This window comes from Oryctolagus cuniculus, chromosome 6 (assembly GCF_964237555.1).
Source record: "Oryctolagus cuniculus chromosome 6, mOryCun1.1, whole genome shotgun sequence".
Lineage (NCBI taxonomy): Eukaryota > Metazoa > Chordata > Mammalia > Lagomorpha > Leporidae > Oryctolagus > Oryctolagus cuniculus.
The window spans coordinates 134,612,432-134,740,267 of NC_091437.1; the positions used below are offsets into that span (position 1 = coordinate 134,612,432).

Consider the following 127,836-nt stretch of genomic DNA (forward strand, 5'->3'; position numbering starts at 1 on the left):
GACCAGAGCTAGTAGGGTATAAAACAGTAACAGATTTAACTATGGGCAGTTTCTCAGGGTAGGATGATAGGGCTGGTGCGTCTGCTAACAAGGCGGACTCTCACTCTTGTTCAGCTGGTTCTGGTTGGCTGTCAGTTGCAGGCTTGATGTTTCTGGCTGGTACCCAAATGGGCTGTCCCACATTCTCTGGAAAGACACAAGCATATCCTCGGCCCTTGGTTAGCAGAAGCCTTTCTAAGGGTGTTGGAATCCAGGGCCTGAATTCTGTGTCCACTCCTATATTAACGGCAAACATGTGGGTGGGTTGGGGTCTAGCGGCTGCCCTGAGAGCCTGGGGTGCCTGGGGACTGCCACAAATGTAGGGATCCTCACTGGGTGTGGATGGGATGACCTCGTGTGGGTTATTGCCTTGAGGTCATCTGTGTTTATCCCACGAGTATTTGGCTGGTGGCTGACTAGGCATTGTTACATTGTTTGCTACATTGTCATTTTCACTGTTGGAGCTCTCTCTCCCTAAGTCATCAACTGTTGTCTGTGAGGCAGATGCCCGGAGTAACCGGCTCTTATCACTCAGATTCATTATGTTTGGTAATCTGCGTGGGATTCTGAGAGGGGGGTATCTTTCCCATGTTTGAGTGAGCGGTGCGTCACGCCAACTCTAGCCAAAGGAAAGACACCCACAGCAGTGCTATCATAACAAAACAAATTCCTAGCACCTCAGTGGCTGATGGCATTATGCAGGAGGTTCCCTATGTTAGACGAACAGACAGTGGTGTATCAGATTATAAGTATGTCCTGTGCTTAGTGAGGGACTTCCTTGATTCGTTAGGTCAAGGCCATATGCCCACACAGTGTCTTTCTCGAGTGAGGGAAGATGACTTGGTTCTGAATTCTGGGATGATCAGTCCCTTATTTGAATTTGCTGGGTGATCTGAAAGTAAAAGGAGGAGCCAAGAAGCGGCATACGCTTCTGGGCAGTGTGTGCCTAACCTGGGGTCACTTAGACTGAGGACAAAGACAAGGAAAAGGGGTATAGGAGGGGGTTCTGTGTTCACCCTCATAGAACCGAACAGCACACAAAACACCAAGGGGCCTACTTGCCGAAATCCAGAGGGGACCTCACCGAGTCCAATACGCTGTCTCTCTCTCAGTCACATTGGCACAGATGTTGAGGTTGATTCCTTCTGAGAGGAGGAGTGTGGTGGGGGTAAGAGGCATGGAGTCACAACACAGACCCCAGGAGTCAGGTGAAAGTGGGCCAGAGGCGAGCAGCCCACAGACTCATTTATTTCAGTTGGTACAGTAGCTTATATAGCCAAGGCAGCCAATCTGGTCAAGGTGCGGTTTATGCCCTAACCAATCACAGCCTGTTGCCAGGCAGTATCTTAAGTCATCCAATCACAGCCTGTTGCCAGGCATTCTCTGTTGCCAGGTGGGTTTCAAAGCCATTCCTGAGTGTCGCTCCCCCTCTTTGTGGAGGAACGACACTAAACCCTGCCTAGGTTTCCTATCCGAGTCACGGCACCATTATGTCGCTCCCCCTCTTCGTGGAGGAACGACACAGGACCCTGCGCTGTTCTTTTGTCTGCTCGGCCCTTCCTGGGTTTGCTGCTGGTTCTTCCCGGGTTGGCTACTGTCCCTTCCACCTCCGTGGAAGGGCGGTTCCCCCTGCCACTTTCCCCACTTCCGCGGGGGAGTGGCACACCGCCGGCCGGCTCTCTCGGGAGCTGCACAGGTGTTCCTTCAGATAGATGTTCCTGGTGCATGTTGTCTCTCTCCTCCTTTATAGTCCTCTTCCACCAATCCCAACTCTGCTACCCACACGCCGAGTACGCTGCTCTCCTCCAATCAGGAGCAGGTCCTATAGTTTATTGGTTGAACTGGAGGCAGCTGTGTAGAAGTTGTTACTCCCTTCTCAGTGCCATATTGTGGGAAAGCAGATGCATAGAATAAGTCTTAATTCCAGTAACAGTCTAGTCCGAGTTGCTCCCCACACCTGAGTAACTGACACTTGCTTGCCTGTGGCCATCTTGGCATGACCTTCTCATTCCACTACAATCTTCCTTTGTTTAATTGGACTTACATTTTTGCAATGGAATTGAGTTCTTTATATATTCTGGATATTAAGTCCTTGTCAGATGGATAGCTTCAAATAATTTTTCCCATTCTGAAAGTTGTTTCTTCATTTTGTTGATTATTTCCTTTGCTGTGTGGAAGTTCTTTAGTTTGAAATTCTGCTTATCTTTTTTATTCTGGGAGATTTTTGATTATCACTACTTGAGTAGTGTGTGTGCCATTGGTATCTAATGGCTAGAGGTTAGAGACACTGCTAAACATTCTATAAAGCACAAGAAAGTCCTCACAACAAAGAATTACTGAGTTCAAAATGTCAGTAGAGCTGAGGTTAAGAGATCCTGGTCTGAAATTGTGACTGTGAACTTGGGGATTCAAAAAGCCTTTGTAGAGAAGTGTCTTCTGTTGGTTAAATGTTGGGGGTAATACAATGAGAAGGGCCACAGAGACTGTGGTAGGTGTCTCAGGAACTCAATTCATCAATGCTATTAACTAAAGGCATTCTCATAGGTTCCTAAACCATTGCTATGATGCTATTACCTGCAGAGTGAGGATGGCTACTCAGCCAAAGGGAAATTGGATCTGCTTTAGTTATATATCATCTCTTGCTCAGAAATACAGGAGAACAGAAACTCCATTATTTCTTTATCTCTACAGCAGCATAATAGTAGAAAATAAAGCCCACCAAATATTTTACCCACTAAATAACTAAAATCAGGGGCTGGCATTGTGATGTAGAATGTTAAGAAGCTGCCTGGGATACTAGCATTCCATCTCAGCACCAGTTCTAATCCCAGTTGCTCCACTTCTGATCTATTTCCCTGCTAATGGCCTGGGAAAAGCAGCAGAAGATGGCCCAAGTACTTGGGCCCTGGCTACCCATGTGGGAAACCCAGAAGTTTCTGGCTCCTGGATTTGGCCTGGCCCAGCCCCAGCCATTACAGCCATTTGGGAACTGAACCAGTGGATAGATCATGCTCTCTCTCTCCTCCTCTCTGTAATTCTGTATGCCAAATAAATCTTCTAAAAAATACAACAAAATGGCTAAAATAAATGCTCCAGGGAGATGATATACAGCATCACTGATGTTCAAAATCAGCAATGTTTATGCTGCTTCTGTCTATCGCACGACTCCCACTTTGAATTACGGTACACCAGTCAGGAATTGAAAACCGTTTTATTAGCATACCACTATATCTTTTATGACGCTCATCCAGATTACTTCTTTCTACTGACTTGTGAAATATATTTAGATATTGGCAAAGACACTTTGCTTGACTAAACTTTAGTCAGGCTCCTGTGAGCCCTCTAAGCTTCCACCATGGCCTCTGTCCTTGCCAAGCCTGAATCACTTGGCTAGGTCTGCCTAGAGAAAAACCCCTGCTGTTGATATCTGTTCGAATATCACATCCTTCCTTCTTTGTCTCTGATCACTTCCCCACCTTGCCCCACCCCAGAGTTTCCTCTCCGTAATTTTCCATCCACTGACGCACGCTCTGCTACTTGGCTATAAATCCCCATTTTCCTATTCTGTATCCAGACTAAAGCTGAGGTCTCTACTGAGGTCTGGTTTTCTCTGTTGCGACAGTCCTTGAATAAAATCTGCTTTTACTACTTTATGCCCAGCTCTGTTTTTGTTCTTAACAATGCCATCTGCAATTTTGAGTTTAAGCAATTTCAACAAATCCACATACCTACCATGGGCCATTAGTATACTAAATGGCATCAACTAAGGACCAACCAGGAAACAGAATCACTTAAGTATTAAAAAAATAATAATAATAACCGGGGCTGGTGTTGTGGCATAGCCAGTGAAGCTGCTCTCTGCTATGGCCTGGGAAAGCCTTAGAAAATGGCCCAAGGAGTTGGGACCCTGCACCTGTGTGGGAAGCTGGGAGGAAGCTCCAGGTTCATGGCTTCAGATCAGCCCAGCTCTGGCTGTTGTGGCCATTTGGGAAGTGAGCCAGCACTTGGAAGACCTCTCTCTCTCTCTCTCTCTCCCTTCCTCTTCCTCTCTGTAACTCTGCCTTTCAAATAAAAACAATCTTAAAAAAAAATAAAAGATTTAATTATGTAGGAAATTTGTCACATGAGTGATGGAAAGGATGAGAAGCTAAACAGGTAGCAGTGAGGTAAGGCAGAGATTGTTAAAGCAGGAATTTAATATTAATATCTCTGCAGGAGAGACAGAGGAAGTGGAATTTCCCAGGGGTCCTGGTCACCTGGTAGAAGCTGATTTGTCAGGTCCACCCGAACAGCAGGAACTAGGGCCAGTAAGAGACAGACTGCTAGCAGATTTGCCAGATATACCCACCTAAAGTGGAGAAGGGGAGGATACCTTGTCCCTTCCCCTGTATCTCTAATCCCCCACCATTGACACCATTGACTCATCCAGGTAGAAGCTGGGAACCTAGAAAACCCAACCTAGGTGAGTCCACCCACTTGTGACACAGGACAGAGCAGAGGAAATGTACCAAGTGGCTCTGAGGCTAGAGACGCTACAGCCTGGCAAAGTGGATCATTCAGTATCTACTTTGCGCAAAACTCAGTAAGGTATCATCACCCACTTCTGTAGCTGGGGAAACTTCAGCACATGCATGTTAAGTGACTTGCCAAGGGTTGAAGGCCCATAACATGCTATTCTGTAAATTTTACTAGGTCTATCCTACCCAACCTCCTGCTGCTTTCTCAGCAGAGGTTTTAACATCATAGCTCAGGATTCCAGCCTGAACATCCTGAAGAACAATTGCAAGGACCTAAAACTCTCCTGGGAACCAAAAGAAGAGATGGCCTAAGTCATAGAATCTGGAGAACCGGACACAGACTGTGAATTGTTTTTCTATTAAACAAAACAAAGATTCAGGCCTGATTTTTTACATAAATCATTATTTTTCTGCTTAATGGGCCTTTCATAAACCTAATAGCCTGGAGGATTTGCAAACATTTTAATGAAAAAATACACAGGCATTTTAGAGGAAAGTAATTTGGGCCAGGGAAACAGTTTAGATATAAGGGAGAATTATCCTTGGTAGTCAAATGATGAGCTTCGTTACCTGGGCAACGCAGCACATCAGCCAAGATGAGTTTATGTGATAAACTGCTGCCAGCAAAAATCAGAAACTGAAGACAAGTAGAACACAAAGGAAGTTTTTTGTTTTGTTTTTTGTTTTTTAATGGAGGATAAAAGGTTAGGTGGATGATAAGGGGGGAGGTGGGAAAATGATCTGTTTTGCAGAGATAAAGGCTACCTTGAGAACACTTGATTTGCTAGGGAAGTTTATTGGATTTGTTGTTAGAAAGCTGTTAACCTATGACTAACTTGTACAGAATAATAAGGTTAAGTAACAGGAAATCTCTCTTGTGTACTTGTCTATAAATTTTCATCTCTATAACCTGATATTTTAATAAGACTTCAAATAGTCCATAGTTTCCGCTATTTTCCCTAGAGCCAAATTTGAGTTCTTAAAATTCCTGATTTATGGTTTTTTTGGGTACTCTTGTATTGGTGTTGGGATTTTTATTGGTTGCTTGTTTGTATTGTGGAGACAAATGAGACTCAAAATTCTTTCTTGCATGGGCTTTGTTGGGCCTTCTGTAATGTGGTAACAGCTGGGATCCCTATCTACAGCCCAGGCACTGGAGAGCCTTGCTCCTTCAGGCACAATTACAATGAGATCAACATATGAACAAAGTCAAGTTCATCTGTGGATGATTGCTGAGACTTTTCCAGTTTAAGTGTAGCTTTTATCATATAATTAATGCCTCTGATATCAGCCTCCTGAACTTTTTTTTTTTTTATTTGATAGGTAGAGTTAGAGACAGAGACAGAGAAGACAGAAAGGGCTTCCTTCCGTTGGTTCACTGCCCAAATGGCCGCTACGGCTGGTGCTGCGCCAATCCAAAGCCAGGAGCCATGTGCTTCTTCCTGGACTCCCATGCAGGTGCAGGGCCCAAGCACTTGGGCCATCCTCCACTGCCTTCCCAAGTCACAGCAGAGAGCTGGACTAGAAGAGGAGAAACTGGGACTAGAACCCGGCACCCATATGGGATGCCAGCGCTGTAAGTGGAGGATTAACCAAGTGAGCCGCAGCACCCCCCCCCCCCCCTTAAGATTTATTTGAAAGGCAGAGTTACAAAGGGGCAGAGGCGGAGAGAGAGATTGAGAGATCTTTCATCCACTGGTTCACTCTCGATCTAAAGCCAGAAGCCAGAAGCTTGGAGCTTCTTCCGGGTCTCTCACGTGGGTGCAGGGACTCAAGCATTTGGGCCATCTTCCACCACTTTCCCAGGCCATAGCAGAGAGCTGAATCAGAAGTGGAGTGGCTGGGACTCAAATCAGTGCCCATACAGGTTGCTGGCACTGCAGGCAGTGGCTTTACCTGCTATGCCACAGCACTAGCCCCCTCATTCACTTTTTTTTTTTTTTTTGACAGGCAGAGTGGGCAGTGAGAGAGAGAAACAGAGAGAAAGGTCTTCCTTTGCCGTTGGTTCACCCTCCAATGGCTGCCGCGGCTGGTACGCTGCTGCCGGCGCATCGCGCTGATCTGAAGCCAGGAGCCGGGTGCTTCTCCTGGTCTCCCATGGGGTGCAGGGTCCAAGTATTCGGGCCATCCTCCATTGCACTCCCGGGCCATAGCAGAGAGCTGGCCTGGAAGAGGGGCAACCGGGAAAGAATCTGGCACCCCAACCAGGACTAGAACCTGGTGTGCTAGCACTGCAAGGTGGAGGATTAGCCTAGTGAGCCATGGCACCGGCTCATTCACTTTTTAACCTGACTGAATCTTAGCCCAGAACCACCAAGGGTTTTCATTTTTGTGAACTGGCTCTGATCCTTTCATTAGCCTCCTTAAAGTATATCACAGCCATTGTTTCCATTGCCTATTTCATTCTCAACTTACTTCTAACTTTTATCTTCCGGAAATCGTTTTCAAAGGTGTTTAGTCTGCCATCTTCCTAATTATTTAAGGGTGATTTTTAGATTTTTATCATCCACATAAATGATTATTCTATATAATACTTTTTGTTATAACTGTTTCAAATATTTCTAATACATATATTTATACAATTAAGACACTATATATTGTCTTATATTAAACAGAATTGAAGGTAGGGATTACTTGTACATTTCCATAGATTATAAAAATAGACAAGACCATTTTTAAAAAGCTTCAATACAAATAAATAATACATTTGAGATCATTTTAAAATCTTCAACCTACAAAATTAACACAACCCTGCCAACACCTTGATTTTAACCCAGTGAGACCCATTTTGAACTTCTGACCTCCAACAAGTTTTTAGCTGTTCTAGTAATTAACTGTATCATGAAACTTACACAACAATGAATATACCAAGTTAAATCTCTCCAGAATTCCTGTTGCTCTTCAGATTATGAAGTCTAGAATGGACAAAAGCAGCTAAGCAGAACTATTCAGAGGATGCATTCTTTGACCATCCTACTTCTCTCTGGGCAGAAACAGAATAACGATATCAATATAAAGTAGTTTTTCATATAGGTTTAAAAATTCAGGAATACAACTGTCAAAAGCTTTTCTATAATCTTAATTGTGTATGGCAATGTTGAATTCTCTTCCTTATAAAAAGCACCATTTATGAACCAATCCTAATTCCACACCAGTTGAAAAAGTTTTCATTGCTTGTATTCCAACTGCTGTCAAATTTTGTATTTCCTAAAACCAAAGTGAACACATTTAATAAAGGACAGATGGCTTGTGTCACTCCTTTCTCTCTCTAAGATGAGTCAATCCTTGTGAATCATCATTCCAAAGTGCAATGGAAACTACTGGATAAATCCCTACCAAAGAGGTTCACTCATCTAAAGAATTCTCTCACTGCACTGTCTTCTGGAGTCGGCTGATTTGGCAAATAGGTCAACAGGCTTTCCTGCTCTGCTAATGACTCATGGACACCAGGTGCATAGGGAGCTTAGCCAGCCTCTATCTTTACAAAACAATATCTTTGGGTAAGTAAACAGTACTTTTAACCTAGAATTTAACAAAGGCTGAATGACACTGTTAGCAAAACACAGCAGGGAATTAAAAAAATTTTTTTAGAGGAGCCAAAACTTAGAGAAGAGAAGAGTCAAAGAATTATGAAAGAAGCTTCACCTGAAAAAGTTGTAATGAAGAGCTAAATGGCACCACTTTCTCCTTGGGCCAACCTATGATAACTCTTTTAGGCCTCATTAGGAATTATCACACAGTCAGGACTAGTCACTCCCCAGGTCACCCGGGAAACCATTAAAAAGTATTCTTTTGCAAGGGTTTCAAAAACAGTGCTTTGGGGCCAGTTCTAGTCCCGGTTGCTCCTCTTCCAGGCCAGCTCTCTACTATGGCCCGGGAGTGCAGTGGAGGATGGCCCAAGTGCTTGGGCCCTGCACCTGCATGGGAGACCAGGAGGAAGTGCCTGCCTCCTGCAGCATAGTTCTGACCATGGCAGCCATTGGGGAGTGAACCAATGGAGGGAAGACCTTTGTCTCTCACTGTCTATAACTCTACCTATCAAATAAAAACAAAACAAAACAAAACAAAACAAAAAAACAGTGCTTTGGCAATCACAGGGGAGATTTCCCTGACCCACTCTGCCAAGCAGGGGGTGACATCATCAGCTTCTAAAATATAAACCACTTGATTTGAATATTCTTAATTACCTTTCCTCTATCTCTAAAGATACTGAATACTGACAAACTTAGGCAAAGTGAACCAAGCATCAAAAGAAAAGCTATGACTGAAAAACTTATCTGTGCTCCAAACTCTTAGTGGGCTAAAATCCACAGACTGGGGATATAGATGGTTATCACCACCACCACCACCACAATCATCAGATAGTACATGGATCAGTTACTCCCTGTGTATGCACAGAGATGTAAAAAGTGGGTAAGCATCCACGAGACCGAACTGTGGTTTAAATCCAGGCAGGAAAAATTTGAAATCCACACATACAAAATATTCTTGCAAATGTTCTTCAAAATGTTCATGGGAAATGCACATTACAAAAAATTATGCATGGATTTCAAAGTCTTTTATACCAAAATAAACTTAATTCTTTTTTTCCACGAGCTTTTTGAAGTACCCTTGTATGTATTATTATAATTGTTCTTACCTTTAAAAAACAAAGTTCAAAAGACTCGTGGCTCCTGTGCACTGTAGCAGATTTTACCTCCTTGTGTAGATAAATTTAACGTGGTTTTAACTCGGTCTTCAGTTTCAAGTTCCCAAGAATTTTTTGTTTATTATTGAAAGAAAAATTCTCTGCATCCTGAATGTGCAGAAAATCTTCAAAGATATGTAGAAGGCTGGGTTTTTGAACACACAGTACTACAGATTAAAGACAATATACTCCTTTTACATTTGTTCTTAATCCTGTATGTCTGATAAAAGAGAAATGCATCCTGTATTTTCTTCCTTCCTTCATCTTATTCTCTAATGGCATATTTTCTTAAGATAAATTACTCTATTTGGAATCAGCAGAGAAAGAGACAAGGACAGAGACAAAGATGGAGATCTTCCATCTGCTGGTAACAATCCCTAAATGCCTCCCACAGCCAGGGCTGGGCCAGGTCAGTGCCAGGAGCCAGGAGCTCCACGTGGGTCTCCCACGTGAGTGGCAGGGCCCAGGTACTTCAGCCATCCCTTGCTGTCTCCCAGGGTGCATAGTAGCAGGAAGCTGGAATCAGAAGCAAAGCTGGGATTCGAATCCAGTCACCCCACTCTAGGACGTGAGCATCTCAGCAGCACCAATACCCACCCCTCTATCCACTTTTTTTGACTGTTGCTGTAATTACTCCAGCTCAGTTTCTTATGAGATCTTGCAAGGACTGATGCCACGGCCTGCATGCCAGTCTCCTGCCTCCAGTTTCTCTCTTGTCTACATACTTCTATAGATGAACTCATTCAAGCACGTTAATCTAGCTATAACCAAGCCCGAAATTTCCGACAGTTCCTTGTCTTCAAAATAAGCTCTGAGATTTCTAGTTTGGCTCTTTTTTTTTTTTTTTTTTTTTAATATTTATTTATTTGAAAGTTAGAGGTCTTCCATCCACTGGTTCATTCCCAAATTGGATGCAATGGCTAGAGCTGCACCAATCCAAAGCCAGGAGCTTCTGCCAAGTCTCCCATGTGGATGCAGGGGTCCAAGGACTTGGGCCATCTTCTACTGCTTTCCCAGGCCATAGCAGAGAGCTGGGTCAGAAGTGGAGAACCGGGACTCGAATGGGCACCTGTATGGGATGCCAGCACTGTAGGTGCTGGCTAGCTTGACTTTTTTTTTTTTTTTAAGATTTATTTATTTATTTGAAAGAGTTACACAGAGAGAGGGGTCTTCCATCCAATGGTCCACTCCCCAATTGGCCGTAATGGCTGGAGCTGCACCAATCTGAAGCCAGGAGCCAGGATTTTCCTCTGTGTCTCCCACGTGGGTGCAGAGGCCCAGGGACTTGAGTCATCTTCTATTGCCTTCCCAGGCAATAGCGGGGAGCTAGATCAGAAGTGGAGCAGCTGGATCTTGAACCGGTGCCCATGTGGGATGCTGGTGCTTCAGGCCAGGGTGTTAACCTGCTGCGCCACAGCGCCAGCCCTAGCTTGACTTCTAAGACATTATTTTTCCTTCCTCAAAAACTCAGTACTCCATCACAATGTTTCCCAAACACAGATGATGTTGAATCAACCCTTCCCTCTCCCCAGGGGACTTTAGACAATTTCTGAAGGCATGTGATTATCACAACGTGATACCTAATGGGTAAAAGCCAGGATGCTGCTAAAGATACATTGTCCAAGACAACTTCTTGCAACTAAGAATTAGCCAGCCCAGCATGTCAGTAGTGCAGAGGCTGAGAAATCTTGTGCTAGGCAGAGTAAAGCCATAGCAGGTTTATATACCTGTTTCAATTTCCTGCTTCTGGTCTCCCCAATCCCCTGCCCCAAATACACCTTCTTCCTGGCCTCAATGTATTCTTCAACATTGCATTATTTACTCATTCATCAAACATTTGTTGAGCCTCTACTAAATGGCAGTCTCTGTAGATATAAAGACAAGCCACCCATGCCCCACCATACCCTAGAGAAGCTCAGAATCTCAGATGAGCCTGAACATTCTGGAATTGATGTTCATTTTATGAAACAAAACTCCTTGAAGATTTGTGTTCACATTTTGCTCCTTGAGAAATATGTGATCAATGAGCTGACACACTTGAAGCTTGGTTGAATTTAGGAATGGCCTCTCTGAGAATATCTGAATTATTTCCCCACATATAATAACCATAGTGCTAAACGTGGCTCAATTCCAACATCTCTCATAAATACACATGCATGTACATGCACACACACACAGTTATGCACACCAAAAATCTCAATGTAGTTGCCTCCCTCATCTGGTAGAATAATAGTAAATAAAGCCAACGAGGTGATTACAAGACCTGGCCCTTTTTATCTCCAACCTCTCCTTTCAAATTGCTTTTCCCCATAGTCTGTTCAGATGTTAAGTGTTTTTCTTTATTGAAAAGAATTTCACCCACTTATAGGAGTTTTAGAATTTTACAGTTGTTTTGCCATATGTTAGTGATAATAAAGAATTCCCTCTGTTACCAGAGGTAGAAATAGGTCAATCTTGTCCTTTTTTAATAAGACAACCATAATAAACCAACCATCAAATGCAATGGCATAACATTTTCTATTAGTGATGGTGTCTTTAGCTCTTTCCTGGCAGGTGTTCAGCAGATGGGTGTTTGGGTTAACAGAGGAAGCTCACCAATGTAGTGGCTGCCAGGGAGAAAGCAAGAGGGAAGGAAGGAGGAAGAGAAAGAGAAAGAACATTACATGTTCCACATGATAAGAAATGCTAGTAAGAGGACATCCTCAGTAATGTTTCCCCCACCCCAAAGCCCTGACAGACCTCACATCCTTATGTAGAATTTATGGTATTTCTCCTAGGTCCACTGTAGTGATTTTCAACCAGACTGTGAAAGGTTGTTCTCATCATTGGTCTTAATAATCTTTACTGAAAATGCATACATGGTCATCCCAAAATAAATGGGTATGTTAACTTTAAACTACAACATCTTCAGAAAAAATTTTACAAATCAGAGTTTAAGGATAAAACCACTTGGTAAGTGGCACATGTATCTTGGCAGGGTGGGGGAGGGGAGTGTTGAAATCATTACATGGATTTATTTCTGGACTGAGAGTTAAACAGTGTCATTAAGAAAAAAGTGTCATTTTTGAGACTCCATTCCCGAACTAGAAATTTAATGTTCTTTGTGGTTGCCATAGACTGTACATGTTATCAAAAACAAAAATGCTGGTTGCTTTGAATCATTTCCTATAGACTAACACAGTTTTACATAAAATATGGTGTACATATATCTATATAATCTGCAGAAAATAAGATATATAAAAAACAATGCTTTTATCCCAACACCACCACACAATTTTACAGAAAAAAAATATTCCATTTGAGACCTTTTAGTGTGAGTATCATGAATCATTAGTCACCACTTTAGGGTTCATGTCATAGAATTGTATGAACAAGCTTATCTTAATTTCTCTACCACAATATTCCTTATCAAAAATGTATTTCAAGTAGTTGAAAATTACCAACTCACTTCTTTTTTTTTTTTTGACAAGCAGAGTGGACAGTGAGAGAGACAGAGAGAAAGGTCTTCCTTTTGCTGTTGGTTCACCCTCCAATGGCCACCGCGGCCAGCGCGCTGCGGCAGGCGCATCGTGCTGATCCAAAGCCAGGGTGCTTCTCCTGGTCTCCCATGCGGGTGCAGGGCCTAAGCACTTGGGCCATCCTCCACTGCACTCCCGGGCCATAGCAGAGAGCTGGCCTGGAAGAAGGGCAACCGGGACTAGAACCCAGTGTGCTGGCACTGCAAGGCGGAGGATTAGCCTATTGAGCCACGGCGCCGGCCTATTAATTCAATTATTTTAATATAGTTTTGAAGATTCTTTATTTATTTGAAAGGCAGAGTTAGCAGGTCTTCCATCTGCTGGTTTACTCCCCAAATAGCTGCCATGCAACTGCCGGGGCTGGGCCAGGCCAGAGCCAGGAGCTTCTTCCGGGTCTCCCAGAGGGGTGCAGGGGCTCAAGCACTTGGTCCATCTTCCACTGCTTTCTGGAGCAGCCAGGACTAGAATCAGTGCCCATATGAGATGCCGGCAACCAGGTGGCAGATTTATCTGCTAAGCCACAATGCCGGCCCCGTGAGGGTTCTTTGTATCTTCTGGATATTACCCCTTTACCAGAGATTATTTTCCAAATGTATTTCCCAGGTCTGTGGCTTGTCTTTCCAAGAATATACAATTAATTTTGATAATGCTTATCAGAGTTACAAATATTTTCCTTTGTTATCTGTGGGAAGTTTCATAGTTTCAGGTCTATGATCTATTTTAAGTGAATTATGATAGAAGATTGTGTTAGTTTCATCCAGTTGCTATAACAAATGATGAAAAATTAGGCATTCTGAGTTCTGAGGCCAAAAGACTAAAATTAGGGCATCATAGTGCTATGACTGACTTGAACCCCAGGAATTTGTTCTATCCACCACAAAGTGGGAGGCAGATGAAAAAGCAGATGGAAATCTCCTGGGGAAAGCAGCTGGGAGTGGCTTCTTCCGAAGGCAAAAGCTGTTGACAGGAAGTGATCTGGGGGTTTTAGCCTGTTGGAATGTTTGTATGAGGTCCTTTTAGAAAAGTATTTCTTATGTGGTGAGCTCACCCTGCCTTATCTCCCATTCCTCCAATTTGGTCCTTACTTTCAGAGAACAGAAAAAAATTGTACCTTGGGGCCCATCACGGGGAACTGCTTGTCTTTACCACACGCCCTAGGGCTGGTCACTGTTACAACTCCAATCTCCTGGCCTTCTGTGTGACCTTGGTGTCAGGGCCTGCCTTTCTCCTGACTAATCAGTGAAATTCTTTGACTCTTATCACACTTGCTTTAGGGTTCAGGCTGGAGGGGCCCCTTTGTTTTCTCTACCTTTTGACCATTCCTGCTCAGACTCCTTTCAACAGGGACCTTCTCCCTCCAGATGATCTGGGGGAGGGAGAGGGGAGTATTTTCTTCGCCTCCTCTTAGCTTCTGGTGGTGACCAGCAAGATTTCACAAATTGGCTTGTGGCCTCATCAGTCCAGTTTCTGGTTGTCTTCACACATGGTTTTCCTCTGCATTTATAATCTTCCTTTGCTTCTTGTATAATGACAGTGTAAGTGGATTTAGGACCTACTGGATAGTCCATGATAATCTTTCCATGGAAAGATCCTTTATCACTTCTACAAATATTCTGCCTTTCTAAGACTTATATGGAAGAAAGTTAGCAAGGAAATCGCATGTGCTTCCCAAACAGCAACAGCCAGGTGTGGTCCAGGAAAAAGCCAGGAATTCCAATTGAGTATCCCACACAGGTGGCAGAGGTCCAAGTACTTGGGCCACCATCCACTGCCTTCCCAGGTGTGCTGGCAGGATGATGAATTGGAACTGGAATAGCCAGGACTTGAACCAGAACTGATATGGGATGCCAGCATTACAAGCAGTGCTTAACCTATCCTTTTAGGTCACATTTACAGGCCCCTTTAAAAAAGGTAAAAATGGATATCCATTTTTTTTTTTTAAGGCTTGCTTATCTATTTGAAAGAGCTAGAGAGAGGGACAGACAGTGAGATCTTCCACCTGCTGGCTTAATTCCCAAATGGCCGCAATGGCCAAGGTGAAGATAGGCTGAAGCCAGGAGCTTCCTCTTGGTCTCCCACGTTGGTGGCAGAGGCCCAAGTACCTGAGCCATTTTCTGCGGTTTTCCCAAGTATAATAGCACAGAGTCGGATCTTAGTGGGGTAGCTGGGACATGAACTAGAGCTCATATGGGATGCCAGCACTATCTGTTGAAAAGATGATAATCTATCCTTTGAATTGCCTTGATATTTTTGTCTAATGCATTCAACATACATCTTTGTCTAAATCAAATAAGCATATATTTGAGTCTATATCTGTATTCTCTATTGTATTCTATAGATCTATTTAAAGATCTTAATGCCAATACCACATTGTCTTTACTACTGTAGCTTTACTGGCCATCTTTAGTTCCTTTTCCGTGAACTATTTATCTTTTACCTACTTTTCCGCTGGGTAACTTAGCTACTTTTTATTAAATGCTAGTTTTTATATTCTAGAATTTAATCATCTAATATACATGTATCATACCTCTTAGTCTGTTGCTTATTTTTTACCAATGTTAAATAGGTCATAAAAAATGTATCCTGTCGTGGAGCTCAAATTCACTAATCTTTTCCATTAAATTTTTTGGTTTCTAGAATTTAGGAAGACTGCTTGATCTTGAGAATATAAATATTTTCTTCTAATAATTAACAATTGAATATGGATTTTTTTTTTTTACGGACATGGTGATACTACATCTTTAAATTACAGTTTAATGATATACCTTGTTACATGGCATGGTACCTTTTACCTTGGCTGGTTTTGGTACATTTATTCTTACCAATTTTAGAAACATTCCTTTTGGTTGATTACTCCTATAACTGCATCATTAGGGCTAATTTTTATTAGCTCTACTAGTATTACTTGTTTAATAAGAAATGCTTACATTTAAGACGCTGGTTAAGATGCCTGTGTCTCAAATTGGAGTACCTGAGTTTGATGCCTGGCTCTAGATCCTGATTCTGGCTTCCTACTAATGCAGACTTTAGGAGGTAGTGGTGATAGCTCAAGTAATTGAGTTCTAGCCACCTGGCCTGAGCTTCTGGCTCTCAGCTTTGGCCACAGCCCAGACCCAGAATGTGGGCATTTGGTGAACTAGTAGATGAGAGCTGTTTCTACCTCTCAAATAATATTTTCAAAGCTTACAGCAGTTATTAACGATAGGTGCAATCATAGTTTCTCTCTATATTCCTTGCTATATGTAAACACACCATTTGTTCTTTTCTTTGTAGATCATTAAAAAAAATTTCTGTGCACTCATGACTTAACCTGTATTTTTGTTTCTTTCTGTGTGGAGATGGGGTAGTTGTATATTATTAACATTCTTAATTTCCTGAAACTCTCTGATCCTTTTACTGGATCTTCCCACTGGCAATTCTTATGCTTGCCTCATGTATGTAGTCACCACAGTTCTATTTGTGGTCATACTTTTTTCTACCAGTAGAACACTACTCTACCTATGCTACCTCCACCTCCTTTTCCCTTCCAAAGAGAAATTTTACCTGAAAAGTCACTGGAATGTATAATGTCTCTTTATTCATAGCAATGCATTATGCTTAATACTGAAAAAAATCATACTTCAGTATATAATTGAAGCTTAAATGTGTTGATACTTTGTTTTGCAGATTAACTATTCATTGTAAAACTTTTTACTATGATACTTTGTAAATACCCATTTATACTTTATGATAAAAGACACAAGAAAGAACATGGATAGCTTTGGTGGTATATGTGGTATATGTCTTATTCAAATAAATGTTATTTATTTTAAAAAGTGTAGAACACTGTTTAAGCTGAGTTACACGTTTATGGAATGCTTGAAGCACTTCAAGAAAATATAGCTTTTAAGTGCCACTCTAGATCTAATAATCTCTTAACATAGGTCAACATGCAATAATACTTAGGATGAGTTATCTAGTTTTCAATCCAATAATAATTTTGTAAAAAATCAAATCAAAGAATATTAATTGCTTCAAAAATTGGGATATATGCATAATCACATGGCTAATTAAGCACATTAGTATATTTTTTTCTTATATTCCCAAAAGAAGGTACTTACTACCTTTGGGGAAAAATTTGAGAAAATTTAGACTTTCAACATATATTTAAGCTATCTCCTTCCTACTCCTAACAGAGTACTACTATGACTAATTATCAGTACCAGTTCTCAGGACCATTCCCAACATTTTATCCAGCATACCAATAGTTCCCTTCAGGAAATTACATTCATGTTCTAAACCCTATGTCAGAATATAATCTCTATCTTTTTCCTCCTGTGTCTCAAAAACCTGTTTTTCTTTTATTCATTAATATTTAATTCAAACAAAGGCTAAACAAAATTACGTTAGGAACAGATATTTTCTATTGTTTATCTTTGTTTTATGCTTATGAAATTATGGTCAACTCCATCATTACAATATAAAATATAATTAGAGGATAATATGATAGACACCTAAAAATGGCATAAAATTTTTAAAGACTGCTAGCAAATGCAAACTACAGTATGACAAACTAGAATTTATGGTAAAACAGATTTAATGTATAAACAAGACTGTTTCTGTTAAACCAGTCAGAAAAATGAGAAGTTCAAGCACAAAGTATATCTTGGCCCTTTTGTAGTACACTGTCACATCAGTGACTCCCCCAGTATGTTAGACCTCCTGCTGTCTGTCTGCTTGTGGAGTCTCCTCTAGACTTGGCCAGGTGACTAGCTTCGTCCAATGGGACATTAACAAATGTGATAGAGTACACCTGATAAAGCTGATAAGCTCCTGTTATGAAGCACACTCTTTTGGAAAGTTTCCTCTATTATGCATGGGAAGAAGCCATGTATCTTGCATTCCTACAGAGATTCAGCTATTCAGTGTAACAAGACTCAAAATTTTAACTGTTATCCTATATTCTAAAGGTATACAGTGTACCAACTAATCAATGAACAAAGAGTACATGAGAAGTATTTTTATTTTTAAACATGGAGTTGTATATCTTTCATATAAACAATGAGATTTTATCTTGTTTCTTAAAAATAATTATACTCATTGACACTATCCCTATATATTTTTTACAGAAGAAAATGTTCTCTAAATCTGCAGCTTCATTCCATAGCTCTTACAGAATCATAATTTCTTGAATACATTTCTAGTATCCTTTAAAAAATTAAAAATTCATACAAGATATTTTTCATCATTAAAACTTAACAGGTTACAGAATAATCGCCCAGCCTCTAGCTACCACTGAATACTTTTCTGGTGCAGAGAAGCCAACATGTTGGAATAATTAATTCTCTGTATTTACTTTTATTAAAAAGAGGTTTTTGGTAGTGAGAACAAATAATCTCTCATTTGTTGCTTGAAAGCCTAAAATAGGATCATTGGTTTCTAGGCTTGCTACTTGCTGCTTAGCAACCTGCCCTACTTTCCTGCCTTCCTTTCTGTTGTAAAGTACAGTGGACATGGGGGTAGGCTGACGATAGATGAATACGCGACGGAGGCACTCACACAGGGCTGCATAGGAGTAATTTGGAGCACAGGCAAAAAATTTTTTGTCTCTTTTTGATGCTTGTACATAGCCTGCCAAGAAGGAGACAAACAAAATTGTATATTAATCAGAAGGAAAAAATATGATTTAGCATTTAACATTGTAATTTCTATTACAAATTAAGATATCTAAGATATATACCATAAATGCTCAACAATGGCTGAATTCTGAACCATTAATGATTATTCATAATTAATTTCTTTAACTGGTAAAAAAAAATTAGAAATTTAATTCCTAAGGAGCAAGACAAGTATGTGTCATCTTTTCAATAAAAGTACAACATGATTCCATTTGTTTTCCACAAATAACACTAAAAATCTAAAACAGAAAACGGCAACCACATGCCAAAATATCTTTAATATTTAGGTTCATGAATCATAAGTTTGGCATCATAGAATATTTTTTTCTTTTATCAACTGGAAAGTCCTTCTAGGATACTATCATAAAGTTATTCCAGAAGTTTCTTCATAATGTATCTCTAAAGGCACTAAAATTCACAATGCATTCTCCTCATTGCTATAATGTTGAATATTTTTATACATCAGTAATCATGATGTAACAAGATTTCATGTTTTATAGCTCTCAGAAGTAGAAGTTTGAGTTCACTGCAACTCAAAAGAAAAGTCAAGAATGTAATTTAATGAGAATATCCCTGGAAACTAATTAATCTGAAAAATATATTACTCTCGCATTAATTCATATACATGCTTACAAGGTATGTTTGCAGATTAAAAGAACATTTATATTAGGATTTTCAGATTGGGACATTTTACTAAATATTATAAAACGTGAGGAAAAAAATGAAACCAATGGAAACTGAGATCTCATCAAACAACGAGGAAAGGAACTACTGAGCTTAAAAAAAATACTGATTTCTTTGTGCTAAGTTTGAAGAGGGAAAAGTGAATAGGACATAGGCAATTATTTGAGTAGTTTAGAATTTGCTCTCCAGTCTAAACCTTAGCAGGACTAATGTATATAATATTTCAAAAGTATGTATCAAGTGTTATGTAGAAGCACTGAATTTCTCTGTAATAAGGAGTTTGGGGATACAAACGGAGCAACTAGGCATTTAAAAATTATACACTAGAACTTTTACTGAAGACAGACAATAGAGAATAAAAATTATAGGAGGAAGGCTAGATATTAAGTGGTTAAATTAATCACTTTGTTTGTTGGGTCAGACTTTGTATATTAGGTCATACAAATCCATTTGGATTCTGAGTTAACCATTTTAACAACCTACATTATTAGCTGTAATTGACAAATCTCTACAATTAGGCATACACATATATAGTCATCAAAATAAATGACTAATTCCTGGTGCCAGTTTAAAATAACCTTTCAAAAAAGCAGTAATTGCAGCTAATTCATATAAACAATGTTTCCCACAATACATTTTGACTTATAATCAATGATTACATATGTTTACAATTATGTAGTTTAAAATTTTTCAAGCCCTAGCTTTAATACAGGTGTCTTCCACTTTATCCTACCAAATCTGTTTATTACCACTTTGCATAAGTGTTTTCATTTTAATGGCTCTTTTGCACTTAAGATGCATGAAAGATGCCTCCTAATGTGAATTACCTTAAAGCAATTCTATGATGTTTTTGATGATTATGCATAAGAAACCTGAAAAAAATTCCATGTAGTTTATTGTCAAGCCCCTTGGTCAGATTCTAACATTGTATAGCTTATAGAATTAGAATAAGCAGTAACTGATCAGAATGACTCAAGTGGTTAGATACCCACTTTTTAGTCTGTGTTGACTTTGCACAAGTACAAAAACCAGTTAGTCTTAAAAACCAATAGTACTAACGTTCATCAAGCATAGTGCAGGCAACCAAATTATAAAACAAATCAACTCAAATGCAATTAAGGCAGCTTGAATTAAAAAAAAAAAAACTTAAAGACCAGTGCTTTATATATTAGAAAATGTGGTCAAAGAGACTGCTTTTATACCTAAAGCATTGAATGTTGCGATGTGCTCCCACATATCATCTTGTCTACTCGAGTGCGGCTGCCAGAGTAGGGCATCAACATCATGGCGCAAACAGAAACAGGGCATTTCTTTAGGATCTACTACGACAGAGAAAAGGTACTGGTTGCTTCCAAGGCTCACCTGAAAAGTGTCAAAAATAATCAACAAATTAATAATGCTGATTGACTCCTTATAACAATCCCAAAAGAAATGTTTTAAAACTTCTATTGCATATTTTAAGACCAAGATGAGTGATGCACAGGACATTCAATTTGCCAAAGGTCAGTTTAGTAGTAAGGTATGGAGCTGAAATTTGGATCTAGAGTTTATGTTCTTAACCCCTATGCGTACTGTTTCCCAAATGTTAATAACTAGTTTATATCCTTATAAAATTGTTGTTCTAGATCATGTTTTAAACATGAGGTTTACAAATGCTAACTTGTAATAATTACAATAATCTCAGCAATCCATTGTCTTTATTAAATGATGAAAGAACAGACTTCTTGAGTAACTTGTTCTAGAAAAATCACAATGCTAGGACTCAAATAGAGACTTGTTTACAAATTATTTACTCAGTGTATTGGTTAATTATTTTAACTGCGGCAATATATGTCAATAATTGCAAAACTGCCTAAAGGAATTCATTTTAATATAAAATCATCAAATGGATACTCATAATTTGATTCCATCTACAGGAATACTTCTAGTTTTTTTTTTTTTTTTAAGGAAATGCTATTAGAGTTTAAAATGCCAAAAAAAGACCTAGAGGTGGGTATTTGGCTTAGCTAGCAGATTGGGACACTTGCATTCCTATTGGAATGCCTGTGTTTGTGTCCTTGCTCTGTTCCCAGTTCTGGCATCATGCTGATGCACACCTTAGAGTCAGCAGATAATGGCTGAAGAGGTTGGGTTCCTACCACTCATGTGGAAAACCGGGGTTGAGTTCTTGGCTCCTGATTTTAGCAGGGTTACTATGAGCATTTGAGGAGCAAACTAGCTGGATGGTAGTTCATGCAATGTCTCTCAAGTAAAAAAAATTAAACTGCAAATTAAAACAATGCTGTTAAGCAGACTAAAATTGCATCAACTGCAGAAAATACAAAATATGCACAGTATTTGATAAATACTGAATTGATTTTATAAGTTTTAGAGCAGACAAGAGAAGAATAAAATGCTGAGTTTAGTAAAGAGCAAATTGGCCTGTATTTAATAGGGAAAAGCTGTGAAGTGGTTCTCCAGCAAGAGGATTTATTGATACAGCTATGTCAGCATAGGCTACTAGTCACAGGAGACTACAGTGATAGAGCAACCCAACTTATATTCTTTCAGCAATGCTGGGATTAGGGCTTTTGGGTAGGGCCAGTGCTAGTTCTCTATAGAAGGCTAGTACACAGCGACCACAGATGATTAAGAGCAAGAAGAGAGAAGAAATAAACAGTGGCTGGTGCCGGCGCTGTGGTGCAGCGGGTTAACGCCCTGGCCTGATGCGCCGGCATCCCATATGGGCGCCGGTTTTAGTCCAGCTGCTCCACTTCCAATCCTGCTCTCTGCTATGGCCTGGGAAAGCAGAAGATGGACCAAATCCTTGGGCCCCTGCACCTGCATCGGAGACCCGAAGAAACTCCTGGCTTCGAATCGGCGCAGCTCCGGCCGTTGCGGCCAATTGGGGAATGAACCAGCAGATGGAAGACCTCTCTCTGTAACTCTGAATTTCAAATAAATAAATAAATCTTAAACTTGATGTAGCCGCTGGTTATTTTTTATTTCAAAAACCATCACTAACCCCTACACTCACATTCTCCCTTGTTTATCAAAAGTTTTCATGAAAGAATTTAAGTGTTTTTGTAAGTACACGGTTTAATCAAGTAGCTTAAGAATGTATTGAGTATGAACAGTAAAATAAACTGATCTATAACCGCCTATACTTGGTCAGCAGTGAGAAAAGAGAATTAAAAAAAAAAAAAGGTAAGAGGACCCTGAACCACCACGCGAAAGGCTAATGACCAAGCGAAAACAACCATGAAATTCAGATGAGACTGAAGGTCTCTTATTCCAAGCCCTTTACTCTAGGTTTTCCTTATCTTCCACTTACCTTATATATACTCCATCACAGCAATTATGTGAAAGTACTATGAATTACAAAAGCAGCAATCTTGCATGGTTTGTCTTCACCATATCTTTGACATACATTCTGCCTGGCCTTCTCTTGTCATTTTACTACATGATGGATTCCTGAATTCTCATATTGCAGGAGCTACTTCAACTCTGAGAATCCTCAGTATCATGTCTATCATTCCTAACAACTTCTTTAACAATGCATGTTACATTATTAATATGCATGTATACCATTTGTGGTGGGCTGAATGTTTCCCAAAGGGTGCCTATATCCTCACTACCAGGAGCCTGTGAATAAACAACCTTATGTGACAAGAGACTTTGTGGATATGATCAAGTTGTGGATCTTGATGAAGAAATTATCTGATTAGGTTCTTTTTAAAAAGAGTATCTTCATAAGACAACTCATTTTATTTTTGAGAGATCAGAAATTGGAAACACCCTCACCCAAATCAAATTATTCTCAGCTGAAAAATTTTGTTACATTATTGTGTTTCTATGTTTATTCCCCTACTCATTTAACTTGTTGCTTAAAAATTTAACATTTTGCCTATCAATTTTTCCTTTTTTGAATATACAACTTAGGTGACCCTTTTTCTTAATCCCAGTGGTATCACTACAAACCAGCTTCCTGTTTAATAATGTTTAGATTATTTAGTATTTAGTTCCTTGTGAAATCCAGGTGTTTTTTTTTTTTATTTTTTTGTAATGAGTTCAGTCAGGTTGCTACAGATATATTTTATTGTCTCAAACACTGGTATTTCATTTTTTCAACACTTTGACACAAACATGCCATGTAGTTATTTCCAACTATATAGGATTAACAAGGTGTTTGCAATGCCATTGTCATAGTGCTTATGTATTTCTAAGTAAAATGTAGACTTGAACAGTTTATCACTCATGTTCTCCATTATTTTTGTTCCATTTTGCTATCTGAGAGAATCGTTCATCTATTGGTTCACATTCCAAATGCCTACAGCAAGCTAGCCACGCTGAAGGAACTCTTTTCTACTCTCCCATGTGGATAGTAGAAGCCCAAGTATTTGGGCCTCTTCTGCTGCCTTCCAGGCACATCACCAGGAAGATGGATCAGATATGGAGAAGTCAGGATTCAAACCAGCACTGATATGGGATACAAACAGTGGCTTAACCTGCTGCACCACAATGCCAGCCCCTAAGATAACATTCTTAAACACCTGAAAAATGATACAAGCTCTCCAAGAAGGCTGAATAGAGGTGCCCAGCATTCATTTTCTTCTGCACAGAGAGACCTAGGATGACAGCATGAAGAGAGGAACAGTGGCCAGAATTGTAGAATAGCAAGTTCAGCTGCTGCCTGTGACATCAGCATTCCATATGGGTGCTGGTTCCTGTCCCAGCTGCTTTACTTCTAATCCAGCTCCCTGCTAATGCACCTGGGAAAGCAATGGAAGATGGCCCAGCATCCATTGTGGGAGACCTGGAAGAAGCTCCTAGCTTCAGCCTGGCCCAGCCCTACCTGTTGTGGCCATTTGGGGAGTGAATCAGAGGATGGAAGATCTTTCTCTGCACAACTACATAAATAAATAAATCTTTTAAAAAGAGTGAGGAACAAAATGTACCAGTAAAGATGACCCCAGCCCCATGGCAAGTAGGGTAATGCAAGGTAATGGGGGATCCCCAGCAGACCTCATCTCCAGGGGTGCTGGATGTCTGCAATCTTGGCTACAGGAGGGAGCCATAGTCATCACAGCACAGCAAGGTTAGGTGCCTGGAACACATGTAATAGCTTGCTTCAGAGCAGGAACTCCCCAAACCCTAGAGCACAAGCCAAAGCAGTAGGATGCCATCTTGAGAAAGGAGTAACTGTCAGAATCCTCACGGATATAATGTACAGAAACTGCTGACTATCCCCAACCCTGGGAGGCCACAGATATTTTACTACACAGCAAAAGGGACTGCAGCCTCTCAAACTAAACACAACCACCCTCTCACCATTTCCCAGGTAATAGCCTGCACTACATGAGACAGGTGTTGGGGTACTGCAGGGTGGGGTCTCCTCCCAGGAACTCGGAACCAAGAATCTGCGTCTACAGATTTGGGGCTGTCCTCCCAGAGTCACTTTTACCACCTAGTGTCATGCGCACTGATTACCCTGGACTCTGGCTCAAGCCTTGATGCAGCAAGCCCTGATGCTCCTGACTGGGGCCAGGCATCCACCCCTGGCAACCTCCACAGAAACCCAAAAAACTTTGCTGGGAGTGAGGGGGGGCCCATTTACACTCCTGCCACCACAGTGGAAGAAGATATAGGGGAACCATGCTTAACTGTTTAGAACTAAATCCAGTATAGCTTACCAAATGGACACCCAAAGATGCAGCTTCATGAAAAAGCATTCACTCTATGAAAGTCAACCTTTAAAATAGGGATTATAATAATTGAGCTGCCAGAAGTACAAATATTTATATAGGGGCATAAGAAATATGAAAAAGCAAAGGCAGTATGATGCAACCTTCTCTCCAAACATGATGCTTTAGTATCAGACTCCAAAGAAAGGATTGATAAAGAAGGATTACAAAGATACTAAAAGACACAAGAGAATACACATGCAATTAAATGAAATTTAATCATACTCTCTTTCCCAGTACAATTTTCTGCTGCACTTTGTAGTGGAATCTGCATATCATTTCTGCTACCTGAAGTGGCCAAATGCTTACACGAATAAATTTTATAACACTTTAAAAAAAGAAATTAACACAAGATATTGAGAAATTCAGCAGAGAGATCTTTAAAAAGAACCAAAAGAAAACTTAGAAATGAAGAACTCGGTCAAATAAAATAGTTAAAAGTCTCAATAACAGAAAAAAGGATACTAAAAGGTATGTGTTTTGAAATACCCCAGACAAAACAAGAAACCCAAAGACAACCTCTTAGACACCATTAAATGAATAAATAATTTAATTTCTAATATTTCAAAGGGAGAAGGCATAGAAAACCTCCCCCAGGGGCTAGCACTGTGGCGTAGTAAGTGCCAGCATCCCTTATGGGCACCGGTTCTAGTCCCGGTTGTTCCACTTCCAATCCAGCTCTCTGCTACGGCCTGGGAAAGCAGTAGATGGCCCAAATCCTTGTGGCCCTGCACCCACATAGGACGATCCAGAGGAATCTCCTGGCTTCAGATCGGCACAGCTCTGGCCACTGAGGCCAGTTGAGGAGTGAACCAGCAGATGCAAGACCTCTCTCTGCCTCTCTTTCTCTCTCTGTAACTCTTAAATATGAATAATAAGCTCTCTACCATGGCAATGTTATAGTCAAACTCTCAAAAGTGAAATATAAAGAGAGAATTCTAAAATCTGCAAGAGAGAAGCATTAGGTCACTTTTAAGGGAATCCCTAGTAGCTTAAAAGCACATTTTTTCAACAGAAACCTTAATGGCCAGGAAAGAAAATAATGATGTATTCTAAGTTTCACGACAGGAAAAAACAAACAAACAAACAAAAAAACAAAACTACCAATAATGAACACATTAACCAATGAAATATCTTTCATAATAGGAAAGAAGGAATAAAGATATTCTAAGACAAGTAAAAGAATTCATTACAAGACTGGCCTTACAAAAGATGCTTAAGGGATTTCTACCTATACAAGAAAAAGAATTCAAATTCTACAGAAGAGTTTTTTAAAAAATAAATGAAATCATCACTTAACAATAACTCTAAATGTAAAATGACTAAATCCCCCAATTAAAAGATAGATTGAATTTATTTAAAAAACAAGACAACAATATGGTGCTTACCAGAAACTCACTTCACCACGAAAAATACACACAAACTTGAAGAGATGAAAAAAGACATATTACGCAAACAGAAACCAAAGTGAGCAGGAAAGCTACAATTAAATCAGACAAAATGGACTTTTACACAAAAACTAAAATGGAGCTGAAAAGGTCACTATACATATATATAACAATAGACACACACATATTAAACAATGATCAAGGGATCTTTTCAACAGAAATATATGACATTAGAAAATGTATATACCTAATGCCAGAGCACCAGATTTTATAAAACAAACAAATTTACAGCTCACAACACACTAAATGGGCAAAAGCTGCAAGCATTCCTATAAAATCTGGAACCAGATAAGTAGATCTACTCTTACCACTCTTTATTCAATACAGTATTGGAAGTTTTAGCCAGAGCCATTAGGCAAGAGAAAGAAGTAAGAGGATGTCCAAATATTCCTGTTTGCAGATGAGATGATTCTCCAATATAAAGAAACCGTTAAGACTCTACACCAAGAGAACTCATTATTAGAACTCATACACAAGATTCCATAAAGCTGCAGCAAAATCAACAAGCAAAAATCATCAGTATTTTTACACAAGAATAATGAACTTGCTGAGAAAAAATATAGTCCTCAAAATAATGGCTATCAAAAATATAAAATTCCTTGGAATAAATTTAAGGGTATGTGTGAGAGAATTCTACAGTAAAAATTACAAAACACTGATGAAAGGAACTGAAGATGACATTCACCACAAAAAAATATAAATATATTCCAGGTTTACATGGATTGGTAGAATATATTTAGATGTCCATGCTACCCAAAGCAATATACTTTGAAAATATACTTGAAAGAATTCAAGCCAATCCCCCATCAAAACACCAATGACATTCTTCATAGCACTAGAAAAAACAATCATAACATTCATATGAAAGTAAAAATGACTCCAAATTGCCAAAGCATTCTTGAACAAAAAGAACAAAACTGGAAGTATAATATCAGACTCCAGACATACAGAGCTGCCGTAACAAAAACAGCATTGTACGAGCAGATGTATATACATACACATACACATATGGGCACATAAAACCAATGGAAGAGAACAGAAATGTCAGAAATGAATCCACGCGTCTGCAGACCATTGATGTTTGAAAAAGGCACCAAAAGCATGCAATAGTGCAGCACAGAATGGACTATCTCTTTAGTAACGGTGCTGGGAAAACAATACTCATAGGCAGAAGATTCAAACTTGACCCCCTACTTCTCGTGCTGTACAAAAAAAACAAACTGGATCGAAGATCCAAATGTAAGAACTGAAACTATGAAACAAAGTGGAAACACTTCAGGGGAAATACTTCAGAATTTTGGTATAGGTAGCAATTTTTTGAATAAGATCCTTAAAAGCACAGGCAATAAAAGAGAATTATGCCAAACTAAGAATCTTCTAACAATCAACAGAGTGAAGAAACAATCTACAGAATGGAATATAACATTTATAAACTATGCATCTGACAATGAATTCGTATAGAATATGTAAGGATCTCAAAACTCTCATCCAAAAACAAAAACAAACCCTAAGAATTCAATTAAACAGGCGAGAATCTGAACAGACATTTCTCAGAAGATATATAAATGGTCAACAAATATATGAAAAAAATTTCAATCTCACTACCTACCCAGGAAGTGTAACTCAATACCACAATGAGGTATCATCTCAATCTAGTCACAGTGGCTATTATCAAAAAGAGAAAAATACACATGTAACATTTAATTCCCTAGATGTCTGACAGGTATGGTTTTAGCTGCTGCATCCCACAAGCAGCATTCTGTGCTGATTCTGCTCTTGGCTTTAGGGTTTTTCTGTAATACTTTCTCCCACCATTGCTAGAAGACTTCTAATATTCTGCATGATTTTATTTTGCCCCTCCCCTTAGCATAGATAGTGTATTATTGTTTTTCTTCTTTTCCCCAGCTGCAGTGGGTTTTCTACTGAACTCTTGTGCTGCTAAAATTTGACACTCGTCCTATTTTGTTATTTGTGGAAAATAGTGCAGGCAACATTTCATGCTTTTCTGCACAGCAAAAGATACTCCCTTCTTCCAACTCTGTACCACCAAAGTAGCTTTTCATGTCTCCTGCTCTGCTCTGAGTCTTTCTTGCTGGTAACTGGTCAGGGTCCACACAAAGCAGATTTTACATATCTTCCGCTGTGTCTGCAAACCCTCAGAGTTCTGTACTTCTTGTTAGCCCACACTAGACTTTTAGCAATCCTTAGTTGAATCCTTTCTACCCATTTAAATGGCAGTCCTGCCTGCCTTCTGTGTGCACTGCATGAAAACCAGAGTTCCTATATCATCTCTCCTTGGTCTCATTTGCATGTCCTTAAAGCTAGCTAGTTTTGTGATCTCAGCTCTTTTTTTTTTTTTAAGATTTATTAATTTAATTGAAACAGAAAGAGAGATCTTGTACTCCCGGTTCACTCCCCCAAATGGCTGCAAAAACTGGGGTTTGGCCAGGTCAAAGCCAGGAGCTTCTTCCAGATCTCCCATATGTGTGGCAGAGGCCCAAGCACTTGAGCCATCTCCCACTGCTTTCCCATGCATATTAGCAGGGAGCTGGATTGGAAGTGGAACAGCTGGTACATGAACTGGTATCCATATGGATGCTGGCTATGCAGGCTGCAGCTTGGCTATCCCTCCTGTGCCATAGAGCCAGCCTCTCTCTGATGAACTTTTAAAGTTAAGGTTCTATACATAAATTCAGCCTTTTCTTATGATAGAACAACAAGCTTTCAAACTACATATCTTGAACAGAAGCCAGAATTCCTTTTATTACTATTTATAAATTTACCTTAAAAGCCTATGATTTTAAGTTATAACCAGCAAACTGGTGATAGTTCAATACCTATAAAGAGGTTCCATATATATGAGAAAGAAAATTGTATACCACAGGATTCTACTCCCCCTGGCTTCTGCTAACAGAATGAGTAGTGGACATTTAACCCAAAGTCAACCATCTTTTGCCCACTACCCTAAGAAATGGTCATACTGAAGTGTTTTCCTGAATAGGTGCTTCCCATACCAGATAGAGACTGGTGAAAACAACAAAATGCTTTTCTTTGGTTAATCTATGCACTAAAAAATAAACGATTCAAGCTAAGGACAGTGGCAAAAGACATACCCAGTAGCAGAAAAAAGTGAAGCAGCAACAAACAGGTGGAATTATGCTTAGCAAAAGTAAACACAAAAGATGGCAATGTGACCATAATGGCATTCACTGTATTAAGGTGGGGGAAAGGGACAACTGATTTTTAACAGACATGATGATTACATGCTTTTCCTTTAGGCCTGACATACCAAAGCATTTGTTTCCAGAATGACTTTTGGTTTTTTATTTAGATGTGAAAAGATTGTACCCACTATTCCTTATGGTATCCACATATACTCACACTCATCATTTGAGACAATCAAAGGTTTTCTTTGTTCCCAGTAACCTCTCAGAGTGTAGATAACAGGATTTTGCCCAAAAGGAATGCAGATCAAAAATAAAACTACAAAGTAGCTAAAATAATTAGCTTTGTTCAGGTGTGATAGCTAAAAAGCCCAATTAAAGTATACTTTTGTATGATCCTATAGAAAGAGACATCAATCATCGTGAATGGGCCATTACCAGGAAGAAATAGGAACAGGATGTTGAAAAGGTTCCTGAGTCAAGAATAAGTGCCACAAATCTGCTATTTCACCAAAAAGCCATTTATTTTGACTGTGAATATCTTACAACCTGATAGACAACAGCAAAATGGGACTGCAAATAAGAAAGAAAAGGTGGCCACTTTGGCAGAAACACAGTCAAAAAAAAAAAAAAAAAAAAAAAAAGAAGCTGTAGCCAACAGCTTATTAACAGCAGAAAGAAAAAAATAAAACATGCCCAAATAGCAAAGAAATTTTTTTAAATGGAGTAGGCCGAGGGTACTATTGTAGGGGAGAGTTCCATTTCAGTTAAATGCCTTTAAGGTTATAACTGTAGAAATACACAACATGTTTAAGATATTCAAACTTCAATAAACTTCAATAAAATGGTACTTTAAGTCAGAATTCTCTGTTTAAGATGTTGAGAAGATAATAAATTTTGGTTATGTTACAAGTGGTTGAATGAGGCTTTAAATATGTTTGGCACTTAAGTGAGAAAATTTGACAATTTATGTATTTGGGAAACCCAGTCCTTGTTCAAATAAATTTCTTAAAGCCTCTTAAATCCATAAACCTTTTGGTCAACAAAATATAATTCCATATTTCTTCTATTTTCATATTTGTAATAGAAAAGGTTATATTTACCTCTGAAGTACCAATGAGGGCTATGATTAGAGTAAAATATTCTCTGAAGAAAATGATACATGCATTTCAATTGGCCAGTTGATTATCTTCTTATTCTCTTCGTAGAATGCTTAGCAATTAATGACATCTGAAGATTAAATGTCCAAGTGAAGACTTTTAAGAAATATTTAAACTACAGCTACCACAAAATTAAAATGAAAAATATTAAAATTTTTGTTTAAGAAATGAAGTACTTGTGTTTAAATACCAGACTGAAACCTGGTCCAAATTCATATTCTGCAAGTGGAATAAATTTTTTATTTACTCTGTTCCAACTATGCATGAAAACAGAGCTGATATATTTACTATCTCATTTCATATTTTTGACCCACTTTTCAGAAAAAGGAACTCAAACTTGAGAAACTGACAGCTTTGTTAATAGGTGCCAGCTGAAATTTGAATTCAGATGTTTGCAAACCCATATTCCTATTTAGAGCACTGTGTGCTCTGCCTGAAACACATTTATAGTAACAACTAAGCACTGATTGGATTGTGTCTCTGGACAGACACTTTTTCAGGGATGATGACCCACATGCTGTAAAATAAATCTATATTCTAGTTTTACCATTCAAATTACACAAGTTGTATATTCATTTTGTGTCTAAAACTCATGTTGGAAAACAACAGAAAAGCAGTCATAAAATTCTGAGCTGTATTTTGTTTGAATACCATTAATTTAGCTACATACATCATTAATCACTTTACCTTAACAACATATTAGAAGAAATTACTGGATCTTAGCTAAGCAATGTAAAATAATAGGCAAAGGACATAAGCAGGCATCTTCAAAGGTTGAAAAACAAAAGGCCAACACATGAAAAAATGCTCAAGATCACTAGTCATCAGGGAAATGTGAATAAAAACCATAAAGAGGTTTTGCCTCACCCCAGTGACAATGGCTATCCAAAAATCAAAAACAATAAATGCTGCAGAGGACATGGGGAAAAAGATACCCTAACATAGTGTTGGGTGGGGATGTAAACTAGTACAATTATGGAAGACAGGATGGAGACTCCTCAGAAATCTGAAAACAGATCTATCATATGACCCAGCCACCATTCCACGCCTGGGAATTTACACAGAGGAAATGAAATCGGCGTAGGAAAGTTTTCTGTACCTCCATGTTTACTGCAGCTCAAGTCACATCATCTAAGATATAGAATCAACCCAGATGTCCATCAACCATTGACTAGATAAAGAAAATATGGTCTATATACACACTCTTTTTTCTACTCAGTCATTAAAAAAAACAAAACCCTATCTTTTGCAACACAATGGATGCAACTGGAGACTATCATGCTTAGAGAAACTAGTCCCAAAAAGACAAATATCATGTTTTCTCTGATTTGTAGTAGCTACTATATAGAAGATAAAAAACGTTTCATAATGAAAGAAATTGACATCTTCTGATTTTTATTTATAACACTTGTCAGTATTTCAGGATTTCAGGAATATTCCAAAGACACAGAAAATTTTTTAAAAGCTGAAATCATACTATGTATCTTTTCTCATCACAACTGAATGAAGCTGGAAATTAACAACTAAAGAATCTCTAGAAAATATGCAAACACATGGAGAATGAACAATATTCTTCTGAATGAACTGTGGGTCATATAAGAAATCAAAAGGCAAATAAAAAGTTCCTGGAAATGAATGAAGATGACAATACAACATATCAAAACCTATGGGATCGAGCAAAAGCAGTGCTAAAAGGAAAGTTTATAGCAATTAGTACCTACAGCCAAAAAATTGAAAGACATCAAATAAATGATCAATGCACATCAAGGACCCAGAAAAACAAGAAGGAAACAAACCCAAAATTAGTAGGAGGAAAGAAAAAACTAAAATTAGAGAACAAAATTGAGACCAAAAAAAATACAAAAGATTAGTAAAATGGTAACTAAATAGAACTGATACCATATTGGCCCAAGTAACCAAAAAAACAAAAGGGGAAGGGAGCACCCAAATTAATAAAAGCAGAGATGAAAATAGAGATGTTAGATAGATACCACAGAAATCAAAAAAATGTTCACAAGTTACTATAAACAGCTATTTCCCAAAAAATTGGAAAACTAGAAGAAATAGATATATTTCTGGACACAATCTACCAAAACTGGGACATGACATAGGATAAAAGTTGGAAAATAATCAAGACAGAGGTTGAATCAGTAAAAAAGACCTTCCCAACAAAGAAAAGCCTAGAACCAGATGGCTTCACTGCTGAATTTTAAGAAACATTTAAGGAAGAACTAATTTGGGGCTAGTGCTGTGGTGTAGCAAGTTAAGCTGCTGTCTGCACCGCTGTTACCCGATAGGGGTGCCGGTTTGTGTTCCAGCTGCTCCACTTCTGATCCAGTCCCCTGCTAATGCACCTTGGAAAGCAGCAGAAGATGGCCCCAGTGAATGACCACCTGTATCCATAGAGGAGACCTGGATGAAGTTCATGATGACTAGCTTTGACCTGTTAAGCCCATGCCATTGCAGCTATTTAGGTAGTGAACCAGCAGATGGAAGACCTCTCTCTCTGTCTCTCCCTCTCTCTCCATAATTCTGACTTTCAAACGCAAGGAAGGAAGCAAGGGTGAAGAGAGGAAGGAAGGAAAGAAGAGAAGGAAGAGGAAGAAAAAGAACAACAAATTCATATTCTTCTCAAACTACTCAAAACAATTGAAAGGGAGGGCATCCTCCCAAACTCATTCTATGAGGTCAGCATCAACTTAATTACAAAACCAGAAAAATTACAACAAAGAGAAGGAACTAGAGACAAATATTCCTGGTGGACATAGATAAAAATATCTTCAACAAAATACTAGCTAATTGAATCCAACAATACATCAAAAAAGATCATTCACCAGGATGAAGTGGGATTTATTTCTGATATGCAGGGATGGTTCAACATGTGCAAATCAAAAACTGTGATACATTACAACAACAAACTGAAGAATAAAAACCATGATTATCTCCGATGTAGAGAAAGTGTTTGATAATATACAACATTGTTTCATGACAAAAATTGTGGTGGAATGAGAAGGCCATGCCAAAATGGCCGCTGGCAACGGAAACTGCCTGGCAACAGGCTGTGATTAGATGGCTTCAGAAACCACATGACAACAGAGCCTGTCTGGCAACAGGCTGTGATTGGATAGCTTCAGAAACCATATGAAGCTGTGTAGGAGGACTCAGGGTGTGGTTGGGACTTGGGCTGTCACTTTGGAAGGCTCTACATTCTCAGGTCTCCCTGGCTACCTGGTGAGGGACACTGGTAGGGAATCAGCTTATACTGAGGCCTGCACAAATCCTTTGTGTGGTCCTTGTGGCAGAGTGGACAAATAATATACCTACTGGGGCTACTGCCCAGGCAGTGGTCTCCTTTGAGGAAAGAAGCACAGCTTAGTCTACAACAGACAAGAACAAACCTCCTCTCTGATGTTTAAAAAAAAAAAAAAAAAGAGGAGATTTACCATGCCAAACCTGGGTGTGTCACCTCAGACATGCCCTATACCCTGAAGAAATGAACAGAGCTCCTTGTTCCAACCCACCACATGCCTCTAAGTATTCACTGAAAGCAGACACTCCACTAATCTACAGAGGCAAAGTACAAAGATAAAAGCCGCCACAGTGAAAAAACAATGAAGAAACAAACAAGTATCTCCACAAACGCCAAATAACGCACCGCTCTCGCCATTGCTATTCAATATAGTCCTGGAAGTTTTAGCTAGAGCCCTTAGACAAGAAAAAGAAATCAAAGAGATTCAACTTGGAAATGGGGAAGTTAAACCATCCCTACTTGCAAATGACATAACTCTATATATAGGGGATCGAAAAGACTCCACCAAGAGACTATTGGAACTCCTAGAAGAGTTTGGTAAAGTAGCAGGATATAAAATCAACACAAAAACCAACAGCCTTTGTATACACAAACAATGCCATGGCTGAGAAAGAAGTTCTAAGATCAATCCCATTTACAATAGCTACAAAAAAAAATCAAATACCTTGAAATGAATTTAACCAAGGATGTCAAAGATCTCTATGATGAGAATTATAAAATATTAAAGAAATAGAAGATACAAGAAAATGGAAAAACTTTCCATGTTTATGGGTTGGAAAAACCAATATCATCAAAATGTCCATTCTTCTGAAAGCAATCTACAGATTCAATACAATACTAATCAAAATAACAAAACATTCTTCACAGATCTAGAAAAAATGATGCTGAAATTCATACAGAAACACAAGAGACCTTGAATAACTAAAGCAACCTTATACAACAAAAACAAAGCCAGAGGCATCACTTTACCAGATTGAAAGACATACTACCAGGCAGTTATAATCAAAACAGTGTAGCCTGGTACAAAAATAGATGGACAGACCAATGGAACAGAATAGAAACACCAGAAATAAGTCCAAGGATCTACAACCAACTTATATTTCACCAAAGCACTAAAACCAATCCCTGGGGCAAGGACAGTCTCTTCAACAAATGGTGCTGGGAAAACTGGATTCCATGCAGAATATGAAGCAGGAACCCTACCTTACTCGTAATACAAAAACCCATTCAAAATGGATTAAAGACCTAAATTTATGATCTGAAACCATCAAGTTATTAGAAAACATTGGGGAAACCCTGCAAGACATTGGCACAGGCAAAGAATTCTTGGAAAAGACCTAAGAGGAACAGGCAATAAAAGCCAAAATTAACAAATGAGATTACATCTTACTGAAAAGCTTCTGTACTGCAAAAGAAGCACTCAGGAAAGTAAAGAGGTAACTGACAGAATGGGAGAAATTATTTTCAAACTATCCAACTGATAAAGGATTAATAACCAAATATATAAAGAGATCAAGAAACTCCACAGCAACAAAACAACACAAACAGCATTAAGAAATGGGCAAAGCCTGACTATTCCTGTAAGCCAGAGACTTTATGTAACTCTTCAAAACAAAAAGGGTAAGTAAAGTCTTTGCCTTTGTAACATCAAGACTGCTGCACCTTGAGGCAGTCACGCTATAGCTGCCTCTTTTGATTCTCTCTGGGAACTGCTATTGGCAATAAAAATTCCTAATAAAAAGGGTTTATAATCCACATAAGGGTAGCCAATCACCACCCACTAACTGGGATTCTGCAAGATATATATATATATATATATATATATATATATATATATATATATGACAGAGTGGACAGTGAGAGAGAGAGACAGAGAGAAAGGTCTTCCTTTTGCCATTGGTTCACCCTCCAATGGCCGCATATTCTTTTCATCTTAAGGGACATTCCACTTACAATTGGTTTTGTTCAAGTTTTACTTATGCTAATTAACAAATTTATATGTTTCAGAACTTGACTTCTGGGAATAACCAACCATACAGGGACACAGACACTGGTGGTAACTGAGACTGCTCCAGCTCACAAAATGAATTTTTAGATAACAGAGACAGAGACTTCCAGATCCGAGACAGTCAGGGCCTGCATTATGCCCCTCATAAGCACGAAGCAGCTTTAGAAGATATGATAATTCTACACCCTTCAACATCACTTAAGATTAAGGGAATGGAGTCTGTGAGGGGGAAATGTTGTAGACAGACATGTAGGATAAAATTGAACAGGTTTGTGAGCTGGAAGACCATGCCTTCACCATGCCCCTGTGTGACCTCATTTTCCTACCTGATCACATAACTGTGTGCTCACTGGCCAATCAGGCTAATTAACCACTCCCCTTTGGAAGTGGATTAAAGGCCTTGGACATGGTGGGCCCAGCCCCCTTTTTTTTTTTTGCCAATTGCCATTACGCACCCTTGCTGCCCCTGTGCCTCCAGGGCATGTGCCCTTCAGGCTATCTGCTCCATGCTTTCTAGCCTGCATGCTCCTCCACATGGCTGGCTCCTAGTACTCGGTATGAATCCAGATTTCCCTCTCTTTTAGATAGGGCCCTCACTCTCCTATGCATTTCTCACTGAATAAAAAGCTTAAAAACTTAAAAAAAAGTGCAAAGGACTTACACAGATATTTTTCATAAGAGGAAATCCAAGTGGCCAACTGACACACGAAAAAGTGTTTGGGATCACTAGCCATCAGAAAATGTAGTGCTGGCATCCCATATGGGTACTAGTTCAAGTCCCAGTTGCCCCTCTTCTGATCTAGCTCTCTGCTATTGCCTGGGAAATCAGTAAGAAGATGGCCCAAGATGTTGGGCCACTGCACCCGCATGGGAGACCTGGAAGAAGCTCCTGGCTCCTGGTTCCTGATCAGCACAGCTCTGGCCATTGCAACCACTTGGGGAGTGAACCAGTGGATGGAAGACCTCTCTCGCTCTCTCTGCCTTTCTTTCTCTCTCTGTGTAACTCTTTCAAATAAATAAATAAATCAAAAAAAATTAAATGTTGACTATCTGAAGTTACAGCTGTTGCAGACCATGGTATTACACTCATTTATTTTTTTACCCCTGAATTTTTAATAAATTTAATGGTACTTTTTGGCATTTTATTTGTAAACTAATACTCTACTAATGATAAAAAAAAAACCCTCTTGCCCTCTCGACTCTGTATAGTACTTGCTCTGACATCAAATTTCAAAGTATGTATCTGTGAGACAATACCCTTCTGAAGGAGACTTGAGCCATACTTTCTGCTTTATCGTGACCAGATCAAAATAGACAACCATGAAACTCATTAAGACCTGGCTCTATTTCAGGCATGGAAAGCCAAGACACTGTGGCAAAAAATGTCCTACATCAAGGACCTTGGTAGGTGAGACCACAGAGGAAAAAAATGGTCACCAAAGAAGGAGGTACTTTTAAACTCTGAAGGGAGGAGAAAACTTCTACTTTGCTTATGGCCTTGTCTAAATACTGATGGAGTCTGTGGATTCAAAAGGCTTCCATAGCCTAAGCAGCTCATGTCAAGAGCCTTGGGTGATCACTGATGTCACACATGAGTGTTAATTGTTAGATTAACAACAGGAGTCACTGTGTACTAACTTTCCATGCAGGAACTCTGTTCTCAAAGAGTTGCATTGTGAGAGTTAACAGTAAAACTTTTTCTCAAAGATTTATTTCGTTTTAGTGTATTAAGTGGAAGATATTCTTATGTCTCATAAGTTTTAGTTATGCCAAAGTGTCCAAGTCCATTGCTTGTTTTCTTAGGTACTTCCTTAATGATAAAATTCATTCACAAGGACTTTTTTCGTATTAAGTGGAGGATATTCTTATGTCCCATGAGTTATAGTTATGACTAAGTGCTTGCAAAAGATGTATCATTCTTGGCTGTTTCTTTAAAGTTAATTAAATTTCTAAAAAAAGTGAAATTAACTTTGAGATGCAATGGCTTTGAACGGTCCTTGTCTTGACTGTTGAGGAACAGTTTTGTGTGTGTGTGTTTGTGTGTGTGCAAATTTTTGAACTCTACTTAGTATAGAGTGGATCTTCTGTGTATAAAGTTAATTGAAAATGGATCTTAGTGGAGAATGGGAATGAGAATGGGAGGGGGGGAGAAAGAGAAGTGGGAGTATGTGTGGGAAGTTGGGTATGGTGGGAAGAATCACCATATTCCTAAAGTTGTACTTATGAAATGCATGAAGTTTGTATTCCTTAAATAAAAGGTTTCTTTGGGGAAAGGGAAAAAAACAAACAAACAAACAAACAAACAAACAAAAAAGACCTGGCTCTGGTATACTTTGCAGGAGGCAAAGTGAGAAACAACTATGCAGGATCTAGAAAAGGAAGAAGTGCCAAAACCAAAAAGAAAACAAATAAAAACATCTCTGATTCAATTTCTAAACTAAAATTTGAAAAAAAAAATGAACTTCTTAAAATTAAAAACAGGAATTCACATCAGATGAAGCTCAGTTTAAATACCTAATACATGCCTTAAAATAAACATGGATACTCCCCTCCAATAAATGAAGGCATTGATCCATTAAAAGTTGAACAAGAAATGATGAAGCTACAGAAGGAATGAACCAAATATATATATATATATATAAAATAGAAAAGAAATATAAACTTGCTGGTTTTGATGATACTTCTGTAAATGGCTAAGATGCTTAAAATCAGAAATGACTTCTTGGGGCCAGAGTTGTGACTTAGTGGGTTAAGCTGCCACTTGTAACACACTGGTATCCCACAACAGAGTGACTGTTCAAGTCTTGGCTGCTCTACTTCTGATCCAGCTTCCTGCTAATATGCCTGGGAAAGCAGTGGATGATGGCCCAAGTAACAGAGTCTTTGCCACCATGTGGGAAACAGGAGTTCCTGCTTTAGGCCTTGCCCAATCCTAGCTATGGCAGTCATTTGGGGAATGAATCAGTAGATGGAAGATATCTTTTTCTCATAAATCTTAATTAAAAAAGACTTCCTGAAAAGATCACATCCAAGGCATTATCAGGAAAGCAGAATCTACAGATGAATGCATGAGATGACTGTGAAGGAGCACAGTAAGATTTTACCCCAAAATGTGGCACCTGGCTTGCTGACTATTTTAAAATAAGTCTTTCAAAGTCAGCAGATGTGTGTAAGAAGATTTTAGTCTAATATATCCTTAAGATGACACCTGTATAAGAGAACACAACTGCCTTCCTCCTCTACCTCCACTCCCTTTGAAATCTTATGGCAGAGAATACTACTGAATAAGGTAACCACACTTGGGTAGACTTTGTTCCAGCTTTATCTTAAAAAAAGGTCTGTCTCTTGGACTCATTTCAATGCTAAATAGAATCACTATACAGCAAATTTCTGTCTCTGGGACCATTCATTCTCCTAGTAATTGTATAAGACTCCTCAAAATTGTCTACATTTCCCTTCTCCTCATTCTCCACAGAAAAGGAATATATTAACTTCTGAATCATGTTGGGCTAGTGGGTAATTACACTTTATGATTCCCTCTGTGCATGCAATAAATGTATGTATCTTTTCTATTTGTTTACTTTCAGTTCATTCCAGGTATCTTTAGAGCACAGAAGAAATTTCACTGGGGTAGACTATAAGATATCAAAAAGTATTAGAAATTGAAAGAGTATTAGAAATATCAAATAGTATTAGTATTGTTCGAAGGATCTATAAAGATCAAGTGAAGGTTATGTTTTACTAAACAAAGGACTAATTAAAGAATAAGACTTAACTCATCCTTCATCTTGGGTCTAAATTGAAATTAAAAATAGAAAAGGTTTATCTCCAAGATATTTGGACCCAGACCTAGCAGTTGTGGCCATTTGAAGAAGGAACGAGCAGATTGAAGATTTCTCTGTCTCTCCCTCTCTCTTTGTAACTCTGCCTTTCAAATAAATAAATAAATATTTTTTAAATAACTATCTACAATGTTTTGAAGAGAATAACAACAGAATAAGCAGCAACAGCTTGGACTGAAATAGAACAAATGAAAAGAGGTCTTCACGCCTTCCTAAATTTCTACAAGTTATAGAAGCTGGCTGTATAGTTTGCTAGAGCTCATTATTTGGCAACACCACAAGCTAAAGGATGCCTTGTAGTCACTAACATTTTCACACATATATTTACTCTATATTAGTTATCATTATAGTATAAGTGGTGACAACAAATTGCTATAATAATTTGTAAAGCACTTTTTTTTTTTTGACAGGCAGAGTGGACAGTGAGAGAGAGAAAGGTCTTCCTTTTCCGTTGGTTCACCCCCTCAATGGCCGCTGCAGCCAGCGTGCTGCGGCCGGCACACTGGGCTGATCCGAAGCCAGAAGCCAGGTGCTTCTCCTGGTCTCCCAAGTGGGTGCAGGGCCCAAGCACTTGGGCCATCCTCTACTGCCTTCCCAGGCCACAGCAGAGAGCTGGCCTGGAAGAGGAGCAACCCAACCGGGACAGAATCCAGCTCCCCGACCAGGACTAGAACCCCCGGGTGCCGGTGCCGCAGGTGGAGGGTTAGCCTATTGAACCGCAGCACCGGCCTGTAAAGCACTTTTATACAAAGTCAAAAATCCAAGATAAGGATGAAAAGTACACATATGGGATAATTTTAATGGTGATATTTATGATTAGGTAATGATTAAGCAACATGTGGTATAGTTATAGTTGGGAAATACATGTAGTATTTAAATACATGGACTCAAAAGTAAAATGCTTAGGGCAATATTAATTTTAAAAACAGCAGGTTACAAATTGAATCTACTATGATTACAGGCATAAAAAGGTTACACGAGGACTACCAGGTAAAAGTTTTTAAAATGTCAGTTTAACACTGGCACTTCCAAAGTAGAAAAATGGAAAATATATGCTAAAATGAATAAATTATATATTTGGATATCCACAAAGAAAAATTTTGAACAGTTACAATGAATGAAACAGCAATACAAGCCAATGTTGTTTTGTTTCATATATACAAAAGCAGAGGAAAAGCAGTCAGGAAAGAATACCCAAGAATGTGGTTCCATTTATTGTCGCTCCCCCATTCGCAGAGGAACGACACTAGACCCCGCGCTGTTCTTTTGTCTGCTCGGCCCTTCCCTGGTTAGCTCCTTCCCTGGTTAGCTGCCGTTCCCTTACTTGCGGAGGAACCACGCAGTCCCGGGTTAGCTGCTGGCCCCTCCACCTCTGTGGAGGGGCGGCACCCCCCCCCCCCCCCGCCGCTTTCCCCGCTTCCGCTCTCGGGGGCTGCTCAGATGTTCCTCAGGTGTTCCCTCAGATGTTCCTGGTGCATGTTGTCTCTCTCCTCCTCTATAGTCCTCTTCCACCAATCCCAACTCTGCTACCCACATGCCGAGCACGCTGCTCTCCTCCAATCAGGAGCAGGATCAGCTCCTGCAGCTTATCAGTCAAACTGATGAGGCAGCTGTGTAGAAGTTGTTTGGTCTCTCTCTCAGCGCCATATTGTGGGAGATCGGATGCATAGAATAAGCCTTAATTCCAATAACTTAGTCTAGTCTCAGTTGCTCCCCACAATTTATAGAGGTCAAGGATGTGAAAATAATCTATTATTAAGACGTGATAGGCGCTGGGCTGTGGCCCAGTGGGTTAAAGCCCTGGCCTGAAGTGCTGGCATCCCATTTGGGTGCCATTTCTAGTCTCTGCTCCTGTTCCAATCCAGCTCTCTGCTACGGCCTGGGAAAGCAGTAGAAGATGGCCCAAGATCTGGAGGAAGCTCCAGGCTCCTGGCTTCAGATTGGCACAGCTCTGGCCATTGCGGCCATCTGGGGAGTGAACCAGTGGATGGAAGACCTCTCTCTGTCTCTACCTCTCTCTGTAACTCTTTCAAATAAATAAAATGAGAACATTTTACTTCAAGTAGAACAGGAAAAGTATTTGTTGCCAATAATAAAATTAGAGCTTCTGAGCAAAATTTGGGGTTTAGGAAATCTTACTATGTTCATTACTATGAGGAGACTTCTTAACAATCTTTATATACTTTTCTATTCATACCAGTAGTATGTTAATAAATGCTTGTGTTTGTGAATGTGTGCTTTTACTGAATACCGAATGAATCAATATGAATATTGAAGGAACTTTACTGAATACTGAAATATCAAATGATATTAGAAAAATCTGCTCAATGCAGAGAACCAGTATTTCCAAATGGTCTGCATGGAAAAACATCCATTCCAAGTGCCCGAAAACCCAAGAGATTTTTTTTAACAACTACGTTATTATTTATTTCTATGATAGAGAAAGAGACCAGCAGATAGCCAGCAACAGAGTTCCCATCTGCTAGCTCGCTTCCTAAATGTGCACAACAACCAAAACTGGGCCACGCAGGAACCCAGAGTCAGGAACTCAACCCTGGTCTCCCACATGGGTGGCAGGGGTTCAATTACTTGAGTCATCACGGCTGCCTTCCAGGGTCTGCACTCAGCAGGAAGCTGTAGTCAGGAGCCGAGGGACAGAGCTGGGCGTCAAACCCAAGTACTCCAATGTGAGATGCAGGCTCCTTAACCACTAAGCCAAATGCCCACCCTAGCAATAGATTTTAAAGTAACAGAAAAAGAAAAGTTCACCAACACAGTCACAGTGTCAACACTGTAACCAATCTATACAAATTTAACACTTACTGAATTTTGACATAATATCAAAGAAAAGACCTTGCATACGAAAATATTAATCATATATACTCCTCTCTCCTTTCCAATTATATATCTGTATGAAACTGAATCTTATACTTCACATTTCAATACCCTGAATGCAGAAGCATATTCTATTATTATAATCATTAAAGAGATCAGCAAAAATGTAAAAAATACTATTCTTTTTTGCTCTAGAAAATTCCCTTATTTTCATTAGAAAATGGAATTTCTGTTAACTTATTTTTAAGTTTAACAGATACTTATTTTTAAGTATTTTGAAAAGTTCCTAGTTTAATTTCTAATAAATTTTGATACATATAATCCAAAGATGAAAATTAAGTATTACAAAGGGCTTAAGAATGTAAAATGTCCTAAGACCACAAGTCTGAAAACCATTTGTTTACTTTCTAAATGTTATTTTCCTATTTGTAACCTCTGATCCTATCTTTAAATCTTGCTGAGAATTAGCATATACAGTACACATTTTTTCTGCTTCCTTTCATGACATTAAATTAAGAAAATTTTACTATCTGAAACATCTCTGCTTTCTGTCTTGAGGAGTCTATTTAAGAGTAGAAAATACTGCTTTTAGATTTCAATCTTATGTTTTAAGCAATATTTGATGTATTATACTCTCTTACCTAAGAAATTCACAGTAACATAATTTTTAAAAACATCCTATCATCATTTGTTCACTTGAGTCATTTGATCACTACACATCAGTGTTGTCCAACATAAGCAAAATGGGAACCACATACAAAATTTTATATTTCCTAGTAGCCATACTAAAAAAGAAGCGGGGAAAATAGTTTCATAATATATTTAACCATATTCCAATATTATCATTTCAAGACAAAAAATTTATTAATATTACAAAATAATATTTTGTGCTAGGCTTTTAAAACCTGATTAGGTATTTTACACTTATAGCATATCTCAATTCAGGACTGTATAACCACATTTCAATTGCTCCATAGCCACCATCTGGCCAGTGGCTAATACTTTGAACAGCACAGCTCTAGAAGGAAGCAAACATAATTCATCTGAATTCCAGCTGAATTCTAGTTTTAGTTTCACCTTAGAGAGCATAGCTTTTCTACTTTTCTTCTTTAGCTCTAATATTTAGCATTTATTTTTTGTTTTGCTGTTTCAAACAAGTTTATTTATTTAACTTTTTATTTTCCAAATGGCAAATCTTAGCCCTGCATCCGTTTATTTCAGGAAAATTTATATATTGGAAATCTGTCATTTAAAATACAGAGTTCTGACCTTTCTGTTACGGTATTTTTTTTTCTAAAACTATAAAGACATCTACTGACCTTTCCATGTAATGTAACTTCAAATTGTCCAAAATCAAGGCAAATAAAATCAAGAAAGAACTCAAAGTAAACATCGCAGGAGATATAGATTACAAATCGTTTGTAAAGAACTTTGGTTTGGCCTGATTCCAAAACAGACATAACACCAAAATATCCAAGTTATAGCCTCCTTCAGTCTTTTCCTTCAATGAAAAGCCACTGGTAGGTATTCTCTTAGGAACACCAAAAAACCATTCTGAACAAGCTGAATTTGAGCAGGCAGACCTTGAATTTTATATGGTATACTAAAATGCACTTTCTTCTTAGCGCTATTCCATCTGCATTTATTCTGCTTATACACAAACAATAATGTTTACGTATTTTACTTCCTCATTGTTTGTCTATATTTAAAAGAATGGCTAATAACAAAAAACGCAAAAGGAAACTTTAGTTTCAAATTCAACCCAAGAGGAAAAAGATAAAAATGCTTAGTTTTTTTGTTTGTTTTTTTTTTTGTGTGTGTGTGTGTTTTTTTAAAGGAGTAGCTGGGACTAGAACTGGCGCCCATATGGGGCCACAGTGCTGGTCCCTAATAATTTTCTTTTTATTTGACAGGTAGAGTTACAGACAGCGAGAGAGAGACAGAGTGAAAGGTCTTCCTTTCATTGGTTCACTCCCCAAATGGCCGCTACGGCCAGCGCTGCGACAATCTGAAGCCAGAAGCCAGGTGCTTCTCCCTGGTCTCCCTTGTGGGTGCAGGGGCCCAAGCACTTAGGCCATCCTCCACTGCCCTCCTGGGCCACAGCAGAAAGCTGGACTGGAAGAGGAGCAACCGGGACTAGAACCCGGTGCTGCAGGTGGAGGATTAACCAAGTGAGCCTAATGGTATGTTAACTGGACTTAAACCAGTAAACATGTACAAAGGCCATCTCACTAGTCAAAGTGATCAGTTTCAGTTCACAATTGATCATACTGATAGGTCTAAGAGTCAAAAGGATCACATAAACAAGACTAGTGTCTGCTAATACTAACTGGCAGAATCAAAAAGGAGAAGGATCCAACATAGGAAGCAGCATACAACAGCAGACTCATAGAATGGCAGATGTCCTAAACAGCACTCTGGCCTCAGAATCAGCCCTAAGGCATTCAGATCTGGCTGAAGAGCTCATGAGAGTATTTTAGGCATGGAAATCCAAAACACTCTGGCAAAAACAAACAAACAAACAAACAAACAAAAAAAACAAACACCACCCACAAACAACTAAATGAAAGATCTCTGTGAGTGAGAGCCCAGTAGAAAGAACGGGCCATCAGAGAAGGAGGTAGGTTTCTCTGAAAGGAGGAAAGAACTTCTACTTTGACTATGGCCTTGTCTAAATAAGATCAGAGTTGGTGAACTCAAAAGGCTTCCATAGCCTTGGCCACTCATGACAAGAGCCTAGGGTGATTACAGACATCATAAACAAGAGTATCAATTGTTAAGTCAACAACAGGAGTCACTGTGCACTCACTCCCCATGTAGGATCTCTGTCCGGAATGTGTTGTCCAATGTGAATTAATACTATAACTAGTACTCAAACAGTACTTTACACTTTGTGTTTCTGTGTGGGTGTAAACTGTTGAAATCTTTACTTAATTTATGCTAAATTGATCTTCTGTATATAAAGATAATTGAAAATGAAAAAAAAACCAGTAAACAATGAAGTGTAATTAAAAACATAAAACATATGTATTAAATGCTAGTAATGTCTAATTGAATACTGTTTCTTAAAGCTAGGATGCAATGAGGGACTATACATCTATCTACATTATTTAGGAAAACATTTTATTCAGAAGTATACTGACTACAATAGCTTGGGATCTCCAAATTGCAATTTATAGATCCTCAGGTTTAGGGAGCATCATGGTAGAACATACTAAAAGCCTTCAGTACTAGTTTCTAATATTGGCTTCTTCATCCTATATAAACATCATCTATTTCAAGTTGGTCTAATACATCTATAAAATTATGATGAAATACAGTTAATTCTGCATATCTACAGTTTCTTCAAAGGTAGAAGGACTGTCCCTCGTATTATGTATTTTATCACTTCCCTACTCTTGATGATGATACTGAGAAAAACCACTATTTTGACATTCTATACTTCCATGAATCCCTGAGGATTGAACTGACATCTGATTGGTAAACACAAGAAGAAAAAACCGGGTAGATTCTGCTCAGTTCTATTTATTTTTATTCTTTCCCGTAATGAGCTAGAGGCCTAACGCAATAAGAAGTTTCCAATGCTGCTCCAAAGGAGGCCAGATGTGGCTTAGCATTTTCTCTGATAATGATTAAATATGCTAAATTCCATGGTTTAGTGAGTACATTCATGAGGCTTGTAATAATTTGTTAATGCTAAAATTTTATTTTGTTCCTGTCACTCCTTGGTTCTAATCAATGTACTCAAACACAGAGATCATTACTGGGTATCTGATCTAGTTATTTACTAATTATCAGTAGTAAAACAGACCTGAAATTTTCAGAGAAGTTATTTTCATTTTTTAATTTTTAAAAAAGATTTATTTATTTTGAAAGGCAGAGTTACACAGAGAGAGAAGAGAGAGCTATCTTCTATCTGCTGGTTTACTCCCCAGATGGTGGTAACAATCAGCAATGGGCCATGATTAAGCCAGGAGCCAGGAGCCAGGAGCTCTAGCCAGGTCTCCCACATGAGTGGCAGGGGCCCAAATACTTGGGCCACCTTCCACTGCTTTTCCCAGGCCATTAGCAGGGAGCTGGATTGCAACTGGAGCCCATTTGGGATGCCAGAGTTGCAGGTGACGCCACAACACCAGACCCCAAATAAGTTATTTTTAAGTAGTAACATTTTATGATACCTAAGATCAGTACCTTCCCCATAAAAGGGCAGGAAACAGTTCTGGCAGTTACAACTCCTAGGACCATAACTTTAGGAAGACAGGCCAGATCCTTCATTACAGGAAAAAATAATTTTCAGTTAGATTCAAAAGGCTTCTATCAATCACATTTACAGGGCCAGTGCTGTGGCGCCGGTTAAGCAGCTGCTTGTACTGCCAGTTGAGTCCTGGTTATTTCACTTCTGATCCAGTTTTCTGCTAATTCAACTGGGAAGGCAAGAGAAGATGGATCAAGTTACTTGAGCCCCTGCCACCCACATGAAGACTAAGATGAAGAACCTGGGCCCCGGCTTCAGCCTGACCTAGACCTGGTTGTTGGGGACATTTGGGGAGTGAACTAGCATATGGGACTGTGCTTTCACTCAACTCTCAAGTAGCAGATGGAAGTGTGCATGGTCCCACTCTCTGCCTTTCAATTAACTCACTATGGAATTACATCAGAACAACATTTAGGAAGCAAAACTTCTGGAAAAGATAAACAGCTTTGACTTATCTGGGCTTGGGATTAATATAGATTGGATATGACAATCTGACTGACAACAGTGTTCACTCTTCAATTACAAGAGTGATTGAGCTAGAAGGGGAGACAGAGGTATAGACAAATTTCTTGAGATCCAACATGGACCTAAAACAGTAATTTATTTATGATGAGTCTAAAGCTTATTAAGCAACTACAATGAATCAGAACCATTGAGAGTATTCGAAACATTGTGATAAACAAGGTAACATCCAGGTGCCTTTTAGAACTTCTGGGTCTCACAGGGTGGTGGGAGGAGAAGTGCTGAAGTACAATTATAAAGCAAGTACTTTATTTTGATACAGCTTCTATGTCAATTTTGCCTAGCCACTGCTCTTATGCAATTTCACCCAATTTACCTACATAAATATAACCTAGAAATAATTTCTATAACTCCATTGAGTACTATCAGACTCAGCCATCAAATAAAGCTGTTAAGTACCAAAAAAAGACTAGGAAAGGACAATCGCTGAGAGGAACACTTACACTCAGAGACTTTCTTTTAACCACTAAGATGTTGTGCTGGAGTTTAGATCTGGTAAATCAAAGACTCATGACCCTTATAATTTTGCTTCCATGAACTCTGTTAGAATACACTCTCCCTCAAATCTCTGTAAGACAAAGATATTCTAGGCCAAATCTGACAGAAATGAATATTTACTAATGATTAAGGATTCCCCTAAGCAAGAATACATAATAAAGTACTAAATTTTAATAATCTCCATTTACAAAATGGAAAACCAAATCCTGGAATCCTGGGACAGCATGAAACCATACTAGGAAATATTCTTCAGGATCTTGATGCACACCGAAGGGGAAAAAAAATAAAATAAAAAAAAATAAAAAATAAACAAAAAAAAACCAGATGAATTAAGGGGTTGAAACAAAATTCCAAAATGGAACAAAAGTGGAAAAAACTAAATCACCAGATAAAGTGTTTTCCAAATTTAAAAGTCATGCAAATCCCTAAGAAACACTAAGAAAAATAAATGAAAAAATCTTCAAGAGAAGTTAGTATATGAAACAGCCAAAAGTAAAAAACAAAAAACTACACATTTTTAAAACAAGAGCTTAATATCTCACATACCAATGGTGATAAATATCAAATGAAAAACTGAAGGTACAGGTAAAGATGTAGCGAAAGAGAGAACTATAAACATTACCAATGAGAATATAAAGTAGAAATTAATTTGTCTGAAGACATCTGTAACTGTTAAATAAATATCCCTGAATATAGAAAAGGCTTCATATAACAAAGGAATTTTTAAAATAGTAACATCGTAATAATGTAGTTAAAAAGCCATTAAGAATATTATACTATGTAGAAAAAAACAATTGACATACACATATAACAACATCATAGTGTAATCTAACCACTAAACAAGGATCAAAATAGCACGACAGAACGGTTGATGTCATAGCGTTCAGAAAAAAAAGGAGGAAAAGTTCTTGTAAATCACACAGTCAACACTATATATAAAACAACCTGTAGAGAATAAGTGTCAACTGAAAGATTATCAGTACCCAAAACAAACACTGTTTTATGGCGGTATGGAAAAATGTTAATTTACAGACTGATCAGATAGCCAATAAAGCAACCTACACAGAACATGTTTTTGATTATTCACTTATCGTCTGAGTAAATTCTACTTATTTATAAAATCATAGAAATACTTTTTATAAAGGACTTACCACATGAGTAGTTTTTAATGTATTGCCATCAAATCTGCATAAACTGGAACTCTCTTCAAAGAAAATATCGCATTCTTCTAACTCTTGAGCATTACAAGGAGGTTTTTCTTTATCTGGATTTGGATTCTTAGACCAGAAAATAAAATAAAATAAATAATAATATAGCAAATAATTAAAAATTAATATGACCCACAAAAACATAATCAACAAGAATAGGCACAGACACAGTATGGACTGAGCAGAAAAAGACATCAAAAGAAGTATAAGCACAATCTGAAAAACATAAAGGAAAACTGAAAATGCTGACAGAAGCAGATGAATATTATAAAAACAAGAAACAAACTTAACTCCTAGATATGAAAATATAGTATCTGAAATGGGAAACAAACAGATGGTATTGACAACAATCATGGCAGAAGGTCTAATTAAGGGGCCTGCACTGTGGCACTGTGGCTAAAGCCTCTGCCTATGAGACCAGCATCCCATATGGGCACTGGTTCGAGTCTCAACTGCTCTGCTTCCTATCCAGCTCCCTGCTAGTGCATATGGGAAAGCAGCAAAGGACAATCGAAGTGCTTGGACCACCGCACCATGAGGGAGTCCCAAAAGAAACTCCTGGCTCCTGGATTTGGCCTGGCCCAACCCTGGGCCATTGTAGCCATTTGCAGTGAATGGAGACCTCCCTCTCTCTCTGTAACTCTGCCTTTCAAATAAATAAAATAATTTTTAACAGGCCAATTAAAATTGAAACACATAAGAGGAATTCAAAATGTTCATGGAAAATTGAATTAAAAAATAAGCAATATAAACTTTCTGAACATAAGATTCATCAAGTTCAATACCAGTCATTTATTCCTTCTTTAAAGAAGTGAGGGTTCTGAAAAAGTAACGACAGAAGCCTATTTTACACTATTAACTGAAGAAATATCCGTGCCCTTTAAAGATTTTTGTTTTTGTCCCCAAAGAAACCGTTTATTTAATGAGTAAACTTTCATAAGCACAATTCAGGGATACAGTGATTCTTCCCATCAAACCCACCCTCCCACCCTACCACATTCTCCCTCTCAAATTCCCAGTCCAATTCTTTGTTAAGAAAACAAACAAACAAACAAAAAACTATTCCTCAACAGTCAAGACAATGGTTGTTCAAGTCATTGCTTCTCAAAGTGCCAATTTCACTTCTACAGATTTCATTTTAGGTGCTCTATTAGTTATCAAGGATCAGGGAGAACATATACTATTTATCCCCTTGTAACTGATTGTCTTATTTCACTAAGTATGATGTGTTCCACATTCATCCATTTTGTTGCAATTCACTAGGTTTGATTTTTTTTTTACCATTGTGTAGTATTCCATAGAGTACATATCCCATAATTCCTTTATGCAGTCATCAGCTGATGGACATTTAGGTTGATTCCATGTCTTAGCTAATGTGAATTGAGCTGCAATAAACATGGAGGTGCAGATAACTCTTTTATTTCCTGACTTCACTTCCCTTGGGTAAATTCCCAGGAGCGGGATGGCTGGGTCATATGGCAGGCCTATATTTAGATTTCTGAGATATCTCCAAACTGATTTCCGCAGTGGGCTTAACAGTTTACATTCCCACCGACAGTGGGTTAGCGTCCCTTTCCCCCCACATCCTCGCCAGCATCTGCTGTTGGTAGATTTCTGTATGTGAGCCATTCTAACTGGGGTGAGGTGAAACCTCATTGTGGTTCTGATTTGCATTTCCCTGATGGCTAGTGATCCTGAGCATTTTTTCATGTATCTGTTGGAATTTGGATTTCCTCTTCTGAAATATGTCTGTTTATGTCCTTGACACATTTCTTAACTGTGTTGCTTGTTTTGTTGTTGGAGTTTCTTGATCTCTATATATTGTTTATTAATCTTTTTTCAGTTGCATAGTTTGCAAATAATTTCTCCCAGTGGATGGAAGACCTCTCCCTCTCTCTCTGCCTCTATGTAACTCTGACTTTCAAACAAATAAATGAATCTTAAAAAAATAAAGAGTCAGGCAGAAACAAATGAGGATAATGTGGACTCTCAATGATTTTGATTGAAACTACTGCAAAATTATCTGTGTTTCATGAGAGGAATGAGCAGAAACACTGTCATGGTGGAGATGGGTTCTCTGCTGAAGGTTTTCTTGGTGTTTTTTCTGCTAAAGCTTTGGCTAACTTTCACGGCATAAGCAGTGTTATCATTCGTTGGCACTTCTGAAAGTCACCAAATAAAATGCCTTGAACATCCCAAAGAACTGTTGTCATAACCTTTGTTCCTGACTGGTCTGTTTTTGTTTTGACTGGACCACTTCCACCTCTTAGTAAAGTTGCTTTGATCATGCTTTATCTTTAGGATCTTACTGGTAAAGCTATGTTTCATCTCTTGTTTGAAGACTTTGAAGAAATATATCAGGATCATGTCTCCATTTCTTTAAAATTCCACTGAAAACTCTGCTCTTGTCTATAGCTGATTTGGGTGCAAAACTTTTGGCAATCATCAAGTAAGAAAGTCTGATCAGGCCAGCGCCGCTGCTCAATAGGCTAATCCTCCACCTAGCAGCGCCAGCACACCGGGTTCTAGTCCCAGTCGGGGCGCCGGATTCTGTCCTGGTTGCCCCTCTTCCAGGCCAGCTCTCTGCTGTGGCCTGGGAGTGCAGTGGAGGATGGCCCAAGTGCTTGGGCCCTACACCTCATGGGAGACTAGGAGAAGCACCTGGCTCCTGCCTTCAGATCAGCGCGGTGCGCCGGCCGCAGTGTACTGGCAGCAGCTGCCATTGTGGGGTGAACCAACGGCAAAAAGGAAGACCTTTCTCTCTGTCTCTCTCACTATCCACTCTGCCTGTCAAAAAAAAAAAAAAAGTCTGATCAACTTTCAATTTTTCAATCAGAATTGTGTATGCTGAACCAATTAAGATGTATGAGGTGCTGATCTAAACTACTGATAATCATCGGTCCTTCCCAATTCGGGCATGAACAAGATCAATTTTTTCTGCACAAATTGATGTGGATGGTCTGCTGGTATGGGCTTCATCTTCACTGTCTCTTCCCTTATTAAAATGAGTTACCCATTGCAAGCAGTTGACTTCTTAAAACATTGTTCACCTAAATTTTTCATAAAGCACCAATGACTTCACTATTTTGCTCCCCAATTTTTTTTTTTTTTTTTTGGACAGGTAGAGTTAGACAGTGACAGAGAGAGAGAGAGAGAAAGGTCTTCCTTCCGTTGGTTCACCCCCCAAAGGGCCACCACGGCCGGCATACTGCGCCAATCCGAAGCCATGAATCAGGTGCCTCTTTCTGGTCTCCCATGCAGGCGCAGGGCCCAAGCACCTGGGCCAACCTCCACTGCCTTCCCAGGCCACAGCAAAGAGCTAGACTGGAAGAGGAGCAACCGGGACTAGAACTTGGTGCCCATATGGGATGCCAGCGCTGCAGGCAGAGGATTAGCCAAGTGAGCCATGGTGCCGGCCTTGCTCCCAAATTTTACCATAAATTTGATATAGGTTCCTTCTTTAAGTTTAACAGAATTTATGTTTTGGCTCTTTTCAAACCTTCTTAGTGCCTCAAACTAAACACTATTCAGACATGCTATAACAAGCTAACGTTGAATTTATTTGTTGCAAATAAATTTTGAAATCTAGGGGCCGGCGCTGTGGCGCAGCAGGTTAACACCCTGGCCTGAAGTGCCGGCATCCTATATGGGTGACAGTTGGAGTTCTGGCTGCTCCACTTCGAATCTAGCTCTCTGCTATGGCTTGGGAAAGCAGTAGAAAATGGCCCAAGTTCTTGGGCCCCTGCATCTGCGTTGGAGACCTGGAGAAGCTCCTGGCTCCTGATCGGTGCAGCTTTGGCCGTTGCGGCCAACTGGGGAGTGAACCAATGGATGGAAGACCTCTCTCCCTTCCTCCCTCCCTCCCTCTCTCTCTCAGTCTAACATGTAATAAATTAAAAGAGGGCAGGAAGAATGGAAAAGTACTGTGAACAAATAATGGACACAACTTTTTCAAATTTGATTAAAGCTATAATCATACAGATTCAAGAAGGGAAAAGAATCCCCAGGATAACTTTTTTTTTTAATAAACAAAATCTCAGCAAGTCACATTACAATGGAACTGCTTAGTACTAATAAGGAGAAAATCCTAAAAGCTGTTGGAGGAAGAAAAAAACACTGTAGAGAGGTGAGTATAAAGATTTGAAAAACACCAAACTGCCTTCAGTTTCAGATGACAAGATTCTATGTTTATTTTTTCAAACACATCACTGGTGTTCAATCATAAACAACTTTCTCATAAATATCAATATTCCTTTGAAACCATCCAATTTAAAATGTAGTTAGCAGCAACGATCTACAACCTCAAACTAAGCCTCCACTCTGATCACTTATATTATCCCCAAAGGCTTTCACAATCAATATGTGCTGAAAGAATCAGCATAGGGTAATGCAGCCTGCAGAGTGTGCTGGGCTACAAAGTCAAAGTTTTATAATCCAAAATATGAACTCGAGGGACTTCTGAAATTAATCACTCCAGGCAAATATGAAACTTTCTTTATTTTGGCCATGTTTCTTTTTTGACAGAAACATTCATTTTCAATCTTCTTTCTTTTCTACCTTGGGAAACAACTAACACTATAGTATAAATGATTTCTTACACAATCTTTCTCATCACTACAATTCAAGAAGGCAGTAAGTTACACATTTTACATATGTTGATGTAATTTTTGGTAAATGAACTTATCACTGATGCTCTGGATACTGCTGTAATTTGTTCAAATTCTTAATATAATCTTATATGTAATTAGATGGAAATATATTCAGCCTCATGCTCGAGTGAATATTGTGTTGTCATGGTAATCATTATAATGAATTACTTTCTCAGTCAGAAGTAACTATACTATAAATAATATATATACATATACACCCTTGAAGGATTCCAAGATCACCTAGAACATCTCAATGATGATAAGTTAAAATTATTAGCACATAAACTATAAGATTATAACTTTTGCCTCTGCCAGCACTGGTCATTTGATATGTACAGATACATATATGTGCATACCCTTTACACAATATGCCCACACATATATGTAATTACATAATGTAAGAAATTAGTATTAGAGATTCAATCCACACCACACATAATCAAGTCTGTTATATCAGGAAAAGTAAAGCAATGTTTGAAAAACATGGAATAATCCTCCCATAACATCCTTTGGGTCAGTGGAAAGTCACATTAATATTTCAACTGCTTACCAGTTCCTCTGATGTCAAATGCATCAAACGTTCAGCTATTGCAGCACATTGGGCTGAGTCTCTTATAAGTTCCCCTTGTTTATCACCAATCACTAGCTCAGGCCATGTCATTCCTTCATTCTTCTTGATCAAGGAAATCTCCAAGCTATAGGTTTAAAAAAGTAATGTTGTATTAAGCAGCTTATAAAATCAGTAAAAAACAGAGGATTCTTCCGTAAGAAATTACTATCTTGTTCCTTTTAGTTTTTATATGTGACAGAAAACCTCTGTTCCAAGAGAAAATGATTTGGATTTAATATACAATAAGAAAGTACCACTGGAAATGGTACATCAAGTTTGGAAAGCACAGGACCAAGATTGGAAAGTACTGTTGTAAATCAGGTATCACTGTATTTTATAGCATTTAAGTAACAAAAGTAAGGGCAGCAAGTACCATGAGACATTTGTTGGGGGTAGAATAGGGATGGGGTAGGCATAAGGCAAACCGGAAAAGGCCTATAACAAAAAAGTACTTCTTTGTATGTGGAACTATAAATTAACTTCATTTTCACAAATTAAAAGAAAAGTACACAATTATTAATATAAAGGCCAGGAAGATTAAATCAATGAAAATGTATTTTTAAAAATATGCTTAGGGCTTGGCAATGTGGCACAGGCAGTTAAACTGCTGCTGCAAAGCCAGCATCCCAGTCCCAGCTGGTTCCACTCCAATCCAGCTGCCTGCTAATGCACCTGGGAAAACAGCAGCAGATGATCCCAGTGCTTGGGCCCTTGCTATCCATGTGGTAGACCTGGATGGAGTTTCAGGTTCTTGGCTTCATCCTGGCCCAACCCTGGTTATTTTGGGGGTGAATCAAGAGATGGCAGGTGTCTTGCCCTCTCTCTCTCCCCCTCCAACTCTGTCATTCAAATAAATAAATCTTTAAAAAAAACTAACTTATTTAAAATCTAATTCTGTACTTTCAAGCCATTAAACATACTTCAAATGAATAAAGGGGGCCTGCCAAGAAATACTGAAATCAAGAACTAACAGAGCAGGGAAGGGAGAAAGAGGTAACTAAGGACATGTGAGAATAAGGAAGTGGGTCCCCTTTCCTTTGGTATAAGAAAAGAAATGCAGGTAAGATGTTTGGGAGCAGCTGTTGCCGTTAAGAGAGAAAAGTGGGTTGCTGTTAGTTGCTCCACAGCAAAGAGACCTTTAACACAGACCATCTTTGGTGCATGTGTGCTACCCTAACTCACGGCCCAGAACATAACTGCAAGCAGACAATTACAAGAATACAATAGGCCGGCGCCGCGACTCACTAGGCTAATCCTCCGCCTACGGTGCTGGCACCCAGGGTTCTAGTCCCGGTCGGGGCGCCGGATTCTGTCCTGGTTGCCCCTCTTCCAGTCCAGCTCTCTGCTATGGCCCGGGAGTGTAGTGGAGGATGGCCCAGGTCCTTGGGCCCTGCACCTGCATGGGAGACCAGGAGAAGCACCTGGCTCCTGGCTTCGGATCAGCACGGTGCGCCGGCCGCAGCGGCCACTGCAGGGTGAACCAATGGCAAAGGGAAGACCTTTCTCTCTGTCTCTCTCTCTCTCTCACTAACTCTGCCTGTCAAAAAAAAAAAAAATACAACAGTAACTATTATCATCATTATCAAACAGAACATGCAAACTTACCAGCTACTCTTTTTGAAGGGAATTCATTACAGCATTTTAAAGTTTTCTGAAATTGCTTATTTAAGGCACTATACAAAATAATATCTTCCTTGTATGAGTCCTTAAGATTAGCATTGAAAATCATCACATCAATAATGCTGAAATTTAGTTATATCTTCTAACAAAAAGCTAATTTTGATAATGATGAGGATGAAGATGATCATAATGACTGCAGCTTATACTTAGCTAATGCTTATCATATGTTGGGCTCTATCTTACGTTATGTGTTTTAACTCATTTATTGTTTATCACAACTATATAAGGCACTTTTATCATGACTATTCTAAAAGTAAAAAAAGGGGGGGGCACTGAGAGTTTAAATAACTTTCAAGGATACAATCTAGTAAAGCTGTCTGGTTCAAGTCTATGTTCTTCTCTACTGCACTATTATTTCGGAAAAAATATATATAGGGGCCGGTGCTGTGGTCCAGTGGGTTAAAGCCCCAGCCTGTAGCACCCAGCATCCCACTCGGGTGCCAGTTTGAGTCCCAGCTGCTCCTCTTCCGATCCAGCTCTCTGCTACGACCTGGGAAAGCAGTAAAAGATGGCTCAAGTCCTTGGGCTCCTGCACCGCGTGGGAGACCTGGAAGAAGCTCCTGGCTCCTTGTTTCAGATCAGCTCTGGCCGTTGTAATCATTTGGGGAGTGAACCAGCAGAATGGAAGACCTCTCTCTGGCTTTACCACTCTCTGTACCTCTATCTTTCAAAAAAATAAAATAATTCTTTAAAAAAAAAGTATATATGTAAATAACTATTAAAGAACTTTTATGCACTGACCCAAAGATATACACACTATTCATAGTTGCTAAATAGATTTGAGAGTTTATACAAATCTTCGTTATAAAGAATTTCTATATCATCAGTAATTTGTCCACCTAACCAATACAACTGTATTATTAAAAGTGCATTTCTGTATTTTAAAACTAGCATCATATCCTTCCACCCAAGCAGAAAAGGAACATACAGGGGCCGGCGCTATGGTGTAGCAGTTAAAACCACTGTCTGCAGTGCCGGCATCCCATATGGACACCGGTTCAAGAACCGGCTGCTCTACTTCCGATCCAGTTTTCTGCTGTGGGCTGGGAAAGCAGTAGAAGATAGCCCAAGTCCTTGGGTCCTTGAACACTGTCGCTCCCCATCTTCGTGGAGGAACGACACAGGACCCTGCGCTGTTCTTTTGTCTGCTCGGCCCTCCCCGGGTTTGCTGCTGGTTCTCCCCGGGTTGGCTACTGTCCCTTCCACCTCCGTGGAAGGGCGGTTCCCCCTGCCACATTCCCCACTTCCGCGGGGGAGAGGCACACCGCCGGCCGGCTCTCTCGGGGGCTGCACAGGTGTTCCCCTTAGATGTTCCTCTTCCACCAATCCCAACTCTGCTACCCACACGCCAAGTACGCTGCTCTCCTCCAATCAGAAGCAGGTCCCACAGTTTATTGGTTGAACTGGAGGCAGCTGTGTAGAAGCTGTTTCCCTTCTCAGCGCCATATTGTGGGAAAGCAGATGCATAGAATAAGTCTTAATTCCAGTAACTTAGTCTAGTCCGAGTTGCTCCCCACAGAACATGGATGGGAGACCTAGAAGAAGCTCCTGGCTTCTGGCTTTAGATTGGCTCAGCTCCAGCAGTTGTGGTCATCTAGGGAATGAACCAGCAGATGGAAAACCTCTCTCTCTCTGCCTCTTCCTCTCTGTAGCTGTGCCTTTCAAATAAATGAATAAATCTTAAAAAAAAAAAAAAAAAGAAGAAGAAGAAGAAGAAGAAGTGGCCAGAACCATGGCTCACTTGGCTAATCCTCTGCCTGCAGCGCCGGCACCCTGGGTTCTAGTCCTGGTGGGGGCACCGGGTACTAGTCCTGGTTGCTCCTCTTCCAGTCCAGCTCTCAGCTGTGGCCCGGGAGGGCAGCGGAGGATGGCCCAAGTGCTTGGGTCCCCGCACCCGCATGGGAGACCAGGAGGAAGAACCCAGCTCCTAGCTTCGGATCAGCACAGAGCCGGCCATAGCGGCCATTAGGGAGTGAACCAAGAGAAGGAAGACCTTTCTCTCTCTCTCTCTCTAACTCTGCCTAGCAAAAGAAAAAAAAGGTACAACTTACATAATAAACATCAGATTAAAATCTCTCCAAATTTCCACATGCAGACGTATGAAACAAGACCCCCTCAACTTACATCTTACACAAAAATCCACTCAAAATGGATCAAGGGTCTAAATCTACAACCCATGAAAATATTAGAGAACATTGGAGAAACTCTGCAAGACACTGGCATAAGCCAAGATTTTTTGGAAAAGCTCCAGAAGCACAGGCAATCAAAACCAAAATTCACAAATGAGATTGCATCAAGCTGAGAAGCTTCTGCACTGCAAAAGAAATACTAAGCAAAATAAAGAGGCAACCAACCAAATGGGAGAAAACATTTGCAAACCATGAGACTTATAATAGATTAATATTCCATCAGGAAAATGCAAATCAAAACCACAATGAGGCTTTACTTCACCCCAGTTAGAAATGCTCTCAAACAGAAATCAACAAACAATAAATACAGGCAAGGATGTGGGGGAAAAGGTACTGTAATCTACTGTTAATGGGAATGTAAACTGGTGCAGCCATTGTAGAAGACAGTATGGAGACACCTCAGAAATCTGAAAATAGACCATATGACCCAGCAAGTTCACCCTTGGGAATTTACCCAAACTAAATGAAATCAGTATATGATAGAGTTATCTGTACCCCCTCGTTTATTGCAGCTCAATTCACAAGAGCTAAGCTATGGAATCAACCAAGATGTCCAGCAACTGATGACTCTATAAAGAAATTATGGTATATATACACTATAGGATACTAGTCGGTGGTTAAAAAAAATGAAATCCTAGCCGGCACCGTGGCTCAATAGGCTAATCCTCCACCTGCGGTGCTGGCACACGGGGTTCTAGTCCCGGTTGCTCCTCTTCCAGTCCAGCTCTCTGCTGTGCCCGGGAGTGCAGTGGAGGATGGGCCAAGTGCTTGGGCCCTGCACCTGCATGGGAGACCAGGAGAAGCACCTGGCTCCTGGCTTTGGATTAGCGCAGTGCCGGCCGCAGCGGCCATTGGGGGATGAACCAACGGAAGGAAGACCTTTCTCTGTCTCTCTCTCTCTCTCACTGTCCACTCTGCCTGTCAGAAAAAAAAAAAAAAAAAAAAAAAAAAGAAAAAAGAAAAAAGAAAAAAGAAATCCTGTCTTTGTAACAAAATGGATGCAACTGGAAACCATTATACTTAGTGAAATGAGCCATTCCCAATAAGACAGATACCATCTGTTTTCCCTAATCTGTGGTAACAAATACAGTACCTAAATGTAACATAGTGAGGTAAAACTGACATTTTGAAATCCAATGTTTGTTTATAGTCACTACTATTATGGAACAGTGTTTTCTTCTTCATACCATTTAACTCTCTACTTAGTGTAAGGTTAATCTTATGAGTACCAAGTAAACTGAAAATACATCTTTATAAAAATGAAGAATGGGAGTAGGAGAGGGAGGAGGAAGAAGGGTGGACACATGGGTGGAAAATAGCACTATGTTCCTAAATCTGTAAATATGAAATTTGTATACCTCAAATAAAATTTTAAAAATAGGGAAAAAACTATAAAATAAAATCCTTCCAAGGTGATACATCTTAATAGACACAAGTAATTCAATCAATAAAATCTGATCAGAGAATTTTGTTGTGAGCCTACCAGTATCTTTGTTGTGATAATACTAAATGTTTCTACTGAATGCTGAAACTACTTACATAAAGTTCAAGTATTACTCTCGCTTTATGAGGTTATTCTTGATGGTTCACATTTAATAATAAATCTTCCCTCAAATATCTCATTGCTAAACAGAATATGTGGTATCTTTCTAGACAAGGTGGTGAAGGAGCAGGAGGAAGATGGAGTGCCTGGAGAGGCCGGCCTGCATGCACTGTGCACCTCGGGAGCCTGACTGCTCGTGGAACGGCTGCCTTGGGAGGACCTGGCCAGAAGAGAAGATGTTTGGTTTCCATAAGCCAAAGATGTACCAAAGCATAGAGGGCTGCTGCATCTGCCAGGCCAAGTCCTCTAGCTCCCACTTCACCGACAGTAAGCTCTACGGGAAGGACTTCCAGAGCTGTTTTGGGTTACACGAGTTGCGTTCTGGAGACATCTGCAATGCCTGTGTCCTGCTGGTGAAAAGATGGAAGAAGCTACTGGCAGGATCCAAAAAAAAAAAAAAACCTGGAAATCATGTGGTAGATGCAAGGGCAGGACCCAGTCTAAAGACCACACTGAAACCAAAGAAAGTGAAGACTGGAAACAGGATGAAAAGCAACCAGATCGGCAAACTGCAGAAGGAATTTAAACGCCATAATTCTGATGCTCACAGTACCACCTCAGTGCCCCTCCAGCTCAGTCCCCTTGTTACAGTAACCAGTCAGATGATGGCTCAGATACAGAGATGGCTTCCGGCTCCAGCAGAACACCGGTCTTCTTTTTAGATCTCACCTACTGGAAAAGGCAGAAGATCTGCTGTGGGATCATCTACAGAGGGTGTTTGGGGGAAGTGCTCATCGACACGCACCTCTTCAAGCCTTGCTGCAACAGCAAGAAGCTGGCTGCCAAGCCGCCAGCACCCCAGGGCCCCGAGCCGCTGCCCATGGCCCCTCAGGAGTGGTGACTGCCACCCACGGGGCCAGGTGGCAGAGCAGCAGAGATTATGTGAAGACCACGAAGCGACAAAATGACCCTCTTAACGTTTCCACTTGGATACATGCTATTCTGCCAAAAGACAATTTCTAGACTAGTTCTGAATGGGTTATCTTCCTCCCAGTTGCACACATTCTGAAGCCAGTGTCTTGCTTACTGAAAGAATACGTGTACATAATATTGAAGATGCTGAGGGTTTCATAGGAAAGCTGAATGCTGCTCTAAAGTGCTCTTTTTTTTTTTTTTTAATTAAATCCACTTCTGATGAATGGAATTAGGGGAATTTCAGGGGACAGAGATGGGATCTGTTAAATGATAAGCCACATGTAGTTGTAATCTTTCTGTACTGAGAAACAATGGTTGGGGCAGTTTCTAATTGGCTGGCGGTCCTTGTTTTCCCTCCCAACAGTAAATTGGTAGTAACCCAGTTACAGGACTGACCCCTGGCGCTGGAATCCTGAGGTCTGGCCCAGGATCTGGGGGCTCAAACCCGTACTACTGACGATGAAGCAGGAGTGCGTCCTGGGCAGGAGATGCTAACTTCTCAACAGACAGAGGTCACTCAGCTGTATAGGTTGCATCCATGTCACCTCCCTCATGTTCATGTTTGATCCAGGTTTTAATTTCCACGACGTCCCACAGCAGAGGCAGAGCTCCGCCCCGGGGAATGCGGATTCCGGGTTAAATAGGCTCAGCTAGTTGAGAAACAGAGTGAAGGCACGCTGCTCTGGGGACTTGCCTGGCTTGTGCGGCACTGGCTCACCTTGGGGACTAGGGGGAACTTTGCCACCAATCTGGGCTGTTCCATTCCCGCCCTGGCTTTTATCTCTTGAGACCTTTGTAAAGGTTTTACCTGAGTCGAGCCTGCGTCTGACTTCTTATAGCCGACTAGGGCTTCTGGTTTTTGTTTTGTTTTTTCTCGTTATAATTAACATAAAATTGAGTAAAAGGACAGAGGCGTGCATGAATACTAAGCCTGGCTATGCTTCGACTTTTTAGTCTGGCTTTCTGATCTTCAGATGTGACCGTAAAGCCCTCCACTTCTGAGATCCTCATTTTTAAAGCTTCTCACTTGAATCCACGCCAAAGTATTCTCATTGCCTCTTCTCTAGAAGTCCAGGAAAAACAAACAAACAAACAAACAAACAAACAAAAAACCCTGTTTGGATGGGCCCCCTGCAGGAGGAACATCACGCTTACGGTGCCGGGAATCAGCGCTTATTTTTTAACTTTTTTTTTTTTAAACTGCAGTTTTAGGTTTTGGGTAGCGTAACCGACGAGTGAGCCCCGTAGTTCTCTAGCTCTTGTCTGAACCTAACAGGTTGCATTTCTTCTTTGTGGGAAAAAGCCTGCCTGCTCCCGACCCCACACGACCCTGACTCCCACTGCCTCAAAAGGGGACGCAAAGGTCAACTGTTATCATCCTCCATCCTGAGTTACTTCGAAATGGCTTTGTTGTTTTTCTTGTTTTTTTTTGTACATGCTGGCTGCAGTACTGGTGGTAGAATATACTATAACGTGAGTTATCTCTACTTCTGTATTTATTTATTTATTGCTAGACCTCAGCCACCATCTTCTCCCCTGCCCCCTCTGCCTGCAGGACATACTGTGTGGAGTCATGCACTTTGTATTAATGTATTAGACATCTACAGATCTGTTTTGTACTTTTTATACTGTTGGATACTTATAATCAAAATTTTTACTAGGGTATTGAATAAATTTAGTCCTATTAGAAAATAAAAAAGACATAAAAAGGTTTTTAAAAGACCCTTTCAGTATTGCTAAATAGAATACGTGGAAATATAAAATGTCTTTAAAAGAAGTTTTCAAGTAGGTTTTGGTGTATTAAAAAATGTAACTAAGTCATCAAATGTCTCCATTAACAAAATGAATTTGGAATATCTGTTGTTAGAATCTAAAACTTTTTGAACTAGTGAAGTATTTCTTAGCTTCCTATAACTCAGACTTACATCAGACTCACAGGGGTCATATATTACTAATCAAGAACCAAACTTCAAATATCTAACTTACCAGTATGCAACATTAACCAATCAACCAGGAATACACATCTCTGATTAAATTTAATTTTAAAAATTAACTGCCTAGTACTATTCGTTTATCTTACTGAATTCAATTACTAAGACAATTTAAAACAAAAGAATGTGATTTTATTAGATAAACTGATTGGGGAGTGAGGTATCTGGGAAAACAGACTTGAAAGGAGGCATGGAGGTAACAGCAGAAGATTACAATCTTCCGAAACATTAAATCGTTTTACCTTTAAAATATCTTTGATTCCCTTTATTGAGATGTAACTTATAAATTCACATATTTTAAGTGTAACATTCACTGAGTTTGACAAAGGCATACACCAGTGTATCTCAGCAAAGACACTGAGGGTTTCTACCATCCATCCAGGAAGTTTCCTTGTAAGCTTTTTCAGTCAATTCTAGACCCTAGAGGTAAACACGGTGCTAATTTATGTCATCAGAGATTAGTTTTACCAGTTCTAGAACTTCACATATGTGGAATAATACAGTTTATATTTTTTTTGTCTCTGGCTTCTTGCAATCCATATGTTTTTCATTCATTCATACTGCTGTGTCTATAAGTTTTTACTGCAGAGTAGCATTTCATTGTATGACAATACCACATGCATTTATTCACAAACACTGGCATTATTTTCAGTTGCTAAAAGTATACATTTTTTGGCTTTGATTTTTAATATGTATTTCCATTTCTCTTGGGTAACTATCAAGGAGTTGTTACTAAGTTAAAAATAAGCATATGTTTAACTTGGTAAGGAACTGTTAAACACTTCTTTTTCTTTTTTTTTAAAGATTTTGTTTGCTTATATGAAAGAGTAACAGAGAAAGAGCGAGAGAGATGTCTTTAATCTGCACGTTCACTCCCCAGATGGCCACAGTGGCCAGGGCTGAGCCAGGCCAAGTCAGGAGACAGAGCTTTAGCTGGGTCTCTCATATGGGTGACAGGGGCCCAAATGCTTGGGCCATCTGCTGCTGCTTTTCCCAGACCATCAGTAGGGAGCTGGACCAAAATGGAGCAGCCAGGACATGAACCAGTGCCCATAAGGGATGCCAGCGTCCCAGAGAGTGGCTTTCCCTGCTATGCAACAATGCCAGCCCGTTAAACATTTTTCTGAAGTGATTGTATTACTTTCGCTCAAACCAGCAACACATGAGTTGTTGGTGCTCACATCCTTGTCAACATTTCATCCCATCAATCTTATGAGTATTAGCCATCCATTGGTCTTTCATTCCGGCTTTAATTTCCCTAATGATTAATGATTAGTTTTTTAGGTACTGACTAGACATTCATGTATTTTCTATTGTGATATGTCCATGCAAATAATTTGACCATTTTAAAAACTGGATTTTTTTTTATTATGAATTTGCTGGAATTCCTTATACATTGAAAATGGAGGTCTTTTGTTTGACTTGAGTACCACAAATCTTTTTTTCCCTGTCCATGTCTTAGATTGCTTTCTTACAAGCTTCTTTAGAAAAACAGAAATTTTTAGTTTTGATTGCAAAAATTGTGTTTTGATGACATTTAATTTCATATATTTCTTTTATGGCTTTTTTTGGGTCCTGGATATACACACTTCACAAAAGTTATGCAAGTGGCCAATTCCATAAAAAAAGAAATTATTCACCATAATATTCAAAGAAATATTAATTATTCCACTTGTAGGAATTTACTATTCATTTATGCCTACACTTGTGATATATACACATAGACATACATACAGCTATTCACTGTATCAAAGGATTGGAAATAATCTAAATGTTCAACAATTGAAGATCAGTTTTTTTTAAATGATGGCTCAGCTAATGGAGTTAAATACTATGAAAACCATAAAAAATATGAAAAAATAGTTACATATTATTTACGGAAGATCTCCAAGATTAATTGTTGAGAGTGAACAAGAAGATGTATAATCGTGTATATTTAATACTCACTAGCAACTTCTTTTCTTAAAAAAAGGAAAAAAATACATACTACTTGAATACATAGAAGAAGGATTTCTAAAAGGAAATTGTAACAGTGGTTGTGAAGAGTAGAAAGGTGGATGGCAGGCCTGGGTCAGAAGAACAATTCTCACTGTATATCCTTTTTTATATTTAAAGAATGGGATTGAGTTATACAGTTAGCAAATCAAAATTAAATTTAAAAAACTGTATTAAAAATTCAAAAACTGCCAACTAAAAAATATTTTCACCTGTAAATACATATTATTGTAATTACTGTATACAGAGCTGATAATGAAAAGTACTACCATACACTGCTTGCATAGCTATACTAGATATCATCAATCTTAACTACAATTATGCTCTTTCATATTTTCATTTTTAATCTTTCAAAAAATAATGAGCAGCACAGACCAAACTATTGATATCATCTTTGACAAAACCATCATGAGAATAAAATTAAAAATAGTAAAATTAAAAATAAAATTCTAAATACAGACACCATTAAAGTACCTGTTATTTTCTTTAATTATCCATGTACTGCTTTCATGATCAATCAATGAATAGAGCTTTCCTTCCAAAATCTGCTGATCCCTCAGCACAATGTTGATGTGTTCTGGCAGAAACTGTACTTGAATGTCTTCCTTCCTACTGTCTTCTGGAAGCCTTATTGTTACTGTCAAATCATCTTCAGTCTGTTGCCAATAATACAGAGGTTCTGTTTGGAAAATAAATCATTATGTAATCCAAAATTGGAAACCACAACACATAAAAGAATGCCCGCTAAAAGAACCTTAGTGTATTTCCTAGTGATTGTGTCATAAAAAAAGGAATTATAAACATACAGAACTCCATGGGGAATTTTGACTCAAGAGTTGTAGCAATTGTCCTTGACATTTTCTTCTTCAGACTTACCTAATGTTCCAGGAGGTAGGTACTTATAAGATATACTAATGAGTGCAATCCTTTATTTGCATCTCTCTCTGCCTCCTTGTATACCTCTCCTGCCTCCCTCTTTCCTTACACACACGCACACAGTAGGTTCCCATTTCAGAAGAATACAAAATATGTCTCCCATAGAAGCTAGCCAAAGTACTTTATATATAATCACTGATGGATAATATATTTTGGAGTCTACTAAATAAAAACCACACACATTCATAAGGCCATAGAACCTGACCAACAAGAAAGACAGAATGTTTTAATTCCCTCCCCACAGAAAGTATATGGAACACTTAAATAATTTTTTCAACTGATTGCTTTAAGTGCCTTTCTATGTATTTAGATTGTGCTTAAAATCTTTGAAAGAAAATAGTAAGGGAGTTGAGAAGCCAGTTAGGATAACTGCATCCCATACTGGAGTGCCTGGGTTTGACTTCTGGCTTTCCATTTCAGCTTCCTGCCAATGCAGACCCTGTGAGGGAGCAGGTGATGCTTCAAGTAGTTGGGTCACTGCCACCCACAAGAAATTAAATGAAAGCTGTATGTTGGAAGAAAGAAAAAAAGGGGGGGGGGGGCACAAGGTCTTAGCTATCTAGGCAGAATGGTTCCAAATATTAACACATTCATTCACTCCTGAGCAATTGCTCACCAGAGTTTTCAGAAGACATATGGTCTAGCATATGAATACCTCTCCTGGCAGCATTTAACATTAAAATTAAGACAGAATGGTGGATTTATCTGAAGATGGATCTTAGGGGTAATTTAACAACAAACAAAAAAAAAACCCCACATATGGTGTTATCAGGAAACCAAGGTATCAAGAGGCTCAATAAAAGACCACCAAGCATATTTTGTATCAAAGATGCATATATATATTTTATATATAAATATGTATATTTATATATATAAAAAACCCTGGAGAAAACCTTTTCCAATATGTACTAATACTTCCAAAAACTTACAAAGAACTCATTTTCTTAACTCTATATGAAAACATGAAGCTAATTTTCATTTTAATCATTACATGATTTAACACAAAAGGAAGATTTAAGAATGATAGGTATAATTATTAAATATGTAAAAATTACCATTAAGTAAATTATACTATACTCTGGCTAATAGTTCTGTAATGATCACACAGGGGTTTTCTCATAAATATCTGTAAAAGAGTACATATTCTTTGGTACAAATACAAATTTCTGCTGAAAGACCTTGTTAATTTTTTCATTCTAAAACCTTATCTTTATTTGTTCATTCAATACTGACAAAACTTAGTGATTCTGCCTCAAGGAACCTTTTTTCAGATTAGTATGAAAGTAAGAACATATATATTACTTAGTTATGTTTCAACACATACATGCGATGTGCACTGCTCTCAAACCAAGGCAATCGACATCTCTCCCTCTCTGTTACCAGGACTGGAGCCATGAAGTACCTCTCTTCTCTTTGCTCAGAAAACAAACTTATCCCTTCTACAAATCAGATAATTCTGATTTGGTACCCTCTATCCCCTCAACCCTTCCCTGTCTCCCTCCCTCTACTAATTACTATCATGGTCCAACTGAGTTGTCTTAGCTTCCACATATGAGGAAGAACATATTGTTCTTTCTCACCTTAACATACTGTCCTCCAGTTCCAACCACCATGCTGCAAATGAAAGCATTTCATTCCTCTCGTAAGTATTTATTAAATATCTGCTCAAGCACACCAAGATATAGATGTATTTAAAAAATAGTTTTGGTAATTAAAATAACAAAACAATTACAACTGTTAAATCAGTTCACACTAGTTAGGTAGATATTTTACTGAGAACTGTTGTGGGAAATATAAAAGAAAATAACAAAAAATTAAATATCTACCTTGCCCTGGTAGAAACTATAACCTGAGCGGAAAGACAAACATATAAAAATATGAATATACATAAACACAAAATAGCTCTAGAAGGATTCAAAGTGAAATTACCTTTGATTTTCTCTGACGTGTCCTCATCCATATTTTCTTCAAAATTTTGACCAGTCTGAACAAACTGGAAGGATTTGTAGGAGGCAATCATGAGACCATTTCCATCAGGCTCAATAGCTGCATAATGTGGCACCGACTTTCCACTGAGAGTATCCCGCTTAATGATTTCATATTTTTTAGTATCTGGAAGATAAGAAAGTAGTTTAAAAAAAAAATTACCAAAAACGCACAAGAAAATTCTGAAAATATGTGAATATTAATCATATATTTTAAATTGACAAAAAGGATAAAAATTTACAACGTAACTATCTGTAAATTAGTCCCTATTTTAAAATATTGGAGCTGATGAACTTTGTTCTAGACTGGGATGTCTAATGTGGTAGTCAAAGGCTGCAAGCACCTATTTAATTAAAATTAGGTAAATTTTCAAATTCAATTTCTCAGTCACACTAGCCACATTTCAACTGCCCAACAGCCACACATGGCTGCCACCATGAATGGCACACATATACAACATGTCCATTTTACAGAAACTTACATTGGCTAGCAGAGCTCTAGACCTTCAAAGTGACTGACTGACCTGAAACATCAGCTTCTGAAGGACCTACCTGCTCCTTGACTAAAGCCTATCTACTTTCCCATATGATAGGCATCTTCTGAAAAGAGCCACAAAATGAAGATAAGGGAAAAGTGCCTATTCTAACTATTAACAAGAGATTTTCTTAAAATAAAATAGAGTAGAAATGATTTTTATATAGATCAAAGATAAATGGGCTTGTCTACCATAATCAAACATAAATAATAGCACTTATAACAATGAAGACATAAACAATGAACTGCATCTCTGAAGTTTTTGGTACATTAACTAAATTTATTCTCCTATGAACACAGTTGTTTTTTTGCTTTGAAAAGTAATTCACAACATTTCACCTGAGTTTATACCTTTACTTACACTGTTACACTGTTTTACTTTTTTATTTTTAAGATTTATTTCTCTATTTGAGAAGCAGAGTTACAGACAGAGGTAGAGACAGAGAGAAAGGTCTTCCATCTGCTGGTTCATTCCCTAAATGGCCGCAACAGCCAAAGCTGGGCCAATCTGAAGCCAGGAAGCAGTTGCATCAGCTGGGTCTCACACATGGGTGCAGGGGCCCAAACACCTGGGCCATGGTCCACTGTTTTCTCAGTCCATAACAGAGAGCTGGATCAGAAAAGGAGCAGCTAGGACACGAACCCATGCCCATATGGAATGGCAGCGCCACAGGTACAGGCCTAGCCTACTATGTCACAGTGCTGGCCTCCACACTGTTATATTGTTAAAGTGGATTGTATTTTGTAAGATCCAAATTGAGTAACTGAAAATCCTAACTCAGTGTTATGTTTTAAACAATAATATGTTCTCAAACATCTGTCATTGTTTTTACTCTAAATCCTCACCTACATACACACATTCAATTCATACATATTTAAGAGTAGGCTTGCAACTGCATGTATCAACTAAAACCTCTATTCTTCCTCATAGGTACATGCAGGGCAAATCATCTTATCCACCTTTGAAAATCCAACTGTAAGCATTATGTATTTTATATTACAGCTTTTCCCATTGTGTGAGACGGAAAACAATAGGAACATCTCGAAAGGTAGAGTCCATCATTAAGTAAATGGGGATTGCCAGACTAAAACTTTATATCTCCCTAAAAATCTTTAGAAAAGTTAATATGAATAATGTGCAACAGGGATATTGTATGTCCACAATTTCAAACTTACTTGACCACAAAATATAATTTATCAAATATTTCACCCAACAGTTTACAAAAACAGTTTTCTGTTAATTTAGAAAATAAAAGACAAAATAACACAATTATTCTGGTAATAGTTGAGGAGGGAAGGACTAAAACATTAAAGAGAAAATGATTAAAGGAACCATAAAGAAAATTAATACAACTAAAAACTTGGAAGAATAAAAAACATCCTGCTAATACACCAGGGAAAGAAGAGGAGAGTGGTCTAAGTCCTTAGGGCCCCTGCACCCACATAGGAGACGCAGATGGAGTTCCAGGCTTCTGGCTTCAGCCTGGGCCAGCCTCAGCCATTACAGCCATTTGGGTGGCGAACCAGTGGATCCAGCTGATGGGAAGATCTCTTGTTCTTTCTTTCTCTCTCTCTGTGCATCTCTTCTCTCCCTTTATCCAGTAACTCTGCCTTTCAAATAAATAAATCAAGAAAAACAAAAAGAAGAAAACAAGAAACTTTAATCCAAATGTATCTGTCCAGTCGAGGCATGCGAAGGAAGATAAAGGCAATAGATGATGGGGCTAGTTCATTGCTGCTGTTTTCCAAGAAGATCTGATGAACTGCATGATTGAGCTAATGCTGTTACAGAACGAAGTGCCTTGAAGAAGGGCAGGAGAAATATGCAGGATAATTTCTCTTAAAAGATGATTAATTACAAATCTTAATTTAAAAAAAGCAAAGTTTCTATCATTTAAAGTAGTAGTCTACACACTATGGCCCATGAGTCAAATCTAGGACTATTTTTATATGACCTAAAAGCTAACCTTGAATTTTATCTTTGTAATTGATTATTTAAATATATATGGAAACTATTAAAATTCAAATTTCAATGTTCAAACAAAAATATTATTAGAACACAACTATACTCATTCATTTATATACTACCCTATTTTTTTTTTTTGGACAGGCACAGTTAGAGAGAGAGACAGAGAGAAAGGTCTTCCTTCCGTTGGTTCACCCCCCAAGTAGCTGCTACAGCCAGCACGTTGTGGCTGGTGTGCTGTGCTGATCCGAAGCCAGGAGCCAGGAGCTTCCTCCCGGTCTCCCATGCGGGTGCAGGGCCCAAGGACCCGGGCCATCCTCCACTGCACTCCCGGGACACAGCAGAGAGCTGGAATGGAAGAGGAGCAACCGGGACAGAATCTGGCGCCCCGACCGGGACTAGAACCAGGGAAGCCAGCACCACAGGTGGAAGATTAGCCTACTGAGCCGCAGCGCCGGCCTATGTATTACCCTATTACATAGTACCTATTCATTTATGTATTACCTATGTACCATAGTGGCATAGTTGAACAGCTTGTGACATAGATCAGACCGTTCTTTACAGAAAAATTTCCAATACTTAATCTAATGTCTTAAGTTAATGTGTTCTTCCAGAGATGAAACTACAACCCTGAGAATAAGAACAAATAAATTACATTAAGTACTCCAAAGAATAAATCTAAGAGATTTATTCAACTTACTTATAAACTATTTTGAGATAATATCTATATAGATATTTGTTGTTGATTTTATAATAAAAGGGGAAGCCCTGTTGTAAAAAAATACTAATTGCCTTTATCAGATTATAATCTAGTAGCTATGGTAAAGGAAATATTTTCTATAGTAATAAATGATATTTTGTTAAATTAACTCATAAATAAGGAAGCTAATAAAAACTGGGAAAAACAGTCATCAAGGAAACCAAGTCCCTTAGTTATCTTAAAATAAAAAAGTCACTTGGCAAGGCAGTAAGTGCTAAGCAAAGGTGAAGAGCAAGTTAATAGTATTAAAGAAATTCAAATTAATACACAAGAAAGATTTTTAATGTCAAGTTTGAAGCCTGACAGCTTCAGAGACCAAGGTCTAGGACCTTTTAACACATGGAAGCACACCAGGTGAGAAAAGGTACATTCCATTCTCCTGAGGGTAGAAACAACAGGCAAAGTTCAGTGAAAATAAAGGTATTCATTTCCATGTGGAGACATTCATACCTACTTACATTTAAATTACACTGTAATGTATCATTAACTTACATTTACTTAAAAATTTATTAACATAGGAAGATAATGTATACATTATTTATATTAAAAAAGCACATGTTAAATTCTTTGAACTTTATTAATGTTTCCTTTTATACAGAAGGCTTACTTGCTGTGAAAATAAATAATTTTTTCCACAACCGTAACGAAAGAAAAACTGCCTACAGATACTCATTCTACCAGGAGTGGTAGGCACAAGAATCCAAACACAATGCCCAAGAAAAAGCTAACAGCATTTACAGAGAGAGCTCTGCATTTCAAAATCTATTAGATGAAGTGAACCATGGTGGGAGGCATACAGTGGAGAGGTGAGTGTTTCTAGAATTCTGTTTTACCTTTATTTTTGTTGCTGATAGTGACCCACTCCAAAGAAACATAAAAACCGCTTCCTTTCATATCCAAGTCCTCTTTCTCTATTCGAAGAAGTAGGATAGCTATTGAATGTTCTTCCATTTTTTGCAATGAGATACTGTGAATTATGATAAAAGGATTCCCAAGCTCTTCATTAAACATAATCTACAAAAAAAATTACAAATGATAATGTACATGTTACATAAACACAGATAACACAAAGCAAATATACAGAATTCTTACAATCTTACAATTACTTTGGAGGCTATTTACTACAAGGAATTAAAAAAAATTTAAGCCGGCGCCGTGGCTCAATAGGCTAATCCTCCACCTTGCGGCGCCGGCACACCGGGTTCTAGTCCCGGTTGGGGCGCCGGATTCTGTCCCGGTTGCCCCTCTTCCAGGCCAGCTCTCTGCTATGGCCAGGGAGTGCAGTGGAGGATGGCCCAGGTGCTTGGGCCCTGCACCCCATGGGAGACCAGGAAAAGCACCTGGCTCCTGGCTCCTGCCAGGATCAGCGCGGTGCGCCGGCTGCAGCGGCGGCCATTGGAGGGTGAACCAGCGGCAAAGGAAGACCTTTCTCTCTCTGACTCTCTCTCTCACTGTCCACTCTGCCTGTCAAAAAAAAAAAAAAAAAAAAAAAAAAAAAAAAAAAAAAAAAAAAAAAAAAAAAAAAATTTAAGGGGTTGGCACGGTGGCGTAGCAGGTTAAACTGTCGAGTGCAGAGCTGACATCCCATATAGGTGGCAGTTCGAGTCCTGGCTGCTCCACTTCCAATCCAGCTCTCTCCTAATGGCCTAGGAAAGCAGCAGATGATGGCTCTTGGACCCTGCACCAGCGTGGGAGACGTGGATGAAGATTCTGGCTCTTCGCTTTGGCCTGGCCCAGCCCTGGCCATTATGGCCATTTGGGGAGTGAATCAGTGGATGGAAGATCTCTCTCTCTCTCTCTCTTTCTCACTCTGCCTCTTCCTCTCTGTAACTCTGCCTTTCAAATAAATAAATCTTTTTAAAAAATTTAAAAAACCTTTTATATAGGCTGTACGTTTAAATAATGTTCTTTGAAGAAAGAACTCAGAAAAACATTCATTTGTGTAACAGAGAAAACTGATCATTAATGTTGGCTTCAAAATAAAAACAAGGGGGCATCACAACAGCATGTGAAGTAGAAAGAGACGTGCAAGCAATCTCCTCAAAAAGAATTATCAAGGGAAAAGAGTGCTCCACACAACAAAGGCTGCATGTGCCCGTCAACATTCCCCTGTTCCGTGTAAGACCCCTTCCTCTCAACTTCCGGACAGTGTGAGTATAAGTGTATATGCAGGTATGCTTTTTTACTGTTACTATTTCTTTTCCTGTTTATTTTCTGGAAGTTTACAAAGACAAGAAAGTGAAAAGCTTTGGATGAAAAATCAGTAAACTTTATTTCCCCAAACCAAGATTCTGTGTATATTTTAAAAAAGATAACACAGTAGGTTTCATGTAAAATATAAGCCTGGGCATGTACTGCGGCACAGCAGGTTAAGTCACTGCTTGGGCTGCCACATCCCATATTGGAATGCCAGTTCAGATCCAAAGTCCTAGAAATGCTGCCTTTTTTTTAAGATTTATTTATTTGAAAGGCAGAATTACAGAGAAAGGTAGAGACAGACAGAGAGGTCTTCCATCCGCTGGTTCACTCCCCAGATGGCTGCAACGGCCGGAGCTGTGCTGATCAGAAGCCAAGAGCTTCCTCTGGGTCTCCCACATGGGTGCAGGGGCCCAAGGACTTGGGCCATCTTCTACTGCTATTCCAGGCCATACCAGAGAGCTGAGGCTAGAACCAGCGCTCATATGGGATGCCAGCACTTCAGGCCAGGGCTTTAACCCGCTGCACACAGCGCCAGCCCCGAAATGCTGACATTTTTAAAAAGGCTAATCCACACATGAAATAAATACACACAAAATCCTTTCTAATTCTTTTTTATACCACAAACATGTTATCTAAAAACTATTACATTTGTATTGAAGGAAATATTAAATAAAGCTATAAGACAAATTCCTAAACAAGAATTCCAAATAAATGAAAAAAATGAATAATTGAACACCACTGAAAAAACTTAGGTCTTTAAAAAAAAAAAAACAACTTTTATCTGGTTGGTGGCATTGTGGCACAGCAAGTTAAGCCACCACCTACAATACCAGCATCCCATATAAATGGAGAGACATCAGCAAGAAGGGAAAACCAAGTTTGGGTAGGTATCAGAATATTGTTTGAATTTTTTTTCCTCATGTGAGTAAAAGGGTGTCAGTGAATGAGAGGAACAGATATTTGGACTTCGTGAAAAAAAAATTGTTAGGCTAAAATTTCCAGTCTTCTGAACAAACCCAGCATCTCAGCTGAGATACTTCTGATATACTGCACCCTCACCAAAGGAGGAGCAACACATTTAGAAGACAGGCAGTGCCCCCTGCTCTTTAATTTCTTTTTACATTTCCGTTAGCATCACTACCCTGGGCCTCCTTATGCTCTATCATGCTCTTTATCTACTTCCACCTTCTGCTTCTTCTCTCATACAAAAATTACCCCCAAGTCCTAAAACCCTCCTAAACTTCTCCTTAAAGTGATGAATATCCCATAATGTCCTTCCACTCTTCTCCCACTTCACATAGAACCCAATCAAAACAAAGTTAGTTGAAACATTTCAGAACAGTATCTATACACAGTATATTCTAAAAAGGGCATAAGACAGATCTCCAATTGGTTAAAAAATTATTGAAGGCCTAATCTATGCCAAGGAGACACACACAGCAGAAAAAAAAAAAAAAAAGAAAATGAAAAACTCCTTCCAATCACCAATCTCCTTGTAGCAGAATGAGCAGAATGCATGTGTTGTTTTTAAGCCCAGTCTCATAACATCTGATGGTCCAATGAAAACACTTGTCAATATGTAACTACATTGAACTTGTTATCTCTTTACCCAGAGTTAAATGCTACCTGTTAAAGTATGGAGAGTAGCAATATTACAATACACTTATTCTTCAGAAGAGTTGAAATAATAAATCCTTTTATTATATGTTCAACACCATTTTCTTCCACTGCAAAAACTCTGGCATTGGAGACATCAATTCCTTATTTACTACTATTAAAACTATAACCTACCCCTCAAGCTCAAATGTTCTGTTAAAGAAAAAGTGAAGTAAAAATGTCATTTTAAACACTGGCACAAAACTATGTTTAGACTATAATGTACTTTTCTTAGCAGGAAACAGTCCAGTAAACTCAGTATTTGACCACATGTAAACGCCAGCAAATCTAACATGTGGGTAGTTCAAAAATCCCAATGCAGGTTTGTTTGTTTGTTTGTTTATCAAATACAGTACTTTACACATATAATGCAGTAAAAAAAATATTTTTTTGAAAAATGAATGCAATTCTAGGCAATCGCACAAACCCTAGATAAAAAACAGGAACAGTTTATATATCACATCAAAGCAAAGAAGGCATATATTTGATAATTCAATCAAGCACAGACCCAAAATGTTATATAAATACTTTAGAAAAACCAAGAGATCACACATAAATTGTCCTTGGCAAACTGTTCCTTCAAATAAGTCTAATTTGTATATAGTTTCTGGACTTCACATGTCTTAAACTCACCTCCCATTTTTCAGAAGCACTATTTCCACGTTCGCCTGTTGCAATGACATACAACCTTCCAGTTCCATCTGACAATGTAACCCAGGTAGAAGACGTGAAGTAGAGAGATGCACAAAGACGATTGTCATACGCAGTCAAATCTGTAGGAAGTCGGAATACTTCACGTGGTTTTCCTAAGGCAGTGTCCTAAGAAGTCAAACATTACAAATGAACCCCTTACTCTTCTCTGATCCATAAACACACAAAATAAATATCTGCAGTATAACAATTTCTGTCTTCTTCAAGAATGACAGCATAATTCTCCTCTCTTTGAGAATGAGCTGCATTACTGAATCACCTCAAACAAATAAAATACAGCAGATAGGATAGATGGTATATGACTTACAGAACTGGGTCTTCATTTTACACCTCTACCTTGCTCCTTCTTGGACTATGTACTCTGAGGGAGACTGGCTACCCATGGACAGAACTACAAGGGGAGGAATTAATACTGTTAAACACTGTGACTATCCCCTTATAATTTCAAGCTGTAAGGTGAGTTGCATCAATAGAATGTTTTACAAAAACATATATATGGAGCCAGCGCTGCGGCTCAATAGGCTAATCCTCCGCCTGCGGCACCAGCATCCCGGGTTCTAGTCCCAGTCGGGGCGCCGGATTCTGACCCAGTCCCTCCTCTTCCTGTCCAGCTCTCTGCTGTGGCCCGGGAGTGCAGTGGAGGATGGCCCAAGTGCTTGGGCCCTATACCCCATGGGAGACCAGGAGAAGTACCTGGCTTCTGCCTTTGGATCAGCGCGGTGCGCCGGCCGCAACGTGCCGGTCTTGGCGGCCATTGGAGGGTGAACCAACGGCAAAGGAAGACCTTTCTCTGTCTCTCTCTCACTGTCCACTCTGCCTGTCAAAAAATAAAAAATAAAAAAATAAAAATAAAAATAAAACCATATATATGGGCTTGTAATTCAGGAAATAAACTTCATCTCATTTCCAGCTGCATTCCCAACTTTTTTTATGTTGTCAGAAGTTTTACATGTCAATTAAGAGTTTTCCTAAAGGACAAATGTAATTATTGATTCATATATTTCATTCCTTGCTTTTAGAACTGTTTAGCTCTGTGTGTGTATGAGTGTGGGCATGTGTATATGGTTAAAACTTAAATGAACTATATACAATGGGCACTCAGGAAAATAATGAACTAGTCAACAAATGGCATCAGGATACTAGAGCACTTTTGGAAAAAAAATTAAGCTTACTCTCACTAGAACATTGTTTTTATAATCTCAGGCTGATAAAAGCTCTCCTAAGCATAAAGAAAAGACACATAGGAGACAAAGATTTGTCATAAATATCCATAAAATATAGAGTCCTTAAAATTCAATGAGAAGGACAGGTTTTGTGATGTAGTGGGTTAAGCAACTATTTGAGATGCCTGCATACCACATTGGAGTGCTCATTCGAATTCTGGCTTCTCCGCTTCCTACCCAGCTTTCTGCTATTGCATCTAGCAGGCAGCACATGATGGCCTAAGTGTTTGGGCCCCTGCCACCCATATGGGAGAGCCAAGCAGAGTTCCAGGTTCTTGCCTTCAGCATGGCCTAGCCCTGGCTAGTGAGGGAATCAAAGAGATCTTTCTCTTTCTCTTCCTTTCCCTCACTTCCTCCCTACCTCTCCTCTCTTTCTGCCTTTCAAGCAGATAAAAACAAATAAACATTAAAAAAAAAAAAAAAAAAACACACAAAAAACCCTCAACCAGAGAGGCAAATGTTGTTTGTTAAAGCAATTTGTTAAAGCACAATGCTTTAGCACTTGAGACATCCATATTTCATATTGGAGTTCCTGGCTTCAAATCCCAGTTCTACTCTTGGTTGCAGCTTCTGGTTAATGTTCACCACGGGAGGCAGCACGCGATGGCTCAAGTACTTGGGTCCCTGCCACCCAAATAGGAGACCTGGACTGAGTTTCTGGTTTCAGGCTTTAGCCTGGTCCAGCCCTGGTTGTTACGGACACCTGGGAGTAAACTACTGGATGGCAAATCTGTCTTTCAAGTAAAAAAAAAAAATAACAGAAAATCTTAGAATGCTAACATCTATTCCTGGCTAAGGCGTTCTTGTTTACTAAGGAGTAGAAATAAATACAGGCTCTCTAGAGATGAATACAATCAAATTTTATGGTACTTTATATAACCCTTGATATAATCTCACTTGTAGGAATTTACACTTGTACACAAAAGTCTATGCAATAAGAATGCTCACTGTAACAATGATAAGGAAAAATTCTGCAAAAAGCAAAAAACAAAACAAAACCCTTATATGGAGCAGGTGTTTAGTGTAGCAGTTAAGACACCTGCATCCCTTATGGGAGTATTTGAGTTCTATTCCTAGTTCCAGCTTCCTACCTATGCAGCAGTGATGCCTCAAGTACCTGAGTTCCTGCTACCCACAAAGGAGTCCTGGATTATATTCCTGGCTCCCAGATTCACCCCAGCAAAGGGCCAGCCCAGCCCTGGCCACTGCAGTGTTTGGAAAGTGAACCAGTGATTGGAGAGTGAATCAGTGGATGGAAGCTAACCTGTTCTCTCTCACATGCTTGCACGCTCTCTTTGCAAATAAACAAATAACAAGCAAACAAAACAAACCAAAACAAAAAACTAACAACCCCTCTGTTTATCAGTTGAGCAGGAAAGAAGCAGTCCCTGACACTGTACAGCTGGCCTGGTTGAATCAGCCAGGTGTTGGTTTTTCTATAAACTAGCCGAGTACCAACAGCTCTGTTTTGTTGAACATTAACAGTTACACAATCATAAACATGAGACAAGGGCACTATGTGTCTATGAGGGATCAGTGTAAAACCCTTCTCATTCCATAATGGACACATTTCAAAAAAAAGAACATTGTCAAAGCTACAAATACACCCCTAACCTACACCAATATGATCACTGCTTTTTTATTAATTACAGATTTTACCTCTGTTTATTCTTTTCATCCTTTTAAAGATTAAGATACTCATTACAGAATTATCTATTTTCCTGACAGTACTCAATTCAGAGTAAAGCCTTACTTAAACCCTCCACAAAAATCACCTAATATAGGCCCAATCCTCTAAAATCAGCCCATTTAAAAAAAAATCCTCTTAGTAAGACACCTGTGGTTTCCCTATGATTTTCGTTTTCCATTGCTGCAAAAAGTATTAAATCAAACTTGTTCAACACATGTGTTTCTTGGTTTAGAGGGCATTCACAAGGAAATGGTTAATTATAGAACATTCACTTTAAGAAATACCAAGTAATGATTCAATCTACAGAGGTAAATTTTTGTAATACAGACATAAAAATCATCTCTGAGATACTAACTAAAATAACATGCAGAATATGTACAGTATGAACTCACACCTGCTGGGATAGACATTATGATATGACAGCATAGAGTACAGCATAGACAGACACATGTCAATCCATTGATACTTACATTTGAAAGGTACAATAAGTGCTTTTCATTAGAAAGGAAAATAAGGGGCCAGCAGTGTGGTACAGCAAGTTAAGCTACCACCTGGGATGCCAGCATCCCATATGGGCACCAGTTGAGTCCCAGATGCTCCACTTCCAATACAGTCCCTGGCTCATGTACCTGGGAAAGCGCAGGAAGATAGCCCAAGTGCTTGGTCCCCTGTACCCATGTGGGAGACCCAGATGAATATCCTGGCTCCTGGCTTTGCTCTGGCTCAGCACTGGCGGTTGTGGCCATTTGAGGAGTGAACCAGCAGATAGAAGACTTTTCTCTCTGCTGCCGCCTCTGCCTCTCCCTCTCTGTAACTTCACCTTTCACACACACACACACACAAAAAAAAAAAAAAAAAAGAGGAAGAAAAGAAAGGAAAATAGAGTGTGAGTAGTGGGAGGTGTCGCTCCCCCTCTTCGTGGAGGAACGACACTGAACCCTGCCTAGGCTTCATATCCGAGTCACGGCACCATTATGTCGCTCCCCCTCTTCGTGGAGGAACGACACAGGACCCTGCGCTGTTCTTTCGTCTGCTCGGCCCTCCCCGGGTTTGCTGCTGGTTCTTCCCGGGTTGGCTACTGTCCCTTCCACCTCCGTGGAAGGGCAGTTCCCCCTGCCACATTCCCCACTTCCGCAGGGGAGCGGCACACCGCAGGCCGGCTCTCTCGGGGGCTGCACAGGTGTCCCTTCAGATGTTCCCCTTAGATGTTCCTGGTGCATGCCGTCTCTCTCCTCCTTTATAGTCCTCCTCCGCCAATCCTAACTCGGCTGCCCACACGCCGAGTACGCTGCTCTCCTCCAATCAGGAGCAGGTCCTGCAGCTTGTCAAGTTGGTGAGAGGCAGCTGGGTAGAAGCTGTTGCCTCCTCTCCCAGCGCCATATTGTGGGAGAGCAGATGCATAGAATAAGTCTTAATTCCAGTAACTCAGTCTAGTCCGGATTGCTCCCCACAGATCCCCCTTTCTTTTTATTTTTGGCGTTGATACGCGCCTGTCTTCAGTGCCCCGTGGCACACACTCTGCTCTGCTTGCTAGAGTTGCCACAGGTTCTTACAAGTCCTATCAATCAGGCAAACCGAACCCGGGTCCTCTCTTCGCCATGTTGTGAGGAGGTTTTTAGGCGCTGATGCGTGCCTGTGTTCGGTGCCCTGCAGCGCATGCTCTGGTCGAGCCGCCTGTTGGTGCTTACCGCCCTAATCAGGCAGACCGAATCCAAGCTTTCTCATTGCCGTATTGTGGGGGAGACTTATTAGTGTTGGTTCGTGCCTATCTTCGGTGACCTGCAGCTCATACTCTGGTCGAGCTGCTTGCTGGTGCTTACCGCCTTAATCAGGCAGACCGAATCCAAGCCTCCTAATTGCTGTATTGTGGGGAGGCCTTACTGATGTTAATTCGTGCCTGTCTTCGGTGACCTGCGGCGCATAAGCTGCTAGCCGCCCGCAGGTGCTCATCGCCTCACTTAATCAGGCAGACCGAATCCAAGCTCTCACATTGCAGTGTTGTGGGGAGGCCTTTCTATTTCTCTACTTCTCTATCTCCGGGCATTCCTATTTCTCCCATTTTACTTCTATCTTCCAGCATTCCTATTTCTTTCATTTTACTTCTAAACTTCTGTTTCTCTTATCCCCGCAGCTTCCCGCTCTCATTTTACTTCTAAACTTCTGTTTCTCTTATCCCCGCGGCTTCCCGGCTCCCGCCCCGCGGCAGCTTCACGGCTCCGCGCGGCTTCCCGGCGCCTCGCCCCGCCGGCGGGCTCCCGGCTCTGCGCGGCTCGGCTTCGCGCGCACACTCTGCGGTCTCTCACTAGCCCTTTCGTGTCTGAACCACGGCCTCGCGCCAGCCCCGCGTTCCCTATCTATTCACGCCCCATGCTCTCTCTGCACGCGGCGGCTTCCGCGAGTCACACAGCGTAGCTTGCGTCTCCGCCACTAGCATTCAATCCAAGTTCCCCGGGCTAGCCTGGCGAATTCTACCCAGCTTACGTCTCCGCCTTGGCCTGCCCCCCGCGGCTTCAATTTCCCTAACATTTTTCTCTACCCGGTATGTTTCCCCAAGCTTTCCTCCAACAATACTCCTCCCTCATTTCTCCTGGCTTCTCCCCACAGTCCGTATCCGAGTCTGTTTGTTCTAGCTTTCACTTTCGCTTTCGACCTTAAAGATTTCTCCCAGCTTCCCCCCGTAGTCCATATCCGAATCTATGCCTAGGCTTTCAATAGCTTCTTCCGGCACCCTTTTCGTCCGGCTTTTCCCTAGGCTGTTTGCTAGTCTCTCTCTCCGGTAATTTCCCAGTTCTTCCCATTTCTTCCCTCCTAAGTTTCCTATCCGTCCTAAGTTTCCTATCCGAGTCACGGCACCATTATGTCGCTCCCCCTCTTCGTGGAGGAACGACACTGAACCCTGCCTAGGCTTCATATCCGAGTCACGGCACCATTATGTCGCTCCCCCTCTTCGTGGAGGAACGACACAGGACCCTGCGCTGTTCTTTCGTCTGCTCGGCCCTCCCCGGGTTTGCTGCTGGTTCTTCCCGGGTTGGCTACTGTCCCTTCCACCTCCGTGGAAGGGCAGTTCCCCCTGCCACATTCCCCACTTCCGCAGGGGAGCGGCACACCACCGGCCGGCTCTCTCGGGGGCTGCACAGGTGTCCCTTCAGATGTTCCCCTTAGATGTTCCTGGTGCATGCCGTCTCTCTCCTCCTTTATAGTCCTCCTCCGCCAATCCTAACTCGGCTGCCCACACGCCGAGTACGCTGCTCTCCTCCAATCAGGAGCAGGTCCTGCAGCTTGTCAAGTTGGTGAGAGGCAGCTGGGTAGAAGCTGTTGCCTCCTCTCCCAGCGCCATATTGTGGGAGAGCAGATGCATAGAATAAGTCTTAATTCCAGTAACTCAGTCTAGTCCGGATTGCTCCCCACAGGAGGGAAGTTTGGGAATAATAATTTTTCCCTTTCCTTAAAATATACAGCTGTTTTAAAAATGACAAATTTATGTGTAATATACAAAATTTAAAAAGTTAATAAAATAGGACTCCTCCCCAAAACAGCTGTTTCAAAGTAAAAGTTTCTAGTAATCTTCACTTTATCTGCTACTCACTGCTAACCGAGTGAACAATTTTTAGGAAGAATACAGGGCTAAACTTATTAAATCACTATTCTTCATTTCACATACAATTTAAGCCAGGGGTAAGGAACATCAGGCCAGCAGACCATAAAAGGCATGGCTAGACCAAATGGTTTGTGGGCCTGAAATTCAGTAAATCTATATAGCAGACTAATTTATTTTTTAATTTATTTGACAGGTAGAGTTATAGACAGTGAGAGAGAGACTAAGGTCTTCCTTCCGTTGGTTCACTCCCCAAATGGCCGTTATGGCTGACGCTACACCAATCCAAAGCCAGGAGCCAGGTGCTTCTTCCTGGTCTCCCATGCAGATGCAGGGGTCCAAGCACTTGGGCCATTCTCTACTGCCTTCCTGGGCCACATCAGAGAGCTTGACTGGAAGAGGAGCAACCAGGACAAAATCCAGAGCCCATATAGCATGCCGGCGCTGCAGGCAGAGGATTAACCAAGTGAGCCATGGCGCTGGCCCCATAGCAGACTAATTTTTAAGGTGATAATTTTGTATGGCCTGTGGATGACGTTATACATATCCGAATGGCCATTGGCAGAGAAGAGGTTCTCCACTCTTGAAAACTATTTCCTTTTAGATATATGATTAATATGGCTTGGGGTTCCTAGAAGTCTATCAATATACGAAGGCACTATCCAACAGGATGATTAAGATACTCAAGAATTTAAATGTGGAATTTAAATTAAAACACAAAGTAACACAGAGAACTTTAAAGTTAAAACCCGATGTGAAAGTCACCTAAATGCTCCTGACTTTTGAAATTTAATTTTTTTAAAGGTTCATCTATTTATTTATTTGAAAGGCAGAGTTACAGAAAGAGAAGGGAGACATGGAGACAGAGATCTTCCATCTGCTGATTCAATCCTCAAATGGTCACAATGGCTGGGACTGGGCTAGACCAAAGCTGAGAGCCTGGAACTCCATCCAGATCTCCCACAAGGGTGGCAGGGGCCCGAAATTGGGGCCTTTTGCTGCTTTCCCAGGCCATTAGCAGGGAACTGGGTTGAAGTGGACCAACTAGGACACAAACTGGTGCCCATATGGGATGCTGGTGTTGAAGTGGTGACTTAACCCACTGCACAACACCAGCCCCTGAAATTTAATTCTTAAATGATACCATTTCAACTAGATTATAAGCAATGGAATATTTTCTTCTGTAAGTCTTAGAGCATTAAATTATTTCTGAATAACTTCCCTTGACAGTTTTACTAAGTGTTCTCAGAATAATGTTTTATATAATTGGCATTGATAAGGTCTTATTCTTACCCTTTTTTTTTTTCCCCTCACAAAAAAAGGCAATGCAGCTATGTTTAAGGATACTAAAAAACCTGGGTAACATTTCACAGCTGATTTGCAGAACAGAGTTTAAAATTTTATTGATGGGGACAGGTATTTGGTCTTGTGATCAAGATGCTGGTTAAGATGTCTCTGTCCCACATTGGTGTGCCTGGGTTCCATACCTAGCTCTATCACAACTCCAGCTTGCAGCTAATGCAGATCCCCAGAGACGGTGGTGATGGCTTAAGTGAGGCGGGAGGCTTGGGCTGAGTTCCTGGAAGCCAGGGGCCATTGTGAGCATTTGGGGACTGAACCAGCAATAGGAGGAGCTGGCTCTCACATCTGTCTTTCTCTTTCTGCCTCACAAATACGTAAATAATTTTTTTAAAAAAATTTCATTGATAACTCCTTCTGAATGGCTATGTTGTGCATGTATTACATTAAATAACTGCTTCAACTTTTTGCCATCTCATCTAGTCATAATCTAATCACATGCACTTGAAATTATCCCCACTTTGGGAAGGAGGAGAGGAATAACCTGTTTTTAGAACTGTATCTACAAATCACTAATTAAAATTTTAAAGAATATCACCCATGGAAGGGGGATAAATTATGCCCACCTTAAAGAGATGAGAAGTTCACAAAGATAAATAATTTGCTTGGAACTCCGCTGCCTGAAAATGGCAGAGCTGGGCTTCCAATGCTGAGCAGCACACTCTAACAGTTCTCCTTTCCACCATTCCACAACTCCAGGAGAAAATCCACTTCCTAACCTTTTCGAAACATGTGACACTTCAGATCTCACTGCAATTTCTAGGAAACCTGCTTATTCTTCCACTCCTCAAAACACCACTTTAAATACAACTACCAAATTCAGTTTTTCTTCAGACTAATTATACAGTATTTTATTTTTTTAAAGGTTTTATTTATTTGAGAGGTAGAGTTACAGACAGTAAGAGAGACAGACAGAAAGGTCTTCTTTCCATTGGTTCACTCCCCAAATGGCTGCAACGGCCGGAGCTCAGCCGATCCAAAGCCAGGAGCCAGGAGCTTCTTCTAGTTCTCCCACGTAGATGCAGGGGGCCAAGGACTTGGACCATCTTCTACTGCTTTCCTAGGCCACAACAGAGAGCTGGATTGGAAGAGGAGCAGCCGGGACTAGAACCAGCGCCCATATGAGATGACAGCGCCGGAGGCAGAGAATTAACCCACTGGCCCCTCAGGCTATTATATATTTTAAATAAGAATTTATTCTTATAAATAAAATCTAGTACATATTATAACATCTGTAACAATGTATGCAAATAGCACTGTAAATAGCAAACTAGTACTAATATACAAAATGTACATATTTATGAAAAAAATTCTAAACAGGAGTTTGGTGCTCTCAGCTATGGTTACAAGCAGAGAAGCTTTGAACTAACGAAACATTTTTCTACTACACATGCATTTATAGAAAGAGCTACTTAAGTTTAAAAAAATGGTCAAATAAAATTAACAGAGGATGCCTTTTACCAGTACTATTAGACAATGACATTTAAAATTCTGACCTTTTAAAAGAAGTGATCTTTTTCTGGAGAAAAGATTTTATCACTAATACCAATTAACTTCATTTGGAAGAAAGTATATAAAAGTCATGTAAAATAAAGCTTACAATAATACATTAAATACACAAAATCCTAAGATTTTACCATCAGTTTTATTTCTGTCTTTCACTAGGTAAATAACTAGCTCCTTGTTAATTAACTTAACTATTGAAAATAAGCTGGGACTCAGGGCTAGAGATGAATATATCAGCATACAAGAAGCAGCACTAACAAGTAGTTGTAACCTATCACTCTAACACACAGCCTCACAAATACACACTTATAAATGGAAGCCAGCAACTGTCCACTAGACACATAAGTGCAAATCAAAGAGGCACTATAAGACTATAGTGGAAATGAACTAGCCTTTCTGGAAGTAAAAACAATTATAACAAAATAATTCAGTATTATAAGATACTAAATGTATTATTTAAAGCGAGCCACAGGTGAGGGCATTTGACAAGGGGATTATGTTGCCACTTGGGATGCCCCTGCCACTGTCAGAGTGCCTGGTTTGAGTCCCAGCTACTCTGCTTCCCATCCAGCTTCCTGCTAATGTATATCCTGAGAGTCAATAGGTGTGGCCCAAGGGCTTAGACCCCTTCCACACATGGGAGACATAGATGAAGTTCTTCACTCCTGGATTTGGCCTGACCCAGCTCTGGCTATTGTAGGGATTTGGGAAATAAACCAGCAAACAGAAAATCTCTGTCTCTCTGCCTTTCAAGTAAAATTAAATATAAAAATTTCAATCAAAAGAGCCAAATCCCACTTAAAATGACAATATAATATTTTATCTATTTATTTGAGAAGTAGAGTTACATATAGAGAGAGGGAGAAACAGAGGGAAAGGTCTTCTATCTGCTGGTTCATTCCCCCAGTGGCCGCAATGGCAGGAGCTGGGCCATGTTCCACTGCTTTCCTAGGCCATACACAGAGAGCTGGATGGGAAGAGGAGCAGCTGGGACACAAACAGGCACCTGTAAGGGATGCCAGCGCCACAGGCAGAGGCTTAGCCTACTACGCCACAATGCTGGCCCCATGACAATAAAAACTTTTAAACTTTTCTTAAGGCATTTCCTACTTTCTAAGCATACCTGTAGCCAACTGACATTTCTCAAAAATTCAGGAGTGTAAATCCACAACTTAAATTTATTTTTAAATACAATGCCTCTGTAAACCTGTGTGTAGAACTGCTGCCACCTGCTGGTTCCTGAGAAATTCAGAAGGCCAAACAATGTGTGGACTTCAAGTCCTTGGCAATATGTGGTTACATTTAAAAGACAAACAATGTTTAGTCCCAATCAACCACGGATGATTTCTGGTATTTGTGCATGTGTATCTTTGACTTAAAAAAAGACAAAGTGGATATTAGAACAGCTGTTTTCTGCTACATAAAAAGCCAATGTCTAATCAGTGATCAAGAATTCACCTGCTAACATGGAAGCTCCAAGTGTAATTTGATTTCTTCCGATGATATTCAGAAAAAACGGGAAGAAATAGGGACATTTTAATACCAAGGTCAAACTGGGAAACAGAGGGAAGAAGGTAGTTTATATTTCATTGTAAATTAATAAAGTAGAAGATACTTTATGTTCTATGCTGTAGCATTCCCAGGGCCTACAATGTGTGACATACAACATTCAATAATATATTCTCAATGTTGAGTAAATGGTATGAATTAGACTGGCTAAGGTGGACTCAAGTCAACGAGTATGGCAAACACGGTTCATGTGTACAAACCATGCAAGTACACAGCACACACAGAGTGTATACAAAAGCAGTTACACTAAGGTATCCATAGGAAAAATAAAACGAGTTAGGAAAAAGAATCAAAGACATACTAGTCTACTCTGATTCACATCAGATAAGCTACTACACTGAACAGTGTACTGCTTATCTATAATATTTCTTTTTTTTTTTTTTTAAGATTTATTTATTGAGAGGTAGAGTTACAGACAGTGAGAGGGAGAGACAGATAGAAAGGTCTTCCATCCACTGGTTCACTCCCCAAATGGCCACAACGGCCGGAGCTGCGCCAATCAGAAGTCAGGAGCCAGGAGTTTCTTTCCGGTCTCCCATACGGGTGCTGAGGCCCAAGGACTTGGGTCATCCTCTCCTGCTTTCCCAGGCCACAGCAGAGAGCTGAATCAGAAGAGGAGCAGCCTGGATTCTAATCGATGCACATATTGGATGCCGGTGCCACTGATGGAGGATTAACCTACTGCACCATGGTGCCATGCCCCTTATCTGTAATATTTCAAATCCAATCATTAATTTTTCATTCTAGGTTTCTAATCCATCTTGTGTGATTTAAGTTGGCACTGTTATCCCAAATCCATATTATCAATGAATTAACTCATAAAAATCACCTTCTTGGCCCTCATTGTGACCTAACCCAGGCTCCCTCCAAGTCCAGCACAGTACTAAATAGAATTTAAAAAAAAAAAAAAAAAAAAAAAACAACAACAACAACAAAAAAAAACCACCTCTCTTTTTTACATTTCTCACTTAACATAGAGTAGCAAGACTCACTCATTCCCTTCAAAACCCAGCAGTCTGTCACCTTCCAATTTCATCTCTGATCATAACCTGTACATCTCCTAGTCATTCCATGCAAATTTCAGCAATATCTAGCTAGAGTACCTACAGTAGCAATCATGTCTGTCTAAATTTGACAAATGTGCTCCTGAAGTCCTCCGTACACACAGCTGCCCCATTACATGGCAAACTCCAACAAACCCCTCAAACCTGTTACTGTGAAACCTGTGAATCTTTCCCTGAAAACTATATCCCTCAACCTTTGTTACTTCCTCCTCTACACTTCTTGTGCATCTTACTACTATTTATACACAGCACTTTATCAACTTTTGTATGTGCCTACCAAGCACACAACAGCATTCAATAAATGTCTCTTGAATAAAAATAATTATGAAAAATTATCTAAAAAATTAAAGATACCTGAAAGTATATCTTTAAGTGGACTTTTTCTACTACAAAATGGAAAACTACCAAAATACAATAAAATTAAACCCTCAAGAGATGGTCAAACTTCCATGGAGAAACATATTTATTTAAATTACTCCACTAAATTTCACTGCAATTATTCCCATAAGAGCAAACTATTCCTATTTTACTGAAAATTTTGGTTGAAAGAGAAAAAGGGGCAAAAAATAATATTGCACTGATGAATAATGGTAGAAACTTTTAAAGACTAAGTAGATGCTTCAAATAAGTCAAAATAATCATAACTACATGACATAAAAAAGTTTTGAAACACTATTCAGTGGACAAAGACCAACTGAGGCATGTGACTTATGTAGTGTGAATTATCTTTTCACAAAAGGAGCAGGGTTATCTTATTTTATTGACAGTCTAAATTTTATTCTTCTTCCTCAATGATTTTAAGCAAATAAGCATGTGAGTCCAAAGACTACACCATAAAAACTTCAAGCAACTGTTTGACAAGCAGTACACAACTTCTATATTCATGGTTAAAGTGAGTATCTGAGAAATATAATCCAATTTGTAGATTAGCCAGGTCCTTGGTTTCTAGCATAGAAGCAAATTCAAGATTGGAATTAGTGAAATATTACAACCTGCAGAAAGATGTAGTAATATGATAATTACAAGTGGAAATTCAAACTAGTAACTCTCTAGAATGATGCATTTAGAATTAGGTTATAAAATCATGAAGTATTAGAGTTTTAGAGATAATCTTATAGAACTGTCAAATTCATTTCTGCCAGGGAAAAGTATATGTCTATAAAAGACATTTCATATGGAAAAAGTAAACATGCAAAGCTGTATCTGCAACAGTTAAGCAGATGGAGTGGAGGGTGGGCTTTCCCTGCCAATGCAGTGACCTCTGAGGTCAGCTCCAAGGAATCCACTAGGGCTCAGGGGTTTCACAGACAACATTATTAAGTTCAAGCCTTTTATTTTCTATTGAAAACATGGTGGCCCAAAAAGAGGAAGTGATTTACCCAAGGTCATAGCCCTTGACTGTTTATGACAGAGCCAAGTCTAAAACAATACATACCTGTATTAATATGTTTGGGCTGCCATAACATAATATCATAGATTGGGCCACTGAACAAAATTTTCTCACAGTTCTGAAAGTAGACGTCCAATAGAGTGAGTTTCTGATGAGGATTCTCTCTTAGAAACAGCTGCCCTTTTGCTGTGTCTTCACAAGGCGTTCCCTCCATGTGTACACTTGGAAACACAGTGCTCTCTCTTCCTCTCCTTAAAAGATCACCAACCCCAGTGGTCTCTGTGGCATAGCAGGCTAAGCCTTCTGCCTGCAGGGCCAGCATCCCATATGGGCACCAGATGGAATTCCCACTGCTCCACTTCCAATTCAGCTCTCTGCTAATGGCCTGAGAAAGCAGCGGAAGACAACCCAAGTGCTTGGGCCCCTGCATCCACAGTGGGAGACCTGGAAGAAGCTCCTGGCTCCTGGCTTCGGATCAGCATGGCTCTGGCCCTTGGGGCCATTTGGAGAGTGAACCAGTGGGTGGAAGACCTCTCTCTCTCTCTCTCTCTCTCTCTCTCTCTCTGCCTCTCTCTAACTCTGCCTTTCAAATAAACAAATACATCAAAAAAGAAAAAAGGCTATTAACCTTATTGGATTAGGTCCTTACCTTTATCTTCAGTTAATTAGCCTTAATTCCCTCCCAGAAGTCTGTCTCTAACCACAATCACATTGGAAGTTATGGTTTCAATACATGTATTAGTGGAAAGACAATTTAGCTCACAGCCAATACCATAAATCTGTCTATCATAAAAGCACATCATAAAAGTGTTTCTGCTCCAATACAGTACTCCCTTGTCTCTTGGAAGAAGTCTAAACAGGAAGGAGACATATATTTTCCTTTTGTAATTGTTTTTATTTTTTTCATATGAAAAATTGCAAACATATACTAAAATAGGTAGAAAAAATATATAATGAATCTCACACACCCATCACCCAGTTCCAGTAATAGAGTTAAAGCCCTGGCCTGCAGTGCCGGCATCCCATATGCACGCTGGTTCAAGTCCCAGCTGCTCCTCTTCCGATCCAGCTCTCTGCTATGCCCTGAAAAGCAGTGGAAGCTGGCCCAAGTCCTGGGGACCCTGCACCTGCTTGGGAGACCTGGAAGAAGCTCCTGGCTCCTGGCTTCAAATGAGCTCAGCTTTGGCCATTGCAGTCATTTGGGAAGCAAACCAGCAGAATGGAAGACCTCTCTCTCTCTGGCTCTACCTCTCTCTGTAACTCTTTCAAATAAAAAAATTTTTTTTAAAGTAATAATTCCATAATATCCTTAAATAATGAGCTCAACACACTGTGTTACTACTATAAGTAGTCCAATATTAGTCTGATCTCTAAGACCAAAGGTTTCTATTTTTTCCCCAAAAGGAATTCTAGTGAGAAAGTTTTCTGTTTTCCTACTTTCAAATCTACTTTACTCTTTTTTCTTTGAAAATAAAACAAAACAATAATCAGTATTGTAAAAAGTGAGGAAAGGTAAAAAAAAATTAAAATTAGCCAGTGCCGCGGCTCAATAGGCTAATCCTCCGCCTAGCAGCACGGGCACACCAGGTTCTAGACCCGGTCAGGTCACTGGATTCTGTCCTGGTTGCCCCTCTTCCAGGCCAGCTCTCTGCTGTGGCCAGGGAAGGCAGTGGAGGATGGCCCAAGTGCTTGGGCCCTTCACCCCATGGGAGACCAGGAGAAGCACCTGGCTCCTGCCTTCGGATCAGCGCGGTGCGCCAGCCACAGCGTGCCGGCTGCGGCGGCCATTGGAGGGTGAACCAACGGCAAAAGGAAGACCTTTCTCTCTGTCTCTCTCTCTCACTGTCCACTCTGCCTGTCAAAAAAAAAAAAAATTTAAATTAAAATTAAAAAAAAAAAAAAAAGCAGGTGACCATCCCTCAAATTTAAATGAGATAAAAGTACCATTTCACTCTTCAGTTTCTCCTTTTCCATCCTTTAACTTACTTAGTTCTAGCAAATATAATTACATGCTAAAGCCAACTCCAAATGCCTCAGGGAAGTCAAGTATTATATTCCCAGGAATTCTGCAATTGGTAACTTGAAATTAGCCTTGTTGGAAATATTTTTCTTTTATTTTATTTTATTTGAAAGGCAGAGTTACACAGAGGCAGAGAGAGAGAGAGAGAGAGAGAGAGAGAGAGAGAAAGGTATCTTCCATCCTCTGGTTCACTCCCCAGATGGCTGCAACAGCTGGAGCTGTACCCATGAGAAGCCAGAAGCTTCTTCCAGGTGTCCCACACGGGTGCAGGAGCCCAAAGACTTGGGCCATCTTCTACTGTTTACCCAGGCCATAGCAGAAATCTGGATGGAAGTGGAGCAGCTGAGACTCGAACCAGCACCCATATGGGATGCTGGAGCTGCAGGTGGTGGCTTTACCCACTATGCCACAGCACCGGTCGTAGAAATATTTTACATCTCAGAAATTTGTAAACTCTATGAATCAACCTCCCATTCCCTTCCCAGAGAGTCAGTTGTTCAACATTTATCAACATACTATGGGCAAATGCATCTTCAACTATAAACTACATTTAGTTCATACTAGCCTATTGCATATTAATCCAGTTTATTTCTAAGATTAGGAGGAAGATAAAGAATTTAACATTCAGAAAAATACTTAAGATGGATTTTTTTCTTTTTTTAAACAGTTCAGCAGGATCAAAGGGCACTTCATCCCTTGGAGAACACCACATAATCTTGTTTACTTTGCTAAAATGTGTCTATTAACCAACAATAAAAATGTGTAAACACTGTGGCACACTGGAAGACACCATTTCACACTGGACTCTGCCCTCCATTAGCTGTTTGATTTAGACAAGTTACATCTCTATGCCTGGGTTTAAGATAGCCTAGTAATACCTGTATAGTAATACTCTATATTTGAATAATGCCTTTCACTTTACAAAGCATTACACATACCTTATTTTTCATAAAGCTTATCATTCTTACCTTATATGAGGAAACTGAAACCAAGAATATGTAGGGGGCCTGCTATAACCATGTAACAGTTACCCATGCATTCATCTAATCATAGCACCTAAAAAGGGTAAGATCTAAGTAGCAAAATATATGTCCCACTGTCCTATAGTGAGATGGTTCTCAATAAACATGTGAAAATAAATCTGGCAACTCTGACTTGAATGTCCAATTAGCTTTCTACTAACCACCTTACTCCACAACAGTAGGTGTTGGATCTGCATGACATGCCACAAGATACCCATGGAAAAGTAAAATAAAATTTTGAATATAATACCACAAATATAAACATGTTCAGATCTAACATGATATCATCTGTCTTCCTGAGTTAGAAAACATTTTATTGGAAAACTTTAGGGAATAATGCATGCTTCCAACAGCCATATTTGTTAATGAAAAAGAGTAAAGGAAAACTTAGAAATACACACACATACACACAACTCTACATCACATCAAAGTATAGCCACTAATAAACACACATGTCCTATTACTTTAGCTAGCTTATACACATCAGGCCAGTAAGAGTCATTCAGAGGATGTATCTAACAAGAAAAAACAATCCTTAAAGGAACAAGAGGTCAGATTATATCCCCCCCTGCTCTAGCAAGAAACAATCAGAATTTATTTGTTCATTGATATGCTTTAGTATCTGGGTCCACCTGGTGGAAATGTTTATCATTGCCAGAAAACACCTAACTTTTCTTCCCCAATGTTTTTAAATAAACACTGTGTCACCAATTAGAACATACCTGTAGCTGGATTGGAAACAACAGGAGGAAGATCCCATCAAGAATGCAAAACCAATTCTCAAGAGTAAGAAAAAAGCTCTAAGGAGCTATTATCCATTTAGTAAATGCACTGACCACCTTTCTGCTGGATATTGGGATTATAGAAAGATAAGACAAAGCCATGGCCTAATCCACAGCTCAGCATACTACAATCCACAAGCTAATTTTCAAGTTTGTAAATAACTGATTCTGTAAATAAAGTTTTATTGAAACACAGGCACACTCATCAATTCAGTCTTGCAGCTTTCACACTACAATGGTTAAAATGAGAGGATTGCCTGACTTACATAGCCTTTAATACCCTACGTAGGAAAAGTTTTTGGCAACCTCTGGCCTGGAGGGAGTTCACAATCCACACAGATCTGTGAGTCAGTGGTGTAGTTATTCCTAAAGGAGCAGCAGGAAGATTTCAGGGCAAGCTTCCTAGATAAAGAAATGGTTAACTGGTACTGAAGTGAAGATGGAGGAAACAGCCTGACCAGGGAGAATGTTCTACAGAGTTAATCGTATGGGGAAAGGTGTGGAAGCTACAGCATATAGAGCATGTCTCAGGAATTGCAAGAGTTTAGTATTGCTCGATTGTAGTGTACTAAGTGCTAGAAAACAACACTGGAGAGAAAGGCAGTATGAACTGTACATATCTATCGAGAAGAAAGGTTTATATTTTAAGAAAATGCATCACTTTGCATTCATATGGGGAAAAACAAAAAATCCCTCATCAACACTGGAAGGACTAGCAAGAAGCTAATAAAAGAAACTGCAGAGAAAAGAGTACTCAAGACAGAATAGTTACCTATTCTGTTACCTATAAGATTACCTAATAGTTACCTATAAGATGGAGTCAGGCAAACATAAAATTCCTTTTCTAGTTTGTTTTTCTAAATAACATCAACACTTTACCTACTCTAAGACTGAACATTTAAAAAGTGTGCATTTGGTCACAAATGACATGTTAAACAATTTAACCAAAGGTATTTTTTAAAAACAGACAAGCAAACTTTAGACAGACTATTCTACATGCAAGGTGCAGGAAGCTGGAAGGAGCAGAGAACAGAAAGGAAGCCATCAGCAGACTACTGGCTATATAAAGCAAATACATTAACAATCTATTGTGGAACTCACAAGGAATGAAGAAGTAAAATAAACGCCAAAAATAGATCAGAGTGAGAGGGGAAGTAAAAGCAATTATGTTACTCTGAAGTGTTTATAGTTTGTTAAATGAAATAATATTAAAGACACTTTATTAGTTAAGGAAGAATACGGTCCTCTTTACATTAACTATTAAAAAATAAGACAGATTTAGATAAAAAAAAAACCTATGGAGAAAATTAAATGGAATTATAAAAAAAAATTGAGTGATCCCCTCAAAAAGTTGGAAACAGAAACCAACTGGACACATTGAAAAGAAACAGCAAGATGGTAACATAAACCCAAAAATATTAATATTAATAATTATATTAAATATCAGCAAACAAGATAAAGCACATAGTAAGACCCATTTTATGCTCTTTATAAATGGATATTTTAAAAATAAGAGCACTGACAAACTGAAAGAAAAAGGATAGGAAAAAATTAATATTAATCAACAAAATTTCTCAGAGCCTAAAGAGGGGCATTTCATAATGCTGAAAGGATCCATTCATAATAGAAAAACAATCCTAACTACTTGCATCCAATTTGCATAGATAAAACCTGCATAAGCAAAAAATAAAATTCAAGAGACAAAACAAAGATAAATGCACTATTACAGTTGGGAATAATACCTCAAATAGGAAAAGCAAGCATGAACATTATATCGACACTGATACATAAAATTCCACCAATGGCTGGAGGGGAATCGCCAAGCAAAAACTGAGTAGAAATGCAGTCTTACTGTGCCGAATGACAGGATTCCATATATTAAAGACACATTGTGTTAACTCTCAACATCAGATTCAAAGAGAAATTTAAAAATTAAATTTACTAGAGAAAAAAAAAACCCTATTATGTTTGTCTCACCAACATCACTGTTAAATTCATAATTCTTCCAAGGTTATCAATGTAGTAGACACTGTCTTGATTCCACGAGTCACAGTGTAGGTAATTATACATTCCAAAAGCATGCATGTGTTCCAGCGTATACTGATCATCACGAAGTTTTACTTCTGCCACAGCTGAAATTAAAAAAAAATCAAGATCAAATCATTACTTTCTGTAGAATGTGTATAAGGCCAAGAAACCAAAGAATGACAATCAGAAAGGCCTTCAGGATAATTCACTGTATGATTTATGTAAAAATATTTCAAGGTACTGACTAGGCACCGTGTTTAAGGCTGTACTCTCTAAGAACTTAGAATATATATAATGGTTATAGGAGATAGGAATTTCCATTCCATAGCCATCTTTTCTTTTAGAAACCTCTTACTTAATGAGAAAAGAAAATGAAAATACTAAAAATGAAGGCTTTCCTCTCTTCTGAGTAAATAAGCCCAAGTTATAAAGCATTTCTATACTTTCCAAATTTTTTTAGCTCTATTATCTAATGAATTTTTATCACACATTAAGAAATGAACAGAATATTTTATTATCTCATTATAAAGTTATGGAAATAAATGCAAACCTAAGTGGTGACTCTTCTAATGTCATACCATATTGTTTCCAAGGGTACAGAACAAAACAGTATCACTGCTGGAACAGAAGCAAGGTCTCCTACTTATAGAACAGGGCTATCGCCACTAAGGCATCAGCTGCTTCCTTGATTTTAAATTTGCTAATCGTGACCTCTATCTCCCACTCTTCCTGCTCTTCCAGGCAGATAAGAACTCTTACAGCTCAGAGCTGCCCAAGATCTAGAACTATTTTCTGCTTCAGCAAGGAAATATTTAAGTGGACCTATGCTAGCCTAAAATGTCACTTTAACATAAAATTCATTTTATGGCATTCTGATTGCAACTGTTTTCTTGTTTTCCCAGAATTCTCACCTGTTTCTACTTCCTGTACCTGCCTTGAGTCCTAGCTGGCTGACTTTTTGGTTCTATATCCTGCTTCACTCCTCAAATGCTCACAAAAGTTGAGGCTGGGCCAGGGCCAAAGTCAGGAACTCGATTCAGGTCTCCCAATTACTTGAGCCATCACTGCTACTTCCCAGGATCTGCATCAGCAGGAAGTTGGAGTCTAGAGCTGGAGCTGGAAATTAAACCTAGGTACTCTCATGTGGGACTGTGGGTCTCTTAGATGACATCTAATATTTATCACCCCTGATATATTTATTCAGCAAATATTTGAATAGAAATCTGTAATACAGTGATAAGCAAACAGTACAGAGGAAACAGACTTTAGTCAATTATATATATATAACTTTTACATAATGAGTTTTGCACAATTAAACTGTGATGTTACAGGGAAATATTTCTAAATGCTATGAGAACTCATAACAGAGAGCTGGTCCATTCAGGGAAATTTATGAAAACTTCCCAAAGATTACACCAAGATAACAAAACATAAGAAAGAATTAATTATGGATGACAAATACTTATACACACTCCTCTACTTATTGCAGGAAAAAAAAGAAAAAATGAACTAAAATAAGAAGAAAAATCTGTGTTCAAGGAACCAAAAGAAGAGAACACGGAATGAAGTATACAGCAACAAGGGGAATTACACAAGGAAAGGCTGCAGATGAATGACACTAACGAGTTAGATCGAGGCTTTGATGAAAGGTTTTGCTTTATTTTTATTGATAAATTCAATGTAATAAGAATTCATTGGCCGGCACTGCGGCTCAATAGGCTAATCCTCTGCCTGTGGTGCCGGCACACTGGGTTCTAGTCCCAATCGGGACGCCGGATTCTGACCCGGTCCCTCCTCTTCCTGTCCAGCTCTCTGCTGTGGCCCAGGAGTGCAATGGAGGATGGCCCAAGTGCTTGGGCCCTGCACCTCATGGGAGACCAGGAGAAGCACCTGGCTCCTGCCTTCAGATCAGCGCGGTGCGCCGGACGCAGCGGCCATTGCAGGGTGAACCAATGGCAAAAGGAAGACCTTTCTCTCTGTCTCTCTCACTGTCCACTCTGCCTGTCAAAAAAATTAAAAAAAAAAAAAAAAAAGAATTCATTAACAGTGTTTATGTGGGAGAGTAAAGGTCAGACTTTAGTTTATAAAGAGTACCAATTAACAACAACTTGGAAAATTTATTCATTAGTGATCTATTGCAGTCTCCAAGTGAGGGATAATTAAAGTTTGAAGATACTTTAGAAGTAAAATCATCATTTTATGATACAGTTCATAGAGGTTAAAAAAACTCGAGAAAGTGTTTATTTTCTAAGAACAGTCAGAAATTCAGATTCTGTTGACTTGGAGGAAAGTATCAATTTTTTGTTTACTAGCACCACTGTGTGGATGAAATGTAAACTGCAGGGAATGTACATGGCAACATAACAGTCCAAAGCAGTAGCATCAGAAATAATACAATAATATTTTCTTCATATTTGTGCAAAGACCACTGGATAATGCTGAACAGATCATAGGCTTTCTAACTTCGTATTATAATAGTTCATTTGCAAAAATGTGGATATAGAAAGCCGTTGTTAAGAAACCATGATACAGTAAGAAAATTATATTAGTTCTTATTAATTATTAGAACATAAAATGAGAATAGGATATGCTTCCCATTTTGTTTTTGTTGTTGTTGTTTTTAAAGATTTATTCTATTTATTTGAAAGAGTTACAGAGAGAGGTAGAGACAGAGAGAGAGGTCTTCCATCCACTGGTTCACTCCCCAGATGGCCACAACAGCCAGAGCTGTGCCGATCCAAAGCCAGGAGCCAGGAGCTACTTTCGGGTCTCCCACGCAGGTGCAGGGGCCCAAGGACTTTGGCCATCCTCCACTGCTTTCCCAGTCCATAGCAGAGAGCTGGATCGGAAGAGCAGCAGCCGGGACTAGAACCCGCACCCATATGGGATGCCAGCACTTCAGGCCAGGGTGTAACCCGCTGCGCCACAGCGCCAGCCCCCATGCTTCTCATTTTGTAAAAGCTGTGTGGTGTTCAGAAAATAGCTGATTCCAAGTAAGTAAAGAAATATTTTAATTTTTGTTAATCTCTTTACCATGAAAGTGGGAGACAGAGCAATGCAGAGAGACAAGCAGTGTCCAGAAAGTGACAGAGCTCTTTCACTCTCTCAAGAAAAGGAGGAGGGGCAGGGAGGGTCTAATCTCTGCTTAGATCTTTACAATAGTTGAAGAGGAATCTTTTACAGAGAAGGCCAAGTAGTAAATACTTTAAATTTAATGTTATCATGTATTGGAAACAAAAGAGCATTGCTGAAAAATCCCTATCCCTTTTGTCTTTTAAAAAGAACTGAAGGTTTAACAAGCAGGGATTTTTCCCTCAGATACTCAGAAAACTTCAAAACTATAGCTTTGTGCAGGTAAAATATGAAATCCTCAAAGAGCCTTAAAAATATTTAGTGTTTAATTGATAAATTACTTACTCAGTGTCTACTGCTATGAGTTGGGAAATAGTATGGGTGTTTCCCCCAAGGCCCATGTTCATGAGGCTTGGTCCCCAAAGTCTTCTGTTAATGGTTAATGGATTAAGATTAAAGGATTACCGGTGGAGACTGAAGTCTAATTATGGAGTACAGGAGGTAGCCCAATAGGAATTCTTTAGGTCCCTGGGCATGCCCTGGGAAAGTATTTCTTGGGAGGATTGGTTATAAAAGCAAAGTTGGACCTAACTGGTCTCTCTGCTTCCTGATCTATATGTGGTGTTCTGCACACGTTACGCCATTGCCAGTCTCCATCAGACACCCAACCAATGGGGTCATCCAATCTGGACTGTGGACCTCCAAAACTGTGACTGAAAATAAACCTCCTCTCTTCTTGAGAAGCTCCTTTTAGGAATTTGTTATAGTTATGAAAAACTCACTAATGCATCTACTATGTGCCAGACCCTGGATTTGGTTTGGGCATGTACTTTGTGAATAAAGAAGATTGGTTCACATTATTGATATTAACAATGATATTCACTACCACTTCTTGTCCTTTCAAAACATACTATTATATTAAATTACATGAAATTGCCAATATTCAGCTTTTTCGACACCAGCTAAAATTGATTCAACCTAATGTTTATGTAAGTACATTAAATTTTTTTAAAGGGGAAGGAGAAGCAAGGAACAGTAACTTAGAAATAAAGGGCAATTCTTGGGCCACTTAACTTCCACTAACTGAGCTGTCTTCCTTTTTCTTACTAAGCTTACTATTTGTGTATGAAGACATAATAAAAGGTAAAAATCTGCATATTTGGTGATGAAACAAGACTCATGTAACAGAGTAAACCCATAAGTAGGAGAAATGCTTCCAGAGAACTATCTTATACAATGTCTTTGTGACTGTAATGTACTCTTCTGGCTATCTTCCCCGTATTTTCCTGCATAAGAGCAGACATGAATGTAAACTCTATAATTACGATGGTTATATCACTCTCCTCTCTCTTTACTCCAACTATAACTAAACCGTCACCAGCCTTTCTCCTCCAAGCTCTGAAGGAAGAAATAGCCAAGAGGGCCTCACAAACCACTAGAAAATACATGAGCTTTAGGGTCAGCTTTACCACTAATTAGCAGCTTGGTTAATTTAGGTAACCTTCCTTACACCTTCCTTGTCACCTGTTTCCTCATTTTTAATAAAGGTTAATGCTGATCCTACAAAATTATTGACAAGCTTAAATTAAAAACTTGCAAAGTGCCAAGTGTTGATTTTCCTGGCCCTCTGCTCCCTTAAAGGCTAATTCCCATTTAGGTTTTTGATTCTACCTTCTTCTGCCAGAAGTTATTTCCTCTCCACTGACCCCTTCCCCTCCACTTAAATATGTCAAAAATTTCCACAGGCACAAAATAAATCAATGGAAAAGTTTGTTCCTGTCTTCTCTACACTCAGAAGCAGAGCTCTCTCTGGCCCTGTACTTCCCAAACTTCTTTTAAAAACGTTCTCAACTCCCATTTTCTCTCTATCCTCGTTAACTCTTTTCAATTTTTTCTAGCTTTATTATTCTACAGAAATTATTTTTCATGCCAATGTGGACTAATAGGTATTGGCCAGATTTATCTTTCCTTCATAAGAAACCAGTAAGATGAAATTAGAATTTAAAAAAAGACAAAATTACACAAAACAACAATTTTCAAGACAGTACACATCAGGCAGCAAAGGAGGACACTGTTTCTTAAGGAAGGGGAAATACAAGAGGTGAGTCCTACCACTGTCCCAGCTTACTGCTTTAAGGAGTTTCCGGACCCTAGCATAAGGAGGGGAAAGTGCAGCAGATTGTGGCAGAATCCTTGAGTTAAAGGAACTGAGCAGAATCTGAGGAGATCAAGGCAACTAATAATTCAGCAGAGAGCAGCAGAGGCGATAGCTACACAGAGAGAATCCCAGAGATCTACCAAAGTTCTCCCTCAAGCACTCAGTAGAATTAATGGCATGTGTCTGAGGAAACTACTGCAGGCCAAGGAAAGAAACGCAGGCTCCAAACTTTATTTCCAAAAGGTGAGATGAGAACAATTAATTTATGGGATCCTGAGTACAGTACAGAGTCTTGCCTCAGTATGGGAACAGTTGTTCCTTAACTGAGCACTATTCCAAACCACCTTAACAAGTCATAAAAGCAAGACTCAACAGAACTAATCTATTTCCAAGTTACTGAACTATATCCCAGAACAAAACTCAAGAATATTATACAAATTCAAAAACATACTGTACCCAATAAGATAACATTCACAATTTCTGGCATCCTATCAAAAATTTCTAGGCATGCAATAAGAAAAGAAAGCAAAACTCATAGTAAGGAAAATGGCAATCAACAGAAGCCAACATCTGACTGATCCAGAAGTCATCATCAGAACAGAATAATAAAACTGTTACTACAAGCATATTGTATATGTTCAAAATGACAAGAAGCACAATAGATGTTTAAATCAAACTTAGAGATGAAACTTTAATGTCTAAGATGAAAAAATACACCAAATGGGATTAATGAGGGATTTGCACTGTAAAAGATTAATGAAGTTACAAGCATGAGAATGCAAACTACCCAAAATAAAATAGACACACACACACACACACACACAAAAGAATGGGAAAAAGGGGCCAGCACTGTGGCATAGTAGGTTAAGTCTCCGCCTGTGCCACTTTGATTCATGGCTGCTCCACTTCCAATCCAGCTCCCTGATGGCAGCCTAGGAAAGAGTGGAAGATGGTCCAAGTGCTTGGCCCCCACACCTACATGGGAAACCTGGAAGAAGCTCCTGTTTCCTGGCTTTGGATTGGCCCAGAGCAGGCCACTGCAGCCATTTGGAGAGTGAACCAACAGATGGAAGATCTTTCTGTCTCTCCCTCTCCTCTGTGACTCTGCCTCTCAATAAATAAATAAATCTTTAAAAAGAAAAAAAAAAAAAAAGATGGGAAAAAGAAAAAAAAAAACTGCAAAGGACACTAATGAGCTGGTACTTTAAGCTATCTAAAAATGGGTAACTAGAATCCTCAAAAGACAAAAAGGGGGGAAATTGGAAGAAATAAAGGGCAAATTGGAAGAAATAAAGGGCAAATAAAAACTATAAACTTACAGTTTACTGTCCATTATATAAGCATCTTGAACAAAACTATATGTAGCACAACATCATCAGCTTGCCTAAAACCATCATAAAATAGAAGTCTCAAAAGCAGCCAGGGAGAAAATGCACACCAGGCACATGCTAACAGAAAGTTTTCGCATGCAATACAAGCAAGAACACTAGAGCAACATAATTAAAATACTGAAAGAAAAAAAGAAACTATCAACCTACAATTGTATACATGGTAAAAATATCATTTGAAAACCAAAGCAAAATAAAGATGTTTTCATACCAGAAAAGTCAAGAGTTCATCACTAGAGATTCATACTCTACAAAATATTAAGTTCTTTAGGCAGAAGAATATTAGATAAAAATATGGACTTATATAAAGAATGAAAAGCACCAGAAATGGCAACTACATGAATAAATATACAATACTTTGTTATCACTTAAAGGGACACTCAAAAGTATAACAATGTACTGGAGAATTCACAATCTACAAAAATAAAATGCATGACAACAATAATATAAAATCTGGAAAGAGAAAAAGGAAGTATAGTCCCATTAATGTAAGGAAGCTTCTTACACATTAAATAGTTATATCATTTCAATGTATATTGTAATATAAGTTAAAGCTATATACTATCAACTCCAAAGCAATCACTACAATAACAAAGAACTAAGTTAATAAGTAACAAAGGAAATAAAAATTGATTCATTAAAGATACTCAATCCTAAAAGTTTCAGAAAAATAGGAAAATTCCATTCTCCAAAAGATTAGAGGAGATAAACAGAATATCATTAGTAAGATGAAACACCCCATCCTAACCAGATTAATAACTGTATTAAATATAAAGTCTAATTAAAACGGATTGTCTAACTGAATAAAAAAGCAAGCACCGGGGGCTGGCACTGTGGTGCAGAGGTATGAGCTGCAGCTTGCAAAGACAGCATTCATATGGATTCATACGGACCCTGCAGAGTCTTGACCACTCCACTTTGATCCAACTTCCTATTAATGCCTCTGAGAAAGCAACAGAAAATGGCTCATGTCCTTTGGTCCCTGTCATCCATGTGGGAGACCCAGAAATAGCTCCTGGCTTTGCTTAGCCTAGTCACAGCCACTGTGGCCATTTGGGGAGTATAACTCTCTGCAGCTACCTTTCAAATTTTGCCAAATAAGAAACACATATTAGGCCGGCGCCACGGCTCAATAGGCTAATCCTCCACCTAGCGGCGCCAGCACACCAGGTTCTAGTCCCAGTCGGGGCGCCGGATTCTGTCCCGGTTGCCCCTCTTCCAGGCCAGCTCTCTGCTGTGGCCAGGGAAGGCAGTGGAGGATGGCCCAAGTGCTTGGGCCCTGCACCCCATGGGAGACCAGGAGAAGCACCTGGCTCCTGCCTTCGGATCAACGCGGTGCGCCGGCTGCAGCGTGCCAGCCGTGGCGGCCATTGGAGGGTGAACCAATGACAAAAGGAAGACCTTTCTCTCTGTCTCTCTCACTATCCACTCTGCCTGTCAAAAAAAATATATATATTAAATACAAAGACACCAATAGATTAAATTAACTAGAATTAATTGACATATCTAATTAATTAAATATAACTAGAGTATTTTAATGTCAGACAGATTTCAAAGAGTATCACAGAGATAAAGATTATATCATAATCATAACAAGGTCAATTTGTTAAAAGGACATAATAATCAAGAATGTTTATGTGGCTAGCATCAGAACTTCAAAATGGATGAAGCAAAAAACTGATACAACATCCAGGAAAAATTTTAAAAATCAACCATTATAATTATGCTGGATAAAACAAACCAGAAAAGGTACAGTGTATGATCCCATGCATATAGAATTCTAGAAAGTATATACTCATCTACAGTGATAGAAAGAAGATCAATTGCTTAGGGAGGCCGGGGATATGTGAGGAGCAGAGGGAAGGTTGCAGAAGGGTACAAGGAAACTTTGTGGGATACCTTAGTTTAATAACTTGATTATGGTGATGATTTGCGGGTGTGCTTCTATGTCAAATTGGTTAAACTACATGCTTTAAATATGTGGTTTGTTATCAGTTACATCTCAATAAAGCTGTTTAATATGTGTTTGATACAAAATCATACACTATTTTCCAGGCCTGCTCCAGTTCTGGACATAAAACATTGAAAAAGGTGTAAAGGAAACCCATCAATACACAATGAATAGTCTGAGCAGAGAAAACAGACAATAAATGCTATACAGTATGATAGTCTCTATGAAGTACCAGGTATTATTAGAAAGTACAGTATAGAAGCCAACTTGTACACATTCTAACTAGGTAGTTGAGAACAGAACCCCTAAGGAAATAATGTCTCTACCATGATGAAAGAATGAAGCACAAATTATTTAAGTGAAATATGGAGGGAAAACATACAAAGACATATAATAAATGAAGATTCTAGACAAAGGATGTATATAAGACAAAAGCCCAGAAATGGAATTGCTGACTCAAATGGTGATTACAATTTTATTTGGAATAGAAAAAAATAAACTAAAATTTACGACTTAAATAGCAGAGGGAATTCTGCAACAATTTAAGATATCATTTAACACAAGAATAAGCCTCTGTGCCAAGCTCTTCAAGACCAGAGACCATGTCTTAAGCCTACAGTGTTTCACACACCTGGGTGCCTGTAAAGGTTTGCTGAATTAAAGTGAACTCCCTGGGTTGAAATATATCAAATTTTCCAGAGCTCCTAAATTATCCCTCACTACCTCCAGAAATGACAGTTTTTAAAAAAACCTTTTCTAATCATCCTCAAGTCATTAATGAAAGCCCCTGGCAACAACAGCCTCCCAAACTGTTCTCTCCATTCCTCTCTCCTTCCAAAGTCAACCTCCAAGTGCCTACAAGTAAATTATTCAATCTATAACTCTGTCCTCTTCCCATCTATACTTCAAACCATCAGATAGCACCTCACCACCACCAACTAGGCATTGTAAGCACTGAATCTAAGACTAACACTGGGGGCCCACACTGTGGCTAGTAGGTTAAAGCCCCTATATGGGGCTGCTCTACTTCCATTCCAGCTCCCTACTGAGGGCCTGAGAAAGAGTGTAAGATGGCCAAGTGCTTGGGCCTCTGCACCCACGTGGGAGACTCAAAGCAGCTCCTGACTCCAGATCTGCCCAGCTCAGGCTGTTGCAGCCATTTGGGGAGTACATCAGCAGATGGAAGACCTCTCTGTCCTCTCTTGTCTATAACTTGGCCTCTCAAAGAAAGAAAGAAATCTAAAAAAAAAAAAAAAAAAAAAAAAAAAAAAAAAAAAAAAAAAAAAAAAAAGACTAACACTGGTGAAATGCAGGGTGGGTAGGCATACACAATTTGGTGAGTTTTTAATAAAATTAATAGATTTGGGGCTAGCACTGTGGCGTAGTGGGTTAAGCTGCCACCTGCAGTGCCAGCTGCAGTCCCATATGGGAGCTGGTTCGATCCAGCTCTCTGCGATGGCCTAGGAAAGCAATAGAATACGGCCCAAGTGCTTGAGCCCTACGGGGGAGAACTAGAAGAAGATCCTGATTCCAGGCTTCGGATTGGCGCTGCTCCGGCTATTGCAGCCAATTGGGGAGTGAACCAGTGGATGGAAGATCTCTCTCTCCCCTTCTCTCTCTGTGTAACTCTGACTTTCAAATAAATAAATAAATCTTAAAAAAAAAAAAAAAATAAAGTTAATACATTCAATTTAGAGGACTATCGATCATGAGATTTCACTTTGTTTGTTAAATATTAAATATCCTTTGTTTATGTAAGGATATATGAGTACATGATTTTTTTAAGAAACAATTCCACTTAGAAAATTTAAAAAATGGCAAAACTTTGAGTTGAGCTTTCTTTTTGATTATACAGGCCCACTAAACAAAGCTGCAAAACACAGACCAAAAGACAAACAGGTGCCTCACTGATCTGCCAAAGCACTTCAAAAAGTTCATGGGGAAATGGAATTAAAAGTATGAGTGTACTTTTGCACAAAAATTTTTTTCATTATATATGAAAATGTGTATTATGGAAAACTATGCTTGGATTTCAAAACTATTTGCACCAAAATAAACTCATGCTTTAAATTTTCCCACACACACAAAAAAAACTAACTCCTCTCACTTTCCCAGATTATTTGCTCCAACAATATAAGACTATAGGAATGTCTTGCGTAAAATCTATTAATTCTTTGTTTGCTCATATTTCCCTATGATTAGGACTTCAACAATTCCTCCTCTATTCATTCAGTTTATGAAATCTCTACTGTATACCACACAATAAGGACAGAACAGTGAGAAAAAAGAAACATTGCCGTTTTTATGGAACTCATAGTTTAGTGGAGGAAACAGATGGCAAAAAAATGTAGAATTTAAAATGAGAGGCCAGTATTGTGGCGCAGCTTAAGCCATTGCCATATGGAAGTGTGAGTTTGAGTCTCAGCTCTCTGCTTCTGATCTAGTTCCCTGCTAATGCAGCAGAGGATGGCCCACACTTGTAGGAGACCAGAATGGAGTTCCCAGCTCCTGATTTTGGCCTGGGCCAGTCCAGGTGACTAACACCACATGAGAGCTGAACCAGCAGATGGAAGATCTCTCTCTCTCTCTCTCTCTCTCTCTCTCTGTATCACTCTTTCAAATAAATAAAAATTGTTTAAAAATAGACAATAAAATAAAACTTTGATAAGCATTGTCTAATGGAGACTGGAGTGAAGGAGCCCAAAAGTGGATGCAGGAAAGCTAGTCAGAAGGCTACTGCAGTTCAGGCAAGACACGGTGATGTGCACTAAGGGAGAGGCACAGAGAAGCCCAAATCTGGATTTGACTGGACATTCAGCAAAGATGATTCCAACATAAGCAACTCTACAGCTCTGCACTAACAGTCCAATATTTAATGCCTTCCTGCATGTATTCCATTTCATAGCCCTTCCCATACCACTCTAGGCTTGGTTCATTTGACTTGCTTTGGCTAATGGGCTAATAGCAAATTTGCTGCAAGCAACAGCATTGAAAAAAGCACTTATGAATTGCTACTTGTCTCCTGGAACATGCCTGAGCTCCCCCGTTGGGGGCTGAGAAACCTTAAGGAGAAGAGTCAAGCAAGACCACCTGAAACTCTGAAACAAACTCATAGCCAGAGAACCCCCAAACATATGAGAAAGTCCAGTTAGGAGGAGCAGAACTGCCCACAGACCCATAACCGAACAAAAATGCAGGAATGAACCCAACCAAGACAGAAAGAACCACGAAGGAGACCTGTAGACTTGCGAAACAAACCAACTGTTGTTTGTTTTGAGCCACGGAGTTCTGGGCCGTTTTTGTTTATTTAATGCGTTAACTAAACATGGCAATATTATTTTACTGACACAGGAAGACTGGAAGAAACACAGGTGGGAAAGGAAAGACGAGAAAAGAAAAATCAAGCTCATGTCATGCCATCCTGGTCAACTACCTTGTAAAGCTCCATTTAAGATACTGACTTCCAGGACGCTTTCCCAGATCTCGACTGACAGAGGCAAGGTCGCACACAAATGCGATCACTGTGCTATGCACATACCCCTATCACAGTCTTTCCCCTTCGTTTTGTAATTATATTTACATGGGTTTTCTTAGCCGGAAATTAGAATTTCTCCGTCATGAGCTAGGACTTACTCATCACGCCCTGGAAGGACGTTTCTGTACTTAGTAACTGAAATTAATAACAGCTGTTTGATAATCTATTGACTCTAGATCAGTATTTCCAAAAGTCTGATCTCCTGACGATAAGCATCTGAATCAGCCAGCGTGTGCATTAAAATGAAATGCACTCTAAACTCTTAGTACCTTACGTTATAAAAACAAGGACGAGATCCTGTGGGCCAGCTACAGATACACAAAACTAGCAGCAACGGGGGTCCCAAAGCACCCTTCCTCACAATCTCCTAAAGCTCTCTTCTACGACAGAGTAACTGCTGCGCCAGGAGCTGGGTCATTTAAGAGGCTCCGAACCATCTGTGGATTCTCAACGAGGAAAAAGCTCTCCCACAGAAAGCGAGGCGCCGGGGTGCCCCCAGGGAGGTGTGGTCTCCCAGCGCGCACGTTTCAGATCAAGCTTCAGCAGGAAAAGTCTGAGCGCAGCTCCCACGCCGCAGGGGCCGGCCCAGGGCCAACCAGGCGGAGAGAGCCCAGGCAGCATCGTGCGTCCGACCTCAGAGCCTGGGCCAACAAGCGCAGCGCGGGCGCAGGGTCCCGGGGCGAAGAAGCCGCGCGAAGGCGGCCCCCGCGGGGTTCTGCAATGGGCATCATTCTCTGGGGGCAGCCGCCTGGGTCCTCCCCACACCCGGATGGGCCGTGACGAAGGGCAAGGTCGCTTTGCTTGCCTGAGTCATAAAGGAAGAAAATGCGGGAGGGGTCTGGTCGAAGGCAGTCGAAAGGGGAAAGGAACGGAGTGCGAGGGGCGCCGTGTCCCACCTGCGTCTAGCTCCAGCTGGTAACAGGGCAGTGGCTCGAGAGACAGCTTGTAACCCTCGAAGCGGGGATCCAGTAGAGGACGCTTCACTCGTAGGGAGCAGTTAGCGGCCACCTCCATCGCCTTTCAGGGTCCCAGCGTGAGATTTAATAAAGCTCTTGTTGAAAGGTCCGCGCTTCCCTCCACACACCGATGCTGGGAAGCGGCGTGGTTCCCATCCCAGAAAACACTGCGGTGCAGAAAGCCCACTGGGAAATGTAGTGTCCCTGAGAAATCTGGCCGTGTTGCATGCTGGGATGTGTAGTTACTCGGGGACTTGACGCCCGCGCGACAGCACGGTCTGGACTCGTTTACCCAGAGGGCCGTGCGACCAGGAGGCGGCCCGCGCTAGTTAAATTCTCACATTATAGGCAGGGTGGCGAGACCCCGCCCCGGAAATGCGTGTTCTAGCTTTCTGTGTGCTTAGGTGCCCGAGCTACTGAGGGTCTAAGTCCGGGCAGCCCAAGAGTGTGGTAGGTAACGGTCGTCAGCGCAAGGGTCATTTCGTCGCTGGGAAGGGACGGCCCTCGCCCGCGGTGATGGTGGTGAGCTATGCCCGTGGTCCTCAGGGCCGGGACCCGGGCCCAGCCCAGGCTCCTTTCGATGTGCTGTCTTCTCGTTAGCTTCCCCGACCCGCGCTCGCGGGCCTGTAGGGCTCTCCGACAGGGCGTGCTACCGGAGTTGGCCTGCAGCCAGTCCTCGCTTTGTTTTCTGGCTCCGCCTCTCCCGCTGTCTCCGCCCTGTTGTGTTTTCCCCAGGAATGTCTGAACTGGGAAGGGATTCCCTAGCGCCCTTGTTCTAGCAGTGAGAAAACTGAGGCCTTTGTAAGAATTAAGTGACTTGTCCAAGGTCACTAGCCGTCTTCTAGGGGCCAAGGCGAGCGCAGCTTCAAAATTCTGGGAATGGTACTCACTAGACCTTACACGGAGGTATTTGGAAAACGTTAGCCTCTAACTGCCAAACCAAGCAGTTCCTGGTTCTTGCTCAATCCCTCTTTTCCTCTGTTCCCTTCAAAAAAAAAAAAAAAAAAAAAAAAAAAGTCAGCTCTGAAAACTCATTGCCAGTCTGAATTTCACGTAGGCGAGAAGAGAGACAACAAAAGCAGTCAGAAGCCAGTGCCAGATTACGTGGGAGAACATTAGCTTATTCCAAGTTTTATTTGAACTTTTAAATGGCTTGAATGACCTCAAAAACCCAACCTTCCACATCTTTTTATACGACTTTGTTTCTGCTTATCTATTTTTTTTAATGAAAATTGAGAATTTTCTAAGTTAGGAATTAGTTTGAGATGTTTTTCCCTTATCTCAGCAGCAGTATGTGTGTTTGAAGATACACATACAACTAGTTTAGCAATTGGAATTCTGGGTACATCTTAGTGAAGAATAAAGAAAAGCGCTCAGAGCCTTATCTGGTGATTTCATTTATCAGCAGACATAGTCTTTTACTGGTATTTAAGTTCTAGAACTTCCTCAAAATTTTGAATGCAATGATGGTGCATCAAGGATCAGCAATGAATTAAGATGTGCAGTGAAATAAAGTTTTTGGAGGGTTCAGGGAAAAAAGTACCTACGTCCAAATTCTGTATTCACCATTTTCTTCTGTGCCTCAGTTTCCTCATCTGTCAAATAGAGATTATGTTAATAACAGAATGTGTTCTGGGAATTAAATATTGTTTTTAAAAATCACTAAATGTCAGCCCAATACCAGGTTCACAAATGTTATGTTATCTAAAGACTTATAGTAGAGAGTATATGGGGGAGGGAAATTGTACAGTGAATTCATCAGTAGGACTTACTGGGATGCAGTAAATTAAGAGTAATGGTATTATTAATACACTGTTGTAATTTATCACCCCTTCAGTTGATAGAATCTTAAACGTGTTAGGATGCTTGCCTAGAGGATTTAGAAGAAAATGCTATGTGTTCTATATCTGAAAATACATGTTGATGTCCAGGTTAGCAAGATGAACAAAGATGCGCAGATGAGAGCAGCGATTAACCAAAAGTTGATAGAAACTGGAGAGAGAGAACGGTAAGTAATAGATCGTGTTAATAAGCTGTATTTTTTTCATCTTTAATAGTTATATTATAAAAACCTAAATGTCAAGAATTAAAACATAAGTACAAAGAATTACAGAAAAATTTCTATTCCTATCAGCTATGAAAAATAATATCTGTTCAAGATTGCAAGACTTGGAAGTGTGTGATGTAGCCAAGAAATGGCTGTCTCGAAGAATGTATAATCCAATGAAGGTGATAGAACTAATTTCAGTTACCAGACTCTCTTAACCTTGGGACAACATGTGCTCTTCATGCTCTCTCAAACTCTTCTTTCTTCCTCTCATTTTTAGCAAATTCTAGCTTATCTGTTAGGTCTTAATTTAAATATTGCCTCTTGAAGGAATCTGTTAAGTCCAAAATAGTTTGTTCTGTCATAGCATTTAATTACATTACATTCTAATCACCTACTTTGCTAGCTTGTATCCTTTAGTATAATCTAAATTTTTTTCACAGCAGAAACACTGTTGTATACCGAACAGCTCATGCTAATGCTATGCCTGCCAAATAACTGGCCAAGTAAATATCTGAAAAATGAACAGGGTTGGAAAGGCTGGGGAATCAAGAAAGGCTCCTGGAAGCAGTGTGATAAAGTTTATATGAGAAATATTTGTATATATTTTGTATATATATGGCAGGAAAAGTCTTTCAAACTCTACCTGAGTTTAAGGTGACTGGGTAAGATTACAGAATAGTAATCAGAAAGTTCATGGAAAGTTCGTATTGTCTCCATTTTCTTTAGTGAACTTTTTGAAACTCCCTTGTAAAGGAGATTTGTTCAGCTAAGATAGAAAGATGAGCAGTTTTCCAAGCTGTCAGAAGAGGGAACCATTCAGGCAGTTCAAACAGAATGTGCAAAGTCATAGAGCTTTGGTACATGATAATGCTCTGCAAACTACGCGGACAAGAAAGGTAGTAGGTAAAGTGTGGAAGTATGTGCCTGGAATGGTGAACCAGAGGAGTATATATTGAAAGTGATAGAGACTGAACACAAAAACTGTCTTAACCAGTGGAAATGTGTAAGTTCTTCTAACAAAAAGGTCTAGGGCTTTAAGTTACATCATACACCATTGGATCTGGGCACACAAAAATTTTTACCAAGCGTATGTATTTCCTTTCCTCTCTCAGCTCTACTTTCTCTGTGTTGGCTTTATTCTCAAACAGGCCCTACTCACAGGTGGCAGAGATTAGCAGTTCACAATTTACATCCCACCAGCTCAGACTACCTTCCTCTTCCTCAGCAAAGGACCTAGCTTGATTTCCACCTTACTTAGGTAATAAGCCAGCTATGATCAGCCTTGTGTAGGTCATATTTGCATTACAAGAACCCAACACAGATTCATACACTGAAAGGGGCAGTGGTTTTTCCATGCAGGAAAGGGTAAGAGAATGGGTGGCAGGGTTTGCAAAAACATCTGTTGTTGACTTTGTCTTTGGGTGGTGGGAGTCATCAAATGATTTGAAGAAAGGGAATGACTAAGTCACATTTACACTTCAGGAGTCTTATTCTGGCAGTGTGGAGGATGGACTTGAAGGAGTCAAGTTTGAAAAAAGAAAATATTATTGGGTTAAAAATGAAGTAAAGCAAAAATGGAAAAGAGAACTTAGAACTTTTTTTTTAAAGTAGGAACAGCCCTCAGTATGAGGAAGGAGGCATTTAGAACACTGCCTTGAATTACTTGCCAGTAATGGGTATAGGAGATTATGTATTTTTTTCATTTTTGTTGTGTATTCATGGAGCTTAAAATTCTCGAGTTTCCATGCCCTATTAAGGTTTTGGAGATACATTAGTAAACAAAATATAGTCTTTTGTTTTGTGGTGCTTACATTCCAATGGGGGCAAACAGAAAATACAAAAATAAAATGTTAGATGGTGATGAGTGCTAGAGGAAGAAAGTAAAGCAGAGAATTATGAAGTGTGATATTTTGGGTAGAAAGACAAAGAAGGCTCCATTGATAAGAAATCAGAAAGATATGAGAGAGCTTGCCTGGCATTTTTGAAGAACACATAGAAGCAAAAGGAGACTGAGTGCATTTTGGGTGCGGGAAAGGAGATCAAGTCAGAGGCATAGCTGGGGAGCAGACAGATCATGGAGGATTTCTAGGCGAGTGTATGATCTTGAAATTTTGCTGTGAGTAGATTGGGAAGGCACTGAAAGGTTTTGAGCAGTAAGGGGAAAATGCAGTGTGCAAAGGAACAAGCATGGAGGCAACTCAGGACAATTGATGCCAATCTAGACAAGATGAGATGATAGTTTGAACCAGGGTAGCAACAGCAGAGATGATGAGAATCATTTAGTTCTACTTATGTATTACAAAACTGAAACCAACAGGATTTGCTCACGGATTGGATGTGTAGTGTTAAGGCTGGATGAAGGATGCTGTCAAGGGTTCCAACCTGAGTAAGCTGAAAAGTGGAGCTGCCATTTGGAGGAAGAAAAAGATGAAATGGGAGAGAATCAAAAGTTGAATTTTAGCTTATTACGATAGACCTAATTAAACATCAAGATAATGAATCTCTGGAAGTGTCAGCTGAGAAATGATTGAGGATTTGTAAGAGTGGCAAGGGCAAGAGAATAAAACATGTTATTGCATCCATGATGCCATTAGTTGCAGTGTATACCATTATTTTTGTCCCATTATCAAAAAAAGGCCATTGCCAATTCAGTTATGAAAGGCATGTCAATTATTGAATTGTTAAAATTTTAGGACGGTGGATAGAGCAGCCTTAGAAGCAGTGAAACAACGCTGTTGGTGTGTGGTTTAGAAGAACCTGATGATCTGGGAAAGAAGAAAGGGGCAGTCTAAGGGAAGAGGGAGGTGTAATAGGGAAGTGGAGAGCGAAACGAAGAATAGATTTAGGAATTTAAACATTGCAAAAGTGTAGCTGCTTCAGTCTCATCTCATCGCCACTAAAAGTTTACAAGATCTGTGGTACTGCTGTTGGTGAAGAGATAGAAAGTGTATAAGGTGGCAGTGGCGTAAAGCTTCTTGAGAAGTGTTTTAGCCCCTCTTTCTGACTTAATTTTACTCATTAAATGACTCACCTGAGGGAAAGGCCCAACAGTTTAAAAACCTTGCATAAGATTGAAGAACTGTGAAGTGATGGAACCAAGTTTAGGCCACAGTTAAATTTTTGTGTCTGAAAGGCAAGGTGTTTGCTTTAGACATTCCTGCCCACAAAATTCATTGTTGGGTAATTTGGAAACATGTCTTTGTCTACAGCCTCAAAGAGTTGCTGAGAGCTAAATTAATTGAATGTGGCTGGAAGGATCAGTTGAAGGCACACTGTAAAGGTAATCAGTTTCATTTACAAAATAAGCTGTTTCCACTGCTCTGAACTGGGTTGGCCTGGGGTTCAGTAGAAAAGAAATATATTCAGTATTTTAAGGTATGTTGAACTAATTTTAAACAAGTAGAAAATTGTATCTTTAGTGATGCTTTCCTTCCCTCAGTGATGTATGTGCACCTAACTCCCTCATTTTTAGGAATTTTGTATTTGTCTTGAAACAAAAGAGCCATGATTACTTAAGATTTTCTCTGACATCAAGTAGTTGTGTTTTTTAGTAACATTAGTTATTCTTAATCTGTTTTAGCAGCAAACTGAGCACTCCAAGGTAGAGACATTCAGGAATTGTATCTTTTTCTTTAACAGTGTTATTTTGAACAATTCATTTATAAAAGCTTATAGAAAATCACACTTAAAAAGTATAGAGTGGAAGCTTATAGAATTGCCTAGGTATTGATACCGATTGATAGATTACATATGTCACTAAGATGAGCATCTTCTGGCTCAGCTTTTGGTTTAATGGAATTCTGTATATTTGTAATGAATCCCTATTGTATTGCAATGGTTTCTACAACTAAAATTGCTAGACATTATTTAAATATTGATTGTAAGAAGACAATTTGGCAGCTTAGTAAAAGCATAGACTTTGAGGTCATACAGACTTCCATTAGTAAGACTGCAGCTGCATTTCAGTTCATGTTTGATGAGTTACTTGATCTTTGAGCCTCAGTTGTCTCACGTGCAAAGTGGGAAAAATGCCTAGCCCTTTAGAACATTGTGAATATTGTATAAGTCACCTAACAGGGATCCAGAAATATTAATTATATTCCTTCTTATATTTCTTTTGGTCCAGCCTAGAGAAGAGAAAGAAACAATAGAGCAGTGTTGTTCTACATTCTAATGATTTGGTATGAAATTACAAGTTAAACTAAATAAGTTTTTCCCCTCCATACATTAAAGAGCTAATATGATTATAGTGAAATAAGATCTATCTAGGTGTAAATTTCCATGTTTTCTAAATGTTAGATTTCAACATTAGAGTTCAAATTCATTTTTCAGTGTTGCAGTTCTTGTTATATTACAGGTTATTTAGCTGAGAGATGAACAGACTCTTTTCATCTTTTTAATCTGGAGAATACATAATGTGTTTATAAGGTTGAACTAAATTTTCATTAGAAAAGAAAAAAGTATCCTCTTTTTTTTTTAAGACCAGTCTACACTCTAAAATCATGATCTTAACCCTTCCTCTATGAAAATCTTTCTTACAGATAATGATTTTAAATGATATGATTTGTTTTTTGCTTTTGCATAAGAGGTAATTAAAGAAAAAGGACTAGAACACGTTACTGTTGATGACTTGGTGGCTGAAATCACTCCAAAAGGCAGAGGTAAGGAATACAGATTGTCAAAGGAAGCATGTGCTATAGACAGGCTTTTTCCTCTCTTACTGATTCATTTTCTTTCTTTTTGTGAGGAAAAGCACCCTTTCCAAAATCATTTGGGTGCTTGTGATGCCTCATGGGGGCAGTTAGAAATGCCCACTTGCCTGTAGTGTAGTCTTGAGTACCAACGGAGATTATATATATGGTTGTAAAATGCTTTTGCCATCTTAAACAGTATGCCAATTTAAGGTGTTACTACAGATAATTTTTAAAATGTGGGATTTATTAGAGCTAAATAATACCTTAAGCTAGGATTTATAAACTTAATCAGATAGGACCTGAATCCTCTTAAATATTTAATAATTCAAAGTTTTATTCCAGCCCTGAGTTACTGCTCTACTATCTCTTTCCTTATTAAAAATTAACAAAGGTCTGTCTTCTTGAATGTCTAATTAAGAATTTAGTAATTCCATAACTTCATGTTCAGGGTCATCCATAGTTAAGACTCACCCTATTACCACTGTCCAAAGTTCTCCCTTTCATGTCTTGTTTATAGAAAGCAGCAAAGACATAGGTAATAATTCTATTAATGCTGATGGTGTGTAATAAATATTAGATAAGGAACTATATATCGTTGCTGTCTCAAATGTAATGACATTATTTTCATTTATTTTGATAAAATTAAGAAGTTTTGTAGTCATAAATAGAAGCAAGTAAATTAGATGGTCTGTAAGTTTTCTCACACGGAAATAGTAAAAAGAACTTGAATGCAAAGGGGAAGTAAGTTTGAAAATTATTACTGATGAACACTAATTCCCTGAATCACTTCCTGCTGGCAGAAAACCACAGAATCCCATGATCCTTTTCACCTATCTCTTTAGGTCTATTTACCACTGGAAAAAAACTGACTTTTTCTTCAAATATGTCTCAGGGAACAAAACAAAATATTTATTGTTACCCTAATTTCTTTTTAATTCATTTCATTTTGTTCAGTATCATTTAGGAACTAGTTAAACAGGTTAAATATCCTTTTCTTCTCCTTCAACACTTGTGTCTTGGCTATTTCAGTCTCTTCTAGCTCCCCTGCTAGAGAATGAGGAAATAATGAAAAGAGGAGTAAAAATAAATCTTTCTGTTGTGTTCTTAGTTGTCTGTTTATTGTCAGGATTAGGCTTTTTTTAATTACCTTTTTTTGGTGTGCAGTAATGATTATGTTTCCATTTTACATTCAGTTGATTTTGCAGCTTGTAGGTATTCTTAAACAATTTAGAAAAAGGAGTATCTGCCTTACTTGATTTGTATACTTATGTAATTTGTAGAAATACTGAACTGTGGCTGAAGTGTACCATTTCCTTGGATACAAGCAAACACATGTGATCCCCCCACATGCTTTTTTACATTTTGTTGGTTTTGAATAGATACACAGTCACATAGATCAGAATTCAGAATATGAAGTATAACAAATATAAGTACTGTTACAGTTTTTTGCATCTTTGCTGGTTGAGACAACATATGCACTCATTATTTCAATAAAATACGTTTTGAGTACATCTTATCTAAAATGCTTAGGACCAGAAATATTTTGCGGTTTTGGAATATTTGTATACAAAATGAGATATCTTGGGGGATCCCAATATAAACATGGAATTCTTTTATGTTTCATATGTACCTTATATACATAGACTGAAAGTAATTTTCTGTAATATTTGTAGTGCACCTACATTTTGACTGCAGCCCAACACATCAGGTCAAGTGTGGCATTTTCCATTTGTGACATCCTTTTTTTTGGCCCTCAAAAAGTTGAATTCCAGATTTTCAGATTAGGGCTGCTTAACCTGTATTAATCCCATTATTTTCCAAAACATGTAGCATATTATGATCCCATCAACCAATATGAGTTTTCCCTCATTCATATTTAATTTGTATTTATTTTATTTATTTATGAAGCAGAAACAGAGATCTCCCATCTCCTGTTTCACTCCACAAATACCTTCAGCAACCAGACCAGGCCAGACCAAAGCTCAGAGCCATGAACTCAATCCAGGTCTCCCATGTGAGTGGCAGAGACCCAACTACTTGAATCTATCCCCTGCTGCCTCCCAGAGTGTGCATTAGTAAGAAGCTGGAAATGGAAGTGGAGTCAAGACTACAATCCAGTGACTCCCATAGGAGATGTGGGCATCTCAAGCAATATATTAACTGCTATGACAATTATCCATTCCTTTTCCTTTTCAATTTGAAGTAACTGTATAGTTGAGAAATCAACCCTTTTTCTATAAGAGTGTTTCCCCCATTTTTTTTCTTTTGGCTTTTCTTGCAATGGTTTTGAAGAAGCTTAAGTTGTTACCAATCTGTTACAGCCTGTGTTTAAAAATGGCCTCAATTCCTAATTTAAAGAGTTTCCCATCCTGACTCCTCTGCTTCCAATCTTTGTTTCCTGGTAATGCATCCTGGGAGGCTGCAGATGATGGATCAAGTGCTTGAGCACCTGCCACCCATTTGGGAGACCCAGGTGGTGTTCCTGGATCTTGGCTTTAACCTTGCCCAGCCCTATTGTGTGCATTCTGGGATTGAAACAACAATGGAAGATCGGTCTATTTCCCTCTTTCACTACCTTTCAAGTAGATGAAAATAAACATTAAAAAAATTTTAATTTTCACATTTTCTTCTCATCAACATGTATATTTAGATATTGGATAGTAAATTACAATAATGAATTACAAATGCACAATTGTTTTCTGATCTATTTACCTGTATTTTTTATTGAACCTGAGGGTTATTAAATTCTTTGATTGGAAATTCTGAATAAATGTCAAATCTCAAAATGACTTACTTGTTGGGATCTTCTCTTAACACTTTTATTTTTGTGTTTCAGCGCTGGTACCTGACAGTGTAAAGAAGGAGCTCCTACAAAGAATAAGAACATTCCTTGCTCAGCATGCCAGCCTTTAAGATTGAATTAGATTGTGTTGTTCTGTGGTTTTATTTCTGAAAGTAAAACTTGCCATAAATTAGAGGTCATTTCCCCAAAATAAAGTCCTTTTTTGTATAATGGTATACAGTTTTCAGTAATGATGTATACATTGTTGATTTTTCCCTAAATGTGTTATTTTAATAAATATCTCATGAATGACTTTGAAGTTTGCTTGGATTTCAGAATAAATGGGACTTTGTCTTTATTACTAACTTGCCAGATTTGTTGAGAGAGAAAGTCAGCAACTAATACAGTTTAAGTATTTAGTGTGTATAATTCTCTGTGCTAACAACTAAGAAGTAAGCAATTTTGCTGGATTGTATATGGTGTATTCCTTTTTTGAATCCCCATAATACTTGATAAATTGTAATGTCCCATCTTGTACTACAGTTCTTATTTTTTTCGTATATTTGTTATAACTCTGAGGGTTAGGACTGCATCTTTTTTAGTGTGCCTTATGCTTCAAAAATTTTTACCATCTAGTGGAAGAGAGAACATTTACAAGCTGGCTCCATACCAAGCTCTACCCACATACTCTACTCATCTGAACTTTGAAAGCAGAATCTTTAAGGTGCATTCCCATAAGGTCAAGAAAGAACTTGATGGGAAATACTCCACCCATTAGCAGTACTCTGTGACATCAGGATTGCCAAATCCAATGGACTCTTGTCTATTCTCATGTGACCTCTACTGGAAAATGAGAATCTTGACCTTCCTGCTACTTGGAACTCTCTTCCCACTCCTAACACTGTTTCTTTCTACCACTGGAAGTTCCTTCTATTTCTTGTGGAGTACCTTTTGCTGTATGTGACTTAAATAATGATGCTTCTTTGGGCTCTCTGCTGATCCCTCTGACTGACTAAATGGGTATACTTTTCCTGAGCAAATCCCAAGAAACTCAGGTCAGATCATGGCAACAAGCACCAACAGTATGATAATGCTAAACTGCATCTCCCAACCAGACTTCTCATTCTCCAGATCCATGCATCCAACTGCAGTATGTCAGCATCCTTGGGTATTTCACAAACACCCAAACTCACCACACCCAAACGAATGATCTCACTAGTCTCCCTTCCCATGACTGCTCCTGCAGTTCTCATCCCTGTGAGTGCTACCTCCCAGTCAGAACAGATCACCCAAAGAGCTTGCTAAATTGCTGATCCTGAGGGTAAGTGGGGCATGGCACAAGATTGTTTCTGACAGGCCCCCATTTGGGACTGATACTACTGATCAAGAACCACTTTGGATATAACAAGACTATAAATTGTTCATTACTTTCCTTTTGAACTGCCTTAGTTCAAGCCCAGAGTATTGATAGTAGAGTACCATTTTGTACCCAATAGTTTCTCCATGCCTCCTCCCATATCTCTTCCATGCTGTTACCTCAGTAAATTTCCAATGCAGGCTGAAATTAAAACTCAATACCTAGAATCTCCTTGATTGGACACTTGTTTCTTGATTGTTTCATCCCTAAAAACCTTTGAAAATTAACGTGTGTCAAAAAAAAAAAAAAAAAAAAAACCCTCCTCACCTCGTTGCTACAATGCCCTTCAGAATTCAGCATGAGTTACTTAGATTTTGATACTCTCAGTTTCAGATTCCCGGCTACCATTTTTCTATAAAAAACACATGCATAGTTTCTCTTCCATACAGTGGTTTTTAAACTGCATGCATTTCCTACAAGGAAGGAAACATGACCTCTTTGACTTGTATGATACTTGTGGATGAATGAGGGAAAAAAAATAAATGAACTACTGAATATTAGAATAAAAAAAGGAACAATAATTCCAAGGAACGATTTAAATCCTTTTGATGAATTTAAATTTGAAATGTAGTCTGAACTACTGAACCTAGCTAGTTAAGTTTTGAGCCCAATATGCATTCATGCAATCACAAAACCTATCCAAACATTTTCCATTCCACTTCATCCTCTATGGAAATAATGTCCTAAAGTAATAGGCATGCTCATCAGTCTGCTACCCATTTTCAAAAAGAACACACCTTACATAGTACACAGGAAATGTTGGAAATAAGGATAGTTCTTAATGGTACTGTATATGGAAATAAAGCAAAAAATGATCAAAGATGCTATTTTAATGGATAAAAATATGAGAAACAAAATAATCTGAAATGAGATAAAGATACTGAGTTGAAAATTCTTCATAGCAATTTGAAAGGCTACAAAAGCACAGTTTTAAAATGATGGTGCTAAGAACTTCACGTCTCTCCCCACCCACTATGGGTTTCTTTGACATAAGTGTCTTGCAATTTGCATCTAGAAATATTGATTTTTTTAAATAAAAAACTTTGTGAACATCTTGACTCACATTATTGATTTATGTAAGCTAGGAATATATTCTTTAAAAATCTTGTATGATTTCATGTTCAATATTGGAAATTCAATAGGATTACAGTTACATGACTGCTCTGGGTAAGTTGCTAATTAGGATTACTGTAAGCCTCTCTTGTACAGAATTAAAGAACACCGAACTAAATTATTTATGTAATCACTTTGCTTTGGGACTACAAGTGTATCATTTGATGAGCAGTGCCAAGCCAGGGACTGTGTCATGCTGGGATGGGTAATGGATATGGGACTTTTAATAACTTGATAAAAAGCTTCAAGAGAACCATGACAGCTGCACAGTAGCTGGTGTGGGAAATGGGCCAGTGTGTGCACGTACATGTGTGCATGTGAAGAGCTTAACTCTTAGGACTAGCACATCTTGTGACTTCAAAAAATCCCTCAAATCTATGAAAACAACAAAGTCATTGGATGAGTCTACCAAGAAAACAGGTATAGTCAGTTCATCTAGCTTCATCTATGGTATTGAATTACCAGATAAGACTGACTCCTCTGCCTCAGTTTCCTTATCAGTATAATATATCTGATCATGCACACCTGACAGGAAATTTTAAAATAGCCCCTTAAATATTATTAATGGAATAATCAGAAAAGGCAATATGGATCGATGTTATGCTAGCAAGAAGAAATACAAAGTGCTTCAAAACATTTGAGGAACAATGGAATTAAAAGATAATTAATTTTTACAATTTTTTTCCTAATTTTTATTTTAATATCTACTTGAGAGACAGAGCTCCTATCTGCTGGTTCACTCCTATATAATTGCACTGGCAAATGTTGGGCCAGAATGAAGCTAGGATCCCAGAACATCATCCAAGCTTCCCACGTGGATGGAAAGAACCCAAATATTTGAATCATCAAGTATTGCTTCCCAGAGAGTGTGTTAGCAGGAAACTGGAATTGAGAGCTGAGCCAGGAATCAAACCCAGGCACTCCTACACAAGATGTAGGTGTCCCAACTGGGGGCTCAGCCACTAGGTCAAATGCTTGACGTGCAACATGGATTGTGTTTTCATGATGCAGTGATAATGCATTTTCATGAAATTTTCAAAGACAATTCATATGCATGGGCTTTCTTTTAAAGGTGCAAGAAAATAAACATATTTATGTTTAAAAAATAGTTCCATTTTCCAGGAACTCTTTGAAGTACCCTCATATGTAATTATTTAGCATGTGTTGTCTAGGTTTATATAGATATGTATGTGAGTTAAGTCTGAAGCAACTGCTTTTATTTTTCAGCAATTTCTAGATATTATTAATTATGAAAATAATACCTATAAAAATAAAGATGACCAACATAGCTTGATTGAAACAATCATAGGGCATAACAGGGAAGGTCTCATTTTTTAACCTGTATTCTACCACAGATTCCCCTATGAAACATACTGTAAAACATTTATCTTTTTTTAAAAAAAATTTCTTTATTTGAGCGGCAGAGTTACAGAAAGAGGGACAGAAAGGTCTTCCATCTGCTGGTTCACTCCCCAAATGGCCACTATGGCCAAAATGGATCAATCCAAAGCCAGGAGCCTAGAACTTCTCCTAGGTCTCCCATGTGGGTTCAAGGGCCCAAGCACTTGGACCATCTTCCACTGCTTTCCCAAGCCATAGCAGAGAGCTGGATGGGAAGTGAAGCAGCCAGGACTGGAACTGGTGGCTATATGGGATGCAGGTGCTGCAGATGGAGGCTTAACCCATATTCACTGTCTAAAATGATAAATTCATGTTCACAATAAGTTATTTAAAATAAATATTTGGCTCCAAAGGAAGAAATTTGATATTTACCAATTTATTCCAGACCTGATTATATTTGGTAATTATGATCCTCAGCCACAAGGGGGCACTTGAAGCCTGTATTTTGGTCTTGTGCAAGGCTTTATGTCTCCTTTAAACAGGCCCTACTCCAATTCAAACCTAACAGCCTTTTCCAGATCAAAGTGTTACTGAATTAAAACTTAATGTGAGGACCCCAGAATGTGCTTCTGATATAAATTAAAATAAAGCTACAGTAAGACATAGATTTTGTTTTGCCCGGATAATTTTCTGAAGTCAAATCAGAATTCAGGCAGGAAGTTTATTCAAAAAGTATATAATGATGTAATTCAATTTCCCTTACTTTATCAAAAAAGCAGCAATAGCAACATCAGCAGCAGCATCTGAAGAAGAACAAGAATAACAAGGACAGTAAATTTTTAATTAAAATTAAAAGAAAAATGATCTTGTTTCTTAATTTCTCTGTCATGTTCTCTATAGAGAGTCCTCTGAGAAGGTATTAGTACTCATATTTTCCTTTTTAATCCCATATCACTTCTTAATGCCGTATGTGAGTAAATATGGCATTACACAATGACAACACCCTATGGATATTCAATGATAACAGCCATAAGGAAAGTCGGTGAGCAAAGGCATATAGAATCTGCACTCATGGTGTGATGTTGGTAAGAAAGTTGTTTTGAGGTCAGGAGTTGATACCAGTGTTTATCACGTATGTAAATGCTCTGGCTTTGAGCCTGGGGTCACCAGAATTAAGTGATCATAAGTGGCTTTCAGTTGCCATATATCTTTTCATCCTAAATTTTTTTGGTGGAGGCATGCCTTTCCTAGACAGCTACTTATATCAAATTTGGACTTTTATAGGGTAGGGGCCACAAAGTAGAGTAAATGAAATATAAGTGTCCATTACATCACGGCTTGCCTAATGTGCTAGTGATTTAGGGAGTGGCAGCCATTGTGTGATTGGAGGAGCTTTCTGTCGGGCTGAAATCCCAACCACCAGATGTGAGCAAGTGCTCTGGTTCTCTCAGTTCCACCACTAACGTGCCTAATGACTTCATTAGTCTCTCAAGGGTTTCACGTGACAGTACCTTTTAATAAGATACCTTGTATTTACTAGGGATTCTAGCAGTGTAAACATGCATGAGTTGTGACAAGATACCACTTGCAAAGCCCACATCCAATGTTGGAGTGCCTGGATTTGTGTTCTGGCTCTGCTCCCTGTTCCAGTTTCCAACTCTGGTAGGCAGCAGACGATGACGGTTCATGGAGTTGGTCCCAGCCACCCTCATGAGAAATGCGGATTGAGTCCCCAGCTCTAAGCTTTAGCCTGGCCCAGCCCTGGGTGCTATAGGTATTTGGGAAATAAACAGTGGATGGGAGATCTCTGTCCATCTCTTCACCTTTCAAATAAAATTCTAAAAGAAACAGGGATTGGGAAAAGAAAAAGAGAAGAAAGCAATGGCAGGAGAAGTTCTAGATTAAAGAAAAATAAAGAGATAATAGAATTTAAAGCAATGTGTCATCCTTGATAAATAAAATAAAAATTATCTGGAGTATTAGGGAAATTTTAAATTTGGACTATAGCTCTGATGATGATTACATTGGGTTTTATAATATGCACGAAGAATGACTGTTTCCATGTTAAGGTATTTGGTATAATCTTTCACATAATTTATATAAGTTTATAACTTGCATTTTTTATCTTTTTTTTTATTTTTTTGACAGGCAGAGCGGACAGTGAGAGAGAGAGAGAGACAGAGAGAAAGGTTTTCCTTTTGCCGTTGGTTCACCCTCCAATGGCTGCCTCAGTCGGTGCGCTGTAGCTGGTGCACCGCGCTGATCCGATGGCAGGAGCCAGGTGCTTCTCCCGGTCTCCATGGGGTGCAGGGCCCAAGCACTTGGGCCATCCTCCACTGCACTCCCGGGCCACAGCAGAGAGCTGGCCGGAAGAGGGGCAACTGGGACAGAATCCAGCGCCCCGACCGGGACTAGAACCTGGTGTGCCGGCGCCGCAAGGCGGAGGATTAGCCTAGTGAGCCGCGGCGCCGGCTGCATTTTTTATCTTTTAAAGGCTGCTTTACTGAAGTATGATTGACATGTAACAAGCTGTTCTTATTTAATGCACACAAGTCAAAGAATTTGAGGCTAAATATATACACATGAAACAATCACCTCCATTGAGGTGACAAACATGTCTATCATTTCCCAGAGGTTCCTCCTGTCTCCTTTGTGTGTGTGTGTTTGTGTGTGTGTTTTAGGAATACTTAACATAAGATCTAGCATCTTAAAAAATTTTAAGCATAGGGGCCGGCGCTGTGGGGCAGCAGGTTAAAGCCTGGCCTGCAGTGCCGGCATCCCACATGGGCGCCAGTTCCAGTCCCGGCTGCTCCACTTCCGATCCAGCTCTCTGCTATGGCCTGGGAAAGCAGTAGAAGATGGCCCAAGTCCTTGGGCCCTTGCACCCACGTGGGAGACCCAGAAGAAGCTCCTGCCTCCTGGCTTCGGATTGGCGCAGCTCCGGCCATTACAGCTAATTGGGGAGTGAACCATTGGATGGAACCTCTCTTTCTCTCTGCCTCTCCTCTTTCTCTCTCTCTCTCTCTCTCTCTGTGTAATTCTGACTTTCAAATAAATAAATAAATCTTTAAAAAAAGAGAGAAATTTAAGTATACAACAGCATTGTTATATATACACTATGTTGTGTAGCAAAATTTTTGGAACTTATTTACAGCATATAATTGAAACTTTGTACTTGTTTTGACCATTACCATCCCATTCCCCTGGCAATCACCATTCTATTCTCTGCTTCCATGAGTTTTGAATATTTAAATTCCACATTTAAGTGAGATAATACTGTATTTATTTTTCTGTACTTGTCTTTTCTATCTTCAACCTCTCCATAAACAAAGGGCAGAGGTCTAACACTCCTTGTGCTCCTTCAACACTCATGTGATGGCTATGAACTCTTTCTCAAAATGATATAATTAAACACAGGAAATAAGGGGAGGGCCTTATGGTGTAGCAGGTTAAGTGCTGCTTACAAAGCCAATATCCCATTTCTGGGAGATGATTTGAGTCATGGCTATTCCACCTCTGATCCAGCTCCCTGCTAATGTGCCTTTGGAAGACAGTATTAGAGGGCTCAATTACTTGGGCCCTTGCCACCAAAATGGGAGACCAGGATGGAGTTCTTGGCTTCTAGCTTCAGCTTGGTACAGCCCTGGCTGTTTGGCATTTGGAGAGTGAACCAGTGGATTGAAGATCTACCTCTCTGTGTATCTCCTCCCCTCTCTGCCACTCTACCATTCATATAAATAAATTAATTAATTAACTAATTAATATATTTTAAAATGAATGTTGTGGTGTAGCCAGTTAAGCCACCATCTGAAGGGCCAGAAACCATATAGCATTGATTCAAGTCCTGGCTGCTCCACTTCTAATCCAGCTCCCTACTGTGGCCTGGGAAAGCAGTAGAAAACAGCCCAAGTCCTTGAGTCCCTGTATCCACATGGGAGACCTGGAAGAAGCTCTTGGCTCCTGGCTTAAAATCGGCACAGTGCCAGCCGTTGCGGCCAGTTGGGGAGGGAACCAGCAGATGGAAGATCTCTCTCTCTCTCTCTCTCTCTCTGCACCTTTCTTTCTTTCTCTGTGTAACTCTCACTTTCAAATAAATAAAACAAATAATTTTTTAAAAAAGTAGAAACTGTAAAGGACTTGAAAGTTTTAGCCCATCCTTATGGCTAAAAATAATTGCCAGATGAGCCAGTCTATGCAAAAATCCCCTTTTTCAAAGTACTATGATTATGGAATTTCTTTTCTTTTTTTTACTTTTTTTATTAAAAGATTTATTTATTTACTTGAAAGGCAGAGTTACACAGAGAGGGTGAGACAGAGAGAGAGAGCTCTTCTATCCCTGGCATTTATTTTCTTTCAGAAAAATTGAAGCAGTTTTTTTTTTAATCCAAACAAGCATTTAAATCCTCTCCTCCAGAAATACATCCACATATTTATTGTCAATCAATTTTGCACAAAGATACCAAGAACCCAGGGTGGGAAAAGATAGTTTCTTCAACAAAATATGGAATGGAAATAATATATATCTACATAGAGAAGAATTTAGTCGGACTCTCATATTATATACAAGAATCAACTGAAAGTGGATTAAATATTTGAACATGAGAATTGAAACAAACTACTAGAAGAAGGATCCATGGGTGTTGATCTGAGCAATGATTTTTTTATTTGACCCCAGAAGCATAGGCAACAAAAGCAAATGTATACAAGTGGGATTGTAACAAGCTAAAAAGTATCTGCATAAAGAAGGAGATAATCAACAGAAGGGGAGAGTAATTTACCATATATCTGGTGAGGAATTAATAGCCCAAACCTATAAGAAATTCTTACAACTTAATCAGCTGCAATGCCAAATGCCTACCCCTTGACTATTTCATAAATGCAATGACTCAGAGGTTGTTTTGAAAATATTGATGGCTTCACTGGTTTTTGACAAAGGATTATACAGTCTTTATTCCCAGTGCCTGTCTGAGTGTAAAACAGGAAGTGATGACAGCATGAGGTGCTTCCTTTACTATGAAGACAGCAAACCCCAGAAATGTTACAAAGCACTGTTAAGCCTAACATTGTCAGGACTTCAGTACTTTAATTTTCCCAATAGGGTTTGTTTGTCTAATTTTCCCAGGTCTTTCAAACAAATTACATGATAGTAAGGTGAATTTTTTTCTACCAACTCACGTGTAGTAAAACTGAAGCATGCCCAGCTATTTAGGGCTAATTTCTAGTACTAGTATATGTAGGCAGTTATCATTAAGGCTCATTCATTGTTGATGTCACTAACAAAAAGTTACTGTTGCTACAGAAGATGAAAATGATAACAACACTTACCACAAACAGCCAGAACTTTTACACAGTTGAATATGCCTTTTAACTAAATAAAACATACTGAATATATTTTATTTATTTATTTATTTATTTTTTGACAGGCAGAGTGGACAGTGAGAGAGAGAGACAGAGAGAAAGGTCTTCCTTTGCCGTTGGTTCACCCTCCAATGGCCGCCGCGGCCGGCGCGCTGCGGCCGGCGCACCGTGCTGATCCGATGGCAGGAGCCAGGTGCTTTTCCTGGTCTCCCATGGGGTGCAGGGCCCAAGCACCTGGGCCATCCTCCACTGCACTCCCTGGCCACAGCAGAGGGCTGGCCTGGAAGAGGGGCAACCGGGACAGAATCCGGCACCCCGACCGGGACTAGAACCCGGTGTGCCGGCGCCGCTAGGCGGAGGATTAGCCTAGTGAGCCGCGGCGCCGGCCCCAAAACATACTGAATATAATATCATAATACCAGATCTTTTCTATCTTGCTAAATAACCAAGTGTGAAAATTAGAGAAATAAAGATAAACCTTCCCTCCTATTCTTGCCCTAAAAGCATGTCTTTACTGATACAAAAGCTTCTTAATTAACTTATTTTTTTTTCTTTTTTGCTTACAAACAACAGAAACTGAATCTGGAAAATTTAAAGCAAAATGACACTTACACAAAGAATATTAGAAACTCACATTATCACCAAAATCAAAACATGGAGGAGACAGATAGGAATAAAATTATATTTTTAGACTGGGAGGCAGAAAATTTAGGAACAACAGCCTGACCAATGCACCTCCTAGTCAGTGAATAAGCTCCAATGTCCCCCTCCCCTCCCCTCCCCTCCCCTCCCCTCCTCTCCTCTCCTCTCTTCTCCTCCTCTCCTCCAGGAAAACTGGATTATTTAATTCTAACTCACATTGCCATGCCCTGCCCATTGGCTCTCCAGACAATCTTTAGCTAATGGGGAATAGTTGATTCCACAAAGGAGAAATTGGGAAGATTTTAGAAAGGGAGAAATGAAAGTGCCCCTCAAATAACAATCACCTCCCTCAAACAATGGAAACACCAATTCACAAGGCCTTGAAAAACAAATACCTCCACACTTGCTTGAGAACAAAGGTTTGTTCTGTCAGTAGGTCTTAGAGTTGCCTTACTCTTTACATTCATCCTGACTTCTTTACTGGGGGAATACCCACTTTGGTGGAGGCAACAGGTGAATCAAACCACAAGCATTCCTCAAGCTGCCTGCTCCCAGACTTGATGACTGCACACCTCAAAGCAGCCAGAGTGAAAATTCCATGCTCACTGGGTTCACTCCAGCTGAAGACCCCCGGCCCCCACAACCCCCTGTGCTTCTGCTGGTGCCCTGGCTGACT

At 39.4% G+C, this 127,836-nt stretch overlaps 2 protein-coding genes and 1 pseudogene across 3 annotated transcripts; 2 read left to right on the forward strand and 1 right to left on the reverse strand.

Annotated features, from left to right (window-relative positions):
- Positions 1-17,748: 17,748 nt before the first annotated feature.
- Positions 17,749-107,943, reverse strand: NUDCD1 (NudC domain containing 1). The gene is made up of 10 exons (XM_002710736.5): positions 107,704-107,943; positions 94,653-94,807; positions 75,378-75,563; positions 71,723-71,903; positions 67,573-67,755; positions 65,182-65,386; positions 54,275-54,419; positions 49,019-49,144; positions 20,305-20,464; positions 17,749-18,371 (listed from the first exon to the last, which is right to left on the reverse strand). The coding sequence occupies exons 1-10, from the start codon at positions 107,819-107,821 to the stop codon at positions 18,079-18,081; spliced, it is 1,752 nt and encodes a 583-aa protein (XP_002710782.1). The 5' UTR covers positions 107,822-107,943; the 3' UTR covers positions 17,749-18,078.
- On the forward strand, positions 59,983-60,647 carry LOC100347729 (SIN3-HDAC complex-associated factor pseudogene; annotated as a pseudogene).
- A 126-nt stretch (positions 107,944-108,069) lies between the features above and the next one.
- ENY2 (ENY2 transcription and export complex 2 subunit) lies at positions 108,070-117,608 on the forward strand. Of its 2 annotated transcripts, none has more exons than XM_002710737.5 (5): positions 108,070-108,285; positions 109,695-109,771; positions 113,023-113,093; positions 114,400-114,474; positions 117,344-117,608. In XM_002710737.5, exons 1-5 carry the CDS (start codon positions 108,280-108,282, stop codon positions 117,418-117,420), a joined length of 306 nt encoding a protein of 101 aa, XP_002710783.1. In that variant the 5' UTR covers positions 108,070-108,279; the 3' UTR covers positions 117,421-117,608. The 2 variants fall into 2 exon arrangements, with proteins under 2 accessions (XP_002710783.1, XP_008254055.1); XM_008255833.3 differs by having other exon boundaries at positions 108,085-108,213.
- Positions 117,609-127,836: the final 10,228 nt, after the last annotated feature.

Coding starts and splice junctions, on each gene's coding strand:
- NUDCD1 (XM_002710736.5), bottom strand. CDS start 107,821: ATGGAGGTGGCCGCTAACTGCTCCCTACGAGTGAAGCGTCCTCTACTG. Junction 71,904..75,377: donor GTGCTTCTGAAAAATGGGAG/GTGAGTTTAAGA, acceptor TTTTTTTTGTAG/ATTATGTTTAATGAAGAGCT. Junction 67,756..71,722: donor TATCAGCAACAAAAATAAAG/GTAAAACAGAAT, acceptor CTTATCTTCCAG/ATACTAAAAAATATGAAATC.
- ENY2 (XM_002710737.5), top strand. Junction 113,094..114,399: donor GTTGAAGGCACACTGTAAAG/GTAATCAGTTTC, acceptor CTTTTGCATAAG/AGGTAATTAAAGAAAAAGGA. Junction 114,475..117,343: donor AATCACTCCAAAAGGCAGAG/GTAAGGAATACA, acceptor TTTGTGTTTCAG/CGCTGGTACCTGACAGTGTA.